Genomic DNA, 144,179 nt, shown 5'->3' with positions numbered 1-144,179 from the left:
GGTTCATGCCTTGTGAATTTAGTTCTTTCCTTCCTTCGTGGTTCTCCTATGCTCTCCATTCAGCCAAACCATCTGCAGCAGTGCTGGATATTACCCTCGTTGGAAGCAATTCGTCGACTTTGAACCCGAGTTCAGACAAGTGATACGCGGGCCTAATGGTATGCTTCCGGGCCCGGATTCAGATCCCTGAGAAATTTTGCCTGGGGGATTTGGGCGTCGCTCTCCTTGGGCCCCAATCTCTTTCTGCAGAAGGATAAGTTGAGGCCGCTTAAGGGCTGAGGCAGCAGTCCTAAGTCCACTTACCTGGGAGTAAGCTCCATTGAATCCAATAGGGTTACCACTGAGTAGACGTGGTTAGGAATGCATTGTTAATGGGGGGGGGGTTTGTTGAGGGTGGGATTCCACAAGAACTGCAGGGCAGTTCAAGCTATTAAAATGTGCCTTTGTCTGCCATCCCCTCAGTGGGACTTCCTTTTGAGTAGGCACATATAGGATCCCACTGCTAAAGTCCTGACTGTGAACTGGGTCTCACGCCTGCAGTTAGTTTCTTGTTTGTTTCTGTTGCGCCACAACCCTCATCCGTCTACTAGAGGGCTTCTTAACTTTGCTCTCCAACCCCTGAGTTCTCTTCATCTGCCCCCGTTTTTTTGAGGGTGTGTGTGGACAGTCTGAGCTCATACACGTTTACTCAGAAGTCATTCCCACTGAGTTCAATGGGGTTTACTTTTGAGTAGCCATAGCTGATCCCAGGGAAGAAACAAGGGTATTATTATCATTCCTATTTTGTTTTACTGACTTCCAAGCAACTACCAAAGAGGAATAAGAACTGGGGCTGCGAATATGCTACTTATTTATATGCCGCTGAATGCCAAAACAAAACTTCAAACCAGTTTAGAAAGTTTTTTTAAAAAACAACAACAACAACCCAGTGATGCCACGTTAAAATAGATTTTTTAAAATCCGTAATGGTAAAAATACACAGTAAAACAAAGCGATTATTTTTTAACAATACAGCAGAAACAAAACCAGGAGACTCGGGTCTAGAGATAAAGAAATACCTCTGCGTGTGCGTGTCATCCTTATCTATCTATCTATCTATCTATCTATCTATCTATCTATCTATCATCTATCTATCATCATCATCATCTCAAAGCTTCCTTTATTTTTCTTTCCAGCTTCTTCCTTTCCTTGTTTATTTTTCTGTTCCTCATCGGCACCTCAGAGTCCGTCCCCCCCCCATCTCTCTCTCTCTCTCTCTCTCTCTCTCTCTCTCTCTCTCTCTCTCTCTCTCTCACACACACACACACACACACACACACCTCACCGCTCCCCCTCTCCGACCCCCCCCCCGTTTGAGGGCTCCTCCTGTCTGCCAAGCGGCACGCGAGCCGCACGCGTTGTCAACAAAAGCCTCTTTCACGGCTCGCTGCCCCTTTGCAGCGTCCCAAATCTGCTCGCCCCTCTGCCGCCTGCTTGCAGCTCATCTGCCGACTTTGGTTCCCGGCCCCATCCATATAGCAGCAGCGGCGGCAAGAGGGTGGGGGAGGGAGGGGGCGGAGAGGAAAACAAAACACGAAGGCCAGCGTTTAGGACGCCTACCGCTGAGGGTGCGGGTAGGGGCAGCAGGCAGGTCGAAAGAAGCGCGGGAGGAGGAGGACTAGCTTCTTTGCTTTTCTGTTCTCTGCTGCTAAGTCAATGTGATTTTCCCAAACAGATGACATTTTGAACCTCGCGCGCACGTGCGTGTTATTACACACCTTGGTGCGATTGTTGCACGGAGCAGGGGAGCACTGGCACCTCAAGCAGCAAATTTATGAAGCCCATTTCTGTCGGAAGTCAACACGTCTTCCCCTCTCGCTTGAAACTCCGCACCGAAGAAGCCCATGAAACATAAGCATGTTGTTTATTTTTACCGACCAGTTCTGCTTGGGGTGAGGGTCTGGAGTCGAGGCAGGTTGGCGACACTTTCTATAGAGATATAAAAATAAGGGGAAGGGGCGGACATCGAAGCAACCGACGACATACCCTGCGGAGAACTGCTAGTTTCTTACAGATCTGGCGAAGGCGGTGGAAGCGCTATTAAAATGCCTTATAGTTATCCAAAGTGCGAACTCCATCCCAAGGAAATCTCTGGGGTTTGCGGCATTATCTTAATTAAGATAATTGATTCATATTGCACCTGCGAGAATGGAGAGTGGAGGAGGGAGGGAGAGAAAATGATTCTCTGCCCGCTCTCCCTCCCATCCTAGCTTAAAGCTATTGGAAAGAGGAAGCCTTGCTTAATATTGAGTGATTTATGACCGCAACAGACAGCAGTAGCTACGGCTGCGTCTTGTTTATTTGAATATTCCAACCCTTGCACAGAGTACATAGGGCCCAATGAAGATGGAAGCTGCTCATCTTTCTTTCTTTCTTTCTCTAAAGTTTAAATCATATATGTCAATATATCTATAAGAAAGGCCGGCAGATTTTTGCCAAGCTCATTAAACAGGGACCCAGCTTTGGGCTTCGTATGCCAAAGAAGTAGATGGAGGCGTGCCCGTGTTTGCCGTGAGTTTTCAGGCAGTGGTGGGGTTGTGTGTGCGGGGAGGGGGACGTCTCACACCTGTTTGCGATAGAAACAGATTGAGGACAGTCGGGGCCAGGTAACAGACGAGAGGGCCTTGACGACGGACAAAGATGGTCTATCGATCTGGCTGAGTTTAACGAGCGCAAACGAAGCTGGGGAGATATGGTGGGGGATTGGGAAACATCTCCCCAGGCTAAGCTCACTGGGTGGACCACCGTTTTGGACAAGCGGCCAATTAGCAATTTAAAGGACGCGAGAGAGGGGAAATCAGCACCCTGGACAGCTCACAGCCGCAGATCACCCTGCGGCTATAAGGCTTTACCCGGCGCCGTTTTGCTTGCTCTTGGCAAGTCCCTAATGACCTGTAAGGTCCATGCTGAACCGCTAAAAGGGTTTTTTCTTTCCTTTCCTTTTTTTTAATTGCCAAGCAGAGGTCAATATCCGCCCCGGCTGCTGCCCATTTCTTTCAGAAGCTAACCGCTGCTAAAAACGGAAGCATCAAAGTGAAGGAACAGTCTACACACCAGTGTTTTCCTTCTCTCGAATTTTGTTTAGGACGAAAATGCACCAATGTTGTTCTTAGAAGCCCCACAACCATCAGCTACCGAAGGAGGAACAGATCCGTTAGGTAAACCCCGCATACAAAGATCTTATGCAAAAAAAAACCCCGGCAAATACACAGTGACATCGTAGCAAATAAGAAAGAACACATTTCCACCCCCACCCCCAATAGAGACCTTAATTTTCTTCTGAATCTTGTATTCAGGTTTCAGCTGTGCAGTTTCAAAATCATTGAATTAGGATGGGTTTTTTTGTTGCTATTGTTATTGTTGCTGGTAAGTTTGATCTGCATATAGATGCATATAAAAACAGGTATACAACAAGTGTGTGTGTGTTATAAAAATGGGACGTGTGCTATAAATATTGCATGCTTATGCATTAAAAACTATTTGCTCTCCTTTGCATTGTCTCCGTTATTAAAAACTGATGAAAATCCTAATCCTAAACACAGACAGTAGTCCTAGAAAGAAGCTCGCTCATTCAGATAAAAACTACTTGGAAGTGAGTGAGCTGAAATGGAAATGGGCTTCACCTGTATTTAAGACTGCAGTTTCAGAAAACCTTTGTGCTTGTTTGTGTGTGTAGGAAATCACCCCCATAGCATCCTCATTTTAATGGCCCATTCCCTTTCCTACCCTTGCTTGCTAAATGATGTTGTTTAATTTTATAAATGACAACTTCTATTTAGTTAATGGGAATTACATCCGGACTCAATTTTTAATTATGTGCTTGCTAAGTGAGCCTTTTTGGTCACTGACATACAATTATGAAATCACAATAGATTTTTAAAATAATTTGACTTGATTAAAAAAAAAGGAGAGGAAATAAAACAATCTAAAAATGGGTGCAACAGCTATCTATGTTTAGAGGGTTGTAATAAGGCCTTGTCTGACCACCCCCAACTCAATCTCGCCAACAGCCTTTTTCATTGATGTCAACCTTCTCTATTATTAGGAACTGGGACTCTTCTCAGACAGGATTTGTAGCTGGACAATCTCATTATTTTTGATCCGGGCATTTAACGAAGAGTCTCACCTTCTTTAAATAAAGTGTGGTGTATAGTGCTTTCTTTTTTCTTTTTTAAAAAATGCCCTCTTTAAAACTCATTTCCATTTGAATTAAATATTGATAATCTGACCTTTATGTTCCTTTAACTAATCAAAAGAAAGAAATTTCAAATGTGGATGGGCCCCAGCCTTGCCCTGGTGGGCCTTTCCGCTTGAATAAGTGCTCAGATTAAACAAACCCAACTTCCTTTTTTTTCCACGGCACCCTCTCTTTGCACTAATTGCTTATGCAAAAATGCAGATCCATATTAATTAGTAACTCTACTGATTAGTTCAGTGGTATTTCCACATAATAAATCATGCTGCAGACATGGGGGTTTTGGCACCTCACCAAGAGTGGCTCAGGATGCAATAAGATTTCCATGTTAAATAATAAAAATCATAGGCTAAGGCTACCTTTTTTTGCAGGTAATGCTGCGTACCACCTGCTCCCTGCACCTGCCATGGGAAATTGCTTTCTCTCCTGGCAGGCCTCCTTTCCTGCCCTTCAAGCGCACAGCATTCTCAGTGTGAATCACGGCGCAGAGAAGCAAAGGGTCAGATTGCAAGCTGATGTCATTTTGCTCTTTTAAAAGTTAGAGAGCTCAGGCCTTTGAGACAGAGACTTGGATGAGGCTACCCAAGGGAAAAACGACAACAATGGACCTGTACTGAATGCATGGTGAGGACACTATATTACATATATATGGAGATGATGTGCCCAGGTGGAAAAGCATGTCTTTCACAACAGCTTAAGACATTCACTATCGAGACTGAGGCTGCTGCTTTGCTCTTCCAATAATTTCTGAATGCATATCTTGAAGAATGTGTGAATGTGAATAGACATCCTGTGATGCACTACTGTCTCAGCTATATACATGCAATATATGGTATTCATTTTGCAATGAAGGCTGCTTCCATATTGGTTTATGCCGATAGAAAAAACCATGCACTCTGTACACCAGATAAGACTGATTGCATGAAATGGGGTGAATGTATGAACACACAGAGCCAATGTCTCAAGAGGTACTTTTCAAAATATGCTTCCATCTATATGTATCAGTTGGTTTCTGTGCTATGAGTTGATGCATTTAAAACACACATTTACTCTCAATATTAATTGCAGTATATTATACAATGGATAATCCTGATATATACCCACATTTTATTTACATTTGAAATTCCATCTAAGATCTCCATTTCCTGAAAGCTGCAGTTCATTTTAAGTCAGGAATGGACTGGATGAGAGCCACCTTCCTTCTTCTGCACATTTAAGCATACAACAATAATTTAAACTACATCCTTGCAGTCATGAAGGCTAAACATTAAATTTGTTAGAGGGAGTTGAAAATAATAGGTACCATACTCAAATCACTAGAAAACTTTAACTTTGTTAAAGTTGATAGGGCTGTTCCAGGCTTATATTTCCCTATACAAGAGAAATCCTGTTTGGTTTGCAAAATGCTGATATGGAACAGGAAACATTCAGTACCTAGCCACTTCTGGTAAAAGGTAAAGGACCCCTGACAGTTAAGTCCAGTCACGAACAACTCTGGGGTTGCAGCGCTCATCTCGCTTTACTGGCCGAGGAAGCCGACTTTTGTCCGCAGACAGTTTTTCCAGGTCATGTGGCTAGCATGACTGAGCCGCTTCTGGTGAAACCAGAGCAGTGCACGGAAATGCCGTTTACCTTCCTGCTGGAGTGGTATCTATTTTTCTACTTGCACTTTGACTTGCTTTCAAACTGCTAGGTTGGCAGGAGCAGGGACCGAGCAATGGGAGCTCATCCCGTCGTGGGGATTCAAACCACCAACCTTCTGATCAGCAAGCCCTAGGCTCAGTGGTTTAGACCACAGCACCACCCGCGTCCCTGGTAATGGTTTCAATTCTGAGACCAGAGTCAGTAACACTTCTGAATACCAGTTGGTGGAAACCACAGGACGGGAGAGTGCTCTTGTGCTCAGGTCTTGCTTGTGGGCTTCCCACAGGAATCTGATTGGCTGCTGTGAGAACAGGATGTTGGACCAGATGGGTCATTGGTCTCATCCAACAGGCTCTTATTGTATTCTTACGCTCACATGTGGCAGAAGCAAAGGAAGGGCCAAGGTGGGCAGTAAACAGGTTTATTTATTGTCTCACTTTCATACAAAAGGAAGGTTGAGTCCTGCCATCAGGCACACAAATTGAAAAGATAAGACACGTATGGAAAGAGTGGAAAGACAGAGGAGGCAACTCAAGGCTATAGCACAGTGGTGAGCTATAAGGATTTATATCCAGTTCGCGACAAGCTGCTCTTCCCTTGCTGGTGTTCTTGCTTGACTAGCAGATAGTGGTTCTTTTCTTATTGGTGGATGGGTAACAGGAACAAGGTGTTCTTTCCAGCTGGGAGAGGGTAAATGTTCTCCCTGCAGCTGCTCCTTCCTTGACTGGTATATGGCCTGCAGATTCAGCATGCAAGACTGACTTTTGGTGACCGTGTGAGGACACAGACAAAGGAGATCAGTACGCCTTTGTGGGATTTGATGGACAGGAAGGAAGAGTGAGAGCATGTTCAAATAAATTTATGATTGAGTCTGATATTCAGATCAGATCCAGGTGCTCTTGGGGAAAATTGACTTTCTAGATCCATTTCAGTTGGGATTTAGGCCCGGTCTTGACACAGAAACTGCTTTGGTCACTCTGTATGAAGACCTCTGTCAGAAGATGCAGGGAAATGTGTCCCTGTTCATTCTCCTTCACCTGTCAGTGGCTTTCAATACTATTGGCCATGGTAGCCTTCTGGAGAGAATGTCTGAGTTGGCAGTTGGCAGTACAGCTTCGGAGTGGTTCTGGATGGCCATTTCCAGAGGGTGATGCTTGGGGAGTGCTTTCCGGCACCATGGAGCCTTCAATGTAAGGTTCCTCAGGGTTCAGTTTTATCATCTACATGAAACCGCTGGGTGAGGTCATCTGGAGTTTTGGAGTACATTGTCAGCAATATGCTGATGACACACAGCTCTGCTTCTCCTTTACATCTGCAGGGGTGGCAGAGGATGTGCTGGACCATTGTCTTGCCTCAGTAATGGACTAGATGAGAGCCAGTTAACTGAAGCTCATCCCAGATAAGACTGGGGCATTGTTTGATTGGGTTGGATAGCTGGGAGGTTGTCTGCTCTTGGTGGGGTTACATCCCCCTAAAGGAGAGAGTATGCAGCTTAGGGGGAACGTGTGGATCCTTTTCTGTCACTTGAGACTCAGGTAACTTCAATGGCATAGTGTGCCTTCCACCAGCTTCAGCTGGTGGCCCAGCTGTGCCCCTACCTGGGCAGGCTAGAAAAATGCAACCTGTGCCGTTAATAAAGATAGTGCAACTCGTACAGCACGTTGGCGACAATTATTCACGCAGTTGTTCAAAAATAATTTTACACCATTTATCAAATATGTGCGGAAGAGACAGTAACTTACAAAGTGCCATGAAAACTTACAAACTACCTAAAATAAAGTGAACTTGCAATATCAGATTTTACTAGGTTCTTACAAATTCTTGGCTCAGTTTTTTCTTGTTTTTAAATAAGTTCAAGAAGATTCAAGAACAGGGTAAGTTCAACATTGTTCCCGGTAGTTGTGAGTAAAATCTGATATTGCAAGTTCACTTTATTTTAGGTAGTAACCAACCTGTATTCTGAAATGGTACAAAAACTTTTTTTAAAAAAAATATTTATTTGGTTTTTCAGATGAAATTAAATTTCAGGTTAAAATTTTACAATCATATATCAAACATAAACCATAAAAAGGGTTCCAAGGAATCTCCTGGACTTCCACCCTCCCCTTTGTTGGTCCTATCATTCATCATTTCCTCCTGCATCTTTTATGATGATCCAAATCTTTTACATCTCCATTATATCCAAAATTCACCATTAAACTACAAGTGATATTCCAATCCTACTAACAATTTTAATGTGGGGAAATGATTGCTTGTACATGAGAGCATGAGCAAAGTTCTTATTGTTACAGGGTGATTTCATAGCTAGAAGCATCCTTGGAGCATGAACAGCGCGTGAACAGCTCATGCTGTCCTATATGATTGGCTAACGTGGCATGGCCTGATGCTCACATAGTCTAGTGCGAAGGTCCTTATCTGCTGGCTAGAACAAATTGCTTGGCTTGTATTTTGTATCTTTCTGATTTCACACAATAAAAGCTGTGCTGCATTAGCCCTAGGAGCAGCTATATTGCGGAACCTATCATGGTGTGAGACTGATTTTTCTTTGGATGCCGAGCTGTAACTCGACATTTTAACTGTTTACAATGGTCTTTAAGAAAAGGTATAAATTTTCCCCATTCCTTATTAAAAGTTTTGTCTTCCTGAATTCTGATTCTTCTGGTCATTTTAGCCATTTTGGTATAGTTCATCAACTTCACCTGCCTTTCTTCTCTGGTAGGGACTTTATATTCTTTCCACCTCTAGGCCGATAACATCCGCGTAGCTGTGGTCGCATACATAAAAAGTCTTTTCTGCTCCCTTGGTACAATTAACAATTGTATCATGTGTATTTTCTGAATGTGTCAGCTGGTCTTAAAGAAATGCTGAAATGTAATGGTTCAAAATGGACAATGGGCCCATATTTAATGGGAGTTACATGAAGTGCCATCAGTTTCCAGTATCACTGGTGCCATATGCAAAGAATGAATCACTGACACAAGTAAAGACACTGTACCTTTATTCTTTAGGCAAGGATATTCACAGGATGGAGTGGGGGAGCAAACACAGGTGTTTGCAGATAATCTAAAGCTTTGGTGAGATTAAATTGTTGCCTCAATATGAGTTATTACATATACTCCAAATTGAAATCTTCTTAAGGTTAGCTTTAGAGAAACTGATTTTGCTCACTTGCCTTAGAAAATCATTGTTGAGAAATGCACTATGCATAGAATTGCCATTTCCAGCAGGACTGTTTCTAGTCAGATATCTTTTAAGGAAGGAATCAGCAGTGTGATACTCTCAGGAAGCCATTGGATCAAATCTGGTGGATAGTGGAGTGTGATGCTGCCACTCAGCTGACCTCTGGCTGATCAAATTGCTGTTGTTTAGTGGGAGGTAGAGGGATGGTGGTGAAGCAGTGGTGAGGCTAGCATAGTACAAATGCACCAGCAGAACCAATCCAGTGTTTCTGCTGATGAGTTTGCACCACACCAAATTCCCCAGTACTTTGCTCTTCCTCCTCTACCTCCTTGTGAGCAGCAAAAATGTCTTCTTCTTCTTTGGCAATCACTTGTGGCTGAGTAAGAATGTCTCCCATGAACAGTCTTAACAGTGACAAGTGATATGTTACAATGGCTATGAAGGCGAATGAAGGCTGCAGCAGATAAGAAACTACTGACTGCCATGATACTCATGCCATTGGAATAGAGCCTTACTGTGAAGACTATGTGTTGATCAGCATGCACTGATAGCCACACATAAAACAAATTCACACACAGGCATCTTCCAAAAACCCATCAAGTAGAAATGTGACCACCTGCAGATCAAATGAGTGGTAGCGCACTCCCTCATAGGCTACTGTGTCTGGCAATTGGCCATACTGTCTGGGACTGATGGGAATTGGAGTCCGACAAAATATGGAAGGTAACAAATTGGATCCTCCTGTTCCAGGTGGTTTTATTGTTGTTGCTTGCATGGGACACAGGTGGAGCTGTGGTCTAAACCACTGAGATTCTTGGACTTGTCGATCAGAAGGTCAGCAGTTCAAATCCCCATGACGGGGTGAGCTCCCATTGCTCTGTCCCAGCTCCTGCCAACCTTGCAGTTTGAAAGCATGCCAGTGCAAGTAGATAAATAGGTACCGCTGTGGCGGGAAGGTAAACAGCGCTCTGGTTTCCGTCACGGTGTCCCATTGTGCCAGAAGTGGTTTAGTCATGCTGGCCACATGACCCAGAAAAGCTCTCTGAGGACAAACACCGGCTCCCTCGGCCTGAAAGCGAGATGAGCGCTGCAACCCCATAGTCGCCTTTGACCAAACTTAACCGTCCAGGGGTCCTTTACCTTTTTTATTATTGTTGTTGCTGCTGTTTTCTTTAATGTAAAATTCTAAATAGACATGCACATGCACAAATGTTGTTTTTGCTATGTTATCTGAGTTTTATGCTTGAAAAGAATCCATACAAAATTGGGAGTTCTGTCAGTTATTATTGTGAACCATGACAAGAGATTCAGGTAGGGACTGTTTGCTGTAAGTGGGTGTTCAGAACCATAAGAGGTTCAATAAATGATTCAGCAGAATGCAACATGGTTGTTTAATTGATTGACTGATTGATTCAACATCTCCCTATCCCACCAATCCACCAACTCAAGAGAGACCACAATCTCATTTAACTTTGGTGCATCATTGTTGGCAGCCCAGTAGAAATTTTGCTCTTGGGTGTTGTGGAAATGTACTTAGCATACAAATACACAAGGCAATGTTGTCAAAACCCACCCCAAAAAGAACGGCATGGTCTTTTTGAGAGGAACCTCATTGCATTATGCAGGTCATCCTTCTACGCACATCACACACACACACACACACACACACGCACAAAGACAGACATTTCCTTAGTAGGACAGGAAATAGCACATTTCCCTAACAGTAGTACTTGTGCTTGCAGTTCGTATCTGCTCCCTGCAATAAAACAGAACTGCATTTTATAGGCTGTGTACATGAAGATTCATAATTACAAACACCAGAAAAATAATCCAGCATTTACTAAGCCATTCAATTAGATTAGCATCCAGATTTACATTTTCATTACACTGCAAAGTTTATAAGTTTGATTCTCAGCCAGTACTTACTGTAAATCTTCTATGAGCTCCATTAGTTCGTGTCAGTGTTTTCCATGAACAATTAAAAAAAAAAAAGGCCGTAAGATAGCTAAGTGAGTAGCTCCACCTACAGGGTAGCTTTAAAAAAAAACCCATTGAATTTATTAGCTCCTGTGTCTGTACTGATTTTCAGTGATGCTTAATAAAACATTCTACCTGTTCTGTAGAGATTTGCTGCCCTGTTGTTTCTGGAGGATGAGAGTTACAGCAATTTTTTTAAAGGTAATATTTTTTCCGGAGCAAAATAAACCTTATTGGGTTGGTGACATGGTGACAGGTGAGCTGTGACTCTTCTTTGGAGCTGGGAAGAGCCTCAAAGCAGGCCCCTGCATCACTTTGTAGAGGCTAGACAATTTGGGGTTGTATCCTGATCTCACCATACCATTCAGCCTCAGATGAAGAATGATGTCCTCTGCTCTAAATACATTCTACACCAGTGTGGTGTAGTGGTTAAGAGCGGTAGTCTCGTAATCTGGGGAACCGGGTTCGCGTCTCCGCTCCTCCACATGCAGCTGCTGGGTGACCTTGGGCCAGTCACATTTCTTTGAAGTCTCTCAGCTCCACTCACCTCACAGAGTGTTTGTTGTGGGGGAGGAAGGGAAAGGAGAATGTTAGCCGCTTTGAGACTCCTTAAAGGGAGTGAAAGGCGGGATATCAAATCCAAACTCTTCTTCTTCTTCTTCTTTATTTCAGTCCAAAGACCCACAAGAACTTTTCCAAAAGCAAAATAAAACAGAAATACAGGGAAAGTGTCCCAAGGCTATGTTTTATCCAGAGCATGTAGGTTTCTGCTTCTTAATACTTCTGAGAGGAACTTAGCCACGGCTGGGGTAGTATCATTTGACATATCTCCAAGGAGGTACTTATGGTGGAAGGTTTCAGATTTTCCAGTTAAGTTTACCAATAGGGGTTTAATTAATTGATCCCTGGCTTGTTTGAACTGCTCGCAGTGTAGTAGGATATGCTTCATAGAGCCGACACCCTGAAAGCATAAGCAGAGCCTATTCTGATAGGGTATCCCAGATAGTCTTCCTTTTAGTACTTCTGATCAGGCACCCCCAACTTGAGGCCCTCCAGATGTTTTGGCCTACAACTCCCACGATCCGTAGCTAACAGGACCAGTGGTCAGGGATGATGGGAATTGTAGTCCAAAACATCTGGAGGGCTTAAGGTTGGGGATGCCTGCTTCTGATGGAAATACATTTAGTCTAGCTTTGGTGAATAACTGGTGATCATTAGGTACAGACAGATTCATGAAATATGATGGTAACTGAAAATCATGGCCATAGCGGCTTCCAGATGCAAACGGTCCACAGGTTACATAGGATCTAGAAGGAAGATCACTGTATGAAATACCCCATAACCTCTGCCTGGGCAATATCATAGCCCAGATGTTGTAAGATGGATGGTGAAAGACCAATCGAGGAGGCTTTTCAGGCCATAGTTTTCAAACATGCTGCTCTAAATGAAGGGCAAACAAGAAACATAAAGTGATGCCAATAGAAGGAGGGTGCTCTGAAGCCCCCTTGGTTTTCTTGCCCCAAGGAGATTCTGCCCTTCCATGTGTGTGTGTGTGTGTGTGTGTGTGTGTGTGTGTGTGAAGGAGCTGTCAATGAGCCAGGTCAACCACATGGCAGGCACACAAACAGCAGAGTCCTCTGGTTTGAATCAATCCAGCTGAGACATTGCTGAAACTGACCACCCTTTCCCCTCTAGCTTCTCACTCTGGTTCCCTCCCAAGCAGACAAAGGCTGTGTCAAGGGGGTGGGCTTCTCCTCTGGGCCTGTCTGGCCCGTTGCTCAGCAATGTGCAGCACTCTCCTTGAGTGGGGTGCCAGAAGGGGAAGAGATTCAGCAGGACTGGGACTGTCTGTGCTCACACTGTGACTCAAACTCTGTCCTGGAAGACCCTCCTTCTCCTGACCTCTCTTGATTGCTCAAACCCCCTACTTCAAGCACCTCCCAGCTTGGCCCTTCTGTAGATTATTCTTCAGTGTCCCACCATTAGGATCCAGGAGCTTAGCCGCCATCTTTGGAGCCCTCCCTGGGGGCCTGTTGGGCAGACAGCTCCCACCACTATTCCTCAGCCAGCCAGTCCCTGAGAATGTGGTGGTGGTGGGGATTCAATGGTATTTCCAGGGTTTGGTTTTAGAGTTGGTCTTCTGCCCTTCAGATGTTGTTGAATGTAGGCTTGCCATATTTCAAAAAGTGAAAATCTAAAAAACAAACAAAATGAATTGGACTCCCTGGCAGGTTTTGAATAAACATACACAAATTTATTGAGGGATAACATAGAAGATAGATAATATAAGGATGTATACAGTTTTATAATATGCAGAAATTAACATTGGATGAGAAATCAGAGAGAGGAGCTGAGGGAAGTTGTAGGGGGGAGGGAGGGAGGGAGGGTTTGTTGGGGAGGTAGGAGGGAAAAATAATGGGGGGGGGACAAGGAAGATGATTTGTTTTGATAATTTCCTATGTTGAAATTGTTATTTTTTTTTTCAAAAAAAATAACAAAATAACAATAAAGTGAAAATCTGGACACAAAAGTATTGGTCAAAGTTGTTCAGGCTTTTTTTTTGCAAAATATCTAGAAGAAAAAAAGGTATTTTGGGGGGAAATTACCCAAAACCAGGTTTTCGACTGATTACTGAAAATTCTGCCCGGATGCCATTTTTTACAGACGAATCCTGGCTATGTATGGGAAATTCTGGACGTATGGTAGCCCCAGCTGAATGCCACCTCCCATCAGTCCCAGGAAAGATGGCAGATGGACTCCAACACTGGGGTTGGTGGGAGGTGGAGTCCATCAACATTTGGGAGGGCCACAGGTTCCCCATCCCTGAAACAGACAAACCAGTCCAACTCCCGCAACCACAACAAGATCCTCTATATCTAAAGGATTTTTCTATTGGATTCGGGGTGGGGTGGGGAAAGAACTACAGATTACCATAGATGGTTTGCTGGAAAGCCAGTGTGGTGCAGTGGTTAGAGTTCAAAGCCCCACTTGGCAGGGAAGCTCACTAAGTGGCCGTGGGCAAGTCTCTGCCTCTCAGCCTAAGCTACCTCACAGGGTTGCTGTGCAAGATTAAATGAGGAGCAGGGAGAACCATGTATGCCACATGGAGCTCCTTGGAGGAAAAGGTGGGGCATAAATGCTGTAAGTAAGTAAGTAAAAGTAAAGGTAAAGGGACCCCTGACCATTAGGTCCAGTTGTGACCGACTCGGGGGTTGCGGCGTTCATCTTGCTCTACTGGCCGAGGGAGCCGGCGTACAGCTTCTTGGTCAAGTGGCCAACATGACTAAGCCGCTTCTGGCGAACCAGAGCAGCGCACGGAAACGCCATTTACCTTCCCGCCGGAATGGTACCTATTTATCTACTTGCAGTTTGACATGCTTTCGAACTGCTAGGTTGGCAGGAGCAGGGACCAAGCAATGGGAGCTCACCCCATTGCAGGGATTCAAACCACTGACCTTCTGATCGGCAAGTCCTAGGCTCTGTGGTTTAACCCACAGTGCCACCCATGTCCCAGTAAGTAAGTAAGTAGTGTGCAAGTAAAGCTGGGCTATACCCACCAGCAACCTAGCTGTCTCCTTCCATTATGTGGGGATAGGTGATCATGCTATCACTGCTGCTGGATTGATGCTCTCACAAACATAGCTGTAAGAGAAATGTGCTCTTTTGAAAGTCCCATCCTATCTGTCAATCACCCAGCTTTCTTCCCTTTGCCTGAAAAAATAATAATGAAAAGATTGAAGGGCTAGCTCATGACAGATGCTGACAAGGGATCGGCATGTAGCTGACTCCCTGGGAACTGCCACGGAGTTTGACTGCCATACCTTTCTTCCTGTGATCCATAGCCCTGAGGGGGAGAGTGAAATGTTGCCCCGTCTCCAAGCAAGATGCATTTCTCAGAGCAGATGTTCGCTGCACATGCCAGCATCTGGACCGAGAAGTGAACTTCTGTCAGAGCAAAAGATACAAAGGAAGGTCTTCACGTAGAAAAAAGAGGGGAGCTTTGTGAAAATCCTGCACATTGCAGCAAAGAGGCCCGGCCACAAATGTGCTTTCAGATCATTTCACCTCAAACAGACGGTGCACGGGTGAATAAATGGGAATGAAATGCTTCTCAGGGGTCAATTTCAGGTAGGCAGGTGTTCTTCATAATCTTATTTCTTCAGATGTTGTTCTCAAGGTGCCACCATCAACATCACTGTGTAGAGCAGCAAGGCCCATAAGATCAAACTGGCTTAGCATAAATGATGATGACAAGGACGAAGGCCTGGATTTATCTGTGAAAAAAACAAACAAACCCTGAGTTGAATTTATGGCCTTGAGCAGAGCATGGAAATGGAAGGTTGTGTCTCCTTCCCACTTCCTGACCCAGACTGGGGCAATGGGGGGATGATTTCTGCAAGGTGCTCCTTTGCAAGTGGCTTCTCTGTGAGGAAGCTGCTTGAAAATGATTGGTTACTCCATGCAACAGCTGCTTGGAAACTGCTTGGGAAGCAGCACCCTGCAGGACCGATGCGTCCACTCCACAACTGATGCACAGAGGCAGCAGGCTTGCCGGGTGCTCCTTTGCTAGATGGTTCCTTGCATTGATCCTGTGCGGAATTGCTTCAGGGACAGGATGTCAGTCAAGAAGGAGAGTCAAGCAGCCCTAGGGCTCTTGCCTTCTCCAAGAAGCAGCAGCTGGTGGCCTGGTATGACCTGCGGTTTTCCTGTGTGATGCCCTCTTTCCTGCCTGGTACCCTGCCCTCTAACAGTCCCGAATTACTCTGGGTTATCCAGCCCAACACACAGCAATCTGTGGCTGTCTCAACACAATTCATTCAATATCTGAATCTGTCTGAATAGGCCAATTTGACGTGAGCTTTCAGTAAATCTGGTGTACAGCCCTACCCTATACCAACAAAGTATTGATTTTCTTTTACTGTAGCCATTTCTGGTCTGAGCCTATTTTTTCCTCTTCTTCTTTTGCAACGTCATCATCATCATCATCATCATCCTCACCACCACCATCATCATCATTTAAATTTGGATACCACCCTATACTCGCAGGTCTCAGGGCATTTACAACATAAAATCACAATAGAAAAACACAAAATATGTAATAAAAACAAAAACAATCTAAAAGGACCCCCCCCTCCCCAGCACATTTTAAAAGGGCACTGAATGTCAATCAGTCAAAGACCTTGTTAAAGAGGAACGTTTTTTGCCTGGCACCCAAAGGTGTATAATGAAGGCGCCAGCCAAACTTCCCTGGGGAGAGGTTTCCACAAACAAGAAGCCACACATATGCATCTCATATGCATGTGATGTTTTAAATGTGGTCACTTGGTGGTGCTGTAGCTAATATGTTTCTGTTTGACCAAAGCAGTTCCACCCTCCCACCCCTGCTTATATTATTTCCCCCACTTGCCTTCTTTATTTATTGTATGCCACTTGGTCCAAAAAGTTCAGTTCAATGTTTCTTTGTTCCGTGTTGAAACCAGAGGAAGATGAATTGGTTTTGGAAGTTCTTGGCATCAACGTTGTCACTCTTCAATGAGCATTATTCAAAAGGAGGATAATTGCGGCATGTTGTCAATGTGTCAGGTTGTTTTGACAGATTCTCTTGTCAAGAGCTGATTGGGAACCTCTTCTTAGGCACAAAGATGACTGTGTCTAGATCTGACGAAACGAAGGGTTTATTACAATGGGCAAGTCTGAAAAATTGGCCGCATGTTAAAGAGTATCCAGATCTGTTAAAGTCCATGGAAACAAGGCAAAGGCCAGTTCATTCAAATCCAAAGTGATCTCATTTAATAAGTCAAGCTTTGGTGAGAAAGTTACCCCATCTTTAAATTACGGCTTTGATTTGAACTTATCCCAACTTGTTCAATTACAGAGAAGGCAGTGTGGTGCAGTGGTTAAAGTGTGCAGATGAGGACCTGGGAGACACAGCCTCAAATCGCCACTTACCCCTTAAAACTGTGACCTTAGCCCTGCTGCTATTGCTCAGGAAACTCTGCCAAACCTACAGGGTTGTTGTTGCTAGCACAGAAGTGACAGGGAGAAGTTTGTAAGCAGCCTTGGGCTTTTGGAAGGAAGAATAGGGTGTGTGGGTGTGGGTGTAATATTCAATTTTTACTATCTTGGGACTCAGCTACATTGGCAAAGAAAAACCGCTTTATATGTGTTGTTTATGCATTTTAACACTGTGACTCCAGATGGCGCTGTGGAGTTCCATTTTTGCCAACCCGATTCCTCAAACAAAGTGTTTAACTGAAATTCTTCTTTGATGTATCTAGATCTAGCTTTGTTACACTCTGGTTATAGCTACTCATGGTCACGTTAAAAAGGGTATTTTAAGAACTGTGCCCAAAGGTCCCCAGCCTCATATTCCAGGGTTACATATCACCACAAGTTACATGTGCCCCTGTAATGAATTTCTGTTGTACTTTTCCTCCCCCTCAGGATTGTGGGTGCCCACCACAGAGCACAGACTAGCGATGTCACACGTACAAGGCTGCACATAGTTGACTTTGTGGGTGCCCAGCCCCCACAATTATATTATTGTGGGTGCTCAGGCACCCACCCACCCCTGGAGTTGGATCCTATGCTCCCCTGAAAACCAAGAACCAGTCCTGTTCGATTTGGACATACTTCTGTAGAAGTTTGCAGGGAGGGAGGGAGCAAATGCATATCTACTGCAACACTTGCTCAATGAAAATGACATAAAGTTTATTGTAAAGAGTGTGTTTCCTCTCAACCACAAAGTGGTCCTAATAACAGTAATAATAATTTACTGTCTTTCCCTAGCCACTCTGGGCAGCTTCCAACAAAATATTAAAAATACAATAAAACACCAGACATTAAAAACTTCCCTAAACAGTCCTGCCTTCAAAAAGTTAGATAGTTGTTTATTTCCTTGAGATCTGCAGGGAGGGTATTCCACAGGGCGGGCACCACTGCCAAGAAGGCCCTCTGCCTGGTTCCCTGTAACTTCGCTTCTCACAGTGATGGAACCGCCAGAAGGCCCTCAGAGTTGGACCTCAGTGAATGATGGGGGTGGAGACTCTCCATTCCATCCAGCTCCCCAGTATCAGGGGAGGTTGGCAGGCATCTGTAATGAAAATATGAAAATCATGCCAGGGGAATAACACTTGTAGTTTAATGGTGAATTTTGGACATAATGGAGATGTAAAAGATTTGGATTATCTTAAAAGATGCAGGAGGAAATAATTAACAGTAGGTCCCACAAAAGGGAATAGGGAAGTCCAGGAGATTATTTGGAATCTTGTTTTTATGTTGTATGTTGCTTATGTGATTGTAAAACTTTAATTTGAAAAACCAAATAAATAAATTTTAGAAAAAGAAAGCAAATCATGCCAGGCATGGCTTTTTAAAAAAGACTGGTACTCTTGTCTTTTAGCTCCCACCCATACAAGGCCTCTTAAGGTACATTGCATAAATAAAAAAGGAATATCCCCCACCCAGTTTGAAGCTGTATTTTATATTGTGTGGTGCCATCATCATCATCATCATCATCATCATCATCATCATCATCATAATTTATTTGTACCCCGCCCATCTGGCTGGGTTTCCCCATAGCGATGAGCAACAACAACAACAGGATTCACTTTGAATGCCATTTGGAATTTTTGCATAAAAGAGCTAACAGATGCAAAGCTCACTGTTATTCAGGCCCGTGATCCTGCACCGAGCAAGCACACAAGCCAAGATATTCTCTTGACGGTGAAACATTATCTACAGAAGTAGCTTGTAAGGGGGCGGAGCTGTTACACTCACTTTCCAACAGGTGGTTCACTTTTGCTTACCAAGAGCGTGAGGGACAAGTTGGTGGGGAGGCTGGCACGGTGTACAATGAATATGTCTATAAAGAACTTCTCAAGTCATCAAATATTCTTGTTTATGGGTGGGTTCAGGGGGCATCTATGCTCTTGTACCTCAACTCCCAGAAAGTCTGTCTCTAGAGTCAGGAATCCCATAGCTGTACTGACAGCTTAACAGAACACTAATAAAATCCAGTAGCTGATGGTAGGATGGCTGGGAGAGGGAGGGAATTCTTACTTGACCTCCTGGTAATAGAGTTGCTGCTACTTCCTGAGGAGGGGGTGAGAGGGACATGGCGCTGAGGAAGTCAGCGCTGTGCAAACACATTGGCAGATCCATTATGGTGCTCCCTGCTGGATTGTTTGCACCGTGCCAACTTCCCCTTCCCCTCTCCCTCCTAGTTGGCAGCAGCGAATAAGTTTTGTCCCTTATCACAATATCTGCTTCTTAACAACGTCTATTTCAATTACAGCACAGTCAAGCTGACTGAGAGAGTAAAATAGTTTGTGTGTGTGTGTGAGAGAGAGGGGGGGGGCTATCCACCCACAGAGACTCAGGAGGGACAGGAAGTGGGCTCTGTAAAGATGCTCTCACTTGTATCACAGGTGGTTGCATAGGCTGATAGAAAGAAGAGAAAGAGGAACAGAGCAAAGGAGATAGGCACATACGTACTATAAAAATAGTCATAAAAGTTGGTTTTGTATTAATCAATGGTTGCAGTTAAAAGTGAACCACGACTCTCTCTTTTTCTAATTGAAAAACTCTATTGGTTTAGGGCACTACAAAAGAAAGCCCTAAAGTCTCCTAAGCCTTCCTGATTACCTTTCTGTTCATCGCAAGACAGATGATGTTAACTTCCGGGATGTGAAAGCAGTAAACCGTGGCTCATTTCTTCTCTAGGTTTTCAACATTGTATATGGTTTGCTAATACACAGACAATGACTCTAAGACTGGAAATCTTGTCCTACTTGGGATGTTAAAGTTGAGTGCTCAGTGCTAAGGAGAAAAAACAGTTCTTCTTCTTCTTCTTCTTCTTCTTCTTCTTCTTCTTCTTCTTCTTCTTCTTCTTCCTCTTCTTCTTCTTCTCCTCCTCCTCCTCCTCCTCCTCCTCCTCTCTCCACACACCCACATCAAGTTTTATCATATCTGGGTCTCTTTTTAAGCATTTTTTTCCCATTAGCTTTTCAAATTTTACAAATTCTTTTAAACAACCATCGGAACATATATCTCATTATCATATCTGAAGCTCAAAGCAGTTTACAAAAATGAAACAAAACATCATAGCTGAACTTAAATTAAGTTAATTTTTTGAAGGTTGTGTATAGCATGGTCGCTTATGCATCACCAGTGAAGAGAAAATATATCTTCAGAAAATAAGTCAGATACAGATTGGCATAATGTTGGCATATGTTAATTCATATGCAATTAGAAAGAATTCGTATAATTGAAGCAGAAATGCAACACATCTCTCCATAGTGGAGAAGCCTGTGACCTGTGTGCCTGCTCAGTCCAGGTACATGGACTGGCTTTCCCCCTCCTCCTTTTACCCTCACAACAGCCCTGTGAGGTAGGTTAGGCTGAGAGAGAGAGAGTGTGTGTCAATGGCCCCCAAATACCCAGTGAGTTTTATGTAAAAGATTTGCTAAATATTTAAGTACGGTAAATGGGACCTAGAATTAGGTTGGTGTCAAAGATCCATAGCCAACGACAAGGGATGATTTATTTTAAGTGACTGCAAATTGCATGAACATGTGGACAGTCAAATATGTAGGTGAAGGAACATTAGAGACTTAAGTGTAACTGATCGTTGCCTGTCGCCAGCTGTTCACGCAGTAACGCTGAAAGATCTAAATTGATATGGGAGCTTTATTTCCTCTGGTTCACAGTGAGGAATGCCCTTGACTTGGCTAGCGACATGTGGCGAAAGCCTCAGACATATGGCAAGATTAATTTTGTTTGGAGATGTGTGCTTTTAAATGCCTTTGAACATTCGAGCATCAAATGTTCACCAGCAATAATGCATGCAAGGGAACATTTTGTAACATGCCGCAGTCCTGCAAAGCTCGATTTTGTGCACTGGTTCATTCGGGAAGAGATTTTCACCTGCAACTGAACTGGGATCTAATATAGCAGGAATAGACATGGCAAACAGCTAGCAAGGGAAAATGAGACGGATTATTTGCTTATTATAAGACATATATCATCTGCTGGTTAAATTGAGAACCTTTGCTGATTTGTTTGCCATGCTTTGTGAAGTATACTCAGAGTCGCAAAGTGATTTCATGCTCTTTATTCAGCTCATAGTGGTGAGGAGGAATGAATGAAAGTCCCCTCAAAGTATCTGCTTTATATACATTATTTACACAATGGGCTGCACATGATTGGTTAATTCTGGAATTCTACTGTAAGCCAATCAGGTTGTGGATTCACTTCTATCTGGAGCAGGATTGGGTGGTTCCTGCCAACCAATCATACTGCTGCATTGTTCTAGGACCAATCAGACTGCTGCATTCTGAATCCTATTGTTCTAGGACCAATCAGACTGCTGCATTTTGGATCCTATTGTTCTAGGACCAATCAGACTGCTGCAGTTTGGATCCTATTCAACTCAGTACATAACACTTTGTTTTGTTTTGTTTTGGGCAAAGATATAGAACTGGTATAGCAGTTTGAGGTTGAATGATAAAATCTCACCTGAGCTGCAGACACGTCAAATGGTTTTAGGCAAGACAGTGTCTCTCGTTCCCAGTTCTCCTTCTGCAATAAGGGAGGTATGGGCCTACCCTTGAGGGTTGTTGTAAGGATTACTTACACAATGAACATGAAGCCCTTTGAACACCCTAGAGGAACCTTTCTCAACCTGTGGGTCCCCAGATGTTCTTGAACTACAACTCCCATCATCTCTAGCTAGCAGGACCAGTGGATGTGGATGATGGGAGTTTCAGACCAACAACATCTGGAGACCCAAGCTGGGAAAGGTTGGCCCTAGAGCAGTGTTTCCCAAATTTGGTTCTCCAGCTGTTTTTGGACTACAACTCCCATTATCCCTATCTAGCAACACCAGTGGTCAGAGATGATGGTAATTGTAGTCTGAAAACAGCTGGAGACACAATTTTGGGAAACAATGTCCTAGCGTGTACACCTATACCATTTTTCTTTAACCATTCACAAGGAAAATTTAAAAACAACTCGGTTTGAAATTTTGACACGGAACCAAAATGCTAATGAATAAGTAAGATTATGAAGTGGTACTGTAATAACTGTAGGGGTTACTCGTGCGCAAGTTGGTGCCACTCCTGGCTAGTTTGCCTTGTTAAACCTTTTCTGTCTGGACAGCCCTACACTTCGTGGCTGTTCAGTCGCTGGCAGAATCCGTCAGTGGGCGTTTCTTAAACCTTTTCCAGCATAAAAGTTGTTTGACTCCAAGTCTCCTCCTACTCTCCCTGCGGGGAAGTCTTCTGCGCAGAGAGGGCATGGGTAGCAGAGGACCCGTGCTCTCCTCGCTGATCTCCGGCGAAGAGTCCTGGAGCCCCCTCGCCGATTCCCCCATCTGCCTTTATCCCTGGTGTTATGCTGATTTCCTTCCCCAGCTGGTGATCTGCCTCTCCCCCTGCTGGGCCCTTCTCCAGCATCGTTTGAGAGCCTCGCCTCCGCCTCTGGCTCCGATGTCAGTTCCCTGACAGGTACCTTCAGCCTTGCTTCTCACACATAACCATGTGCGTATTCCACATACCAAATAATTAAAACTTTATATACCACACCCACCATATTTTGTGAAGAGTGGCATATTGCAGCAATCTCATCCAGTCCAGAAACCACTTTAAGAACATAAGGAAAGTCTGTTGATCAGGCCAATGGATCTCTTTCATTGGTGACAGCTTGTCCAAACTCCTAACTTATTTCTGAAGGCAGGTATTTGTTCTGTTCACACCTCATAGAATCATAGAGTTGGAAGAGACCACAAGGGCCATCGAGTCCAACCCCCTGCCAAGCAGGAAACACCATCAGAGCAATCCTGACATACACCTTATGTTTTCAGGTTGTGAACTCACATGTCAGAAAAATGGGATCCAGATTTTAGTTATGAGGCACTGAAATCAATGGGCCTTAAAAGATTTGTAATTGACTTTTTGATTTTAATGGGTCTTTTCTAAGCATGGTGGCTAAGTCTTGATCTAACCCATAATTTGTGAGGGAGAAAGGAGGGATAACTGTGAGGCAAACTAGGTATTGGCATATGAATCTGGGATCTGAGAGTTGCACTTTTCAATAAATGTTTAATTCTCAGCTGAGAGCTTCCCATGACTGAAAAATAGCCGCATACAAGTTCCTTCAATCTTTCCAACACCTGTAAGATAAAAATAGATACTTATTTTGCATTGAGGAAGTAAGAAGTCTTAGTGGAGGAAGGTGTGGTAGCAGGTTCTTACATATAGATCTAGTTTAAAAATAGCTTGATATAGACCGATGCTGCAATTTCAACATCTGAAGCTGATATGTTCACTGAACTGCAACCAGCATTTTTTATTTTTTATTTGATAGGCTTCAACTATTTTATTATAATTAAGTAATTGATTGGTTGGAGAATACTCCTTCTAAATAGTTGACAAAACATTTTAAAAAACTGTTTACACAGACATTAAATTATAAACATCTGTAGTTCAAATTCATAATAAAGCAATCCCATTGAGTAAAAAAACAAACCACAGCAATTAAAACAAGACAAACCAAAACATCACGACACATATGACAACATCCCCTCCTCCCATGCGCTTATGAGCTTCCACAGCATCAGTAACCACAGGTGCATAATGGTTACTTTTGCACTTCTTGGGTTTTCCATGGTAAGGAGAAAATTGGATTAAATGTAAAAGAAGAAGAAGAAGAAGAAGAAAATGTCAGGTGGCATTTTGATGACAACAATGTTATGTGGATTATGAAGAAATACTTTATGTGCACTGATACCACAGTGAACTCCCATCTGAAAGCCACACAGTTTTGTAGATCTTAACTACTGTATGAAAGGATTGTTCTGCTATAGCTCAAAATGTAGTTTTAGTGGCATCATAGCACGAGGTTGTTATTTTGCATTAAAATGTCTGTGCTGTAGAGTTCCTCTAATAGTTGGTAATAAAAGAAGGTTTGAGTGAGTGAGTGCAATTTCCATTAAATGTCTGTTGAAATGTTATATGCAATTATATGCTCTTACTAAATTTGACGCAGATGGCGCTGTGGTCTAAACCACTGAGCCTCTTGGATTAGCTGATCGGAAGGTTGGTGATTCGAATATGTGCAATGGGGTGAGCTCCCGTTGCTCTGTCCCCGCTCCTGCCAACCTAGCTGTTCAGAAGCATACCAGTGTGAGTAGAGAAATAGGTACCGCTGTGGTGGGCAGGTAAACAGTGTTTCTGCGTGCTCTGGCACTCATCACGGTGTCCTGTTGTGCCAGAAGCAGTTTAGTCATGCTGGCCACATGACATGGAAAGCTGTCTGTGGACAAACGCCAGCTCCCTCAGCCTGAAGCGAGATGAGCGCCGCAGCCCCATAGTCACCCCTGACTGGACTTAAGTGTCCAGGGGTCTTTTATCTAACCTACTAAATTTGAGAGTAAGACTCATATTGAGCAAGAGGCAGTAGATTTGATTTTATAAATGTTTACTTGAAAGCATAAATAAAGGAAGTGTCCTCTTGAGTTTCTCCACTGATGAATAAACCCTAAACATGGTACTAAGGCTTCCAGAGAGCAACTCCCATTGAATTCAGTGGGATGTATTTTTGAGTAGACATGTACAGTCCTATGCTGATAGTTATGAACATCAGATGACAGAAATGAAATCCAGATCACTTAAGTCCTGCTGAAATTAATGTGAGTTAAGGCATGCCTAGCTAGTAGGTCAGTGAGCATAACCTAGATCCGACCTAAACAGCTACAAATCGGTCTTACTATTTTGTGGATTTACAGGCTGCAGTACAAAAATGTATTTGATGTTTATGGTTGCTGGCTTACTTGGATATGTTCTCACTGAGGTTGCCAAGTGATAAAAGTCTCTGCTAATAAATCAATGGATTAATCTGATTAATCAAATGTGAATGCAATTGCTAATTACAACTGCTAGTGGTGCTTTGGTGAGTTATGGAAGCGTGAAATAAATTAGGAAAATTACAGTGAAAAGGTAACACCAGATTGAAAAATGCTTAAAACCCCCCTCAAACAAGTGCATTTTCCAGCTTCATCCCCACTAATTAAATTGACCACCCCATATATTTAGCAACTAAAATTTTAGATTAACTTTCGCTTAACCCTGCTTCTTTTGTAATTTGACCATCTATCCTGTCAATCAGACAGGTAGGCCTGCTCTTTACTCCATTAACCTGGTAACTCCCCATTACCATCAATAAGGCAGTGCTGTTCTGGGAATATCGCTTGTAATATCTCCCTTGAGGCCCACCTGCTTTTACTGAGATAATCATATCTGTGCCTCTTGGCAGTTCTGGCTCATGTTTCCCTCAGGGAAAATCTCCAGGCAACCACGCATTTGTTGCAGAACACAGTCCTTCATATGCCATATAGATAATTACCCTGCCTTTGAAAGCCCGTCACCACTGAAAACCTTTTCTTCTAAAGCTGTTGTTCTGTGGCTTGTCTTGATGGTCAGGGCACAAATTTGCTGTGCTGAACAACACACGCATACACACACAACACACTCTACCAAAAAGGTGCCAGTCGTGACCATTCAGCCTCACCAAAGAATGGGAGGAAAAGGTGGTTCGCAGGGAAACATCCTGTTCCAATATTTGCGCTAGCCTTGCCACTCCATGCTGTCGCAGTGCCTCCCACCATTGTGCCTATGCAGTGGCGCAGAATAATCTCCCCTTGGCTCTCCTGCTGCGCATGTTACAGTTTGGTAAGCAAAGCAGATCCCTATCTTTCCGCCATCGCGGCAGACTCTGGGTAACAAAACATAAGGGAGGGTCATGGTGTCTGTAACACTGTGAACATCTATCGGGTTTAGGCCTGTATCTTATTTCCTGCTCTGATTTCTGAGCTCCTAATCGGTTATCTTCCGAGACATGACCTTTTCCAACCCGGGCACAGCTGTGCATCCTTTCCCCCACCTGCTTCCTTTTTCAATGATCCAAAAATAGACATCTGTTGTTGCAGGATTATTTCGAGAGAGAGAAAAAATAAAAGATTTCTGGGCATGTCGTCTGCTGTTTCCGAGGCCAACGTGTGAATGTTTATAGCATGGCTCCACCGTAATTAGTGAAGTATGGCGGTTAAGAGGCAGAGCTGTGAACCATCCAAGAGCCTAGTCCAGGCAGTGCCACTGGGGCAGGGAGCAGGCAAGGGAGAAAATCTCAACTCCCAGTCCCCGCCCCCCAAATACCTCCTTCTTCTTTCTCCACCTACCACTCTGCATATGTGTGGGCCAAAAAGTGGGCGAAGCAATGGAGGCGACTCTTACCTTTGTACAGTAGGCTACAATCCAACCACACAAAAGTCCGAGGTTTTGGCAAAGCTTACTCTCAAACTCTCTGTTCTCCATGTAGGCAAGCAAAAAGCATTCTCACTTCTTGTACCATGGTAGGGATGTGGCTCAGTCATTCAGCATCTGCATTGCACCCATAAGGTCTCAGTTTCAATCTCTGGCATCGCTACTTATGACAGGGACTGTCCCTCTACCTGAGACCGTAGAGAACTACAGCCAGTTGCTAAGCTACGTGGACCAATGTTCTGACCTAGATTCCTACCACAGTTCAAGGACACAATCTAGCCCAAGGCAAAACCACTCAGGGAGATTGTGGAGCAGGTCCAGTGAGTACCTGCAGATGGGCATGGTCTGGGGAAGTCCAGAGGGTCAGACACAAAGGAGTGGAGGACTACATTTTGCCCCATAGGTTCCCAACTCCTGTTCTAGATGATACCTCAGTCAGGACCGGCCCACCCATGAGGCAAGGTGAGGCAGCTGCTTCAGGCAGCAGAATTCACCGGGGCAACAGATCCTGATGTCGCTCTTCCTTCCTCCTTATTCCCGATGTAGATCTTCCCTTACCTCTTATTCCCTGGTGGTGCCATTTTGAGGTCCACCTCAGCTGCCCAAAAGTCTGGCCTCAGATAATCAGATTTTTCAAAAATTATTACATATTTTATTATTACATTTATGCCCCACCTTTTCTCTAGGTGGTCTACACAGTTCTCCCCTGTTTTATCCTCACAACATCCATGTGAGCATAGGCACCAACTCTATGGGTCTGAGGACAGCTCAGCCCCCCAAAAGTATGCAGGATGAACACCCCCCAATCTTGAGGGGCTGCAACCCCGCCAAGCCTCCCCCCATCAGGCCTACCCATGGTGGTGAAGGGCTTCACCAGGCCTTGTGGTCTCCTCCCAACACATGAGAAGTCATGTGCACATGACAAACTTCCACCCATGTTGCATGGAACTCGGTGCCTCTGCATGCAAGATTGGTTAGGCTGAAGAAGCATAACTGGCCCAAGTGTGAGAATTAATGTTCAGCTGCCACAAATTTCCAAAATTCCATCAGCTTGGAATCTTTATTGTATTTCTGGGTCTGGGTCTTGGGGTGGCGTTAGGGACACAAGCCATGAGGCACTGCCAGGCCCCCATTGTAAATATTCTTTTCTCCCCCTTTCCCCAGCAATTGCTGAATGGGAACATTTCATAGAAACTGCGTAGTATAAACTTGTTGAGGCCTGTTAAGGATAAGGCTCCGGATAAAACAGATAGCTTGTCAAACTGTACAACAAGACGGAGTTGAATTTATTTTAAAGTGGTAGGTATGTGAAATACAGAAGCAGGAACAGAATCCGGCCTCTTGTTTCCAGAATCATGTCGTTATCGTGGTATATCTGCTGCAAGGTATGAGTCAGCTAGAGACGCGGAAGCAGCCTGTGGTTTGTGGGTTCATTTGGGTTAGCCAGGGAATGCCTTATGGGAACCTAGGAAGCTCCTTTCTACTGAGCCAGACTTTTGGTCCATCTAGCTTAGTACCGTCAACACTGATTAGCAGTGGATCTCCAGGATTTCAGACAGGAATCTTTCCTCAGACCTACTTGAAGACATTTTGCATGCATGAAGTCCTCACAAAAATCCACCAACTTTTCAGTGCATATCTCTTCCAATATACGTATTTTTGCATGGACTTCCTTTTAACATAATGCATATTTGCACGTTATTCACACCAATTTATTAATTTCCTTTTGTGCATGCTTTCCCCTAATAGGCACATTTATGTTCACGCTTTTTTGGTTGGAGTACTACATACAGCGCAAAATTTGGAGAAGTACAAATCTCAAAGGATAGCTGCATTTCAGTTTGCATATTGTTTTGCAAAGTGCAAATGATGTAAATCTGCATTTCTGCCCTATCCCCATTTGCTTCTGAGAACACAGCCTCATATTTATTTTAAAAGCATATTTTATTTTAAAAGCATATCACTTGTCATGGTATATGCAGTTGCAAAACATTATATTGGCATGCTGCTCCTGCTCATTTTCACCACAAGTCTGATCTGTGCTGAGGATGTAGGACTACCTATGCAGCCTCCTTTTAGCGGTTTTGAAGTGTGTTTGTGTGTGTGGAAGAGGAGAGGTGCATTAATGGTCTGCTGCTGAGCTGCTGCTACGGCTGTTCCTGGCTGTCCAGTCCCCACAGAGTTTTCTTACAAACCTGTTTGCATGGAAAGGGATGGAAGACCTGCTTTCCTGCCCAATAACTGAGATTGCCACTGGAGGAGAATGAATAGGACATAGGCAGTGCCATCCTTTCATTCTCCTGCATTGATGGCCCACTAGTCTCTGTGTAACATTGGCACGGTCTACTCAGGATCCTGAGACTCTCCAGCCCACATATCTAGAGCTTACTATTGTGCTATTTTTGTATATTAAAGGCTGCCGAGTTTGTTGCCTCCTGTCCTAGCCTGTTAGGATCATAGAATTGTAGAGCTGAAAGGGACCCCAAGGGTCATCTACTCCAACCCCCTGCTATGCAGGAAACTCAGCTAAAGCATCCCTGACAGACACCCACCCAACCTCTGCTTAAAAACCTCCAAGGAAGGACAGTCCACAACTTATTGAGAGAGACCGTTCCACCATCAAACAGCAATTACTGTAATAAAGTTTTTTCCTGATGTTTAGTCAGAATCTCCTTTCTTGGAGCTTGAAGCCATTGGTTCGAGTCCTACCTTCCAGAGCAGGAGAAAACCAGCTTGCTCCATCTTCCCTGTGACAGCCTTTGAGATATTTGAAGATGGCTATCATAGCTCCTCTCGGTCTCCTCTTTTCTAGGCTAAACATTCCCAGCTCCTTCAACCGCTCCTCATAAGGCTTAGCTTCTAGACTATTGATCACCTTGGTCACCCTCCTCTGTACACGTTCCAGCTTGTCAACATCCTTCTCATCCTTATTCAACATCTTTATCAACGACTTGGATGATGGACTCAAGGGCATCCTGATCAAATTTGCAGATGACACCAAACTGGGAGGGGTGGCTAACACCCCAGAGGGCAGGATCACACTTCAAAACGACCTTGACAGATTAGAGAACTGGGCCAAAACAAACAAGATGAACTTTAACAGGGAGAAATGTAAAGTATTGCACTTGGGCAAAAAAAATGAGAGGCACAAATACAAGATGGGGGACACCTGGCTTGAGAGCAGTACATGTGAAAAGGATCTACGAGTCTTGGTTGACCACAGACTTGACATGAGCCAACAGTGTGACGCGGCAGCTAAAAAAGCCAATGCAATTCTGGGCTGCATCAATAGGAGTATAGCATCTAGATCAAGGGAAGTAATAGTGCCACTGTATTCTGCTCTGGTCAGACCTCACCTGGAGTACTGTGTCCAGTTCTGGGCACCACAATTCAAGGACGGACACTGACAAACTGGAATGTGTCCAGAGGAGGGCAACCAAAATGGTTAAAGGCCTGGAAACGATGCCTTATGAGGAACGGCTAAGGGAGCTGGGCATGTTTAGCCTGGAGAAGAGGAGGTTAAGGGGTAATATGATAGCCATGTTCAAATATATAAAAGGATGTCATATAGAGGAGGGAGAAAGGTTGTTTTCTGCTGCTCCAGAGAAGTGGACACGGAGCAATGGATCCAAACTACAAGAAAGAAGATTCCACCTAAACATTAGGAAGAACTTCCTGACAGTAAGAGCTGTTCGACAGTGGAATTTGCTGCCAAGGAGTGTGGTGGAGTCTCCTTCTTTGGAGGTCTTTAAGCAGAGGCTTGACAACCATATGTCAGGAGTGCTCTGATGGTGTTTCCTGCTTGGCAGGGGGTTGGACTCGATGGCCCTTGTGGTCTATTCCAACTCTATGATTCTATGATTCTTAAATTGTGGCGCCAAGAACTGGACGCAGCATTCCAGGTGTGGTCTGACCAAGGCAGAATAGAGCGCTACAGTGGTACCTCAGGTTAAGAACTTAATTCGTTCTGGAGGTCCGTTCTTAACCTGAAACTGTTCTTAACCTGAGGTACCACTTTAGCTAATGGGGCCTCCTGCTGCTGCCACGCCACCGGAGCATGATTTCTGTTCTCATCCTGAAGCAAAGTTCTTAACTCAAGGTACTATTTCTGGGTTAGCGGAGTCTGTAACCTGAAGTGTCTGCAACCTGAAGCGTATGTAACCCGAGGTACCGCTGTACTATTACTTGCCTTGATCGGGACACTATACTTCTGTTGATGCAGCCTAGAATAGTATTCTCTATTCAGTCCTGGACTGTTAGAACAAGGGTGGTTCCTAAAGACCAGCATGGCTCCATAATCGCAGTGTGCAAAGCTTAAAGAATTTGGGTCTTTGCTACAATTTGGCATCATTTAAAAACAAAGCTGCCCTTTTCTAGTAACGATGCTGTTTCTTTAAGAAGCTGCTGAGCCTTAAGATGAATTTGGAGGTAGTGACAGCTGCTCCCTGGCGGTTAAAGTGTTTCCTCGCAGAATCCCATTTCTGATTGACTTTCATATGAGGATGTCTCCCAGAGGGTTCTAGCTGAGCCATGTGGGTCTTGTCTTTTGACATGACAATTATTGCCGGATGCTGAAGCAATAGCCAAAGCAGCGTGCTGGAGGAATCAGCGGTGAACTACTAATGAATGTTAATGCATTGTTCTAATTTACTACATTTGTTTTGTTGATGTTCTTATTAACCTTCTGATCTGTGGTTAATAAGCCATTCTATTTTAGGGTATTGCAGTCTGAAGCAGCGCAGGGAAGAGGAAGACATGGGAAATCCTGTGATGTCTGATAAATGTCAACTCCTTTTTTTGGGGGGGGGAAGGAGTTGACTTTCATATGTTGGTTTTATGTAAGTTAATGACATTTATGTAGTGCTTGAGCATGTGTCACATATATTCTTTCAATAATACAACATCCCTGTGTAGAGCAAGACTAGCTTAAGTTGACACTGGGCTGGGCTGGGGCAGTTCCCCAAAAATGAACTAAAAAAGCATGAACTCAAGTACCAGAAAATACATTTGGAAGTATCTTAAATATTTATTATTACATTAACCTTTGTGGACTAGAAAAAAATGCTCTGAGCTTTCATAGACTGGAAAAAAAGTGCTCTGAGCATGTGCAGGTATTTCACATTTTCATATTTCAAAGTCGCTGCTCATTGTTTTTGCTGATTTCCTAACTTGAGTCCGTCTCCACCTCTCAGCCCATCCTACCTCACATAGCAATGACTGATATATTGCTGACATTTTCCTATAAATTTAGGAATCTAAAGAGGACTGTGCACACACAAGAAGAATGGATTGAAAGATGGCAACGTGCCCTATTTTACAGAGGATGACACTGTGTTTGAAGGGCTCTCCAGTCCAAGCCCAGTTTAAAGCTAAAGAACCATAAGCAGAGAGAACAGGGAATGGCTTTGACGTCCCCACCCCAACTACTGACACCTGGGCAGCAGACTGAGCAGGCGTACAGATGACCTGGAAAGTCTCCCCTGCCATGGTGTTTCTATTTAAATTATAACAATTATTTATAATTTTGCATTTGTACTTGCAAACTTGCACATGCAACTGTTATGGCAACCTGTGTCCTGTTTTGTCCTCGTGATACATCAAAGGCCATTCCTGAGTTCAGGAATGGTTTTTCACAGGGCACAGGGAGCTCCAGCAATGGGTGCTTGAAAAACTTCGGTCCAGGGAATGAACACCCCTGGAATCCTGACTATATTTCCATCAGTCATTCCCTCCCCACCACTTTAAAGCAATTTTTAAGCTTGCAAGTTATTTTATAGAAAGAAGATTGTTTACACGCACATTTCTCACTTTTAGTCTTACTATTGTAAAGATACAGAAGTAGGCATAAAATAACTGTAGAAGAGGACTTAGGGCTTATAGCTGTCAAATGTTAGTTCCTTTAACCAGAGGGACATACCTTTGTACACTAAAAGGTACTCTAAATGTACTGTGCAAATTAGTACACCTCCAAGGCTTCAACCAATCGGAACTGGGCCTGAATTTTGCCTAATTTTTAAACCAACGGATAAATCCTACTTGGGTTCAGTTGAACTGGAGGTGGGGGACTGTGGAAAGCAGAGTGCTGTACTTTTAATTTTATAATACTTTTTCATTTTACTTTTTTAATTTCGTAGGTAAAATAATACAGTAAGCATTTTTCCCAATTGCCCAGTAAAAAAACTAAGGTTCCCAGGATTTGGGGGGGAAGCTGTGACTGTTTAAGCTGGAATCATAGTGCTTTAAAAGTATGGTGTAAATGTGGCCTACATTTGTCAATTGCAGTTCGGTCCCCCACATAGCTAGAGAAAACCAAGTAACCCTAAAACCTATTTCTCTCCTTAATGTTGAAGGGACTCTGAATGTGAAAACTATTCTGCACAATGTATACTATTTTGTAGGGATCTGGGGACAAAAAAGTAGGTGAACTGGGAGCCCCCCAAGTGTCCCTATTTTCCAGGGACAGTCCCAGATTTACAGAACCTGTCCCAGGTTCTGGTTTGATCCCAGAATGTCTTGCTTTTGCTTAGGGTGTCCCTATTTTCACTGGAGAAATGTTGGAACTACCCTCCAGAGTTTTACTCTTACCTAATCATAACTGTTTTTGAATTATGGTGCTGGAGGAGACTCTTGAGAGTCCCATGGACTGCAAGAAGATCAAACCTCTCCATTCTGAAGGAAATCAGCCCTGAGTGCTCACTGGAAGGACAGATCCTGAAGCTGAGACTCCAATACTTTGGCCACCTCATGAGAAGAGAAGACTCCCTGGAAAAGACCCTGATGTTGGGAAAGATGGAGGGCACAAGGAGAAGGGGACGACAGTGGATGAGATGGTTGGACAGTGTTCTCAAAGCTACTAGCATGAGTTTGACCAAACTGTGGGAGGCAGTGGAAGACAGGAGTGCCTGGCGTGCTCTGGTCCATGGGGTCACGAAGAGTCGGACATGACTAAACGACTAAACAACAATAATCATAACTTTCTTGATTTAATCTGCAAAGGTCCTAAAAGCATAGATGAGGTGGTACCTTGGGTTAAGAACTTAAGTCATTCTGGAGGTCCATTCTTAACCTGAAACTGTTCTTAACCTGAGGTATCACTTTAGCTAATGGGGCCTCCTGCTGCCACCGCACCGCCGCCATGCGATTTCTGTTCTCATCCTGAAGCAAAGTTCTTAACCCGAGGGACTATTTCTGGGTTAGCGGAGTCTGTAACCTGAAGCATCTGTAACCTGAAGCGTCTGTAACCCGAGGTACCACTGTACTACTCTGCTTATGGGGGGGGACAACCTCCAGACTTTCCACTTCTTAAGCTCCTGTTTGAAAAGGGTTGCAAAGCCATGCAACCCTTTCAGCAACTACGGCAGCAAGTAAACTGGAAAGCGTTATAGTCTGTATCAAAGAAAAGGACTATAAGCAGGAGTGACTCATGGAAAACCTTGATAAATATTTTCATTTCAGAAACAATGACACCCAGTCCTGACAAGCGTGCCTCAACACTTGCCATTTTTTACATCCACCCACTTAGACATGTATCCTGAAACACCCAGAGATGCAGGTACATGTGTTCTGTGGGTGGGAGTCTTCTTTGGGGAGTTAAGCTAAGACATATTTTGTTCCTCTGGGCTTAAGGTGGCCAGGGTTTATTCTAAGACCTCTTCCCCTTACCACAGAGACAGCCAGCACACTGCCTGCCCACCCCAACTTTTTGTAACCAAAAGGAAGAACACAAAAAAAGAGGGAAGAAGAAAATAAGAATGAGCAGAGAAAAGAAGTAGATAGGAAGAAAAAAACACAGGGAAAGAAGGAAAGACCGGAGATTTGGGGGAATGGGGGGGGAGCGAGGGAGCAAGAAAAACAGAGATACCTTAAAAAGAATGGGAGAGTAAGGGGAATGCGCCCTAGTTAATTTGAGAGGAGCCATTATTTCCTTTCCTTAACCTATTATTGAGAACTGATACACCCTTCCCATACAAAGCAAAGCTATGAAGGCTGAGCCCCCATCCCTGCAGCCTGACCAGAAATAAGTCAGTACTTGTTTAGCTAGAGGAGGATTCCACATTGTTCTCCTTCAAATATGTCAACAGTGGCACAAGTGCTCATAGCAGATCGGAAGGAAAGGATTTGGACCACTAGCTCAACCCGTTTCCATTAAATCTAAGTATGTACTTTGGTGCAACATTAGTGGGTTAGGTCTGAAACAGCTCAGTCTGCACCTTCTTAGTTGCGAGGCGAGGGTATACTCTGCACGTTCTCAGAGATGTGGCATTATTCTTTTGCATGTCCTAAGTCAGATGCCTGGCATTTAATTAGGTTCGAGGGTTCAGCTTTTGTGAATCAGGATTCATCTTCAAACCCAAACAAGATATTTCCCCAGCGTTTTCTCTTTCTCCCTGCTGTGTTTTCCGAGGTAGGGAAATACTCAAGTTGAGATAGAAACCAGTGATAAGGAAGGAAATGCTAATAACTGGGGCTCCCTCCCCTGCCCTGCAAAATAAAGTAAAAAAGAAAAAAAGAAAAAAAGTGTAAATGATGTGAAGGTTATTTTTAAGCTCTACTTTTGTGATTAAAAATGCTCCAGAAAGCATTTTCCCTTCTATTGTTTGTTAACAATGCCGAGGCACTTTGGAATAAGAATGGCATCTTTTGTTTTGGTTCAGATGCTTCTTATTTTTTAATTAAGAATAATTATGCTTATGATTGATGAGATTTTTTGTTGTTACATTTCTTTGGAGTCCAAAGCACAATGAGTAAAGGGGGGGGGGCAAAACAAAATGTAAAGCAAAAAAGATTCCAAGGACTTAGTCTTAGGAAATCTTTTCATATGTTTCAGAGTGTTCCCACCCAATGACTGTGTGATGGCTGTCAAAAACATACCAAATGGCATTTTGCTTGTGTGTCTTATTCACTGAGAGTCACCTTCTGGTCTTCCAGCCCTGCCTCTTCATAAACAGCCGCTAGACATGGCTGAAGCCGAAGTAACAATTCTATCCTCAGTGGTATAATATGAGTAGCATTATCCAGAAAGCATATTCATAGCAAGCATCTGTACAGTGGTACCTCAGGTTACAGACACTTCGGGTTACAGACGCTTCAGGTTACAGACTCTGCTAACCCAGAAATAGTACCTCGGGTTAAGAACTTTGCTTCAGGATGAGAACAGAAATTGTGCGATGGCAGCAGGAGGCCCATTAGCTAAAGTGGTGCTTCAGGTTAAGAACAGTTTCAGGTTAAGAACGGACCTCCAGAACGAATTAAGTTCTTAACCCGAGGTACCACTGTATCTTAAACTTGTTTGTTTCAGTGGAGTTATGGGAGCCACTGCAATGCTGCTCCTTTGCATACGACTGCAGTTGTGCAAAGCCCCAAACACACAGAATGAGCAAAAATGGGGCCTGTGTGCAGGAATGGCCTCAATGTAAACTAAAGCAGGGGTCATCAACCTTTTAAGGCCCATTGGGGCTGTGTCCATACCTTCCAGCTACTTCTATCAGAATTATTCTGAGCCTTGAAAAGTACATAGAGCTGGAGGAGGAAGTGGGGAAGAGAATCACTCTTCCAACTTCCTCCTTCAGCTCTGTGTACCTTTCAAGGGAGAAACGAGGTGACCAACCTCACCATCTTATGACCACAAGGGCAGTGAGGAGGTAGAGACTCAGACATTTTGTGTGCAGCAGGGGAAATCCTCAAGGGCACCATGGAACCAAAACTGTTGCTTTGGAAGTTGGGGTGATGTTGGTGTGGGAAGGACAACCCATCTGGGATTTTTCCAGTGCTTTTTTTCTTTAAAAAAATGTTTAGGGGTATTCTCATTTTGACTCAAGAAAATCATCATTTTATATTTCAAATTGGGAAAAATAAATACAGTAAATGGACAGAAGTACAAAGAACATGCATTATACCAGGAAAGGAAATGAAGCCGCCATCGGAGGTGGTAACAACAAAGCTGACCAATCACCATGCTAGATTACAACTCCTACTTCACACATTAAACGCTTGCTTCCGTCTGAGACTCAGGAAACACTGTGACAGGAAAGGAGACCCCCATTGGGCGTAGCAACAGAACTGACAATTCACCATGCTATTCAATGGAACTGATGATTCACCATGCTGGAGAAGAAACTAAATTTTAGTTTCTTCTCCCATTAGGTTCTTCTCCCGTTAGGTTCACAAAATGTTTAGGGGTATGTGCTGGATTTTTCTGTATGGCCCCAAGATTCTCACATTGTCCTGGCAGTTTGGGGGGAAATGTCCCAGGCCACCGACTTACGTAGCATGAGAAGGTGTACAGTTATGGTGCTGCAGATAAATGCTTGTATTGAGCTAAGAATTTGGCATCCTCTGAGGTGACTATTATAACAGTTTCGTATAGGACATGAGATTTTTAGAATTGCTGGTACACACCAGAACCTGTGGTTATGGAAAAGCCCCCCCTTTTTAGGGTGGTGCATTTGTTAGAGTTGACTCAGTATAAGTCACAAAACACACATGGAAAACAGAGTTTGTGGCACCACAGATGACTCACTACTAAAAGCCCAAATGAGTTTGCTCCTATAAAATGCTCCTGTGAGGATTTTTTAATTTGAAATCATTAATTGGATATTTTCTGAATATTGAGATATATGCTGAATATGCACCAAATATGTCATCCAATCATTATTTTATTTCAATATTATATATTTAACAGTTGATGCCTGACAATATTAAACAGGTGATACACTGTGGAATTTAGTATTTGGTGGTATGAAGTATTAAATATTCCCCCAATGTTGTTTTGCGCTTTCAAAATGGAAGCCAAAAAACGTGAGCCTTCAGCAATCATGGCATTGCATGAGGAAACGAAGCAAGAGACACTTCAGAAAATTGCTACTCTTGCTATCCTTCGAGCAGATTTTCAGGACTCACCTAGGCAAGATGAGCCGTAGAGTGTTCGTTGCTGGCAAAATAAGTTGCTGGCATGGAGGACAAAATATGGAAAAGAACTAAAACAGAAGATAACCTCCAACTAGGCATGTGGTCCCTGGAAGGCTCGGCCTTCAGACTAAAAAATGGTGCATCATCTCTGGGATAGATGGATTAATGGTTAGACTTGGTCCAAGCTTTGTATGTTCAGTTTAAGAAGAGTGGAGCAAGAGCAGGAGATGAACAGGTGGTTGCCTCTTTGGCTATTGTGTAGGGAAATGTAATGGTAGAAAGCAGTTCTCTGGGGTGCAACCTGATGACCCTATGCACCTCTGAGGGGCTGGGCCTCCAAGTCAAAAGGTGTAGCTTCCAAGCCTGTTGGATTCCTCCCACCTTCTCATTTCAGGTTCCTATCCTTGTTCTTGGCAAGCATGGGAAAACTGTGTGCTGGAAATAGCTGTTTAGAGTTCAGATCTAGATCATGCCTCTGAAAGTCCAGTTATGTACTCTCCATCAGCACATTTTCAGAGTCCTTGGCTTCTCTGTGGGATTGCAGAAAGCCTCTGCCGTCAAAACAGCTGGGAACGGCTGCAGTCAGAGATCTGTGATAACGGCTCCCATTGTTTGTCCGCTGCTGATTTTGCTGTGGTGATTGTTAGCATTGCGGGTGGCTAGGAAAGGTGGTGCCCCAAACTTGCACAGAACACTCCTGTGATAGGGAGCCTTTGCAGGAACAAAGGGGCTTCTTCTCAGGGCTGTGCTTATTTTGTATGCTTGTGTTTTGAAGGTGGAGATGGGAGGGAGTGATAGAGCACCAACTCCACTGATGGAAAGCACTAATTTTGCTTGTCTGGGTTGCATGACGACAGAGTCAGCAAAGCAAGACACTGAAGATAATAGGCAGCTACAGGACTGTGTTTTAATTAGGAAAGAAAAAAAAGTGAATTGTCTTGAAACACTCAATCTGATCGTGTGATAATTAGGAATCTAAACTTCTGCATGATTGCATGAAAAACTGTTAAGTTCAAACAGCAGTCGGAGAGTTTCTGTCCTTCCACCAGACCTGTGTGTTCCTCAAACTACAATGTTAATTATAATTATTTGATTTATATCCTACCTTTTGATCCAGAAGCATCACCAAGGTAATGCACATCAAATAATAGAATTTTGAATTGCCAGTCATTTTAATGATAATTTTGTATTGGTTTTTTATGCTTTTTCTTTTATTGTACTTGGACGTATTGTTGTACACTGCCTAGATATTTTACATGAGCTGAAGGTATATAAAGACTTTTAAAATAAATACATACATGCACCATAGAACTCCTCCTGCCCCTTGTGACACACAGCATAGCTCTGGGATGGCATATTCTCTCTCACAAAGCCCAGTTCTCATTACCGGTAAGTCATTGTTTTAAGTTGCCTTTCATCTAGCACTGGGAAAAATAACACACAAACACTCATTGCAAAGCCCTTTGGGTTTTAGGGGTGGTTTTGGGGTGTGCTGGGCAAAGCTTATCATCAGAACTCTTCAAAGCTCTGTTGGGCTGGTAGCTGCCATTTTAGATTTCCCAGGCCACTCCATTCTGAAGAACTGGGGGTGAGGGAAAAGTGTCTCATATAAGGGCATGGTGCCCCCATCTCAGCACCCACCATTCCCTCACAATTCCTCCTCCAAATGGTGACCTCCAACATAACAGAGCTCTGGTAAGTTCCTCCTAAGACCTTGTCAGTGGCCAGGAGGAACCTGGGGGGCAGTTAAGTGCAGCAACTATGCCAATGGTTATTATCATGGTGGTTGTTATTTATATAGCACTATCAGCATTCATGGCACTTTACAGAGTGGGATAATAAAATTTCAATTGTAAATTTCGATTGTAAGTCTGCCAAGGCAGAATTACTATAGAACCCTATCTTGACAGGCTTACAATCTACATTTTCACATGGGGAGATGAGACCGTAATTCCCATTAAACCCAGAGCAGTGTATTTCTGAAGGAATGGGACCCTGTTGTAATTCTGTGCCAAAGTTACTTCATGGTGGGGATGGCGAGGGCAGAGGGCAGCAGAGGGTGCTTCTGGTAGGGACAGGGAAAATCTCTCCATTTCACTTTCTCATTTTTCCAACCTTAAATCCAGTTCTTTCCCTATTTCCGAATCAGTTTGCGATTTTATATATTTAAAAAAGTCCTCGTGAAGATTCACTAGCATTTTAGGGTGAATTTCTCCCAATATACACATTTTTTTTGTATGTAAAATTTGCCCAACATACCACGTCATTTGGCTGGAGAACTGCCCTGCAAAATTCAGGAAAATGTGAATTTCAAAGGATGACAGCGTTTTGGTTCCTCTGCCATTTCAGAAAGTGCATATTGGGTAGATTCATCTTCAGATGCAAAGTGAATTGAATTTCTATACCTTCCCCAGTTCTAGGGAGTGATGTTAACACTAAACTGGACGTGTGAGAACAAGTACTTCACAAAACAGGTAGCAAAGGGGTATGGTTGGCACTGTATGTTCTCAGCCACCTGGGTTGTTTGAACTAGCAGCAATCACCATGGGGATTAACATAGTTCCTATTTTAATTGTGGCTGTCTGAAAAGCATCCTTAGGCATGTTGACTCAGCGCACCCATGTTGCTGGTATGCCGGGAAATTCAATCCTGTAGCTCAGTGGTGGAGCCCACACGTTGCATGCAGAGGTTCCAGGTTCAACCACTGGCATCTGCAACTAAAAGGAGCAAGTAGAAGATTATGGGGGAAACCTCTGCCTTGTTTCCTAATATTGGAGGTAACGTTGTGCTGCCGGACCAGAGGAGAACTATTGTAATATTATTTGGAGAATCTTCCTTGGAGTTCTTGCATTGAAAGAATTAATGAGAGTCCCAGATCGAAGACTGCAAAATCACTTAGCAGAGAGGGAGTATCTGAATACTAATTCAGACTAACACTGAACTATTTTGAAGAACTATTGTGCTGACAGATGGGAGTCCTTTTTACCTTTTTCTTTTCGTTCTGTTCTTTCTTCCTTTCTTCTTCCTTTATTCAATACTTTCTGTTGCTCTTTCTTTATTCTTTCCTTCTCCTTAGATTAGTTTGACTTGTTTTCTATGTTGAAAACTTTTAATTAAAAAATTATTTAAAAATAATAATTAAGGAAAGACCCTGCGTGAAACTGGGAGAGCTGCTACCCACCAAAAGTACACAACACTTGGCGAAGTGAACAAATAGCCTGACCTTGGTACAAGGCATATTTCAATGTTCTTGTAGTGGTCTAGATTCTCTCTCCCCCCCCCCAATATATTCTGGTCTAATATAGGCCACATCTGAGCTATACATTTAAAGCAATATCATAGCACCTTTCCCCAAGTCAAGTGTTTCCCCCAAAGAATCCTGGGAACAGTGGTTTGTTATTTGCTGCTGAAAGTTTTTAGGAGACTTCAATTCCCTTCACGGAGCCACAGTTCTCATAGTGGTTTAACAGTTGATCCCTCTTCCCAGGGAACTCTGAGAATTGTAGCTTTCTGTGGGGAATAGGGGCTCCTAACAATTATCAGAGCCCATAACAAACGGCACTTCATGATACTGCTTTAAATATATACAGTGGTACCTTGGGTTACATACGCTTCAGGTTACAGACTCCGCTAACCCAGAAATAGTACCTCGGGTTAAGAACTTTGCTTCACGATGAGAACAGAAATCGTGCTCCGGTGGCGCAGCAGCAGCGGGAGGCCCCATTAGCTAAAGTGGTGCTTCAGGTTAAGAACAGTTTCAGGTTAAGAGCGGACCTCCGGAACGAGTTAAGTACGTAACCAGAGGTACCACTGTAGTGCTTTAAATATACACTGCAGATGGGACCATAGTTTGGAGAACTTCTGAAACCTGCAAAACCTCTTTGAAAAGGAACAACCACAACATCAACATCATCATCATCAACAACAACAACAGCAGCAGCAGCAGCAGCAAATAGTATTAGTAAGTGTGATACTGTTAACCGAAAATTCACAAGTGAAAGTGAAAAGCAAAAGTAGCACTTTAAAACCTTGCCATGCTTCTCCCATCTCCTGAAGAAGCTCCTTCAAATACTGAGTGGTTCTTTCATACTGCCTTCAACTCCTTTAAAAACTATTATCCATCTCCGACTTGGAATTGTCAAATAGACAAGGCTCTTGCACAAAGTGGCTAACCTGAAGTGCTCTTTTTCTGCCCTCCTACAAAAGGCAGAGCTCCATTGCCACCAGGGCCAAAGAATGGCATGGTTTAAGTTTCCTTTTTTCCCTTCAGGAAAGCGCTTTTGACACAATCCATGTCCTACTTCAACCCACTCTCTCAGCCCTTCCCAGTGGCCACACAGCACATAATTCCACTTGACCTCAACATTCATTCCCCCACCCTTGATGTGACAACCGATAGAGTGAGGCCTACCCCTTGTTCTTTCCTCCTCGTGAGTCATAGCTATGAGTCAGGCAGCCTTTATGCTGTAGGGAACTTGGAGAACTTTGGAAAGCATTGTGTGTTTGGGCCAAATGATTTTTCTTAACTGCTCTGAGGGCGAGATAGGAACGTTGCACATATCATTTTGTTTCTCAAGTCTGCTGCTGAAAAGAACAGAGTGAAGGAGTAGTCAATTATATTTGCTGATATTTAATATGCCAGTGTTGATTTCTGCTTTTCTGGGCGTTGGCTTCCTTATTTTGGTGTGTTTTAAGGCAGGCTTGGTTTTGCATTGTACATCGCATACAGGTTTATAGCTTGAAGCAACTGATTTCTCATAACTAACAAATACGAATTTCTGCTTAGAACAGAATGTCATCGGACGCCATTCCCCACCCACCCCAGCCAGCATGGCCAATGATTAAGAGTCATGGGAGTTGTAGTCCAGCAATCAAAAAGTCTCCTGCTGAGATTTTACTGTTTAGAAAAGTCTATACAGTGGTACCTCAGGTTACATATGCTTCAGGTTACATACGCTTCAGGTTACACACTCCGCTAACCTGGAAATAGTGCTTCAGGTTAAGAACTTTGCTTCAGGATGTAAATTGTTGAGGGCCTTGGCAGATCACTTACTGATTTTTGCAGGGAGATAGCAAGGAGGTTGGTGTGGTGCGAACCCACTGGCAGAGCTAGTACAGTGTTCCTGCCAGTGTGTTTGCACTCCCTCAACCTCCCCGCTACCTTGCCCATCTCTCTCCTGGTAATGAGGTGGCTCCATTCCACCCGGCTAGCTGCTTCTGCCACTAGAGGTGCTGTTGCTGCTGCAGAGCTCTCCTTTCCCCAGACAACTCTGTGTTTACCATCAGGGCGTTGCTGTCTCCACCTGCTTCTAACTCCCCTCCAGCCCTAAGAGCCTACACAACTGAGCTGCTTTAATTTTACTGGACAGCGGTTGAACCATTTACATCAACTCATAAGCAAAGGTGCATGCTTCCAGAAGAAGAGTTGACTGAAGCAGAAGACTGAGTGGGGAAAGGCAAGGCAGTCAATTTCTAATGCAGTTCTGGGACTACTTTTAGAGATTAAGCTACTGGTATTTTACTTGACCTATTGGTGATTTCAGTGCTCACTTAAATTTTGATGTATGTTCAGCAATTGCTAGTTGTTGATTTTTTATATTAGTATAAGGTTGTAGTGATGTCAGGTTGTCTGCTTCTTGTGTCTGAAATGAGGCACCTTTACCTTCATGAGAAGCTCCTTGATGGACTAGGGCTCTATCTAGTCTACCTTCCTGTTTCCCACAGTGGCCAAACAACTGGATATCTCAGGGGATCCCCAGGGGAGAGCATGAACCCCTCTAAAGCCTTCTCCTGCTGTTGATCTTCCTCAGAAACTGGCATTCAGAAACCTCTATTCCTGTATTCTGCTCTGGTCAGACCTCACCTGGAGTACTGTGTCCAGTTCTGGGCACCACAATTCAAGAAGGACACTGACAAACTGGAACGTGTCCAGAGGAGGGCAACCAAAATGGTCAAAGGCCTGGAAACGATACCTTATGAGGAACGGCTAAGGGAGCTGGGCATGTTTAGCCTGGAGAAGAGGAGGTTAAGGGGTGATATGATAGCCATGTTCAAATATATAAAAGGATGTCATATAGAGGAGGGAGAAAGGTTGTTTTCTGCTGCTCCAGAGAAGCGGACACGGAGCAATGGATCCAAACTACTAGAAAGAAGATTCCACCTAAACATTAGGAAGAACTTCCTGACAGTAAGAGCTGTTTGACAGTGGAATTTGCTGCCAAGGAGTGTGGTGGAGTCTCCTACTTTGGAGGTCTTTAAGCAGAGGCTTGACAACCATATGTCAGAAGTGCTCTGAAGGTGTTTCCTGCTTGGCAGGGGGTTGGACTCAATGGCCCTTGTGGTCCCTTCCAACTCTATGATTCTATGATTCTCTGTTGCCAGGTGCATAAAACAACATTTTTTTTTGAGGCAATGAACAGTCTACGTCCTTCACTCTGCAATAAAACCTGCACTTCCTTGAAACAAAAATTAGCATTGCATGACGCACAACTACCCTTCACTGGACTAATTGAAGCACTATACAATATTGCTCACTTCCCCCTCATAATTATGGCTACCTTGGCTCAACCTTTTATTGTGTCTTCAAAATACACTTCCCTCCTTTTTATGAATGTTTGGCTAAACACCTTTGCTTCAGCCAATTTCAATAGCATTTTAATGATTTCCTCACTCCAGCATGTCCTTCCCCCTCCCCTTTGTTTTCTTTGCAATATGGAGAGAGAACGTCTCTCCTTCAGACTTTATCACTATTAACAGAATGCAATCATATGGGGAACGGAAAAATATTGGTAAAATAGTATGCTGGAAGCATTTATGGTAGTACTGAGCTCACAATTTAAAAAAAAAACACCATTTCACAAATTCTAGAATATAAATTTTATTCAACAGTAATTGAATCATTTCCATCAACTCATAAGCAAAGGGCCATAAGCCACTTATGACTCCAAGAAGCTGAATCTGCCTGCTAAAATTCCCATAGCTATGCTTGTTGTTTGTGGTATCCTGTGAATTTACTTTGTTATTTATTCATAATAATGCAAGTATTATTATTATTATTATTATTATTATTATTATTATTATTATTTCATGTATATACCACCCTTCCACCTAAAAAAGCATAAAATGCACAATCACTGAATAAAATATATAAAAATTACAATATATGAAAATAGAATTACACAACCAGCATTAGAACAGAACTATTAAAGCTCCAGAGCCAGTTTATGTCCCAAATGGTCAGGAAAACAGCTCCCCCCCCATATGGCATCCAAATAATGGCAGTATGGGGAACAGCCATCCTTCCCTGAGGAAGGAGTTCCATAACTGGGGCCACCACTGAGAAGGCTCTGTATCAAACCATCGCCCCATGGACTGTGCCTACTGCTGAGACCATGAGCAGAGCCTCCCTTTCACCCATACATATCAAGCAAGATATGCAAATCACTTCTGTTTTGGGGGAAAGGACAGGGAGATGTGTTTTGTTTCCCCTGTCAATGTGTATGCCACCCTATTCACAAGGGGAGCTTTCATCAGCCAATGGCTGCATGTCACATTGCTTCTAAATACGCAGAAGCAGATCTGGCAAAGAGATCAAGGAAAATATGACAAGTGTATGCATATTTCATGGGCAAATCACAGTTAAATTATAATGTTGGGGAAGAGGCATTTTATTTTATCAGATTGGGGCATGAATGGCAATTATCTGCTTACATGAGCCACGGCAGTGCATTCATTCTAGTGTTGGCAAAGATCTCAGTCGAGGCAGTGTGACAGGACCAATAAATTTTTAAGCTAGGCCAGATTGTGGAATGGACTGAGTTTTGTGATCTTGTCTTTGAAAAACACCATGGGGGAACCTATTTGGGCCTCTCTGAAGAAACTTCTATACATCTGGAGATTCTTATCTAGAGCCCTGGCAAGGAAACACAAAAAAGATTAAAAGATGTGATTAATTTGATATTGTTCCCTGGATGAAAAACCTTTTCCCCCCTATCAGTTCAGCAATAACATAGCTGTTAGCAAAGCACTTCAAAGCCTTCTGGATCCCCACACCCCAGAAGACACAAGGAATGTCAGGAACTAATCTGGTTCTCTAATTGTACTATCAACCATCATTCCTTGTTTGTGGTCGCGGGGTGAGTGGCGGTGGGGTGGAGCTTCTGCCAACTATGTTGCAAAGAGAGTCGCTCTTAATTCGATTGTGAAAGGGGCGGGGAGAATATCTTGAAAGTTGTGAGTGAAAATGATGAAAAACAGACCCAATTCGACTTCCTGCTTTAAAAAATGGATGTAGCGAGGTCATGTCTAAATTTGGAACAACTTGAGAGCTTCACTGTAGTGAATGATCCGGACAAGAACCAACTTGAATCTAAGTAAGACGACCGACTGGCTTGTAGGGAGAAGCTTGTAGCTTCTTTTTTATTGCATGAGGTAAGTGTCGAATGAGTGCCCTGACTTGTTTCTATCTTTTAGGAATTTCCTTTGTGAAAGTAAACAAGATGTTGAATAAGGATTTTTTTAAAAAAAGCATAATGTACATTCAGTTTATCATAATGCATCTTCAGAGCTCACAAGACCTTCTTACTGGGCAAACTGGTTGGACAAACGTGAGGGTCTAGAATTGCTTAAGAAATGGACTGTTGTTCAGTTGAACTGTGGGGTTGTGAGTTAAATTGCAACTTGTGTGGTTGGAAAACAAAAACAAAAAACACTTCTTAAACTATACATTTCCATCTGTCTAGGAACTTATGTACAGTGGTACCTCTGGTTAAGAACTTAATTTGTTCTGGAGGTCCGTTCTTAACCTGAAACTGTTCTTAACCTGAAGCGCAACTTTAGCTAATGGCTGCCGCCGCGCGATTTCTGTTCTTATCCTGAAGTAAAGTTCTTAACCCAAGGTACTATTTCTGGGTTAGCGGAGTCTGTAACCTGAAGCGTCTGTAACCTGAAGCGTCTGTAACCCGAGGTACCACTGTAGAATGCATGCCATATGTGATATTCCTTCATGGGCCCAATTTACTGTGACAAATCACCTGAGTGGTTTTACCTTTGTGGAAATGACTTCCACCTGATTTTTAATGATCCTCTGCAGATCCCCTTGCCTCCCACAACAGCTGCTCCAGAGTTTTGAAGTTGCCTCTGGAATATGGAATATGGTATGGACAACTACAAGAGAGATGGAGTATCTGTGAAAATTTGGCATTCTAACTCGTGGAAGTGGAAATGACTTTTCCTAAAGCATTGTTTTCCAAACTTGGGCTTCCAGCCCTAGCTAGCAAGACCAGTGGTCAGGAACAATGGTGGAGCTTCATGATCTGGCACCGGGGGGGGGGGGGCGGGGTGGAGAGCAGGTGGGTGCAGGGCTGGTGTGCATCCTGGGGGTGTGACGCACATCCTGGGGGCTTGACGCCGCCTGAGGGGGCATGGTGTCCAGCGCAGGTGAGGGGACAGCTGCAATGGCACCCCACTGGGATCGTGCTGCCAGGGGTGGTGCGCTCCCCCCGCACTCCTCTTCCTCCGCCAGTGGTCAGGAATGATGGGAATTGTAGTCTAAAAACACCTGGAGGTCCAAGTTTGGGAAACACTGTCCTAAGGCAAAGCCACAATTGGATATACTGCTTCTATTTCACTATGTATGCATTTGATGGAAAAATCCAAGGAGTGGATAGGGTTCAAGTATTTTTACAGATTTCATAGCAGGTGGATTTTGTGTGAATGATGGTTTCCTCATCACGGTGAGACAAGCTGCACCAGCCTCGTGTGTACAGCTCTTCCTTTTTACCAGGCCAACGTACAAAGTGCACAAGAACGTGCAAACGTGTTTTCATATTGAAATCTCTGGCTAAGTGCAATGCAGTGGCTGCCCAGGTATGGCTCAGTGTATCACCTATGGAATATAGGTGAGCATGCCTCATCTACCTGTTCCATATTCTTTGAAGGTTGAGTGTTGAAGTGTGACGTCAGTAGGATTGACTTCTAAGCAAGTATTCTTAGCATTGTTCGTACAAGAGCTCTTAAGCGGCAGAGGGTGAAATGAGATTTACAATTGCTTCATTCTCCTTCCAGTATTGTAAGTTCTAAGAGCATTATATATAAAAACCCCACAAAGCAAAAGAATGTGAAGTATGTATTAAAAGGCTGTTGAGCAAAACCCACCTATAATCATTAAGCTTTTACGCAGTGTTACAAGTGTGTAGCTCCAGATTAGGCTGACTACAGGCTGGAATGAGCAACGAATGCTCTTTAAGCAGACGTGTTCTCTACCGACATGCCTGCTGTATCCCAGCATAGTCTCTAGCATTATTGCATGCATGCTTACGCAAGTCAGCATTTCATTGGGAATGCGCTAGGGTTTCAATGGAAATATGAATGAATAACCATGCAAAATGAATCCTTCTTGTCCTTTGTTTCCTGAGATTGATTCCCCCCACCCTTTGGCAAGCAGAAGTAAAACACTTTTACTGCGTCATGGGACCAGAGAGGCATAGTTAAAAGTCAGGTTGCCTCTCACCACTGCCATCATAGTCAAAATATCCCAAACTCTGCAAAATCCCCAAGTATTTAATTGTACTGTATTGTGCAAAATCAAATGGGGTAGGATCTGTTATTATTTCAGCCTGGTGCTGTTTTATTTTCCTGTTTCATTAAAACCACTGGAAAACACAGTGTGTATTGGGAACATATGGGGGGAATTAAAACATTTTGGGTTGTTTTGTGTGTGTTTAAATGTTCTAGCATGGAAAGGCAGTTAGGCGAACAGCATCACCAGCTTCTTTTTGCTCGGTTTAAAGGGAAGGCTTAGAATTTTCAGAAGTAGAATGAATCTACTTTCATTCCTCTAAATAGGAGGCGTAGAACCTGTTTGCAGCCTGACGGCCACATTCTCTTTAGGACTACTTTCTAAGAGCCACCTGCCAATTGTGGGTAGGGTCAGAGGTGTTGTTGTTGTTGTTGTTTAGTCATTTAGTCGTGTCTGACTCTTCGTGACCCCATGGACCAGAGCATGCCAGGCACTCCTGTCTTCCACTGCCTCCCGCAGTTTGGTCAAACTCATGCTGGTAGCTTCGAGAACACTGTCCAACCATCTCATCCTCTGCCATCCATGGGACTCTCAAGGCGATCAGCCTTCTTTATGGTCCAGCTCTCACTTCCATAGTGGCAGCGTATACATGTTTTGAATAAAAACAGAGGCTTTGTTTGGAATCCATTCAAATCCATCCATTCCCTATAGGGATGGGTGACTCTATCAATTTCCACTGGCTACAGTTTCTCATTTTTTCCAGTCTTCAGATCAGTTTTCCACACTTCCACATGAAGATTCATTTTAGTGAGGATTTCTCCAATTACACACATTTCTGCATGCAGTTTTGCCACGATATACACATTTTTGCAAAGGAATTTCCCCCAACACGCATTTTTCTCTAATTTATGGATTATTTTTTTGGCACACTTAACCCTGGCATATATGTTTTGGCATGAATTGCTTGGCTGGCAATCTGCATTGCAAAATTCAGAGAAGTGCAAATTTCAAAATATGGCTATGTTTCAGTTTGTGCGCTGTTTTAGAAAGTGTGAGTTTTGTAGGTTCCCTTTTAAATGTGTACTGAGCGGAATCTCTCCTCATCCCTAATTCCCAGTCATGAAAATACTAACAACAGAATGCAAAGCTGATTAGAAAACAAATAGATATGAAGAGTCCAACTGTACCATTGTTTGTTTTACTTGCAAATTTGTGGTGGGGGGGGGGGAGGAGAGGAGAGAAATGATGGAGATGGAATTATTTCCTGTAACCATTCATAGCATTCCATGCTATGTCCCAAGTTACATTGTCCATTATAGATGGACTGGTTTCAACACAAAAATCAAGCCTAAAAAGAACTAAATTTGCGGGTGGTAAGCTGAATTCAAACCATAATTATTGCTTTTCCTACTCCCGTGTTTCTGCATGCCAGCTGGGTGTGTCCTGTGTGGAATAAGTTATGTCTCAGTTGTTTAAGTAGGGAGGGCTTCCCTCTTTAATACTCCCTTCAATAGAATGGCACTCCAAAAGGCCGATAGGCCTTTTTACAATCTAAAACTACAAGGCAAGGAAAAATTATATCATGTCTCACTTCTGCTTCATCTTTTTCTCTGGATGAATGCATCATATCCCTGTAACATTTCCCAGATGAAAATAGAGAGATACAACATCCCTGTTTTCAAACTAAGCATTCTAGTCCAATGATTCCCTTCCCACACTATTGCCAGCTGAAAGCATAACTCTTTCTGTTGTATGTTGCATTCATTTACTCTACAACAGCCTCCCATTCATTCATTTAAAACCCAGGGTTACAGGTAGGCTAGGAAAAAAATGTAATTTCTCCACAATCCGCTACCATTAGGCCTGGACTGTGGTGGGCAGCAGCTTGGGATGAGCACGAGTCCATATAGTCAGGATTAAAGAATGTGTCTGAACCAGGAAGCAAGGCTGAGAAGCAAGACAGGAATCAGGAGTGGAGGACAAACCAAGGCTGAGAAGCAAGACAGGAATCAGGAGTGGAGGACAAACCAGGAGACAGGTCCAAAAAACCCCCAGATTCAGTAATGGGGACCTGAGTCCCTCCAGCTTTTGTTGGGTTGCAGTTCCCATCAACCTTGACCATCAGCCATGCTAGCTGGGGCTGATGGGAGTTGAAATCCAACATCCTATGTATTCCCCAATCCTACATGAGCTCGAGTATGCCTTGTTGCTCAAGCAAAGCTCAGTTGGAACAGGAAGTCTTCTTCCTATCCAGGAAGGTCCAATGGCCAGCCTGGGTGGACGGAGTCAGTCCAGAACTTGAACCTGCAGTTTAGTGATTCATAGTTGATACACATACCTGAAAATCTGTGCAGTGCCTTGGTGTTTTTGTGCATTCACATGCCTGCACCTCTGACTCTTCACCTTGCCAACAAAGGTCCACACAGTTAAAGCTATGGTTTTCCCAGTAGTGATGTATGGAAGTGAGAACTGGACCATAAAGAAGGCTGATCGCCGAAGAATTGATGCTTTTGAATTATGGTGCTGGAGGAGACTCTTGAGAGTCCCATGGTCTGCAAGAAGATCAAACCTCTCCATTCTTAAGGAAATCAGCCCTGAGTGCTCACTGGAAGGACAGATCCTGAAGCTGAGGCTCCAATACTTTGGCTACCTCATGAGAAGAGAAGACTCCCTGGAAAAGGCCCTAATGTTGGGAAAGATGGAGGGTACAAGGAGAAGAGGACGACAGAGGACAAGATGGTTGGACAGTGTTCTCGAAGCTACCAGCGTGAGTTTGACCAAACTGCGGGAGGCAGTGGAAGACAGGCGTGCCTGGCGTGCTCTGGTCCATGGGGTCACGAAAAGTCGGACATGACTAAATGACTAAACAACAACAACACCCTGCCACTACAAAAAAGTAGCATTGAATCAGAGAATTGTAGGGTTTGAATGGACCATGAGGGTCATCTAGTCCAACCCCTTGCAATGTAGGATTTTTTCACTCAATGTGGGGCTCAGACCTGCAACCCTGAGATTAAGAGTCTCAAGCTCTACCAACTGAGCTATTCTGACTGCAGGATGGATGCCACCTTTTGAACCTCATCTACGCCTATTGCATAAACATGCATATATGAATTCAAATGTAAGGTGTTCCAGCAAAGTGTTGCTTATGGGACTTAGGTACACTGAACAGATGTGCCCAAGACACTTCAAAAACCCCTTCGCGTAGAATGCAGAATGTGGCTTTAAAAAAATATTAATTTTTTTTGTTAGATTTGCTTTTTTTAAAAAAAAGATGAATCAATTTGGCATCCCTATATGGCAATAGTAACATTTTTCATAGTATGGGAAAGGGGCACTCTAGCTTGCTTCCTTCCTCTGGCCTGATGAGAACAAAACATTAAAATGAAAAGATCTGCCTTTTTAAATACCATACTGAAGTGGCTTTTCTTCTTACAGCTGTTTTGGACACTCTGCACCTTCCAGTGAAATTATCCAGAATCTTATCTGTTTGGGTTACAGCTTTTTCTTACTTAACACATACTGTCATAACTTCCAGAGTTTGGCAGGCTTTTTAAACAAATATTGTTCCTGAAGATCCTGCTGGTTTCAGTGTTTCGTTTCTTTAATGCTCTTGTTTGTCATTAATGGAATTCAGGCACATCAAACTGATTGAGGGGAAGAGGGCAGGGAAAGGAAGCCTTTAAACGCATAAGTGACCTTCTTAGTAATAACACCGGAAGCTGCCTTTGACCACTCAGACCATTGCTTCATCTAGCTTGGGGTTGTCTACACCAGTGTTTCCAAAACTTGTGTCTACAGCTGTTTTTGGACTACAGCTCCCATCGTCCCAAGGAAACAGGACCAGTGGTCAGGGATGATGGGAATTGTAGTCCCAAAATACTGGGAGACCCAAGTTTGCGAAGCACTGGTCTACACAGACCACCAGCAGCACTCCAGGCTTCTCCCAGTTAGTGATGGGGAAGAAATTAGATTCAGTTCACCTTTAAAGTTGAATCGGCCCAACTCTCACACTCCAAAACAATATGCAAACCAAAACACAGCCGTCCTTTCCAATTCACATGTGTCCCAAATTTGCGACACCACTCTCCAGCCAAGTAATTTGTACAAAAATATGTGTACTAGGGTAAAGTATGCCTTAAAATGCACATGTTTGGGGGAAATAACATACAAAAATATAATTGGGGGGGGGGAATTAATGTATGGGGATATGTGCTTTACAAAAATGTGCATGTTAGGAAAAATTGCACACACACTCTGTCTTTCTCTATCTATCTATCTATCTATCTATCTATCTATCTATCTATCTATCTATCTATCATCTATCTATCTATCTATTTATCTATCTATCATCTATCTATCATCTATCTATCTATCTATCTATCATCTATCTATCATCTATCTATCTATCTATCTATCTATCTATCTATCATCTATCTATCATCTATCTATCTATCATCTATCTATCTATCTATCTATCTATCTATCTATCTATCTATCTATCTATCATCTATCATCTATCATCTATCACATTGCCCAGAATGTTTGGGGCAACCCAGTCAGATCAGTGGGGTACTACTACTGCTAATAATAATAATAATATTAATAACCACTAAAATGCTGATTGGCTCCCAGTACATTTCCAAGCACAATTCAAAGTGTTGGTGCTGACCTTTAAAGCCCTAAACAGCCTCGGCTCAGTATACCTGAAGGAGCGTCTCCACCCCCATCATCCAGCCTGGACACTGAGGTCCAGCACCGAGGGCCTCCTGGCGGTTCCCTCACTGCAAGATGTAAGGTTACAGGGAACCAGACCGAGGGCCTTCTTGGTAGTGGCACCCGCCCTGTGGAATGCCCTCCCATCAGATGTCAAGGAAATAAACAATTATCTGACTTTTAGAAGACATTTGAAGGTAGCCCTGTTCAGGGAAGCTATTAACATTTGATGAATCATTGTATTTTAATATTCTGCTGGAAGCCGCCCAGAGTGGCAAGGGAAAGCCAGCCAGATGGGTGGGGTATAAATAATAAACTATTGTTATGATTGTGATTGTGATTATGATTATTATCTCAGGTGCATGGGCTCAAACCCCACGTGGGCAAAAGATTTCTGCATTGGAGCGGGTTGGGCTAGATGACCCTTGTGTTCACTTCCAACTCTACAATTCAATGATAGCAAATGCAGTATTGAGGAAAAATAGGAAATGAGGCTAGAAGTCATGGAAGTTGGCTGTACCATGGAAATGCTACTCAACCAATTCTCCCCACTCACCCCATGATTTTTCTTACTGCCTTCTTGTCTCCTATCATCTTGAGAACTTTGCTGTTTTGAAAATGTGCATACAGTGGTACCTCAGGTTACATATGCTTCAGGTTACATACGCTTCAGGTTACAGACTCCACTAACCCAGAAATAGTGCTTTAGGTTAAGAACTTTGCTTCAGGATGAGAACAGAAATCGTGCTCCGACGGCACGGCGGCAGCAGGAGGCCCTATTAGCTAAAGTGGTGCTTCAGGTTAAGAACAGTTTCAGGTTAAGAACGGACCTCCAGAACGAATTAAGTACTTAACCTGAGGTACCACTGTATTATCATATAACTTTTATGTACAAAATTCTACTTTCATCCAATTCAATGTTACAAGAGAAAAAGGGGTTGTCCCGGGAAAGCATTTTTATTTTTAAGTGTGCTTGCCAGGGAACTTAAACATATGGATTATTTGGTCTCTCCCCCCCAGGGTAAATATTGAACACATTCTTCAGCACTGTGCTATGGCACCGCCATATTTAATCTAAGATGTTCAACTCCTCTCCAGGCTGAGCAGGCCTCAGGCACTTGCCATGAAAACAGAAAGATTTGTTCTAGTATGTTACTTAAACACAGGTTTGTGTTGACCTGGATATGGGTGAGGATTGCATGCCACGGTTGCCTAACAACTGCAAACAAATGATTTATCCACACGCCAACATGAGGCAGAACTGGGAAGAGAGGACTGCAAGCTTTCTTGTAGGGAGGCCACCCTAGATAGTGATGTTGGTTATAAAGCTGTCCAAAGCTGATTCAGGACCAGCCCAGAGTATTTTGCTGCATGACGTGAAACTCAAAATGGCACCCCCTTCCAATTCCACATGCAGAAGCCCACCAGACTGGCAGCTGAATCATACTTTAACCATCATTCATTTGCACCATTCTGGTGCAAATTAGGTAGGTTCATCTTTAAATGCAAACTGAATTGCATTTCTCCCTGATCCCTATCATCATCATCATCATCATTATCATTATCATTATCATTATTAGTCTTTTTCACCTGCTGTTTGGTTGTCTTAACTGTATCTTGTTTTGAAACTGTTTTGTGGGTCTATGGACTGCAATAAAGAGATATAGATATAGATGATATAGATATAGATATAGATGATATAGATATAGATATAGATATAGATATAGATATAGATTAGATATAGATATAGATATAGATATAGATATAGATATAGATATAGATATAGATATAGATATAGATATAGATATAGATATAGATATAGATATAGATATAGATATAGATGATATAGATATAGATATAGATATATTATCATTATGTTAGTTAATTTTGTATACCATCTTTTATTCAAGGATCACAGGGTGGTTTGCAATATAAAAACACACAAATATAGTAACAAACATAGTAACAAGCAAAGACAATACCTCCCTAATAATCCCTATCCCTGGGGTTTCTGGTTACACCCATGATGGGGGATGTTCAGGCAGCGGATAGGGAGAAAAATGAGGCATAAATCTCCCGATGTTTCTCACTGGGGTCTGGGGAGCAGTGACGGAGCAAGTCGATCAGGCGCCTGGGGCAGCCCTGCATCCAGGAGCGGGGCCAGCTGCCCACTGGGTGGGGCCAGCCAGGGCAGGATGCTTTGCGGGGTCTCTGAGGAGTCTACCTGCTCCCTCCCACTCAGCTGCCCTACAGCTGAGGGGAGGCAGCGGGCAGACCATTTGGGGCAGTGCGGAGCCTGCGTGCGCCCAAGCCACCACGTCACTCCCAGGAGAGAGGTGTAGCTCGGGCGTGCTGCAGGCCCCGCGGTGAGTGCCGCCCGCCATTTTGTCACCCCCCTCAGTGAGGACACCCGGGGCAGCCCGCCCCCACCACATTCCCCTTCCTCCACCCCTGCTGGGGAGTTCACTGTAACCCACAGTGCCACATAATCCCATGTCTGTCAACTTCCTCACTCTCCTCTGAGGCAAAGTGCCTCAGGACACAGATTGTAAGGGCAGTGAGAAGGCAAGAACTAAGCAACTGCAACCTCCTATTCCACTTGAAATTAAAATATATGTTTTTCTCCTGTCAGCAGAGCACGGTCTAGATTTTCTGCCCAAGATGCCAACGTGTTTTAAGCTCTGCAAGAGTGTTGTTTCAGAAAAAGGAACAACTGAAACGTGTGAGGCTCAAATGGCCAGTCAAAGTTGTACCCACACTTCCAAGTACACTGGCCTGCAAGGAAATTTCTGTTCTCCCTAATGGACACAAATAATATAAACAGGAAAGGTGAACTGTACAGAATCTATTCGCTTGTTTCTCCTCCTGCATTTCCAAGAGCCCAATTACCTCTGGTTTGACAAATGAAACAAAATTACCTTGCGCTCCATGAACAGTCTTTGAAAATACATATATCTGCATTTCTGAAAGGAAACACCTGTTGCAATGCTGGCTCTATTTTTAGCTAGAAGCAGGCATGAAGGAAAGCACACAGACACCTAATGCTTACAGTGCCTCCTGAACAAATCTAGACTCATCTCCATGAGTTCTCAAACACCCGCAGAGTACCTCTTATGCCCTTCCCTGGCACTGGGCTCCCTTAATATTGGGCGCAAGACGGGGCCTCAGATCTTTAATAATAATCAATGTCCTTCTCTTACTACATCCCAGTGTAGATGAAAGTTCAGTTGAGAATGCTAAGATCTAGTTACGAGGCTCTGTTTGATTTAAGTCACCCTGTCCTCAAATTCTCTTTAACCCCTTTCTACGGTTGAACAGTCACCATCAGACCTGGCTTTCACTTCTGTATATAGTAGCTAGTCATAAAACAGTCTCTGCTTCACAGTGGTGTTTTTGGTTTTTTAGTTTAAAAATCCCAGAATCTAATCTGAACCAAGGTGCAATTTTAAATATGTCTAATCTCACCCTCCCGTCAAAGTGGACTATAGTAGAATGGAGAGTTCAGAATCAGGTCCATCAGTCGGATCCAGTTTCACATTCTTGGTTAATGATGAGGAGGGCAGTGGCAAAGAATTAACCTCACCTCTTCATGCCATTATCCAAACTGCACTCCCTTCCCAACCTCCCACCTATTTTCTTGAGAAATATAAATACAGTATGTTAGGACTTCCAAACCCAGATCTCACACATCATGTCTTTGTCTGGCCTTGAATCAGAATGAATCAGAAATTCCTCATGTTGAATCTTTCCTCTTCCAACATCTCCTGACTTGGGCTTGGTCAAGTGACTCTTACCTTCAGACTATCTTCTGTCCATTTACCATGTTGAGAAACAACCTAATTTATAGGGTTGTTTTAAGTATTACAGGAAGACAATATTTTGAGCCCAAAAGGAATGCCCTCTAGAGTAATTTGAACAGTCCATGCAAAGTCCGTGGGTGTATTCACATATGGGATTTTAATCCATTTCCATGACTTTTCCCTAACGGTTAAGTTCCGTGCTACATTTGAGCTTGCATGCAATGCAAAAGCCACTTCTGGAACCATGGTAGAATTTAGTGCAAATTTAGCACTCATTTCCATACTGTTTGCAAACAGTTTTTTTCTTTCATTGAAGGAAATAACATGGAAATGAGCATTGGACATTCACTGTAGTTGCAGAAGTGGCTTTCACATTGTGTGAAAGCTCAAATGTAGTATGGAAATCTTTGTGAACATGGAATAAACTGCCATGTGCATGCAGTCTATATAAGAGCACAAGAAGAGCTTGCTGGATGGTGGCCAATGGCCCACCTAGATCAGCATCCTGTTTTCACAGTGACCAACCAGATGGCTGGGGGAAGCCTACAAACAAGACCTGAGCACAAGAGCATTCTCCCTTCCTGGGGTTTCCAGCAACTGGTATTGAGAAGCGTTACTGCCTCCAACCATATATAAATTCTGAGTGTGATGATTAATCAGTCAGATGGGAGCTGTGCTGGAGGAATGCTTGGTGCAGACATCTAAATGACATTTGTACTCTTGAGTCTCCCACTCCTTTCAACCTATCCTTTGCTGCAACTGACTGCTTCAGTTGTTGCTGTTTAAAATAATTTTTTAAAAAAAAAAACACTCTGGCTTCTATTTGACATATTAAACTGTTTGGTAATGGTATTTATGTATAGTTGATGCATTTTGTAGCTCCGGGGAAAGAAAAACCAAGGCCACCTTGATATTGGTTCAGGTATCGTAATTCATTTCTCAGAAGGCTACAAGCCATTAATAGCAGGAACATATCTCGGAATGTTTTTCCAGTTGGGCCATTCCCAGGACCATGTCGATTACAGCTAGTTAATGATTACCGTGAATTTGCATCACTCCTGGAAAGAAACACACAAGATTATTGTTTCGGCAGAATACGCTCTTCTGTTTTATGGAAATGGCTTTCTATTTACGTTCTTCTTTCCTCATACTTTCTTTCCCCTTTGCCAGTACTTGGAAAGTTAGGGGTAAGGACAGTGGGCTGGCAGGAGGTTAATGCCCAATCCTTTAAGCACCTCCTTTAAAGAAGATTATTGGACATCCAATTTGCAAAGAAGAAACTCCAACTCTAAAATAAGCTGTAGGTTCCAGTCTTATTATTATACTGAACAGCTGCTTGGAATCTGTCCTACTTATAACCAAGTGTATATTCCTAGGAACTGGGAAATCAAAGGCAGTTGGGCACAAAGCTAGTAGGAGTTAAATTATCTATGTAGCAGGGGGGCGGGAAGAGGACTTCAAACAGATTATTGAATTGAACTTTAATCCTACAGGGAGACTGTTGGGTAGCAGGATTTTGGCATAGGTAGCCATAGCATGGGATGTTTGCCCTTGAGTGCAGCGTTTTGAGACACTATTATAATCTGCTGTATGTGAGCTGTTTTAGTATTAGTCACTGTCAGGATGACTTTTAGAGGTTACTGCTGTAACATGCAGAGTCAGCATAGCCTAAAGGATAAATAAAGGCAGTTAATGGGTTCCAGTCCTAGTCATGAGTGACACAGACACGCTGCAGTATGTGGCTTTGGGGAAAGTCACTTAGCCTCCCTGCCCTTCCTCTGCCATCTTGATTCTTGAGATCGCATATCCTCCAACATTTCTCTGATGAAAATGAGGACATCCTATTCAATAATAATAATAATAATAATAATAATAATAATAATAATAATAATACTCTGCCCATCTGGGCAGCTTCCAACATGTATAAAAACATAATAAAACATTAACTTTTTTTAAAAAAACCTTCCCTATACAAGGCTACCTTCAGATGTCTTCTAAAGGTTGTAATGTTACTTATCTCCTTGGATCGGGGGTTGCGTAACTCCATACTCTCCAACATTTCTCCCAATGAAAATAGGGATGTCCTAAGGAAAAGCAGGACATTCTGGGATCAAATCAGAAACCGGGATGACTTCTGTAAACCTGGGACAGCCCCTGGAAATAAGGGCTACTTGGAAGGTCTGAGATAGGCCCATTTAATGTTGGTTCGGGTGGGTGGGGGTTTGGGGGAGAGAATAAAAGGGATTTGCACAAACCTTGACTTTTCTCGCATCCTTTTCTTCCCTACCCAGCAAATGGCCAGGGAAGGAGAAGACCACTTTCCCCAGAGGTCTGAACTAAAATTAGACCAAGGCTGAGGGCCATAGGCTTTTAGGAGTGATTGATTGGTTTCACAATGGGAATCTGATGGCAAAACTCATTGCAATATGTGTTATCAGCACGACAAATGACACAATGGTCTTTCCACCAACGGGCTTGGAATTCTACCTGCTCAGTACATCCTTATGATGCAGGCCAGTCTTGGCTTCAGTGGTTCTGCTTTGGCTCAGCATCAGTGTCCGAGAGTCTGAGTAGTCATTGAAAAAAATGGGGCTTCGTTCATGGGTCCATCGGTTGTATCTATGGTGAGGAGCCACCAGTACGTCTCAGGCGGTTGACTTTCTGGAGCTAAGTGCTTCAACCTGTTTTAATAATATACTATCAGTGATATGCTGTTGCCACACAAAAATGGTTTAATGACTTCAAAGGAAATAATTAGCTGATGACTCAAATGGTAAACATGTCAAGCAAGGGAAAGGCAGTTTGAACAAGAGCTGTGGCATGCTTATTTTTTCCACTGCTTTTTATTTAATTTTTTAGTTCTGTTTAGAGAACTGAGAAGACGGTCTGCTCCTCTGATTTCCAGGGAGTTGCCTCTTCTCCCTTAAATAATCATAAAAAACACAACTCTCTCTCTTGCTTTTAACATGATGCAAAAGGCCAGAGAAGCAGCTTTTCTCATTTGCTTACTTATATTTATTTATTTGCAAAAATGTCTATACCACCAACATTAGGAAGGAAAGAACATGCCAGTGAACAGCATGGAATCAATAATTTTTATTCTTGACTCTATGCTGTTCATTAGTGTAATATTTTACATTCATAAAACAAGTGCAAATTAGGCTACAAATCAGTAGCTTAGTACACCAAGAGAGCTGGCCAAAAGTATCTATAGATTTAAAGATATTCATAAAATAAGAAAAATGATTTATTAAAAAGGTTTTTTCCTTCACTCACTTCTCTCCTTTTTCTTCTTTATGTATTTTTATATATTTTTCTTTTCTCAGTTATTAACAGATCTATAATATTCTAACAGATGGATTCATGATACCTGTTTCTATGACCCTGTTTGATTTGTGATCTGTGTCTCTTTCCCCTCTTCATTTATTTTCAGCTTTTTGATTAGATGTGTACTTTCACAATGCGGCGATGAGAAAATGCTACTGTATTTTTCTGATTGCATGACAACACTTTATATCTGTTATAACACTGTGACACCAGATGGTGCTGTAGAGTCCCGTCTTTTGCCAATGTGATTTTCCTTCACGAAGTTTAGAACGCGTTTTCCTGAAATGCTTTTTTGATGTGTCTAGATCCAGCCGCGGAAACATATTTTCGAGCAATAAAAAAGAGAGAGAAATACGTAGCAAACACAGGGAGCTTAGGAAGAGAATTAAGCCCAGGTGGAATCCTTCAGTATATCTCAGCATTTATTTTGACAAGCCACACTTTCCTGAAACTTTCCCCAACATCACAGAAAATAAAAAGTGAATGTCTCCAATGTGCTTTCACTGGCATCTGAAAGATGGTGTAAGTGCTTACTAACACCTCTCCAAAAAGTGTTTCCAAACGGCAGCGCTGCCAAGTCAGAAAGGTGGAGCTCTGAACCATCATTAATCAGGTTTTGTAACTCTGTTGGTGCAGCAATTAGCCATGACATGTTGAGTCAAGTGCTCTCTGCTTTCATGTACCCGAATACTAAATCTCACCATCGAACTTTTTATTAAAATCAACTGCTCTTTTGCTGAATGAGTCGTCTGCAGAATTGAAAGTCATTGTGTTTGGGGTTTGTTGTTGTTAGTTTTCTACAGCAGGGTTAGCTGGACCTCATCATCCCTCGCCAGGGCAGCTGATGGTCAAGGATGATGGGCGCTGCAGCCCCACAACATCTGGAAGACTACAGTGTCTCCACCCCTGCTTTACAGTAGCACTTACGCGAGTTGCCCTGGGGCAAAATCTGTTTTCTTTTGATCAAAGGAAAACATGATGGTGTTCAAAGAATATTTAGAAAGGAGAGTTAGCTCTAACAGCAACACGGCACAATTATCGTAACTGTGGGCTGGGAACTTCTGGTTATAATTTTGTACATAATGGAACTCCTTGTTTTAATGCACCATCATGCACCATCTTGAGGTAGAATTAGGGCCTCCACAATCCTCTCATGCAAACTGCAAATAAAGTGGTATAACAAAGTAACAAACTTAAAACAAAATGGTTAAAATGGCAGATGAGCAGAATTAGATTATCGTTAAAATTGTGGATGCCAGGGAGAAGTCCTCGCAAACATGTAACAAAGTGACAGGGAGCCTGTGGACCTCCTTACATTATTGGACTACAACTCCCATCATTCCCGACTATTGACCATGCTGCTGGGGATGATGGGAGTTGGAGTCCAACAACCTTTGGCGACCCACAGATTCTTCAACCCTGGTTATAACAGTTTACTAGCATACCAAGGTGCAAGTTTATAAAATGCCCCTCACTGTCAAAAAGACACTATGGGTTGCTGAAGGAATGTGCATGACCCTGAGTGCAGTCCTGTGAAGGCCGAGGCTGCTAAACTATATATAAAAAAAATTAATTAAATTTGAAAGGCAAGGGAATTGCTTCACGCCCACAGCAGTACATTTCCTTGGAGGCATAGCAAACTGTTAGAAACAGCTGACTCATTAAGTAGACAATGAGTCAGAGCTGCATCTTTTAAAACTTCTCACACAAAGATAGCCTTGTGCAGAAGAAGCACATTGGTGGTGCAGATGGGCGGGAAGACAGTGGATGCAGGGCCTGTTAGAAAATTGGCAACGCCGCTACAATTTGCTATCAGCAGACTGTGCACCTTGCCAGTGGTTTTATGCAAACATTGGGTTCTCATGTGTATATAGAGGCATGTTATTTGCAAACAGTGGGGAGGTGTAGGCTTTGTCCCGGGATTCCAGAAGCCTGTTGCATAGTGACATGCTCTTTCCTTTTCATTGCACTGAGACAGCTAAATTCCAAGCCAAATTGGGTCCTCAACACCTTTTGCTCTTGCTGTGCAGAAGTGTTCCCCGTACATCGGCTTGCATTCATTCAGTTGATTCATTCCTTGCTCCTTTTCCCTTTTGGCCTTTTCCTAATCTAGTACCTACGTGAGATGGCAGTTGAGTTTATTTGGCCCACTTTCTCCTTATGGCTAAACTTTGCTCACATTCACTTTTATGGATTAAAGAAGGTCAGGAAGAAGAGCTAATCAGGAGAGAAAGTGCCTTGGTCCTGTGACCACATGTCTGGACCTGACACCGGGTTAGATTGGCACCACCTTCTGGGCAGGGGGCTAATGTGGGATAGGAAGATAAATAGAGGGCATGGGAAGCAGACTCAGGGGGTAGAAAGCAGGAAACACAGCTACAGGAAATCCAGGGTGGGTTTGCCCTCCACTGGAAAAGGGACCCATAGTTTGTGACCCATGTCCATCATCTCTCACCACCTCCCTCTTTGCCTCCCCTAATGGCACCAAGAATAGCCCACCTGAAGCAAATTGCCGCACCTTGCCTCTTGGCAGGGCTACCTCTGAATCCCTGCATAAGTAAAAATGTTTTAGCTCCTCTGATTCAGGTGGTGAATCAGAGCTTGAAGAGACATGAAGGAGGAGCTACAAGGAGCATCCAAAGGGCTCTTGGGTGAACTATTTTTCATCCAGAGACTTGGGGCCATCATTTTAAACGATAGTAGAGCATGCTATGTTGACAGTTCCATTAAAGAACCACAGAGCTCCAGGAAATGATCCAAGTTAAGAACCAATGACATTGAAGAACACCTGTTCCCACATCTCGTACCCGCCCAGGTGATAAGATAAGCCTACTGTGGGCTACCCTCTCTGGGTACCCTGTCATTAAAGATCAGGCAGGTGGTGACTAAGGAGTAAGATATTTCAGCTATGATGCCCTAGTTATGGAATTCGCTACCCATTGAAGCATACCCATTGCCCACTGTGTTATCTTTTTGATACTGAGGTGGGGGAAAACATTTCTGTTTTCCCTGGCTTTATAATTACCTCTTATGTACCTGTGGATTTATTATATAATTCGCCTTGTTGTTGTTGTTGTTGTTGTTGTTGTTGTTGTTGTTGTTGTATATAGAGATTTTTGTATTCCCATTAGGTTTTCCTTGTTACTTTTTATCATTTTAAATTTGGGTGGCACAGTAGTGTTCTGGATAAATAAAAAGTCAATGACATGGCATACTCTGGAACTCTTCATTCCCATGGCTAGGAGAAAGCTCCGAGTCTTAACTGTTTAAACAAGCCACACAATCAGATAATACCGAGAGAGAGAGAGAGAGAGAGAGAGAGAGAGAGAGAGAGAGAATCTGCATTGATATTGGTGTGTTTGTTGTGTTCTTCATAGGAACATTTCAGAGGGTTTATTCCAAAGGCTGATGTACACAGACTGAATGGACCAGGAGGCTGGGAAAAGGTGAAGTTGGATTAGATCCAACTTCAGCTAAAGAAAAGAAGGAGACTCTTGCGTCATTGGTCTTCAGTACTTATTCTACAAACAATAACTGGCAAGTCAAGGGATGGAGTGGAAAAATACTTCAGGACTGCAGCATATTGGCTTCATAACACCAATCTGATGATTGCCTATATACAGGTACATTGTTGACACCTGTTGTTGTTTTTTTCTTAATGAGAAGTAGATGTCAGATAGGACACAGTTCTTAACACACTGGTAAACAGCAGACATCTTAATCAGGGATTGCTTTGCAGCAGAAGTACCCTCTAAGGTTTGTTTTACAAAGACAAACACATCACTCAATTCTAGAGCAAAGATGGAGAGGATATGGATGTCAGGAGTCTTGCTGGATGAGACCAGGGCTATTTTTCTTGAAAAGGAGGTCCCAGAACTCACCATGAACACCTCCCTCATTCTCTTAGAATGGCAATGGCACTCACCTGAGAAGGGCCAGAATTGAGTTCCAGCAAGTTCAGGCAGAGAAAAAGGCCCAGATGAGACCAAAGGTCCATCTATTTCAGTGTTGGTAATGATAAACCATCAGTATAGATGGGACTTGGAAAAACCTGGAGAGCCACAAACATTTGTCATCACCCTGCTTCTCTCATGCTCATTTTCTGCAGGAAGACACACACGGAGAGGGGCTGAGATTCAAATGTAAAGGTCTTAACAAGATGGCAGACTCTGACCTTCACCATCTTCTTTCTCCCGTAAGGAGCCAGAAGGAAGGGCAAGGCTTTTCTTTTTTCAGCCAGAACTCACTGGAACTCAGTTCTGGCCCCTCTCAAGTGGGCACCTGAAATATACTCGGAGTCAAGAGTGGATTTCATGCTCTTTATTCAGCTCATAGTGGTGAGGAGGAATGAATGTTCCCCCCAAAATATCTGCTTTATATACATGATTTACACAATGGGCTGCTAATTCCAGGATTCTCCTGTAGGCCAATCAGGTTGTGGATTCACTTCCACCTGGAGCTGGATTGGGTGGCTCCTGCAGACCAATCATACTGCTGCATTGTTCTAGGACCAATCAGACTGCTGCATTTTGGGTCCTATTCAACTCAGTACATAACAGCACCACTGCCATTTTAAGAGAACAAGGGAGGTGTTCATGGTGAGTTCTGGTGCCTCTTTTTCTAGAAAAATAGTGTTGGGGAGGGGACTTTGCATATTAAGTTCATTCCTCATCATACTGATTTTAAAAATATGCTTATAAGGCATAATTATTATGGAGAAAAGCTGCTGGCATCACACGTTTATGAAGCTGCAAAGACGCCTTTCAGTCACTGGGAATCTGCCACAGCTGGATTCAGATGCCTTTTGAAGAAACCCGGCCACTGCTCTTTCAGGTATAGTTGTAATGTAATGAAACCAATTTGTCCGCAGAGCCAGGAGCTCATAAATTCAGCTCGGCCAGCCTTTTTGCAACTACAGATTAGAATTTTCTAGTTGTGATATGAAGACAGTTCACACAGGAACTGATTATTATCTCTTGAAAGAAGTCGCAGCTTTTTGCAGCCTGTGTTAGCCTATTAGAAAGTGAGTGAGCCAAAGGGAGATCTTTCTTCCTGGTTCGCAGGATGTCAGCGCTGTATTAAGTTCATGGCAAGAAAAACACTCTTGAGGAAAAGCAGATATCAAGGGCTTTTGAATGCATGTGAATCCATAAACTTTTAAGATTAGAAGAAAGAAAGAAGAAACAGCGGTGGGTTGGCCCCATGGGTGTCCCAGGGGGGCAGCTGCCCCAACTAAATCAGTAAAAAATAAATAAAAATCTGAAGTTCTGCCCCCCACAACAAAAACCTGTCCCCCCCCAACAAAAATCCTGGCTATGCCCATGGTTGGTCCTGATTTTTTTTTTTAATTCACCCTTTTTTCAGGTAATAAACATGAGATAATGACTTCATCAGAGGTTACACAGTTCTAACCTCCAGAATTTGAGGATGCTGAAATTGTACATACAAAAATGAAACAATATTATATTTTATATTAAAAAACTCAAGTCTCTCTCTCCCTCTCTCTCTAATGATAAGCACACAATGGGTCAACCTATATAGAACATCTTTAGCTTACCACAAAGTAGCACCATCCTTTAAGACTTTTTTGCTTTGTTATCAATGTAACACGATGAGGTAACAATGGCCACATAGCAGAGAGAGGGGCCTAAATTTTACACACTGAATCAAATTAACCAATTACTTCTTTGAGTGCAGGCTTCTAAGACGAATAGGCTTTGGTTTAAGCAATGTTAACTACATGCCAACTATGCCAGAAATGGATACAGTATTTCTTTGTAAACCAGCCACTGTGTTTTCCATATCTCAGGTCAATTCCAGCAACCAGTCCCATAGTGACATCCCTGCAAAAACGTTCTGTAGGCATGGCACAGGGAAGAGGACATGAACCTAGGGATGGAAGTTCTGGTTCCTTGCCAGATTTTGGAGATCCTTGAGCCAGCTATGCCCTGGCTTTACAGTACAGAGAATGTCCCTCTTGACAATCATTAAGTATCCCTAAGAAGGGAAATAAACATTTAATAACTAGTTGTTGCACATGCCCTGTCTTGTTCTTGAGGAGCACTATAAACGCCCTAGCAGTGGTCAGGCTGATGAGTCTGACCATAAGAAGTGCTTGAAAAATTTACAAGAGGAGGATCAATATACTTCCCACCCGACAGATTCAATTGACCCACTACTAGGCTGCTGGACCCACTACTTGACCCACTACTAGACTGGACTGACTAGATGATATCCTTCTAGGGTTTCACTTGCCAGACAGGTTACTCTTTTTATATACATGCAATATTGAAATGCTTTTGCGAGTCATTTAAAGGTTTGTAGTTTGCTTGGCGCTGGGAGAGCTCATTGTTCATTTTCTGAAAAGGAATTATTTGTACTTCAATTAGTAAAACATACTGAATTCATTAGCCGTACTGGCCATAGTCCAGAGAAGCAGACACCCCGGATCTCGGCGTTCAACTATGATTTTTCTTCTTTTTAATCACAGCAGGTTCTCCTCTTCTTCTGCATGTTGCATGCCACTTGTTAAACTCATTCCCCCGTTTTTACAAGCCCCAACAGAATACATGCAATGTCAGGAATCTTTTGGTTCTGAATGTGGCTGCTCTGTGTATTGACACAGAACCAGGAGAGAAATGTGATCTACTTCAACTTTTACCTTATTCATGCTTCCCCAAACCATACGGGCACCAAAGCACTGCATTTTTATTTTTTTAAAATTCTCACTTCCAATTTTGCAATGCAGTTCTGTAACCCAAAACTGCATTGCAAACTTTGAAGTGAGAATTTCAAAAAAATTGCAGCACATCGGAGCTTGTATGCTTTGGGGAAGCACAAATTAGGTAAAAGGTGAAGTAAACCAAATTTCTCCCCATATATATATGAGGTGCACACACACACATTGTGTGTGTTTGTGTGTGTGTATGCATTGCATAACAATTGTACTGGGAGAAATGAACACTAAAATACTGGTGCCTTTCCACCTGTACTAAAAAATAAATAAAGTGCAGACTGTTGTAAAAATGTGGCAAACTGAGCTGAAGACTGGGAAAACAGGAGATCCAAAGTAACAGATTAGTCCAGGGGTCAGCAAACCTTTTCAGCAGGGGGCCGGTCCACTGTCCCTCAGACCTTGGGGGGGGTTATATTTTGGAGGGGGGAATGAATCAATTCCTACGCCCCACAAATAACCCAGAGATGCATTTTAAATAAAAGCACACATTCTACTCATGTAAAAACATGCTGATTTCGGGACCATCCGTGGGCTGGATTTAGAAGGTGATTGGGCTAATTTGATCTTGTTTATTTTAGTTTTTTATTTTTTAATTGAAGTATTAAGATTGGATTTTTATTGGAAAATCAATAAAAATGATTTTAAAAAAATAGACGGTGATTGAGCCAGATCTGGCCCCCGGGCCTTAGTTTGCCTACCCATGGATTAGTCCATCCCTGGTGGTGAGCCGTCAGAACGTTTGCTTATAACATTTCTGTGGGCACTAAAGTGTTTTCAGGATGTGAATTGGCCCCATTCACTCATGCAAGCCTTTGGGCACTCCTAGACAGGAAAAGTTATAAACGGCTTATCGTCTGAGCCGAGACCTTGTCTGAGCAACAAAGTCTATCTAGTTATGGTGTGTTTCTGTCCCAATTTACACTATACGTTTAAAGTAGTATCACACTACTTAGAATAGTTCTGGCTTCCCCCAAAGAATCCTGGTAACTGTAGTTTGCTAGGGGTGGTGTGAACTAAGGGTTATTAGGAGTTAGGGACGCGGGTGGCACTGTGGTCTAAACCACTGAGCCTCTTGGGCTTGCTGATCAGAAGGACGGTGGTTTGAATCCCCATGACGGAGTTAGCTCCCATCGCTCTGTCCCAGCTCCTGCCAACCTAGCAGTTCAAAAGCATGCCAGTGGCAGGAAGGTAGATGGCATTTCCATGTGCTCTGGTTTCCATCATGGTGTTTCATTGCATCAGAAGTGGTTTAGTCATGCTGGCCTCATGACCTGGAAAGCTGTCTGCGGATAAACGCCAGCTCCCTTGGCCTGAAAGCGAGATAAGCACCACAACCCCATAGTCGGCTTTGACTGGACCTAACCGCCCAGGGGTCCTTTACCTGTTAGGAGTTCCTTGGGAAGAGGCACTGGCTCTAAACCACTCTGGGAATGGTAACTCTGTGAGGGGAATAGGGTTCTCCTAACAACGCTCAAGGGACGCGGGTGGCGCTGTGGGTTAAACCACAGAACCTAGGACTTGCCGATCAGAAGGTCGGGGGTTCGAATCCCCGCGACGGGGTGAGCTCCTGTTGCTTGGTCCCTACTCCTGCCAACCGAGCAGTTCAAAAGCACATCAAAGTGCAAGTAGATAAATAGGTACCACTCCAGCAGGAAGGTAAACAGCTTTTCCGTGCGCTGCTCTGGTTCACCAGAAGCGGCTTAGTCATGCTGGCCACATGACCCGGAAGCTGTACGCCAGCTCCCTCGGCCAATAAAGCAAGATGAGCGCTGCAACTCCAGAGTCAGTCACAATTGGACCTAATGGTCAGGGGTCCTTTAACAACTCTCAGCGCCCTTAACAAACTACAGGCACCATGAATGTTGAAATTGTTATGATACTGCTTAGAATGCACAGTACAGATGGTGCCTCTGTGTATCTCTTGGCTCTTCATCAAACTACCAACACACATTGATACTGTTGCCTAGATAGATTTTCTGTAAATAAAGTATATCTATGGCTTTTGTTTAAGAATTTGTTAGTTTCCAAATCAGCCAATTCAAGCTAAGAACAAAGAGTCTGGTAGCACTTTACAAGTGAACAGATTTTGTATGAGTGTGTGCAGTATTAGATTTAATGGATGGGGATTGTTTCAATATTCCAAATGTTAGCAGCTGCTTGGATTACGATTGCAAAAAAACTCAGAAAAGCCCAACAGCCCTGTCAGTTGATGACAGGCTGAAGAGGACCTGGAATTTTACAGTAATGAATAAAATTACGAAGTTATATATAGTTATGGGAGGCTAGAAGTCAGGCAACTGAGATACTTCAAAAGATTTGGACACTGTTTGGAATCAAAAGCATATTGAGGGAATGTTTATTATGTAAATAGTAAGCACCATATGATTTGTATTGATATTGTAAACAGAATTAAGTAATAATAATAAATATTTGAATTGTTTAAATAGACAGAATATGGAACACAGATTTTATTTATAAATTATTACGGTTCTTGGTTGCATTCCAGTCTCATGCTTTTCTAAACGAAGGGTTTCTAAATGAAATTTCAGATCCCCAAGGATTTAAAAACAAACGTTCAAATTCTGAAGCGGAATATTTAAATAGTGAAATATACTCAGAGTCAAGTGTGAATTTCATGCTCTTTATTCAGCTCATAGTAGCAATGAATGGATCTTTTCCCCAAACATCTAGCTATATATACATTATTTACACAATGGGCCTGCGTCATTGGCTGCTCCTGTAGGCCAATCAGGTTGCGGATTCACGTCCTCCAGAAGCCTGATTGGCTGCTCCTGCAGGCCAATCATGTTGCTGATTCACTTCATCCAGAAGCCTGATTGGCTGCTCCTGCAGGCCAGTCAGGCTACTGATTCACTTCCACCTGGAGCAGGATTGGGTGGCTCCTGCGGACCAATCAGACTACTGCATTCTGGATCCTATTGTTCTAGGATTCAGCTCAGTACATAACAAATAGGTTGCCCAAAGCCAGGATCCAACCATGCAGGGTGAACTGCCACCCAAAGTGGCTGCAGTACAACACGGATGTAGTAATTATCAAGTTCATTCCAGTGGATTAAGAAGGTTTCAGGCTAAATGTATGAGCTGAAGACCTGCTAGGCAGGGTGAGGTCATCACCCCAGGCAGCAGATTTGGGGTGTCACAAAAGGGCAACACACTGTTAGTTATTGATAATTATTGTACTTCTGCTACCAGGGAGGGGGAGAGGGGATTGTGGGAGTTTGTGTCTCAGTAGCCGCAATAACGTGGAGAGTCTTAAGAACCTATTTGGGGTTTCCATTTGCTGCTCCACCTCAGGCAGAGCTTTCTCTCTTACCCCTAGTTGCCTGGGATCTCTCTGTTCTCTGAAAGTGCTAGAACTAAAACGTGCAGGAGACACACTCCAAGAATTAATGGGGTGTTTTGCTATAACACCCACCCATTACTGTACATTTCCCATCCAAAGCCATAAGAATTCTCTCTCACGGTGTTGATATTTATGGTTCCTTTTGCGGTTGTTGCTAGCTCTTGGGATTCTTAAAATATCTATGGCTGCCCCCTCAGTCGGATTGATTGCCCTTATTGAATTTGTCTGGTTTTCTTCTTCTAAATAATAGCCATGGGGCCAGGTTCAGTGGGGTGCAAGGGTACCAACTTGAATAAAATATTGGGGGCAAATAAGCCCCACCCCACATAATCAACCACACACCTCCATTTGAATGGCATTGCCCATCAACTTTGGGGGGTGGTCACCACAAATATTTTGGGGGCGGGGTGAAAAGACCTCAGCCTCTAGAGGTTAGCTGCTAGGGTGGAGTGTAAGTGTTAGACATAGATCTTCATTGCTGCCAAGTTGTTGTGGACACTGTCAGATATTTAACTTGGGACTTATCATAAGAAATCAGTTATATTATGATGGTAATGTTGGTTTGGAAGTCCCAGGTGTCAGACGTAAGCAGCATTTATTCTCTAACGGAATCTGATCATGTACCTCAAAGTCCATGGAGGGTACTAGATTGGGCAAATGGGTTTCTGGGCTTGCTTCATTTTCCTCAGTGGTTGCACATATGCATGTTGTAACAGTTGTCTAAGGATGTGCTTGGCTAGCAATTGCAGAATACTCTGCCTTTTATCTCAGGACCGAAGATCCCTCAGCGAAACCTTTCATCCTCTGGTTGTTGACTGGTGAAGTCAGTTGTCTCAAACACCACTCGCCACACCTCTGAATGAAAGCAATTGTCTTCCTGACAGAAGTGACACAATAGTCTCTTGCCAGCTAAATAGTTCTCATATTTCCCTTGCAAACAGAGCAACTATGTAAAGGCTGCCAGCAAAATGGCTGGGGATCTTCTGAAAGTGAGGGGACGGCAAACACGCACAAACGAGGCCTATTATTGTGTGGGTGAAGTAGAGAAAAATAATTCCAAGTCCTCACAGCTGAAGGGCCTTTGGATGCTCAGGGTGAAATGAAGCACACATTTGTTTTCATGTCCCCACCCAACTGCCTCTATTTCTATCGTTGTAGATTGGGGTGGACGACACCCCTAAACCCTATAAATCAATAAGTGGTTGAATTTTGATTATTTGGGATGTGAAGGGAGAAATACGAACTGCAGAGGAATTCCTGAGCCAGCCTATGCTTTGGTTGTTATCACCAAGTGTTCATAGGCCTTAAGCCTCATTTCTGCCCTGATCTGGCTTTTCAGAAAGTACTAGCTACTTTAATCTGCTTAACTGCAAGTCTTAGAAATATTAAAAGTGTCGCAAATGAATTCAAATAAGTATCTAGAAAGGTTCTCATTGCCAGCAGTTTTATGGAGCGCTGACATAAAACCCAGAAGAGGATTATCAAACTTTTGCCCTATGCAGAAGAAGCCAGAATGACTCAGGCAAAACTGTGACACTCATTCCCCCTTATTTAAAAATAAATAAATCAATTTGTTCTCTTTGTGGAGTCAGCCGCTCTGTAGACTAGCTTGAGATATTTTGTTGCATAGAGCACAGCATCAAGGCAGGGGTTTTCAACCAGTGTGCCGTGGCACCCTGGGGTGCCTTGAATGCTGGTCAGGGGTGCCGTGGGCAACACTGGCCTCCGTCCCTCCTTCCTTCCCTCCCTCCTCTGATGCCCTCTTGCACCTCTGCCTCCCAAAGACTTGCACAGCTGTTTGTTGCAGCAGCCCTGGCTACAAGCTCCCCAGGCAAATGGCGCCTCCTGGTTGCCAGGAGCTGAGGCAGCCTCAGAGTAAGCAAGCGGGTGAGGGAGCCCAGCCAGCTAGTCCACCAGCCCTTGGGTTGGGAATGGACAGACAAGTGGGAGGCACTGGCCTTTATTGTGCTTGCTGTGTCAAAGGCCTGCCTGGGAGCTGAGTGCCCAGGGCTGAAAGGGAGCCTTTTCACCATGCAGGCCTGGCAGCACCCGCTGCTGCCACCCAAGGTAAGGTGTTGGCCACACATTCACCTTTGACCATTCTCCGTTGGGCCACTAAGGCTGGAGGCATCCTCTTTCCAGGTATGTGAGGAGGTACCTCACTTTGGGATGGGGGGGGGCAGGCAGCTCAGAGACTTGAGAGGCAGCACAGGCTGCCCGGAGGACTCCCAAGGAGAGGGGAGAGAAGGCGGAGATAGCACTGCACAAGCGAGGGTGTTCAAAAAAGGGTGAGGGGATGCCAGCTCTGCAGGCAAGGGGGGGCATAACTGGACTCCTGAGCCCCACAGGGGTGCCACAAAAAGAATGTAGTTGGTCAAGGGGGCCGTGCACCCAAAAAGGTTGAAAACCTCTGCTTTAAGACATTTCAGGGGCCCTGCCCCCCCCATTTTGGAAACCTTTGGAAATCTAAGAAACTGTCATAGCCACCACAAAATACAGTACAGTGGCACCTTGGGTTACAGACGCTTCAGGTTACATACACTTCAGGTTACAGACTCCGCTAACCCAGAAATAGTGCTTCAGGTTAAGAACTTTGCTTCAGGATGAGAAAAGAAATCGTGCTCCAGCGGTGCGGCGGCAGCAGGAGGCCCCATTAGCTAAAGTGGTGCTTCATGTTAAGAACAGTTTCAGGTTAAGAACGGACCTCTGGAACGAATTAAGTAGTTAACACAAGGTACCACTGTACTCATTTCATAGATGAAAAACTAACAATGCTCAGGACCTCCCCCCCCCCCACACAAAGCAGGCAAAACAAGGAAAAACTCCACCTCAAAGTCCACCTCTGTTTGATGTTTTAATTTGCCCAGAGTGTCTATGGCAACCCAGTCAGATGCGTGACATAACAACATCAACAACAACCCCAGAGAGGCAATCCTGAAGCAAAGAACCCCCACAAGTTTATTTATTTCATAATATTTCTACACTGCTTGATTGTAATGTGGGGTAAGGTTGGGGAGACAAAAAAAACCAAAATCAAGCAGGGGGGATTACAATAGTTTAAAACAAGTGTTCCCAAGCTTGGGTCTCCAGCTGAAGGTCTCCCCATTCATGCTCTGGGTTACTGTTGTCTTCCAAAGTTTTACAGCCAAGTTTCAGCCATCTACACCCCAGTCACACCTATGAAACTCAAGTCACACGGTTACTGTTGCAATGTCACCATCACGTTTTTTACTTGATGTTATCTTCTGGCCGGCCCTTTCGGAGACTCCCATGGAAAGTACTGTACTTCGAATCAGTCCATAAGCAACACACCCACCCTAGTTTTGTTTGAATCAGGTGACTGACTAAGCCCGGGTGCGGATAGCTCAGCTGGTAGAACATGAGACTCTTAACTCTCAGGATTCCAGGTTCGAGCCCCACATTGGGCAAAAAAGATGTCTGCATTGCAGGGGCTTGGAATAGATGAACCTCGTGGTCCTTTCCAACTCAACCGGGAGAGCGTGAGACTTAATCACAGGGTCGTGGGTTCGAGGCTCAAATGGGTCAAAAAAAGATTTCTGAATTGCAGCGGTTTGGACTAGGTGACCCTCGCGGTCCCTTCCAACGCTGCAATTCTATGATCCCTCCGGCCACTACAAGCACCCTTGTCCCAGCCCCAGGCTTTGTTTATTTTTCAAGCGACACCGCCAGCAGGAGGAGATGAGCGCGCCTCTCGCCTCGGGTCCCCATCACGTGGGCCGCTGCCGGAGCAGTAGTCAAACTCTCCTCCCGACAGCTGCGGTATGAGGAAGTCGGGGAGAGGCGCGCTCGCCTCGCTGTTCTCCTGATCCCGAGAGCAGCGAGGGCGGAGAAGACGAGGACGTGAGTACCGCGCTGTCCTTGGAGTGCGGGTGTGTGAGGAGGGATTTGGCAGGGTCCCTTCCTCCTCCTGATCGCGGTGGAGGCGCCCGGGGGAGGGGACCTTCCTTGGCAGCCGTGGCTTCCCCTCCCCTGGGTTAGGACACCGCGCCTTCTTAAGTGCCCTCTTCCCCCTTGTCACCACCGGGACGCTGGAGGAGGAGGAGCCGGATCCTGCCTCCCAACACTGCCTGCAGTCCCCTCCCCAGGGAAAGTGGGGTGGTGGGGGGGAGAGACAGCAGGAGAGAGAGGAACACCCTGATTGATGATATAAACTCTCCTGTTTCCGTGTTCTTCGCGTCCGATCAGGCTCGGGCGGGCCTGCTTTCGCCTCTGCCGGTAATGCCGCTTCATTCCTCGGCTGCTTGCTAGTCCCGGGCGCGGCGGGCGCAGCAACTCTCGGGTGGCGTCGTGGGGAAGTTTGGGGCGGCTTCGCTGGCGGGCGAAGGGCGGCTGCAGAATTTCGCAGCGGCCGGGAGCTACCAAACGCAGAGTCAGTTTCCCTCCTTCCTGCCTCCTCCCCCGGCGGCTTTGCTTGTTGCTACTAGGTTGCAACTGGAGAGGCGGAGGCACGCTTTCAAGATTTTTTTGTTTTATAGCCCTGGGAGTCGAGGGGGAGGAGTAAATGCTGGGTCGTCTTGGTCATGCAGCCGGGGACGGGGTTGCTGCTGGGTGCCTGTGGCCAGATGTGCTGCTGCTGGGCAGCTGTGGGGTGGCCCCCTCGATTCCAGTGGCTCCCAGAGGAGCGGATGCGCTAGATCGGGGGCGCCCAGCGACTCTGCCGCCGCCGCCGCCGCTGCCTCCTCCTCCTCCTGCGCAACTTTTGCGCAAGTCGCCCATCGCCACCGACTTGGCGCGTAATTGCGCACGGCTCCTGCTGGTGGTGGTGCTGCTGCTGCTTCCCGCAGCTCGACTCGATCGCGCGCAAAAACGAGCTCTCCTCCGGACCTTTTCTTTCTTTCCTCCTTGCTGTAGGTTGGAGGCGTTCTTCAGCAGCCGGGTGAGGGCGGGCGAGCGAGTCACCGAGAGCGAGAAGCGACTAAGGGCTCCCGATGGAGGAGGAAGAGGTGGCTTCGGTGCGCGACGAGTGGCAAGGGGTCGCTCAAAGGAGAAAGGCCTGGGCCAAAAGCAGAGACTCTTGGCAAGCGTCGGAGGCGGAGCGGCTCTCTCCAGAGGCAGCTGAGCCGGCGCCGGAGCAGGAGATCGCCGGGGGGAAATTGCCTTTGGCTACCGAAGGAGGTTTGTCTTATTAGCCTCATGGTTTTCTCTCTCTTTGGCTACCCAAGAGACACTCGGAGGAGTCATGTGGCACCTGAAAGGTTAACGATTGATTGTCGCATCAGCATCTGCGGGCTAGAGGCTGTTGCTTGGGTGTCTGATGACGACCACAAAAACTGATGCCAAGATAGAGAAATGCCTTTCAGGTTTCACAGGAATCTTATTTTGATGAGCAAATAACTGTTGGGGGTGGCAGTGGCGTAGCCTGGGGTGTGCAGGGGGGGAGGGCCGCACCGGGCGCAACATCGGGGGGGGGGGTGCGCTCGCACTCGCAGCTCTCTGCCCCTAGGGCAGAGGGGGCGCAAATTACTTGCCTTGCCCCGGGTGCTGACAACCCACGCTACGCCACTGGGGGGTGGAACTGAACTTTATGGCTGCTATCCTAAACTGCCATACCGAGCTCTGAAGCTCTTTCTTCCTACTGCAATATCACACTTTCTTTTCACTAGAAAGAAAATCCTAATGAGCTCACCATGCTGTTCTAGGCATGTTTACTGGCTGAGTTGAATGCAATATTATAACTTTTAGGCAGCAATCCTAATCTCGTTTACCAGCTCTGTTGAATTTGGTAGGGCGTGCTTCTGAGTAGGCTTGTAAATTTAGTAAAAAAAATATAAATTGTTTTTTGGTTTAGCCTGCAAAATTCCCAATTGTACCCTTGTTGTTCATACTTTTGCTTTGTCCTTGAACGTTTTAAAGAAACTGTTGGGAGCTTGGCTTCCCTTCTAGAAACTGTTGATATTGTGCCTTAGCTGGTCTACATATCATTTAGTTCAGTAGGATTTTTGAAAGCCAGCAGGAAAGATGCCTCGGCAAATGGCTACTTTTATCATTCATCAATGATAACTTCTTGCTTCTCCCCATTTCCCTTTTGTTTCTCTCTGCCCTTTCCCACCTCTCCCCATTCAGCAGGCTCTATTCCAAATGAAAAGATTGCAATATGGCTTAAAGATTGTAGGTAAGTACTTCTTGTACAGAATGATGCAGTTGTTCAATATATCTGCTCCATCCTGAATCTTGAAGATATCTAGAACCTCTCTGGCCCTGAGGCTTTTTAGAAATACCAATTGCAAATTGGTTTCCCCTTAGCTTCTTTTTGCCTCCCAAAATGTGTTTTAGTAGTAAATCACATGAATTGCAATGGATTTTCTCTCCGTGTTTCGACCATAATTCAACACATCCTTTAATCCTTTGCATGCTTTCTTTGGGCTTCCTTCTGAGTAAATTTGCATAGAATTAGACAAAAGTTGGGCATGCATTTAAACTCACTGATCTATAAGGAAATTCAAGCCCTCTTTATTTTGTGCTGGAATAGGCTGTGGCCAGAATATTTTGTGTGCGAGAGACAGAGATGAATGGAAGACTGCTCTTTCGGCTAAAGTTTATTATGTTGTTCAGGAAATAGCAGCTGTTCTTTGGGACGGCAGGTCCTGTTGTTGTAAAGACACAACCCATAGTGCATAGACCGGGGTGTTGTCTGAAAATATAACTGCATACCAGAAACAAAGGGAAAGTTCCATGCTGTCTCGGCTTTGTGATCTCAGCTGCGATCTTAAATGCATTTAGGATGTACCGGGAAGTAAGCCGTGTTGCAACCGGTTGGATTTCCTCCCATGTTTGTAAACAAGTTTTAAATCCACTGCTGCTCCAACTGCAAACCTGATTTAGCCTGAAGTCTTATTATTTATTAGAGAGGAGTGTTGAAACCAATTCAGCTTTTGGATCAGGGTTTCTCACATAGTGGGCTATGGGCGACTTTCTCCTCGTTGTCTTGCATTGCCTCCTAGCTGATCTCGTAGGCTTTTGGTTGGATTGATGCCAGTTTGAGCAACGCCTTGCATGCTGAGTAAAGGTAGCCAGAGGACTCAGAGAAATTGGGTGTGCATGTGTTTGGAATGAAGTAAGAAAGGCGATTCCGACTCAACATCAGGAAGAACTTTCTGACAGTAGGAGCTGTTCGACAGTGGAACAGTCTCCCTCAGGAGGTTGTGGACTCTGCTTGGAGGTTTTTAAGCGAAAGTTGGATGGTCATTTGTCATGGCTGCTTTAGCTGAGATTCTTGCATTGCAGGGGGTTGGACTAGATGACCCTTCCAACGCTACAATTCTATGATTCTAAGGCAGGGGTCACCAACCTAAGGCCTGTGGGCCGGATGCGGCTCAATCGCCTTCTCAATCTGGCCCATGGATGGTCGGGAATCTACATGTTTTTACATGAGTAGAATGTGTCCTTTTCTTTAAAATGCATCTCTGGGATATTTGTGGGGCTTGTCTGGTGTTTTTACATGAGTAGAATGTGTGCTTTTCTTTAAAATGCATCTCTGGGTTGTTTGTGGGACATAGGAATTCGTTCATTCCCCCCCAAAAATATAGTCCGGCCTACCACATGGTCTGAGGGACGGTGGACCGGCCCCCTGCTGAAAAAGGTTGCTGACCCCTGTTCTAAGGGCCAAAGGTAGCATTGAAGGGAAATGGAAAGTGAGATCAAAACTAGTATTTAATAGTAATAATAATAATCAAATAAACAAAATGGGAATAGAAAATAGAGAGATAAGAGAGGAATGCTGTCGCTGGAGGAAGAAGGGAATGTAACAGGACCAGGGAGGAGGGATAAAAGAAATTGGCAGTTTTGGGGTATGGGATAAGGTATAAGAGGAATGTGAAAGGAAACTGGGAAAAGAAATGACAGGAAATGGGTAAAAATACTCTAAGAGGCAAGTGGGGGGGGGGAGAGAAAAGGAAAATGGAAAAGAAGAAGCCTCTTAATCAGCAAATTTTGCCTAAAGTAGGGAAGCCAAGTCACAATTCCTCCAGAGCAAATGGCTGCAACTTACGTTGAAGAAAGCTGAGCTGTGGAACTCCTTGCCACAAGGAAACTGCTGTGTCAAAGAATGTAGCAATTTCCAAAGATAGATTAGATATCAATAGAACATGATGCCTGTATTTGCCAGCTGGTTTTGCCAAACTCTGCCTCCACCCACCTCCATTTTGTGACTGGCTCTGCCACTGTCCTACCATTTTGTGTTTGGTGGGTCTCGTGAGTTTTCAGCTGTCTTAAGTGGGCCCTGGGGCTAGAAAGTTTGAGAACCCTTGTTCTGGATAAATGTGTTTTAGATAACACAGTGTACCATCTGGAGATATTTACAACACTTCATTCAGTTTTCCAGAGAGGTGAATTTAAATTAGAATAATGTATAGGTCACTTAACACTGGTTCACTCTCAGTTGCACTTCCTCAATGTAAACTACCTCACAGGGTTTTTGGCAGGATATAAATGGACACCCATCTATGCTAACCCAAGGTTCCATAGAAGAAGAATGGGATGGAAATTACTTTTATAATACCCCTTTTCTCTAGCTATGTACTTCATAATTTTTTTGTTTTTAAGGCAAAATTAAAAACAAGAGGATTTTAAAAACATGATCATAGCAGATCAGGATAAGCCACAGGAAGTATAGCAATTCTTTTGTGTAGGGCATTTTTTTTTTGGGGGGGGTGACAGTTAATTTGTAACATAAACATACTTTTTGCTGCCTCTGTGGGTCCTATCCAACTTTTATCATACTCTGAATCGAGCATTGAAATGAATGGACTTACATAATTTAAATGATTTAATGTTAGTGGATCTACTGAGCATGATGGTGGAGATCAATCGGTCTTCCAAATGACACACAGTCCGTTTTCTGCCTTTCCTATTTTCCTTCTGTGCTTTGCTGTGATAAACACTCAAAGCAGAGCTGTGGCGTAGACACTCCCTCCCATATACAGTGTATCAAGTTTGAGGTTGTGATCCAGAAACTGTAGCACAGAAAAGCAACGATTGAGTTTTCCTATATTTTTTTCGTTTTGTTGTTGTTTTTGAGAAGGAACTGTAACCCTATCAACCAGGGATGGAGAATCTGCTGCCCTCCAGGTGTTGTTGAACGACAGTTCCCATCATCCCTGAACACTGGCCATGCCAACTGGGGTTCAAGAGCACCCCATAGATCCCATTCCCTGTCCTTAAGGATCTCCTCCTCTATTGGACATGATCAGCATTCCAAAAGTTTTTAACACCTATGTGAACTGCAGTTACTTTTCTTATAAGCCAGGGGTCCAAAGAACCACCATTCTGCGTTCTTAGGGCGGGCTTGTAATGACAGCTCCTTGTACAACATAGCGAACACTGCTTGAATGGAAGGAATGTTCAAATGCAGATTGTAGTATAATGTGAGGGTTTGCTGCTTGGTGAAAATCATTCTTAAAATCTCACTAGGGAATGCTGAGTGAAGCCTTTGGATGAACCAGCTGAATCAGCTGTCTTGGGTACTGGTTATTAGGGTTATGGCTGTTTGCAGTGTTCTGATGTAGAGGGTCTTCTGAGCAGTTAGTTTACTGTTTTCTTTTTAGGTGTAGCCGTATCGGCAAGTGAGCCCTGCCGCTGCCATTATTCAATTCTCCTCTGGGCTGTAGTGTGGATGCTGACTGCTATTCACCCTGTCCCAAAACTGCAGGGAAATGAATGATGTCTCTCAGCCTGCCCCGCCCCTTTGTTCTGCCTCATCCTTTTGGCTTAGATGTGATTTGGGGGTTTGAGCTATGGCCATCAAAAATTGCTCATCGTTTCCCTCTGTGGTGTTTAGTCTGGAGCCATTTCTCTAAAGCAAGACAAGGGATTGATACACTGCGTTCTCCAGTCTGAAGAGGGAATCTGAAATTCTATGAGGAGGTACCAGGAAGGTAGAGTCAAACCTAGAAGCCTTGCAAAACTAGAAATTCCACTATTGTTTTTCCTTCGAATTCAGAATTGGCCAACCTTGTTCTTGTAAGGTGTGGAAAAGGCGGCTGGAGAAAAGTTTTTCAGCACTCTCTTAGAATGCTGTTATTTATTGAATTTTATTATTCATTGGAGTTGTACCCCACCCTTCCTCCTCAAGGAGCCCAGGGCAGCAAACATAACACAATTTAAAACCAAAGGAAGCCAAAACATTGTAGAACAGTTAACATATCCCAAAAGCAGCTACAGTCAAAAACATCTAACATCAGTTATAGTTTAAAACAGATAAATGCTCCTAGTTGTTTTCCCCTTACTGCTTTTCTTCATTTCAGGGGAGAGAGTTTGCCATTGTCAAGCAGCTGGGAATAAGAAATCCTAGCTGATCTGCTACAAATCACCCAGAGATCTATAAATAGATCCAAAGTTGCTGATGATCAAACAATTTCTTTGGCGACAGAGAGGTCTGGGATTAAAAAAGTCTTAATGTTTGCAATGTTGGGACACGGGTGGCGCTGTGGGTTAAACCACAGAGCCTAGGACTTGCCAATCAGAAGGTCGGTGGTTCGAATCCCCACGACGGGGTGAGCTCCCGTTGCTTGGTCCCTGCTCCTGCCAACCTAGCAGTTCGAAAGCATGTCAAAGTGCAAGTAGATAAATAGGTACTGCTCCGGTGGGAAGGTAAACGGCATTTCCGTGCACTGCTCTGGTTCGCCAGAAGCGGCTTAGTCATGCTGGCCACATGACCTGGAAGCTGTACTCCGGCTCTCTCGGCCAGTAGAGCGAGATGAGCGCTGCAACCCCAGAGTCGGTCACGACTGGACCTAATGGTCTGGGGTCCCTTTACCTTTACCTTTAATGTTTGCAGCGCACCAAAGGCATGGGATATTATAGTTCTGGTGTATCTCATTTATTTATACTGTGAGGGGCTATTTAATCTAGAATATGAAAATAAGTGGGAGTTTTAAAATGCCATTTACCTTTCCCGTGCCTTGTTTGAGAGAGAATTATTTCTTGGTGGTGGTGCCTTAATAATGGCCTATAGAGGAGCAGGCTTGTCTTCTCCATCCAGGCCCATTAAACAAAGGAGAGGTGAGACGCTTCTGGGAAATGAGCATTTGCCACAGGGTTATTCGGATAGCATTTTGCTCTGCTCCAGAGCGTCTATACAGAACCTTCTCCATGCCCAACAATTTGCATAGGGATGCAGGGGGGACTCATTGTCCTTCCGTTGTTCAACAGCTCCAGTCAGAATGGCTAGTGGCCAGGAATGATGGGAATTGTAGCCCAATGACATTAGGAGGGTCCCAGGTTTGCCATCCCTGACTTAGTGTCTTCCTGATGCATCTTCAAAGGAACTATCTGAATAGCAAGAGCAGGCATAGGCAAACTCGGCCCTCCAGATGTTTTGAGACTACAATTCCCATTATCCCTGACCACTGGTCCTGCTAGCTAGGGTTCATGGGAGTTGTAGTCCCAAGACATCTGAAGGGCCGAGTTTGCCTATGCCTGAGAAAGAGGCATACAGTTTCAGGGCCCAGTTTCAAATTCACTCACCGTCAGATCAGACATCCCCACCTACAAGATCTACTTTAGGGTGAAATCTTCTCCTCACGTGCACACCCCGTTTTCATCCTGTTTAGTTATCAAAGGAAGAAACTGCCTGTTTCATGTACAAAGTGGTGGTGTTTTTCAAACAAATTCCTTCAAAATGCATGCTGAACATGAAAGGAGGTAACAAAATTGGCCATTAATTTTTTTTCTTTTAATGGTAGTGCTAATTTTATCATTTGTACCTAATGTGAAATAATTTGCCCCGGCTGTAAATCCTCCCCTGATGCTGTATAAGGCTTTGTTGTCCTGTGTAAAACACAACATATAGCATACTGTTGAAACCCTTCTGGATCCACCTTGGGGCTAAGGAGGCGCCTGCAAGTTATTGCAAAGATTAATTTCATATTTCTGAGATGGATATGGCGGTTCTGCAGCCCAATTGTGCATGTTTACACGAAAGCCCTGTTGAAAAGAGGTGCAGATTTCCGTCCAGTCTGGTTGCCTTCTGTTTGTGGGCTCTGTTAGAATCGGTACTTCGAAACACCTGGGTTTTAGTGTGGCTTCTTGCTGTCTTTCAAAAGTAAATGGTCCAAGAGGTACCTCTGATCCAGGCTGCAATTCGATACCCCTTTACCCTGAGAGTAAAGCCCTATGGAACCCTATTCTATGTCAATAGCAGCATCAAAGAATAGAATTTTCAGGGCAGCTGTTTCTATATTTATCAGAGAGCAGGCTTATAAACACACTTCCTCCAGGGAAATTTCTGGCCTCTTCAGCTTCTTTTTTTTTTTAAGCTCCCAATTCTTTATTTACAGACTTTTATAGAAGGAAAAGCACCTAGTTGCTCAGTGAGAGGTAAATCTGCTCTGCTGCCTTCCATTGCAGTGTTCAGGGAGCGCCAAGGCGGTGGAGTAATCGGTAGTTGGACACCTGACATTTGAGTTAATGAAATAAAATGAAAATGAAAATTTCACTTCTCTAACATGTTTAAAAGTTTTGTTCTATTAGCAATAATTTCTGAAAGCTTAGCCATATTAGTCTGCTACTCCCAAAAAATAAAAATAAAAGCATTGTGTGGCACCCTAAAGTCCTAACAGATTTGCAATGCAATCCTAAGCATGCTTACTCAGAAGTTAGTCTGTGTACTTCAATGGGATTTACCCCTAGTTAAGTGTTTTTAGGACTGCAGCCCTATGGTAAGTATAAACAGACCGGAGGGTAAGAAATAACTGTGTAGCTAAGTAAAAAAAAAAAGCTTATGCTACAACAGAGTTTGAAGAAGAAGAGTTTGGATTTGATATCCTGCCTTTCACTCCCTTTAAGGAGTCTCAAAGCGGCTAACATTCTCCTTTCCCTTCCTCCTCCACAACAAACACTCTGTGAGGTGAGTGGGGCTGAGAGACTTCAAAGAGGTGTGACTAGCCCAAGGTCACCCAGCAGCTGCATGTGGAGGAGTGGAGACACGAACCTGGTTCCCCAGGTTACGAGACTACCGCTCTTAACCACTACACCACACTGGCTCTTCATAGAATTGAAGAACGCAGGAATATGCAGCTGTTCCATATGGGGATCAAACTTGCAACCTTGGCATTATCAGCACAATGCTCTAATCAACTGAGCTAGGTGACTCAAGCTTCTTTGTTTGAATTTGTTATACTATTTAGTGGAGTGTTTTTGTTTTGGCATTGGCTTACCTTGACTACCTAAAGCTGCCGTCCCTTCCACACTTTCCCCTCAGTAGGTCCAGCTGAATTCAGGAGGACCTGCTTCTGAGTAGGCATGTATAAGGTTGCACTTGTCGGTGAATCCGTAAGCCTTTATCAGCTGGGATAGCAAAGTTGGTTAGAGCATGAGACACTTAATCTGAGGGCCATGGCTTTGAGTCCCTCGTTGGGCAAGAAGTTTCCTGCATTGCAGGGGTTGGGCTAGATGACCCTCATGGTCCCTTCCAACTCTATGATTCTTGCTGTGGGCTCACCTGTATAAGAGCCCTATTTTTGATAGCAATTCGCTGTCAGCCAACATATAATCAATTGTGCTGGTTCTTACTCCAGACATGAATGTATATTCCCCGGGGATATCGCCCCTGGTGCAACCATTTAGGATATGAAAACTTAGGCAAAGATCAGAAGACAACCTGGATGGTCGCCAGATTCTGTGTACAGATCTGTAGGCGCAGACGATCTCCTAACTCAAACTAGTTCGTTATGAAAATCCACAAACTCAGTTCCATGGGTGACTCTGGGTCAACTCCCTGCGGGGTAGTTTATTGTTGTACATGGTTTTTAAATTTATTGTTTTACATTGTTTTAATTGTTTGTTTTTCTTATGTGACTGTACACCCAAGTGTGTTTTATAAGCTGGTCTCCGACTGTAATAAATTATCTATCTATCTATCTATCTATCTATCTATCTATCTATCTATCTTTCTATCTGAGCCCTGCTGGAGACCAGTGTGGTCTCACAGTGGCCAGCCGGATTCCCTTGAGAAGCCCAGAGGCAGGAGAACACTTTGCAGCAGCTCTTTCCCCAGTTGTGTTTCTTCAGAGGCACACTAACTCTGACAGTGGAGCCGCAACACTGCCTTCGATAGCCTTATAACCCATTAATTTGCCTAACCCCCAGCACATCGCATGGGAGCAAATTCCACAGTTCCAACTATACCCTGCCTGCCTGAATAAATAACCACCTTTTTGCCCACCCTGAATCTTCCAACATTTAACGTGGTTGGATGTGTGTATGAGAGGGAGAAAAAAAAACTTCTGTACGTTTTCTTTGCTCTGTGAATAATCTCAAACACTTCTGTCGTGTCTGACATTTGCCTTATTTTTCCAAACAAAGCAATAAACAGTGTTAAATGTTGCAACCTTCCCTTGCAGGGCTCCAGCCCCCTCAGTCATTTTGCTTGCCCTTTTCCTGCCCTTTGTCCAGCTCTGAAGTGTCCTTTTTTGGGGGGCGCCACAACCAGAACTGTACACAGAATGGCACCGTGCAGTTAGTTTACCTCACGAGCTTTTGCTCTGGAAGAACATAAGTATATGAGGCAGACTTGTACAGAACATGTGCAGATGCCAAAAACAACAACAATAACAAAAAGGAAACAAAAAAGAGTAGGTATAGTCAGAAGCCGAAGCCACGAAAACTGCCGCCAACAATGTGGCTGGTTAGTCATTTCTTGTGTGTTTGTTGTGGTCGTGTTCCACCCTTCCTCCAAGGAGCTCTGCGCGGTGTGCATGAGGGCTGCCTCATCTTATTATATGTTAGAAAATGTCCTGTCATATGAGAATGTGTCATCCCTCCACCACTCATGGCTCTCTGACTTCGTTTCGCTAGCAGCCCTCTAGAGAATATAAACTCTCTCTCCCCCCCTCCATTTCCAGATAATAGCAAATAATTTCTTCTCTTCCCATGAGGCAAGTTCTTTAGACTCCACTGCATGCCTTCTGTGTCTGTCTTTTCCTCTCGCTTTTGTGTCCTCTGTAAGTTGTTCTCTCATGTTCCTGTTTTTGAGTTGGACGCCTGCGTTTTGTAGGGTGCTGCAGTTTACTGAGTCAGACGTTCTCTGACCACTCTCCCATCTACCTCTTCCCTCGAGTAGTCCCACTTCCTGTGCCCTCTTCCAACACCCACAGACTTTAACCCAGTTCTTATTGGCACTTCTGATAAAAGGTTGCACTGGTTTCCCACCCTGGGTGTTCACCATAGATATGCCAAGAGATTACAGTGATGGCGTTGCTTGTCTACAGAGAATAAAGGCCAATGGTGGCTTTCAGTTGTATAATGGAAGTTGATGCCCGCATAGCTGGTCCTGTTATCTTGGCCTTGTGAGGGTTTTCCTCCCCTCCCAAGCCACCCTGACCTTTCACTTTCTTGAGTAGTGCTGCTGTGTGTCATTCTATTGCAGACCATTTCCCCTTGAGCAAATACTACATTAGCAAACATTTTATGACATCACAGTAGCTCAGTTGATCCCCGTGATTAGCCCTCTGACAGATGGAAAGCAGATGGCAGCCTGTGGCTAGCCTGTTTCTGTTTGCCGAGGGTATAATTGTATTGTTCCCTACCACATTTCACAAACGGAAATAATTAACGCTCCTATGCATGGATGGGGTTGGGTGGGGGATGTTTGAGACTATGGGCAGAGTTCAGCAGACCAACAGTGGCCTGGTGTGTTATGGCCGTGTCAGCAAAATCCAGACACTCATGGCTTCTCAGAAGAAAGTGGGAACTAAAGGCTCCTGCAAGAAGATTTCTCTAGATGAGAAAAGCACCAAGGCAAGTCACACGTTGCAGGGAAAGTTAAAATTATGTGAAGGACACACATTGCATGGATTCTAACGTACCTTTCCATCTATAAAATGCCCCCATCTATATATTTGGGGGGACTCAAATTTAAGAAAATGGGGGGAGAGATGGCTCAGATTTGTTGAGTTTTTTTGCGGAGGATTGCCCAGAGTTTTACAGTGTGGTTTTTTTTTTGGGGGGGGGGGAATTGCCAAAAATTGCTCACACGCAGCATCGACACTGACAATTGCAGGCAGCAGACATTTGCCCACTTCTCACAGCGACAGACAATTGCAAACAGACCCTTCCCCAGCAGAAAAATCCTTACCCGACTGAAAAAAGCTGTCCGCTGGCAATCGCACGCATCCCAGAACAGCCACCGCCAATTGCGGCAGCGGCAGCCAATCAACAGCAGTTTTGCTGCAGAAGCCAATCACCAGCCCAATTAGAGAAGCAGCAGCCAATTGAAAGCAGCCCTTCTAGCAGCCAACAATCATCACTTACAAGCTCCTGCCAATCACCTGTCCACCCCATTCACTATCCACGGATAAGATGAGGCAAGTTTTTGAACATAATTTTAGAGTTAAAAAAACTCGTCTTATACATGGAATAGTACAGTATTTGGAGGATGTTCATAGAATCATAAACTGGTTGGAAGGGATCACGAGGAGAATTATCTAGTCCAACCCCTTGCAATGCATGAATCTCAATCAAAGCATCCATGAGAGGTGGCCTTTGAATCTCTGCTTAAAAACCTCCAGTGAAGGAGAGTCCACTATGCTGGTTCTGTTTTACAGCTGGAGAAGACTTGACACACAGCAGTAAGTGGCAGAGCCCAAGAACAAGCAGCAAATCCATGGCAGGGAATTCTTAAAGCGGAAACTGCATCTGGTATTGCAGTGCTATGGTTTTCACAGTAGTGATGTATGGAAGTGAAAGCTGGACCATAAAGAAGGCTGATCGCCAAACAACTGATGCTTTTGAATTATGGTGCTGGAGGAGACTCTTCAGAGTCCCATGGACTGCAAGAAGATCAAACCTCTCCATTCTTAAGGAAATCGGCCCTGAGTGCTCACTGGAAGGACAGATCGTGAAGCTGAGGCTCCAATACTTTGGCCACCTCATGAGAAGAAAAGACTCCCTGGAAATGACCCTGATGTTGGGAAAGATGGAGGGTGCAAGGAGAAGGGGACAACAGAGGACGAGATGGTTGGACAGTGTTCTCTAAGCTACCAGCATGAGTTTGACCAAACTGCGGGAGGCAGTGGAAGACAGGAGTGCCTGGCATGCTCTGGTCCATGGGGTCACGAAGAGTTGGGCACGGCTAAATGACTAAACAACAACAAATTGCAGTGCCTCTGAGCATACACGGAATGCTTTGCTCTCAGTATTAAGGGAATGTGTGTCCCTTTTCCTCTGTCAGTGCCCACTTTAAAATTAAGAAGCAGAGTGACTCTGAGAAGGTCAGAGTGCCTTTACGTTGTCCCTTCTTCCACAGTCATAATAAAAGGGCATTTTCCTTTGTCCAAGGCTCAGAAGGATGGAAGCAGGTGTGGTTTCACCCAAAACAGGACTCTCCTGGCTGAATCTGATCCGCTCCAACACACTGATGCCAGGGAATGGGGTGGACAGAGGTGGTTATAGGGTATTATGACCAGTTCGGCTGCACTGGCTGCTGGCATTGCAGGGGGCACTGCAACAGTGATACAGAACAGAGCATGAGAGGTGAGGGAGCCCCAGATTTTAGCAACGCACAGGGCGCTGCTGAAATTTGAGAGCCCCAATCTGCCACTGGGTGGGTGTAACGTTGGTGGTGGCAGTGGCGTAGCGTGGGGGGTGCAGGGGGGGCCGGTCGCACCGGGCGCAACATCTGGGGGTTAGGGTTAGGGGGCGCAAATCCACAGGTTAGGAGGCGCAAATCCATGGGTTAGGGGGCGCAAATTACTTGCCTTGCCCCGGGTGCTGACAACCCACGCTACGCCACTGGGTGGTGGGAGCTAGTAGCAGGGCCCCACTTTCCCTTAATCTGCACTCTTAGTGTGAGCAGGTCTTTTAAAGGATTTGGAATTTGTGAAGGCTCCCTACAGCTGAGGGAAAAAACCAATCTGCATGAGAACATCTCTTGGTCTTGATCTCTGCTTCACTCTCTTTACAGCCCAGCATAGATATTAGGAGTGCCTAACCCTATTGATTTATTATTATTATTTTTTAAAAAATGGTCCTGGATGTGTCTGCATAGGAATAGGCCTCAGGTTTGTTTGTTCTGCACATTTGTCAGCAGTTCATGAAGCTGATAACCACCCTTTCCCAGAGCAATGGATAAATGAGTTCATTTCCCCTTCTGTTCCATTAGGGATTTTTATCTGCAACAGAGTTAGCCTATGTTTAAAACTGGTATTGAATCAGAAAAGTTACAGATATCTGTCTGTTGTTTTATGGAAGCAACTTAGTTTGATCTAATCAAATTGAGGCTCTAACAAGCATCCCAGTTTCACAAAACCACACCAAGGCAATCCGTTAGTAACCAGCAGTATCCATTAATCAGCTAAAATCATCATAATTGAACAAATGTCATTCCTTTACAGATAGCAGTGTAGTTTGTTATCGAAAAATCAGAATTACTCACACAGGATTAATGAAACTAATATGCATTGCTTATAATGGTTTCATTTTATTATATTAATTACACATGGGTAATTTTGATTTTTTGATAGCTAATTAAATAGGAAAATTATCTTTGACTGTGTCAGAGGAATTCATACTGTAATGATTATTTTAAGCTGTACCCCACCGGCAGTAGCTAATCCTGCATCTCCTCCCCCCTGCCTGGGTTGGGACATCACTTGCATCCACACATTCCTTAAGTAACAAATCATATACTGTATAACCTTTGGGGAAGCAGATTTGTTGTACTGTACAAGAATGCTATTTGGTGATTTCTATTCATCTCAGTCATTCTTTATGATGTATTATGAAGAGCTCGCAAAGAGAGCTTGCAAACACGGGCAAGGATTCCTGGAAGAGACTGAAGAGAGTAAGATTGTGTCTTTTGCAGGCTGAGGGTGTGTGTGGCTGATGGCTCTATGGGAACACAGGATCTGAGAGGTAGGAGTTCCAGCTGAGAGGAAGCCAGGCTGAGGGAGGAGTTAGCAACCAGCAGCAGTCAAACTTAGCTCAGTGCAGATCCTGGGAGCTCGCAAACAGACCTCGCAAATGGGCGTTTAGTGGGGGAGTTTAAAGGGGAGGCCCAGAGTTCTGTCTCTTGGTGTGCATAGGACCAGAGACATGGAGGGCGAGGGAGCTGCTGCAGTGATCTGTCAAACCTGTGCCATGTTTGACATTCTGCCAGTGAACAAGGAACAGGACACTTGTAGCAAGAGCAAGCTGGTTGTCTTGCTGGAAGAGACTGGAATTTAGGAGTTTAGGGGTATAAACTGTTCCAAAGGAATAGGCCAAACAGGAAGGGAGGAGTAGTAGCGTTGTACTTAAAGGATGTCTTCACTTGTGATGAAATCCATGACCTGGAGAATGAAAAGTGGATTGAGAATACAGTCATACCTCGGGCTGAAGTAGCTTTGGGTTGAGTGTTTTCAGGTTACGCTCAGTGGCGACCCGGAAGTAATGGAATGCGTTACTTCCGGGTTTTGCCACTTGCACAGACACTCAAAATGACGCCACTCGCATGTGTGGAAGCAGCGAATCGTGACCTGCGCATGCACAGATGCAGGCTGCGTTCGCTTCAGGATGCGAACAGGGCTACGGGAAAGGATCCTTTTTGCATCCAGAGGTACCACTGTATATGGGTAAAAATGGTAGGAGAGAGATGCAACAGTGACCTTACTGTGGGTGTCTGCTATAGGCCGCCAAGTCAGATTGAAGACTTGGCTGATGCCTTACTAGAGCAGATTACCAAACATTAAGAAAGGAGAGAAATAGTAATCATGGGGGACTTCAACATCCCCGATATCTGTTGGGACTCAGACTCTGCCAAGAGTGTAAGGTCTGACAAATTCCTCTATTGCGCCACAGACAATTTCATTTCCCAGAAGATGGAAGAACCAACAAGGGGGTCATCTATCTTGGACCTGGTCCTCACCAATAGGGAGGAACTGATTAATGAAGTGGAAGTACTCGGAAACTCGGGAGGAAGTGATCATGTTCTCCTGGGTCCGTTGTTGTTTAACGTCTTTATAAATGACTTGGATGAAGGAATTGAGGGGATGCTCATCAAATTTGCAGATGACACCAAACTGGGAGGGGCAGCTAATGCCGCAGAAGACAGAATCAGAATTCAAAATGACCTTCACAGATTGGAGAACTGGGCACAAGCTAACAAAATGAATTTCAATAGGAACAAATGTAAGGTTCTGTACTTGGGCAGGAAGAACCAGATGCACAAATGCAGGATGGGGGACACCTGGCTTGCTAGCAGTACATGGGACCACACTTGGAATACTGTGTCCAATTCTGGGCACCACAATTTAGGAAGGATGTTGACAAGCTGGAATGTGTGCAACCAAGATGATCAGGGGATTGGAAACTAAGCCTTATGAGGAGCTGGGTATGTTTAGCCAGGAAAAGAGGAGACTGAGAGGAGGTATGATAGGCATCTTCCAATATCTTAAGGGCTGTCACATGGAGGGGGGGAGCATGCTTGTTTTCTCCTGTTCTGGACGTAGGACTCAAACCAATGGCTTTAAGTTGCAAGAAAGGAGATTCTGACGAAACATTTGGAAAAACTTTCTGACAGTAAAAGCTGTTCGGCAGTGGAACAGACTCCCACGAGAGGTGGTGGACTCTCCTTCCTTGGAGGTTTTAAAGCAGAGGTTGCTCATGGATGATTTAGCTGAGTTTCCTACATTGCAGGGGGTTGGACTAGATGACCTTCGGGCCCCTTTCAACTCTCTAGATCAAGGGAAGTAATAGTATTCTGTATTCTGCTCTGGTCAGACCTCACCTGCCAGTTCTGGGCACCACAGTTCAAGAAGGACACTGACAAACTGGAACGTGTCCAGAGGAGGGCAACCAAAATGGTCAAAGGCCTGGGAACGATGCCTTATGAGGAATGGCTAAGGGAGCTGTTTAGCCTGGAGAAGAGGAGGTTAAGGGGTGATATGATAGCCATGTTCAAATATATAAAAGGATGTCACATAGAGGAGGGAGAAAGGTTGTTTTCTGCTGCTCCAGAGAAGCGGACACGGAGCAATAGATCCAAACTACAAGAAAGAAGATTCCACCTAAACATTAGGAAGAACTTCCTGACAGTAAGAGCTGTTCGACAGTGGAATTTGCTGCCCAGGAGTGTGGTGGAGTCTCCTTCTTTGGAGGTCTTTAAGCAGAGGCTTGACAACCATATGTCAGGAGTGCTCTGATGGTGTTTCCTGCTTGGCAGGGGGTTGGACTTGATGGCCCTTGTGGTGTCTTCCAACTCTATGATTCTATGATTCTATGGAGTCTTATTGCGCAAAGGGCATGAGAGATCTGCATAGTAGTGAGATAGCCTAGGCAGTGTTTGCCCTGTGCACCCATGCTTGGCAGTTGGTCACTTTGAACCCAGTGGAACTTCTGAGTAAATGCTCATAGGATTAGGCTGCCCTCCCCCAGGCCCTGTTACAGGAGACATATTGGTAGGCTGGCTAGATACCTGTGGAGGATAGCATAGCTTGCCATGCAGGGATGAGAAAGACTAAGCACCCTGAAATGTCTCTTGCGTAGTTCTTACATGGACAGCGAGACTTGTTCTTTTGCATCTGGTCACTGTAACCACTCTTGCCTTTATATTTTGAAAGAGGGCTTCTCACTGTTTGTTTCTGTGTTTTGAGCTGGGCTTCCGTCCTACCTACCCAAATCGTGACCTTTCAGGCCAACGTAATCATCTATGTGTTGGCCTTCCAGGGGTTTGATAAACCTGTTTTTCCTGCTTTTTGGACTGACGGCAGAAAAACAAGAAAAAAGGCAGTTGCTGAGCACTTGGCAAGTCACAACACACCCTGGGTGGGCTGCAAGTTGTGTGGGCTTCTTTGAACAGCTGCGTGACAGGTAGAAGTTCAACATGTTTAGATTCCTCAGCACAAAAGGAGCCAAGGGGAAGGGAAAACATTGCCTGACACACTTTTGCCTGTGGTGGAGCAAGGGCCTGCAAATGGTGGGGTGGAACTTGCAATTCTATATTTAACATCTTGCCATGTTTCAACATTTATTTTAAGTCTTCTGAATGACTCTGGGTTGTGGTGGGGGCGGGATTCCCTAGTCTAAATCTTTTTCCTCTTGAGAAATGTTGATCATGACTGGACGAGTTTTAACTTTTAAAGTAACTTCTATCTGTTTTAGGACTTTGCGCTAAAGATCCTCAGATGGATGTAGGAACCCAGAGATAACTGATTTGAGCATTTTAGGACTGGGACTCCAGTGTTGTGGTAAATGTAAATGCATTTTAAATGTAAATGCATTTTAGTATTGCAACAGCCCATCTGTGGTGTGTCACTACTGCTAATGTCCAGTTTTAAAAAAATAGTACGGTGTGCTCTTGTGCAGAGTTAGCTACGTGTCAACCTCCTGGTGTCAATTGGCTTGTATAATGTAACGCTATATAGGACTGAGCTGTTAGTTTAGCTAAATGAAGACAATTGTGTGTTTACAAGGTTGAGGGGGTCCAACCCGCTGAAATTTAGCATTCTTAAATCTCATTTATTCCCTTGGAATTTGAAGCACGGTTAAGGTGGCTGTCATGTGTCCACTTGCTTAGGTGTAAGTCCCAGGGGGCATGCACAGCATTCAAAATTTACCAGGTGTATTTTGCACCTGGCTATTGGTTAAACCACAGAGCCTAGGACTTGCCGATCAGAAGGTCGGCGGTTCGAATCCCTGCAACGGGGTGAGCTCCCGTTGCTCGGTCCCTGCTCCTGCCAACTTTGCAGTTCGAAAGCACGTCAAAAGTCCAAGTAGATAAATAGGAACCGCTCCGGCGGGAAGGTAAACAGCGTTTCCATGCGCTGCTCTGGTTCGCCAGAAGCGGCTTAGTCATGCTGGCCACATGACCCAGAAGCTGTATGCCGGCTCCCTCGGCCAGTAAAGCAAGATAAGCGCCGCAAGCCCAGAGTCAGTCACAACTGGACCTAGTGGTCAGGGGTCCCTTTACCTTTATCGGCCAGTTACAACCTAGGTGAAGATGCCTGGGCTCCAGAATGGTGCCTGACGTCTCCACCATCTGGAGGTGCATGTCTGGGGATCCTTGGATCTTGATTGCCTTAACACTCTAGCAACACATCTACTGGCAGAGGAACGGGTGTGCGGAGGGAGCAGACTGCCCCCGGCACCACTATTCCGGTAGGGTGCCATCGCGGCAGCCCCCCCGGACATGCGCTGCGCACCCCCCATGTGCCGGGCACCATGCTCCCACAGGCAGCATGTCACACCCCTAGAACGCACACCATGCCCTCACGGGTGGCATACCATGCCCCTGGGATACGTGCCATGCCCCTGTGGGCGGCACGCCACGCCCCCAGGATGTGCACCATGCCCCCGGGGGCACCAGCCACGCCCCCGCCTGCTCTCTTCTCGCAGTAGCGGAGCGTGCAGCTTCGCCACTGAACACATCCTGTAGAATTCTATCCATTATATTTTATCTGCACAATCAGAATGAATTTCAGGAACCAAAAACTCACATGCTAAAATACAACTTTTGAGCCGTCTGGCCCAAAAATAGCAACTAGGAATTCTGTTTTGGCGACTGTAACCATGGTTTAAGGAGCCATTTGGCGCCTAGCTTCTATATCTGAGTTTCTAACGTTGACATGCTTCCAAGTAAACAAACGTAGCATTGCCTTAAATCATCCAGTTGATTTCTGAAATTTGCACCTTGCCTTTCCCACCAAATGCTGCCCATCCTAGTTACATCCTTGTCGTTTGAAGCTACAACTGCGCCAAAAGATGGACAGTCTTAATGGGTTTGCTCTGCTTGTCTTTGGCTGCTGAGGTAAAGAGAAGGTGGGGGTGTTCGCTTATTTAAAGAAAGCTTATCCCAACAAACAAATCTGTGAATTGTTCTACGGTTTGCATGGGTGTCTTTGTTTTCCAAAACGCAAGTTTTCTGTTTTGCATCAACTGTGGTGCTCTTGTTCAAGTAGGTATTGGTGAAGTCAGGGCCTTTTTTCAGCCGGAACTTGCCAGAACCCGGTTACAGCACCTCTCAGGTGGATGCCATTGCCATTATAAGAGAACACGGGGGTGGGGTGTTCACGGGGAGTTCTGTCACCTCTTTTTCTAGTAAAATAATGCTGTGTGAAGTGAATGGGAGCCAGTGACTCCGTAATGCAGGTGTGAGCAACCTGTGGCCATTCAGATAATTCAGCCAGCATGGCCAATAGTCAGCGGTGATGAGAGGGTACCAGATTCCTCACTCCTTCCACCAGGAGGTTAGTTTGGGAATTACACTGCTGTTTTTCTGTGGGAAATCTGAGAAAATTGGGCCTCTTTTTTAAAATAAATAAATAAATACGTTTACAATGTTCTTCCTTGTATTGATATCTGGGCTGGGCACACACACCCCTTTTTTTGTTCTTGTTTCCTAAATATGTACTGCTGTTGTAGACAGCCAACAGTTTGAAAAGTCATCTTTCCAGAAAATTGGGAAAAGGCTGGTGGTTTTAACAAGGAACTTCTTTTCTGGGATGTTGTGCAAAAACGTCGCCCCTGAAATGTAAGCGGGCAGTATTTAGCCAGCAGGGAAAGACTAATTCTTTTAAAAATAAACAGCACACACACTCAAGTTCAGACAATAAGAATCAGCTTAAGCTTAGGGTAGAGGATTTCCTTGTTTGTGTGTGCCCACAGATCCCAGGGGCTAGTTTTTCCCCAGTCACTTGTGGTTGGCCACAAAAACAGGGCAATACCTACTTTGGGGTAAACATCACGCTGTAAGGTGAATATTCATTCATTGGTGGGGGAGAAGAAAGCACCTTTTGGTTTGATTGATAGGGAGTTTGCAAAATGCCTGAGAAGAGAGAACAGCTTTGACGTCTTAACTGGAGCCTGGTAGATGAGTTAGCTTTCTGGAAATGTGCTGCGTTGATGTATTGCTTGGGTGACCCTCCTGAGTTTGATGCTTTCTTTCATTTAAAAACAGACGCCCTGGGGCACACCCCTTTCTAGAGCTTTCTGAAATAGAAGGGCTTGAAGAGGCTGGTGGTCGTGGTGGGCTCTCCTTTTTGGAGCTGTTCAACAGCTAGAAATGTTCATGTCTCCCTGCAGTGGAGATGTGGTGATGATGAAAGGAGGACTTGGTTACCTTTGCCTGCCTTGTAGCTGTTCAGCTGTTCACCATGCAAGCACTGTATTTTTCGCTCTATAAGACGCACTTTCCCCCTCCTAAAAAGTAAGGGGAAATGTGTGTGCATCTTATGGAGCGAATGCAGGCTGCGCAGCTATCGCTGAAGCCAGAAGAGCAAGAGGGATTGCTGCACAGTGCTCCCTCTCGCTGTTCTAGCTTCTGGCTTAGCTGCACACAGCCTCTTCAGGGCAGCAGGGAGCCTTCATCCCACTGCCCTGAAGAGGCTGCGTAGCTATCCCCGAAGCCAGAAGAGCAAGAGGGATCAGTGCGCAGCGATCCCTCTTGCTCTTCTGGCTTCCAGGATAGCCACGCAAAGCCTCTTGAGCACAGTGGGAGTGCTCCTGCCTCTTCGCTCAAGAGGCTTTGCATTGCTTTCTTGTTTTCCTCCTCTAAAAACTAGGTGTGTCTTATGGTCGGGTGCGTCTTATAGAGCGAAAAATACGGTAGTTGCACTCTTCCCCTGTGGCAGCTATAGAGTGCAAATGAAGATTGCAAATGGAATGGAGATGGGTGTCCTCTCTCTCTCTCTCCCCCATACCACCTCCACAAGGTTCATATTCACTCTTTATCTTCTCCCCCAGATGGTTCATATGCCACAAGTAAGTTGCTTTGGTATGCATTCCCTTGAGGGCTAGGGTATTTGCAAGGCTGTTTGGAAGATGGAGCTTCAAGGAAAGCAAAGAGGTGCTAAAACGGCTAGAATAAGTTGATAAGCTGGCTAGACAGGGATTTTCTTTTCGCACAACCTTGGTTGGTTTGCTTTTTAGAACAGAGCAATATTTTGTATAGCTATTCTCATGAGCCAAAGGCTTCAAGGTTTTTGGTTTCTAATTTGTTTCCATGAAACCTAAATGGTGCATTGTGGCTGTCCCCATTTTATGGATGGGAAACTGTGACATTTAGGCATTGTGTATTGTCAAAGCTCCACAGATATGGTAGCTGGAGAGACCTCTAGCATTCTGAAAAGCTAGTGAGAAACGTCCCTGTCAACAGAAGCTCATGGTTTTGCTCTTACTGCCTGTGTCTGCTAGTTAGTGTATATTAGGGATGGGCAAACTTTAGGCTTATGGGATCTATTTTTTTTTTCTTTTTACTGGAACCAGACCTCAGTGCAGAATAGTGACTGTGGACAAACACTGAGAATTAAAGGCAGGGTACCTCTAGCCTAGGATAAAGATCCATTCTGGGTTCCTCCTCACTCCCCAATACTTTGTTTCAGCAGCCTAATTCAGGATAGAGAGAGGTCTGCCTTTTTGCTGCTGCTATTGTTAGACAGTTGGGAGTCAGAAATCCATGACAACCTACTGCAAATCCTTTAGAAATCTACTAGGAGACCCTGGTCTGCCTTCTGCCCCTCCTCCAGTATAACACCTGTTGTGCCAGCACAACAACATCGAACAAGATCTCTGCATGGCAGATAAATATGGTATAGGAGATGTTGAGGATTGTAGTGTCGAAGATCCTTATTTTAGTTTTCATTTTTAGCTGTGTTTCCATTTTGCAATCGCCACCCCAAAGCACTTGCTTAACCCAACTGCAAAGGAAGTCTTTTTCTCTGTTCTGTCTTTCCTGTGCCTGCCTGACAAATTCTTTTGAATGCATGCAAGATATCTGCGGCCTCCGTCCAGAACCCAAGCTTCCTGTTTAGCATTATCGTACACTTCCAAACAGACTCGGCCAACTCAGGAGGTCTTGCTGCCGCAAAATAGTTTCTTTCCAACTGTCCCAGTTTGCTCTTCAGTTGCACCCTAAAGGGCTTCATACATTGTGCAGATCTGTTGCCCTATGTTCAAACACAAGCATCTCTCTTCCCCTCCCAGGCTATCGCTGTAGTGGGCTAAATTGTCATGACGTCTTGTATGTAGAAAATGCAAGTGGCGGGGCTGCCTTGACGAAGCTGTTTCACTGGTAGCTGTTAATCGGCTATAGAGGTGAAGGGTTAGCTCTTGTAGCGCCAGCCTTGCTGTTCATTTACTGCTTTGTGCTAGCAGCTGATGTGTGTATCGTTGGCAACAGCCTCGAAAGGATCTGGGAGCACAGCAAGATGCTCAGAAGTGGCCTGAAGCAGAGGAGAAGAATTTTAAAAGGGCCATTAAAAGCCCGTGGTGTAAACAATAAGCACAGTTGTTTAAACCCAAGCTTTTGAAAGGCCATCACTTGAAAATGTTTAGCAGAGGAAAGTCTTCCTCCTTCCTCTGAACCTTCACCCTTTGATATACAAGCGTTCCAAGATTTATCAGAGGTGGTGCTGGTGGGGTTTTGCAGAGAAAGAAGCTGGCTAGTACTCCAGCTGTGAAAGCCCCAAATGGTCAGAGGTTGGTGCTAATAACCCGACCCTGAAATTGTACCTGCCCCTTTAAAAGTTCCAAAGGCAAAAGGATGAGGGTGCAGCTGTTGCATTTTCTCACCTGCCCTACCTTTTGTGGGTCAAAAGTAAAAAATTGTGTGCTACAGCAGGGCAGTTGGAGCAGCAGAGTGTGAGATCCTGGGTGCCTACAGCTGGCTGCGTTGCTTTTGAGTTTTTAAAGAAGTCCTGGCATAACCTTTTGGCAGGCAGCTGGAAGCTCTACTAACAGCATGTAATGATACTGTGAAATACTGTAAGTATTTCCTTGGCAGCCCATCCCACAAAGATCAGTGGGACTTTAAACTCGCGCTAAAGTGGTTTCAGATTGCAGCCTAAATTGGGCTGAGAGAAGATAAAAAGAAGAGAGTGTCTGAAACAATCATAGATCGTACTCTGCTTTTAGCCAAGCAGAAATGTATGTATGTTTGTGGGAGAGGAGGGGGCTATTATGCCCATACTTTTAGCATTGGCTATATGGATGAGAAATGTTTAAAGTGCAGAATGAATTTCAATTAAGTATAGTGCTGTAGGTCTGTCTCCTTTACTCACGCATTAATGCTAAAGATGATAATAAAGAAAGTTTTTTTTTCCTTTTTCTTTTGACAGACTAATTAATCACGTTAATGTTCATGTACACTTACGGCAGCACGGACAATCTTATGCTCAGTCATTTGGGAATAAAGTCCCACAGAGCTTACTTCCTGCATCGGAGCAGTCTGTTAAGTTGGCAGCTGTATCAATTTGATTAAACAGCCTTTTCACAAACTGGTGCCTGGTTAGGGGCTGGTTTCCTCAAAGCTTGCTTTGCAAGTTTGTGTGTGTGTGTGTGTGTGTGTGTGTGTGAGCGCACATTTTCGGGAAGAGGAGGGGACGGATGTGAAAGAAGTGTGGCTTTAAGGAAGGACATGAAGAAGCAACTTTTAAAAGACAGCCATGCATGTTTTAATCTCTTCTGTGGTTTCAGAACGCCATTGGGAGCCTCCCTGGATGAGCAGAGCAACACAGTTCTAAAGGGTAAGGATCCGAGGCCTTTTAAGTGCATTTCTGTTTTCCTGCTTGTTTGTTAGACAAAAAAAAAATCCTAATTCAAATGTAGGTTTGAGCTGACAGTGTTAGAAGTTGTTGAGCGGGCTTCTGCAAGCCTGAAAGCAGAGGAGACAAATGGAGCTGCAATTTTTTTTTTAACTGAAGGAACTCTTAAGCAATATTTCTCTTGTGATAAAGATAAGCTGTGCTGTTTGTGTGAGAGAGAGGGAAAGAGAGAGAGAGAGAGAGAGAGAGAGAGAGAGAGAGAGAGAGAAAGGCAGAGAATGAATATTAAGTATTACACTGAGAAGTAGGTCAACCCCTTTCAGCACAATCTCTGTTGGCTTGCTCCGACCGAACTTGCCACACCTGAAAAGTTACCACTTGCGCAAACCAGAATGCAAAAGTTCAAAGTACAACAAGACGCTGCAGGTAGCGACAGGGAAGCTCCGAAGCCCTTTCAGTAGTTGCTGCTCCTTTCTTTCAATGCGCAAGGGAGACAGGGAATGTTTGATCCAGGACGTTTCCTTGGCTTGAGACTCCTTGGTAAGAGACCTGCAGGCTTGCTTAAGATGCATTCTGTGTTATATGCGGTGCAGCTGTAACCAAAGGTGTGTGGTACTCATGGCTCTGAAATGGCCATTTTCTTTAGCTTGGGCATGGAGCTCTATGGAAGTTACCTTAATGCATCTTTTGTGTCTGTTGTAAGACCTGCTCTCTGCATTGAAAACAACAACATATCTCACCTTGAAGGAGACTGAGACTGCAGAGCACTGGTCTGGTCCCCAGATTTGAGCTTGGAGAGCTCAAATTTGGCTTTCAAGAACAAGGATTTTATATGCATGGCTGTCATTTGGTGCTTTGGTTTTAAGTGGGCAATCCAGATAACTGGAAGGGGAAACCACAACGCTAGATGTTGATCACTTCAAATTGGCATCTTTTCAGGCATGCTGGTGAGAAATGGAGGAAGCTTTGAAGATGATTTATCCCTGGGAGCCGAAGGTAGGTGTGGTGTTAAAATGCATGCTTGTTCCCTGCTCCCCAAATCAAAATCAAGCAGCTTGTTAAAAGCAAAACCATGTGTAGTGCAAGATTTGCTGAACTACAGCACTCACATGTGAGCATTGAGATTGCTTCGAGTCAAAGTCCAAGGACATCTCAAGTCGATAGATTCTTCATCCCTAACTACATGGGCTACATTGGTTGACAAATAGAGAGAAAGAGGATGATTGGAAAAACATGAAAAGTCCTTTTAAAGATCTGTTGGTATAGCTACAGATCGGTCTCTGAACTCAAAAATCAGATACGTATGTTCATCTCATTATTGACATTGGTTAAGTCTAGGGTTTGGGGTTGGTTGCTTGTGGGTTTTTTTGCAGATTTTGTGTGTGCACCTGTGCAAATGATTACACAAAATTATGTTTGATTGGATGCTGTCACAGGAGGGTGATGGGAAGAAGAATAGCTGTACCATAGGCAGGGATGGCAGCTGCTTCCCACAGCTGACATTTTGTACCCAAGATCCAGTGGCTCTGCAGGTGTCATGTGTTAAGCGGACTAATGGAAGCTTTTGCTATTGTGGAGGTTGAGAGTTATGCAGAGCAGATCTGAACCATGCAGGAACTGACAATTGAATTTAAGGCAACCTGTCATCCTCAATATACTGTGCCCAGGAATCTCCTAGGTTTATGGGCTCTCTTGTACCCATGCTCAGTTGTATTTTGCACATAAAGGGCTGCTGCTGCTATCTCATAGCAGCCATTATGAAACAAATGTCCTTGCTCTGCCAGTTCACTTTCTTTGTTATACATTGGTATTGGAGCATAGTCTTAAATAGGTCTTGGAAAAAGCTCGTGCGCAACCGCCATGCTCCTGATTCTAACCTGATTTGTATAGTCTACTGCAGATGTTACACAAGATGTGTTCATAGCATATATGCTGAAAAAAACTACAGCAGAATTTGTCATTGCCTATCAAGTGGCTATTGTTCTTTGGGTGACTGCATATAGTCTGGTGCCAACAATTTATTTTTCCTGTCTTTCTCCTTTAGCTAATCAACTGCATCAAACCGGCGAGCAAATGGAAATCTGGTGAATATTCACACTTCTGGTTTGGGAGTCATGTCTGGCGTGGGGATAAGCTACCAGGCAATTTATGTAAAACATTTTAAAAATCTAATGGATTGTTACTGAAGGAGGTCCTTTATTGTGGGAAATGTTTTTGAAATCTGAATTAAGTAAATATCAGAATTTAAAGCAAAATAAACTGAAATCCAGTGATCTTAATTCAAAAACCCTAGCAGAGGCACAGGGCTCTTGCTGCCAAATATAAAAACACAGAGTTTCTTTAAGGTCTGGTTTAAAGATGAGGTTTGTGCCATGATTACATTACTTACTGGAGGCGTTCCGTTCATCATGTGAAGCAGTCAGTTGAATTCAGTAGCTGGAAGGAGACATAAGTGCAGCATAGAATACTTCTATATTGAATATAAAGAAGGTTTTGATCACATAAAATACAGATGAGCATTTTCCCCCTTCTTAACTTACACATCCGGACTCTTTCAGGAGTTGGTGAGGTTTTCCACAAGTCATTTTATGCTTATTGTCTTACCAGCTTACCCATAATATACTGAAGACAGCGAATTAGTCATTCGGGTTTTTTTGTTTCAGTGGGTGATATTGTAGGGCAATGCACCCCCTTCCTTTTTCCCCTTTTGTTCTGTATTTCAAAATACAATGTTGTTGTTGTTTTCGAAAAGAAGTTGAATTCAGCAATGTCCCTGAACAGTGCAAAAGCTTTAGGGGTGGTTTTGTCTTCTTCCAACAATGGAGACAGCAGAAGCTCAGAGATGAGAGTGAGGTTTGTTGTTGTTGTTGTTTTGGAGGAGTTCTGATCCTTGAGGTACGAACGTTGCAGCTGTCTGCTCTAAGTGAAGGGCGTGCATTCTTAAGAAAAGAGAAATGGTACAATATAGGATTTTTGGAGTGTTCTTGAAAGAGGAAGGAAGCTATGCTGTTCTTTCAATGCCTGATTCATTTGTGTTGTCAGTAACGGCATGTTGGCAAAGGACAAGAGACTGCAGTTTCATCAGAAGGGGAGAAGTATGAATTCCACTGGCTCGGGGAAAAGCAGTGCAACCGTTTCAAGGTAAGCAGTATTGATAACCCGGGGACTGGGGGTAGGTACAGACCTGACATTAGGTTGGGCCCACTGTCTATAAAATGCTGGCTATATAGTCAACCCAGCCTCTTGCACTTCTCAGTGCTGGAACCTGGGTGGCTTCCCGTTTTTAATTCCCCATAATGCATCTGGGCTCCCGAGATAACGTCTCCGCAGAGCTGGGCTCTGGCACTGTCAATCTTTTAATAGCTCAATGGAATTTCTTCTTTCCCCCCTATTCTGCCAACAAAAATCACCAAGCTGTGTTATCTGTTGATGGCCTAAGTGCCTGCTTTCTGCTTTTTTGAGGTATGTTCACAAACTAGCACCTCCCTGGAGTTTTATAAGCTGTGGGACATGCTAAATGTGATAAGGGAAGCCATATTTGTTGTTCATGTATCTGCTCTTTTCAAATAGACCTGATTTTTACATCAATAGATGATGAAAGTTGAACCTCTCATTGACTCCCCATTTTACATCTTAATCTCGCTTTCCCCCCCTCTGTCAGAGGCGGGGTGAGGGCAAAGTACATGGGGACAGGAAGCTGGATTAGGCCCCTTCACTTGCACACCCATTTACAGGATAAAATAGCTCCCAATTTGTACCTGAATGAGATGCTACACATGAGGCTGGCTATACCTCTGTGTTTCCACAGGATTTTTTCTAAGAACCAAAGAGAAAGATGTGCATTGTTTTGAACAGCATCACGCACTCTAGAACTACTACATAACCAGTTACAAGATCTATTGTAGTGGAGACTACATAATGCTATGTACTTTGGCTACTTCTGCTGTCCATAGCATAAACCAGTTAAGTTGAATTGTTTGGAGTTGAAACTGTAGTCACATAACCCTCACCCCGGGCATTGGTTCCCTTGATCTGATATTCTTTTGAGTAGATGTGCCCAAGATTGCATTGTAAACTTGCTTTTGAGGTGGTAGATAGCACTTGTCTCAGAAGCATGTTTAAAACCCTCAAGACTCTGAAATGGTATACAGTGCTACCTCAGATTGAGTACTTAATTCACTCCAGAGGTCTGTTCTTAACCTGAAACTGTTCTTAACCTGATGGGGCCTCCTGCTGCTGCCGCGCCGCCGGAGCACGATTTCTGTTCTCAACCTGAAGCAAAGTTCTTAACCTGAAGCACTATTTCTGGGTTAGCGGAGTCTGTAACCTGAAGCGTATGTAACCCAAGGTACCACTGTACTGGGGACTAAAGCATTAAATTTGCATACCAAGCCTAGACACATTTCCTTGAAAGCAAGTTTTGCTTTGATCTTGAAGTTCCTCTCAAGTCAGCAAGCCGGAGATGGCTATCGAATGCCACCTCCAGTTCAATGAAGACTTCAGAAAACACGGGCGGGCAATGCAGATGAGCATGCTAGTTCTGTCCCTTCCCCCAGGCACTCTTCCCACCCAACTTCCAACCCAATCCAAGCCTCCTGCATTTGTGAAGGCTCCCTGTGCACTTTAGAGAACCCAGGAGAATCAGGGCTCCAAAATGTGTGGGCGGCCTCCACAAGTACAGAAGGGCGATGCCAACTTCTTCTTTTTTGCGCTCACTATTGAAACACCTGAAGAGGGTTGTGGTCTCAGACAGGTCCAGTTCCTCATTCCTCAACACATGTTCTTGGAAGTAAACCTTGCAGACTCACAGAAAACAAATTTATCTCCTTGAAATGCTTAGAACCGTAGCCTACATCTGTTTTAATCAGAGGACTTCAGTTTAACCAGGGTGTAGTTCTTGCTTGTATAGTGGTACCTCGGTTTAAGAACAGTCCGGTTTAAGATTTGGTTTACAAACTCCACAAAACTGGAAACAGTGTCTTGGTTTGAGAACTTTACTTCGGTCTAAGAACGGAATCCAAACAGTGGAAGGGCACCGGTGGCAGGAGGCCTCATTAGGGAAAGCACATCTCAGTTTAAGAACAGTTTGGGTTTAAGAACACACTTCGGGAACGGATTAAGTTTGTAAACCGAGGTACCACTGTACTTGTCCGAAAGGAAGGAATCACGTCCAAGGAAAAAAAAGGGTGGAAAGCAATTATGGGGTGTTTTTGTTTTCATCTAGTGTATCTGAACTCCTGGAACTGTACGAGGAAGATCCTGAAGAGGTCCTCTACAATCTTGGATTTGGCCGTGATGAACCAGATATTGCTTCTAAGATTCCATCGAGATTTTTCAATTCATCGTCCTTTGCCAGGGGGATAGATATCAAAGTGTTTCTGAATGCCCAGTTGCAGCGCATGGAAGTGGAAAATCCGAATTTTGCATTGACCAGTATGTATACTAAATTAAGAGCACGGTTTCAAAATTGCTGGTGTCATGTTGACGGCCTCAGGAGCAAGTGTTTGGGGCCCCACCTGCAGTACACATTTAAAGCAGGATCACACCACTTTAAATCAGAGGGGCTGTAGTTTGTTCAGGCTACAGAGTGTTGATAGGAGCCTTCCCCCAAAAAACTTCTAGTGGTTTAGCAGTTGTTCTTTGTGAGGGAAATGGGAGGTATAACAACTCTCAGAGGCCTTAATGAACTACAGTTCTCATGATGATGATGATTTTTTTTGGGGGGGGGAAGCTGCAGCTATTTAAAGTGGTGTGGTACTACATTAAATGTATAGTGCAGATGGACCCTAAATGGACTTCCCTAACAAAATGCTGAATGCTCTAGAGCTTGGAAACCCAATAACATCTGGAAGGCCATCACTGGGTCCCCATCCCTATTCCAAGAAGACACATAGTGCCTTCTTGAAGGCAATTGACCACAGATGACAGAGCAGAGAATCTACACTGGCTTCCAGTATGTTTCTGAGCACAATTCAAAGTGCTGGTGTTGACCTTTAAAGCCCTAAACAGCCTCAGCCCTGCATACCTGAAGGAGCATCTCCACCCCCATGGTCCAACCTGGACACTGAGGTCCAGCGCTGAGGGTTTTCTGGCGGTTCCATCACTGTGAGACGTGACACTACAGGGAACCAGACAGAGGGCCTTCTTGGTAGTGACCACACCCCCCCCCCCCGTGGAACTTGCTCCTATCAGATGTCAAGGAAATAAACAACTATCTGACTTTTAGAAGACATCTGAAAGCTGTTCCCGTTCAGGGAAGTTTTTAATGGTTGACTTTTTATTGTGTTTTTAATATTTTCTTGGGAACCGCCCAGAGTGGCTGGGGCTACCCAGCAATATGGGCGCACATAAATAATAAAATTATTATTACTATTATTATTATTGTGGTGGTGGTGGTGGTGGTGCATGGTGGGATTCAGAGGAAAGGATATGAAACCACTTTGAGAGGGGTGGATGTGAGTTAAGGGGGCAGGGACCTGGGTGGGCAAAGGTGGTGAAAGGGGCCGACGCTGACCTCTCTCTCCTCCTGAAACATTTCACCAGAACTTTGCTAGATGCAACCAAAATGTATAGTTTGTGTAACTTGAAAGGCACAAGTGATTTAAAGACTTGCCTATTGGCAGTAACATTTTGTATGTGTGTGTCCTTTTTCATGTAATAGTCAAAATGACATTTTAATAATGAAATGCAATAGTTTGGAGTACGAAGTAACAAACAGCTGTTCTTAAAAATAAAATAAAACGATTGGCTTTTTAAAAAATTGAATTTCGGAAAAGCCCAAGGCTGTGGGTACTCTTTGACAGAGACATTTGAGGTTTAGCAATCTGGTGGGCCTTTGCCTATGTGTTTGTTTTTACCTTTGCAAGTTCCAAGCAGCTTCATTATTGACTCTTACAATGCCTCCCATTGTTCTCTTTGTCATCTCTTTGTTTTTTTGTCCTTTTGCCAGGCCGCTTTCGTCAAATTGAAGTGCTCACCACGGTGGCCAATGCATTCTCTTCCTTGTACTCCCAAGTCTCTGGCACTCCGCTGCAGAAAATTGGGAGCATGAATTCGACCGCTTCCAGCAAAGAGGCACCCAGCCCTCCTCCTCTGACGCGGAGCAACACGGCCAGTCGTTTCATCAAGACCTTGTCTAAACTCAATCTGTACGGGAGCCCGCAGGCAGGTGAAGGGGCCGGCAGCCCTGCTGCCTCACCAGTCGAGACGGGGAAAGCCGAAAGTGGGGCTGAAGAAGCGGAGGCAAAAAATGAGCCCAAAACTCCAAAACACTTCAAAGCTTCTCTGCTGGCTACGGTAAAAGAGGAGACGCCAAGCAACCAATCCACTGCGGCTGAGGGTCTCAAGGCTTCGGGAATTTCTTCTGGCATGAATGCAAAGCAAGGAGATGGTACTGTGCCTCCTGAAACCAAGGACTCGGTTGATCATTCAGATGAAAAAGCTGCGGCTACAACATCCAGTAGTATCGAGAGCGATGCGCTAGCACCAGCCAGTTCTGGGCTCGAAGTTAACGCCGAACAGCAAATAACTCCTGCTCCCGTGTTGGATAAACAGCCCTGCACTTCAATCGCCAACCCATCCATTGCCAATCTCATGTTGCAGCAGAAGGACTCGTTTGAGATGGAAGAGGTAAGTGGAAAGGCATTTGTTTGGGGTATGTGCAAAGTCCTTCTTGGCCCCCTATGCTAGGGCTGGGCGAAATATCAATATATCATCCAAAACCGGATTGAAGTCCATATCGTGATATTGGTTTCGTAATTTTTGACCTGGCAATGTGTCGTGAATTGTGGGGGGTGTGTGTGTGCTGTGCAAAAATCACAGGGTGGGAAAAACCGTAAAGCCAGCCAGTGTTTCTCTTGATTCCTGCAGCCCATGTTAACTCTGCCGACTTGGCTCTCCCCTGCCTCCTGCAGGGGGGCAGCAAATCACAAGAGCAGGTGCCATCAAAAATCATGATGCGGGGAAAACCGTGAAGCCGGCCAATGCCTCCACATAGCTCCATCCTTCTTTGAGACATCGTGATATATCAGTATACTGCAATGTTTAGCTGGTGATACTTCACAATCTTGAAAACTGGATATCGCCCAGCCTTACCCAGTTTTATATGCTCCTTCGATCTAGAGGTAGCATATAGCCATTGTGACTACTAGGAAGCACCAGCGAGCTTAAGTACAGCTGAAATGATGACAAATTCTTGCTAAATAAACATCTGCATTCTGGTTAGAGGTGTTTAAGTCCACAGGAGTGGGAAATCCAGCTTTTCCCAACAGGAATGAGGCAATTCCCTTTTAAAAAAATTATTTGTGTTTCTAAAAATGCATATGAAACAATGAGTGTGTGCTGGGAGTGCCCAGCGGCCTTCTGGTCTGCATTGCTTTGGCATGTTTTCATCAGGCATCGCATGGCAAGCTTACATTCCTGCAGGTTTTTCCGTGCTATCCTGGGGCTCCTTTAGGAAGTCTGTTGCTGTCAAGATAGCCAGTGTGGGAGTGAGTCAGGGCAATGTTTCCTCGGGAGCCCTGGCCTCTGCCCTCTCAGCCAATCACGATTCTCTCAAGTCTATGTCCCATATTGATATTGGCTAAGGAGGCGCAGAGGGGTGGACTGGGCGGCGGTTGCAAGTTTGCAGGGTACAAATGCTGGCGGGGCTTTGATCCTGGGGTCCAGGCAAGGGCGGGTGATGACAAATGATCTGGTCCTTCCCCCTCCAAAAACGCCACCAGGAAAAAATAGAAAGGTGGGAACACAAGAAGCTTAAGTGTACCCAACCGGGAGCAAGTAGACCAAGGCAACGCCTCCGAAAAGCCAGACCGTAGCAGAAAGGCTTGTGAGATGAGCTTTTTCAATATGTATTTGATTCTGTAGGAAACTGCATTAAGCTGTTTTGCGTGTGTGCATGTGTGGTGTTGTGGTGGTTTTTTTTAAAAAAAAATGTCATTGAAGTAAACCTGTCACTAACACAGTGTAAATTCTGATACTAGTGCTAGACAATGATATGTAGCATATTATATCCCTGGGAATTTTCAGTGCAGCTACAGTCGGAGAGGCTTTCTTCCAGGGTTGCAAATCTTGGATGTTCAGCTTCTTCAAGTGACTTTCCTTAGAAGATTCAGGAATGAGTTTGTTTTTGCGAAGAGGTTTCTAACCTTCATTTTGTTTGTAAAGAGGGGCTTTAAAAAGAGGCACTGCTTTGTGTGGCTGCTGAAACTGCAAGGCTCTGGGAATGTGGAAGGACTTCTAATATTGAGGGTGAACTAAATTCACTCACCTGGGTCTTGCCTGTCCGCAGAGAGCTTTCTGCTCTCTACTTGCTCTAGTTGCGCCTCACCTTTCCCGACTATTCCAGCATTTTGCCATTAGCCCCGGTGGCACTGATCAGGAGCACCATGGCTGCTTCTGATGCACACTGAGATTTATATAGAATTCTGCTGTTGTTTTTAATTAGATGGGGTGGCAGGACTCCGGGCCATACTGTGAACTTGGCTCTGATCACAGTGAAGTTGAAAAAGTGGCTGGATCTGGTTATTGGCTTGCAATGCAATGCATATTTCAAAAAGTGAAAATCCGGACACAAAAGTTTGTTGAGCCTTTTGGGGCAAAGTTGTTGAGGTTTTGTTTTTGTTTGCAAAATCTCCAAAAAATTTGAAAGTTTTCTGCTATTTTTAAGGAGATTTGCTGAAAAATCGACACTTCTGGCATGGGTTGCCATATGCCCGGGTTTTTACCGCTTTTCAAAAATTCCACCCGGACGTTATTTTTGATGGACATATCCCAGATATGTCTGGGAAATCCCAGACTTATGGCAGCCCTATGCAACAGTGTACCTTGGCAAAGAAGTGGTGGTCAATTATGAAGACGAGTAGAATTTTGAGACTCGTTTGTGCAGCAGCTTTCTCTTTCTGCATTCCTTGTCCGTCTGTCTAGATATTCTAGTCCAGCCTGGTGTTTTCCAGATGATTTGAACTATAGCTCCAGTCATCCCTGGCCATGCTTGCCGAAGATGACTGGAGCTATCATTCAAGGCATTTTTGAGGGAGGCTGCCAGGTTGGGGGAGTCTGTTCTCATCCAGGCTGCCGTATAACCACAAGAGAGTTCCTGTTACGCTGTGAGATTACATGATTAAAGGCTGTTGCAAGCCCAAATCTCCCATTCCTAGAAGAGGTTTGTGTCTTGTTCCAAGGAAGCCTCTGTTAGGGGCAGCCAGTTCTGCTGCCTCTGTGCACAGTTCCTCAGAATAACTGCTTGGAAGAGGCTGCCTGGTGCAGCTCTGCATGAAGCTCTGCTCAGAGCAGTATTTGCATAGGTCACTATTGCACTTTCATAAGCCTTCTTCAGACATTACTATTATGCTATTATTATTATCCTATTAAGGAAACATGGGACGCGGGTGGCGCTGTGGGTTAAACCACAGAGCCTAGGAAATGCCGATCAGAAGGTCAGCGGTTCGAATCCCCGCAACGGGGTGAGCTCCCGTGGTTCGGTCCCTGCTCCTGCCAACCTAGCAGTTTGAAAGCACGTCAAAGTGCAAGTAGATAAATAGGCGGGAAGGTAAACGGCATTTCCGTGCGCTGCTCTGGTTTGCCAGAAGTGGCTTAGTCATGCCGTCCACATGACCCAGAAGCTGTATGCTGGCTCCCTCGGCCAATAAAGTGAGATGAACGCTACAACCCCAGAGTTGGTCATGACTGAACCTAATGGTCAGGCATTCCTTTACCTAATAAAACATGTGAGAGGCATGGAAGTGGGGAACCAAGCATGCCAGCTCTTCTCCCTCCTTCTCATCTTCATCCCTTGTCTTCTTTTCACTGACTCATAGAGTTGGCAGTGACTCTGAGGATCATCTAGTCTGGGGTTTCCTCAACTTGTGTCTCCAGCTGTTTTTGGATTACAGTTCCAGTCATCCCTAGCTGGTCAGGGATGATGGGAGCTGTTGCCCAGCAACATAAAGAGAACCACAGATGTCCCATCCCAGGCTAAGCCTTTGCAAGGTTCTAAGCACCTACATCAAAGTTCCCTCTGGCATAGAATCTTGTTTAGGATGAGGATTAGACAAGGGCAGTCAACAGAAGTGGCCATACTAGGATTTCTAGAAGGAAGCTGAACTAGTGTCTGTGTGTGTGTGTGTGTGTGTGTGCCTGTGAAATCCATGTGTATTGTGAATCAAGGGATCAATTAGCCTCATTATAGAAAGGAACAGGGAAGAGAAAAATTAGGGTTTTAGCTAAACTGTGGTCATCTTGGTGGCATTCATTTCCTATTCATCGTGTGTGTGTTTCTTGTGGTACTGTAGTTTTAGACCCTAAACTGTCTTGGAGGCCACTGATGGAAAGGGAAAGGTATACATAGAATCATACAGTTGGTTGGGACCCTGAGAATCATCTAGTGCAACTCCCTGCAATGCAGGAATATGCAGCTCTTATTGATAATAATAATAAATAAACAAATAAACAAATAACCACTACCGAGAAATGCACCATGCTGTAACCAACTGAGCTATCCATGTGGATCATCTTTATTTCATTTCTTTTCCAATATCTGCATGTATCTCTGCTGGAAAACTTGAGCTCTCCTACTCATAACAGCATCATCTCTGACATCACAGCCTCTATGTTGTCCAACTTTAACACCATACTGAACTGTTACAGTAAAGTCACCCTTTGAGGACTTTGCCATTTCAAGCATTTTCCCACATGGTTTGGGCCCGAATAAGTGCTTTCAGGCTGAATCTATTTGGGAACATGCTTCTTCTTTTCACCTTCAAGATAGACGTGGCAAATAGAGGCCAAATCCCTGTGTCAGGGCTGGTGCCAGCATGTGGAATGCTCAGGCAGCTTCCAGTCAGGATTCAGGGCCCTGGAAGAGACCCACCCAGCTATATTTGAGTTGGGGTCTTCCTGCCATGTTCTGCCAGGGCACGGTGGAAAAGTCAAAATGGCAGGTGCCCATCACAGATTTCAGTGGCATTACTACTGTCTCCTGCCACCATGGCAAACCCACAGAATTGGTGAGGACCTGCACCAGAACTGTGGGTTCACTAAATGGCACTGCTGGGGGCACATCTGGAATTTGTCTTGTGTGCTGTGCTTGCGCAGTGCTGTATGATTCAAGATGTCCTTCCCTTTAGCCTTCCAGGGGTGTGGGGTGGGGAGAGGGAATGACACAACAAAATGCATACAAAAATCCCCCATTTTGTTTCCTTGGACAAAGCTCAAACAATTTTCTTTCAATAGCATTTAATCCATTCTTTTTAAGCTGTGATAACAGGGACACAATGCCTCAGCTTGATATTTTGAAAATACGCTGGTTTCCTAAAAGGAAGTCCTTTGATATTGGATGTTTCTATTTTAATAGACCAGTATTAAGTCAGAGTTTGTTGTGTGAGAAAAGAGAAAGCAAGCAGTTTTATCACCAAAGAACATCTTGGAATTGAGGAAATGTCTGAAAGTTGGTCAGTTGTGAAATGTGGAGACTGGTCACTTGAGAAGGGAGAGAACAAGTCTAGCTGCCTTCACTTAGATGGATTCTTACTTAAACAAGTTGGCATAAATATTTGCAGTTCTTAATACCAGCCTTAGTAATTTAAAGATCACACTTTGTTTTATAGGCAGCATCACTTTGGGGAACGTGACTGGAGACGATTGTGTGACACAGAGGTTATTGCAATGGGCACAGTTACCGTATTTTTCGCCCTATAGGACGCACTTTTTCCCCTCCAAAAATGAAGGGGAAATCTGGGTGCATCCTATGGGGAGAATGCAGGCTTTCGCTGAAGCTTGGAGAGCGAGAGGGGTCAGTGCGCACCGACCCCTCTCTCTCTCCAGGCTTCAGGAAGACACCCGCAGCCTAGGCAGACCTGCGGGAGTTCCCTGCAATGCTCCCCATGCTGCGGATAGCAGCCTGTCGCCCGGCGGGCGGGGCGCCCTGAAGCAGAGCGCCCCACGCGCCGGACAGACATCGGCCAGCCCCACAAGCTCGGGGGACAGCAGGGAGGTGCAGCCCCGCCATCCCGCTGTTCCTCGACCTGGTTCGGTTTCCCTGACCTGCTTTTGGGGGGGGGGGTAAATAAAGGGGAAAAAATTCCCTTTATTTCCCCCCAAAAAACTAGGTGTGTCCTATGGGACGGAGCGTCCTATGGGACGAAAAATACGGTACTTTATTGCCCTGCTCACTTGAGGGAAGTAGTCAGGAGCAAGAAATGCCACTCTGAATGACCGGATATTACATAAAATGATGGCTGGTGAATAAAATGATGTTGTGGCTTGAAGCACTGATTCAGATATGTTTAAATAACAAGTTTGTTAGTGACAACAAATTATACAGGCTACCCAAACTCATGTTGACCATAAACTCAAATTTGGGGATTTGGGAGTTGTGGGGAATCCACCCTCTTCTGGAAAAATCCAGAATCTTCTGCCAGGTAATAGTAATTGGTATTAAACCTTTTCATATGAATATTATCAAAGCTATATTCCAAAATATGAAGGTTCTTCTCTCACAGACTAAACGTGTTACAATGTTCAGGGTTTGCTACCTTTAGGTGAAATGTAACAGAAGAAAGTTTTGTATTTGTAGCTTGTCTACAGTTTGCATATAACCTCTGTAATTTAAGGAATGGCTATTTATAGTTTGCTGTGTCCTGGATTTCAGAGTTCTTTTTTAACAATGAAGAGATGTTTTTGTGTTTAGGTAGCGCCGTTGCTAAGCTGCAATCTTATATGTGCTTAAATGGGAGTAAGTACGGCTGAATTCAGTAGTGCTTATTTCTTGAGCAGACACGGATAAGATTACACTCTTAAGGCGCCTTTGCAGGCCACTCAGATACGTAGTTTTCTTGCAAACACATGCATAGAGTAACCTTTGCCATCATAATGGGTCTAGACGAAACTAGACAATACAGTTTTTCTGGCAAGCAATGAGCAGATTTCGACTGAGAGGGTGTGATAGCCTTTTTTAAAAAAGTTTATTCTTGGTGGGGCCCCATCCCTCCCAAGAGTCTGGGCTTGAGTAGTTCAGAGAAAATTGCTAGAATGAACAATGTATATGCAAACTTGGGGATAGCAGATGGTTTTGGCATGGATTCTAATTGTTTGGACAAGACTCTCAGTTAATTTTACATCATCTAATTGGCACCTGCTACTTCTAGTATTGCTTTTGGCAAAATGTTAACATGGAGTAAAGCTTCAGACACTGTACATGCATACACATACATACATACATACATACATACATGTCTTTCCACAGTTTAAACCATGATCAAGGCTGTTTACAACATGTAAATATATATACAACAAAAGTAGTTGTAAAAAAATAAATAAAACATTACAAATACGCAACCAAACCAAACAATTTCCACATAAATCACAATAAGATCCAAAATAAAAATGCAAAACGCCTCCCCCCCCCACAACAGCACCCCAGCCCAAGAGTCTGTTCAGCAGCCTCAGCTTTTGTAGTTGGAGTCAGTCCTTCCCAGGCCAAGTGGAAAAGGCCCACAAGGCAGGGAGCAGGTCTTCCTGGGCTCACAGCCAAGATGGTCTCTGGTCTCTTCAGCAGCCTCAGCTTTTGGAGACCAGAACAGGCAATTTCATGTGGGTGGCAAAGAGAGGGAGAAACAGAGGGAAAAGGGAGGGTTAAAGAGAAAGAAAAGCTTAGCTACTTTTGACTGTGGCTCCACTGACTTATCAGCATGTGGCTCCTGAGAAAGTAACACTGAGGGAACATGGCCCTCGAAAAGTAAACATTTGCCTATCCTTGCTATAGCGCAGCCACTAGTCTCCATTTTCCATTGCTTTGGATTGGGTGCTTTTAGTTTGACACTCTAGATGGAATGAGGCTGACACTCAGTGTGTCGTTCCTAGTCACACTCTTGAATATCCTATTCTTATATGAATTAAACAAGAATTGTGATGTATACCACATTGGTGATGATACGCATCTCCCAATCAGTTGAGCACATTAATAATCTTATCGCAATCGAGGCAATTGCCACTTTGTGTGGGGTGATTAGATTAGCTTGTGGGATGTCTTCCTTCCTTGTTTGGGTTGGGGAGGATGTGTTTGCTTAAAGGCATAATTATTCCCTCAGTTGCCACACCAAAAAGTTGGCAGCTGTGTTGTAGCTGGTTACAAGGCTTTCTCCAAACAATGGCTAGCAATAACTCACTAGAACTAGGGGAATTTAAACAGAGGTGACTGCAGTCTCATCCTACCTTGGGGCAAAGCTAACTTCACCTGCAAAACCTGTTGAATGCTAATAAATAGTAGTCACGTTCATCTTTTAGATTGATTGCAACTGGGGGTGTGGTTTCTTTTTTACTTAATTTTGAAATTTTAATTTGATTCTTACATCCAGGATGGTTTTATATATAATTTTATTGATGAGGTGGCTCTCTTGCTTTGTGCAACAAGAGATATTTCCCCCCTTGAACAAAACCTTTCCTGTCTAGTTTCTCTTTTTGTTGCTGGGTGGTGGGAAGTTGCATGAGAACTGCTTATTTAGCAATTAATTTAGAGCAGCTTTCATGCTGTTTAAACAAAGGAGCTGCTTTGTGCTACATCTCCCCATTCCTGCTAGCAGGCCAGCCTGCCTTGCAACATAGTCTCTGACACTGAATAGAACTTTATAGAGGGAAATGTGAGCTGTGAAACCTGTAGTGCTGCCTATTTAAATGTTTTGGGTTGAATCTACTGGCCAGATTAGTCATGATTTGACAGCTGACATTGGATGGTGTTTTGAGGTGATGTCAGGCCTTGTCTGTGGTGTTAATTACTTTGGTAATAAACCTACCATGTGGTGTTATAGAATCATAAAATCATAGAGCTGGAAGGGAACCTCAGGATCATCTAGTCAGTGTTTACCAAACTTGGGTCTCCCGCTGTTTTTGGACTACAACTCCCATCATCATTCTATCTGGACACTGAAGTCCAGCTCTGAGGGCCTTCTGGTGGTTCCCTCACTGTGAGAAGCCAAGTTACAGGGAACCAGGCAGAGGGCCTTCTCAGTAGTGGCACCCACCCCATGGAATGCCCTCCCACCAGATGTCAAAGAGAACAACAACTACCAGACTTTTAGAAGACAGCCGGAAGCAGCCCTGTTTAGGGAAGATTTTGATGCATTACTGTATTTTAATATTTTGTTGGAAGCCACCCAGAGTGGCTGGGGAAGCCCAGCCAGATGGGCGGGATATAAATAATATATCATCATCATCATCCCTAGCTAGCAGGACCAGCAGTCAGGGATCATGGGAATCAGTGTTAGAAACTGAGATATGAAAGCTGGGAGCTAAATGGCACCTTAAACCTAGGTTATGGGCACAACAACGGAATGTCTAGGTGCGCTTTTTTATAACAAAGCTGAGTTTTTTAAAAACAATGCTGAAAATGAGTGAACTGCAGCTAAAATATTATGTTTGTTTTTCACGTGGTCTCATCCTTCCCCTGCCCACCCCCCTAATATTCTTAAGAGGGTCTCTTTTCCAGAGAGTAGCTGGAAGTGGGGAGGCAGAAAAAGGTCCTCCTTTCCTTCCACTCTGCGGTTTTAATCTGAAATCTTAGGCACAGTACTGAGCCCAGAGCTCAGAAACTGCTCACACTAATGAAATTCCCTGCCGCAAAATGCGCCTAGAACAATCGGAGTTTTGAACACTGATGGGAACTGTAGTCCAAAAACAGCTGGACACCCGCGTTTGGGAAACACTGATTTAGTCCAACCCCCTGCAGTGCAGGAAAATGAAGTTGTCCCATATGGGGATCAAACCTGCAGACTTGGCACTGTCAGCACTATGCTCTAACCCAGCCTTTCTCAACCTGCGGGTCTCCAGATGTTGTTGAACTACAACTCCCATCATTCCTAGCCAACATGAACAGTGGTCAGGGATGATGGGAGTTGTAGTCTAAGAACATATGGGGACCCACAGGTTGAGAACTGATGCAACCCAAGGGTAGGCAAACTAAGGCCCGGGGGCCAGATCCGGCCCAATAGCCTTCTCAATCTGGCCTGTGACCGGTCCAGGAATTAGCGTGTTTTTACATGAGTAGAATGTGTCCTTTTATTTAAAATGCATCTCTGGGTTATTTGTGGGGCATAGGAATTCGTTCATTATTTTTTTCCTCAAAATATAGTCCCCCCCCCCCAAGGTCTAAGGGACAGTGGACTGAAAAAGTTTGCTGACCCCTGCTCTAACCGACTGAGCTATGTGTGAATACTCAATTCTTAATCTATGAACCTGTACAAATAATATTAAAAAGTATACATATGGATACATAAGGGGAGATTAGTTAGGATCTGCTAAAATCCTAAAGCAATGGGATAGTTTTCAGCTTTCACAGAACTGTTCTGAGGATCAGTATTAACGTGGTTTGGACTGAGGGGGGGGGGAGATAGAGAGAGGGAGGTAGCTTGCAGACTTAGAGGCATGATAGAAACCTCTGCAACGTTAGTGGTTTTAAGATCAGAAGATTTGCTGCTGGGGCCTCTACAATGCCCTATACAAACAATGTCACCCTCCACCCTTTTAAACACAGCTTTTGGAGAAGACTTTAGTGAAATTCACAAGCTAGCTGTCATTAACTTTATTATTTTTGTTTGGTCTAAATCATGATACAGTATTGTGTTACTGCATCAACAAACCAGCACAGCTACCTGTTGTTGTTGCTGTTGTTTTGTTTTGTTTTTAAACATTCTTGCCTAAAAACGAAAAGCTCTTTTGGAGATGATTGTGTTTTCTATACAACATTTCTCTCTTTTTAAAAAAAAATAACCAAAACCTTCATTGCCCCTGGAATACTGATATGGTGTCTTTTTATTCCACATATATCATGTTCTGCATGTTCCAGCTTAAGTACTTATTTTCTGCTGCAGGAAGTCTGAAAGGGATATACTAGTGATAAACAGCAATGAATGTTTACTTTGGATTGCCAAATTTGATTGCGTTGCATTGTGAATCAGCTAAGTAGCTAGTTATGTTGATCAGTGGGCATAACTGTATGTTGGGCATGACTCAAAAAATGCTTTGATTTTATTCCTAATGCAGATTCAAAGTACAGAAGGAGAGATTCCACATGCTCTTAACATGAGCCAGCTGGCTTTAGCCAAGACTAAAAAAGGTGAGTAGTTTTCTCTCCTCATTCTTTTTGGCCCCCTCTGAAACAGCTCTGGCACAGCCCCATTTGTTTCTGACAGTGCCCATTGACATGTTGATGCAAGTACTTGGGAGCTTCTTAAATTGCAGCCCACCCAAAAGATCCTTGTCTGCTTCTCTGCCAGCTTTCAAATCATAGTGTTCCCCTTGTGAAGTGGCACTTCAAATGAGAGAGGATGAATCACGTTTCTAACCTCAATGAATGGTTCTGCTTCTCTGTGCTGCGGGTGATGGGTCGGAGAAACTGAAAGGTTGTATTTTGCTTTGTTTTTTTTATAACTGAGCCCTGTCATTTGAAATGACAATTTTAAACCTTAAAATTACAAACTCTTTCAACCTGAATTGTGTGGTACATCCAGCATTTTACTGCCCTTCAGACTGCTGACTGTACAGAAGCCTCGTACTTTTGACCACACAGATTGTCTTCCACTGCAGTCCTCTGCACATTTTAAGTTCCACAGTGTCCAAGGGGGATTCTTCCCTAGTAAGTCTGTTTTCACGGTGCAGCATTTATTCCCCTCTTTCTCTGCCAATAAGGGATGCAGGTGGCGCTGTGGGTTAAACCACAGAGCCTAGGACTTGGCAATCAGAAGGTCGGTGGTTTGAATCCCCATGACAGGGTGAGCTCCCATTGCTCGGTCCCTGCTCCTGCCAACCTAGCAGTTCGAAAGCACACAGTGCAAGTAGATAAATAGGTACCACTCCGGCGGGAAGGTAAACGGCGTTTCCGTGTGCTGCTCTGGCTCGCCAGAAGCGGCTTAGTCATGCTGGCCACATGACCCGGAAGCTGTACGCCGGCTCCCTCGGCCAATAAAGCGAGATGAGCACCACAACCCCAGAGTCGGTCATGACTGGACCTAATGGTCAGGGGTCCCTTTACCTTTACCTTCTCTGCCAATATATGGGCAACGCTATTGCCCAAAGGATGAAAGCAAGGGCAGTGTAGGATTCCCAGCCTGCACTATACAGCTGATGGACATGAAGAAATACCAGAATGCATTACAGGAAAGCACCATTTGATTCCTGAGCCTTGTCTGAGCAAGGAAAAGGGGTGGGATCCTGGGAGGCCAAATTAACTGGGTTATTGTGCAGTGTAGCAAAGATATCTGCCCACCATTCAGGGAGCTGATCAAGAAAATGCATTGTTCATTGCATGCATGTAACTTTTGAATGTACTTTAGAAGTTGCTATGCAATATAAATAAAATAGACATATAGAGTGAATTGTGCTTCCAGTTTCAATACAGAAAACATTTTGCTACTGATCTCAATTTGGGGGGGGGGGGACACTGATGCTATGTGCATGTGCAGCTGACAATAGAATTTAGGTACATACATGCTTGTGTGAGTGTGTGCACTTTGAGTTGAGAGCCCTATGCTCCTGTTTAGTAATAAATCAGCTTATTATCAGACCCAGGTTTTGTTTATTAATTCTCCGAGTCCTTAAGTCCTTCAACCTTGGTTCAGGCTCACATGAAAGCCCTAGCCTTGCATTGCAAGATGTTATCTCATTTCCATCAACCTGTTTTCCACTGCCTTTTTCCAAAGCCCGTTAATAACAAAACAGGAGTCCAGATGCACCTTTCATATTTGTAGCTTGTGACTCTTAAACGGCTGCTTTGATACCCATACCAGTGTTATGCTCTTCAGCATAGAATGTTATGCACTTATAATACATTTTTGGTGGCATTGTGCCTCCAAGGAGAAGGTCACTGTTGCTTTTTGTAACTTACTGCAGTCTGAAAAACATGTTTAGCAGGCATGCAGTAAAACGTACAATATCTGATTGTTTTTATAATCTTCATCTTTTTTTTTTACAAGCATGGGGGCAACCCATTCTTAGGATTTTTATGTTAAACACTGCTGCATTTTACAACTACTGTGCCATGCACAAATGCAAGCTTTTTTTAATGTCACAGCCCTCTTTATGAATTGTGCTTAAAAAGAAAAAAGCTTAATGTAATCATTTTTCATAATCTTCTCTTGGCTGAAAAAACAATATTGCAAAACAATCTTCCTGTACATATGATATGATGTACTTTTTAGGTAATGCATTTTACCCAAATGAGTTTATCTGGTGTGTTCAGCACCGGCATTTGTTATTACGTAACCCGAATGGAGATATGTTTTGCTTTCTGGATTTCTTTCCTATGACTGGAACAAAAAGATACCCTTGCTCTGCACTATAAAAATGAAAGTGCTGCTGAAATGTCCAGCATGTGCAATGCTAGTTAACTGGAGGAAGCTCATTTCAGGGAAGGCACCACTTTCCTGCCCCTCACCCCTTTCTTCTGTGATGGCTTGACCTTGGAGCAACATGAGTATTAGGGGGGGGGGCTAGTGTGCCAGTGTTGGAGTAAGGCAGTGATGGCCAAACTTGGCCCTCCAGCTGTTTTGGGACTACAACTCCCATCATCCCTAGCTAACAGGACCAGTGGTCAGGGTTGATGGGAATTGTAGTCCCAAAACAGCTGGAAGGCCAAGTTTGGCCATCACTGGAGTAAGGCTTCAGAGATCAAGGTTTAAATCCCCTCTTGGCCACGAAGCTCACTAGGTGACCATGGGCCAGTGTTGCTGCATTTCAGTCTAACCTACCTCACAGAGTTGTCGTAGGGATAAAATGAGTGGGGGAAAACCGTGAGCACGACATTGAAGAAGAGGGTGGGTTTAACAAACCCGTAAGTAACAGTTTGTTCTTTCTGGAACCCCAGCTCTCAAGTCTCTGGCAGATTGAGAGAGATGAAGAACACCCAAGTGTCTTGAAAGCTCAGAAGTCAAATGCAATCATATGAACTTGCCTTATACTGAATCCAGCCATCCTGTGATAAGACATTTGCCCAGCATCACCTATTTTATCTATCCATTTAAAGGGTTTATGATGGTATTACTAACAAAATAAAATAAAGAAAATCAAATAAATAAATATCCTTCCAGTAGCACCTTAGAGATCAACTAAGTTAGTTATTGGTATGAGCTTTCGACACAATAGCTCATACCAATAACTAACCTAGTTGGTCTCTAAGGTGCTACTGGAAGGAATTTTTTTTTATTTTAGTTATTTTATTTTGTTTTGACTATGACAGACCAACACGGCTACCTACCTGTTGATATTACTAGTACTCCTTCTACATTTATATCCTGCCTTGCCACTAAGTTGCTCAAGGCCATGGTATACGTGGTTCTCCTCTCCTCGTCTCACTATCACAACAACCCTGTGAGGTACATTTGGCTGAGAGATGGGGACTGGTTGATGGTCACCAAATGAGCCCATGGCTGGCTGGGGATACGAACCCTTGTCTCCCAAGTCCTAAGCATACACTACATTGGGTTTCTACTATACCAGTATTCAGCTTCTGGGATGGATTTACAAGCGTTTTTCAGCTGAGGAGATCAAAGTTATGCATGTGTCCACTGGAAATGTGAAATAATTCATTGCCACAATTTGTTGTTGTTGTTCTTGACCATTATTTCAGTATTGCAGGAGGTGTTGCTTCTTTATTTTTAGCACAGTTGCTTCTCGTTTTGGGAGGTAGTTAATACAACAGTTACAGATATGTGTGCAGACTTCAGTACACAAACAGGTCAATACGCAGGGCCAGCAGTTCTTCAAGGCCTAGATATCTGAGAACCTCTCAGCTAGAGGGTGCCATCAGAGTTGACCCTGCTAACCAGCAGATACTGGGGTGGAGCAGTAGCAACCCACCACTCTTTCCTCCTGAGCCCACCAACTGTTCCCCTCTGCTTCCCTGAGGTGTTTTGGAAGGCAGTGTCTATATGGTTGTCAACGTTATATAGCTCTCTTTAGTTGAGCAGTGGAGAAGAGCCAACTTGCCAAAAGCCTTACATACAAAGATGAGGGACCTGTGGCCCTCCAGCTCCCATCAGCCTCAGCCATCAATTAGGGATGATGGACTCTGGATTCCAACACCTGGAGGTCAAGGGTTTCCTCAGGGGATGAAACAAATTGCAAATGAAGACCCTGCTCCTCCACCGCTAACCAAGTTAAGGGTCAAGTAGGACACTGCTATGCTGTTAACTCGCTCCTGTTTTTCTGGTTTCAGGTTTAGATCTGAGTCTGCAGAATGCAAAATTGACTAAGGCGTAACAGGTTCAAGCCAGTTTGTTTAGTGGATAGGAATGTATGATAAGAATTATTACAAAGGGGAATTTGCTGATGTGAATTTGTTGGATTGAGTTTCAGTGTGTTTTTGAGTTCGTGTGCCCTTTAAAGCAGCCAATAAGAGCATTTCTCTCTCTTTTGAAAATGTTTTGACTATTTGTTTCTGAACGTTGCTCACACTGGGCCTTCAGTTATAAAGCAGGTATTAATTTTACTGTTCGTAATGCTTTTTTAAAAATTATTTGGTGGTTCACAAAGGCCAACCTAATAAAAACTTGCAATTACTACTTTGCAAGGCCACCATCTATTACTCAGTGGTCTGAAGATTTCACTGCCCTTTCTACATTTGAGCACAGGGCTTATAATAATCAATCTCATTTAGATACTTATTCAGACATATGGACTGCTTACCGTATTTTGCGCCCCATAGGACGCTCTGGCCCATAGGACGCACCTAGTTTTTTGGGGGGGAAATAAAGGGAAAAAAATTTATTTCCCCCCCCCCCAGGTGCGGGGCTGGAAGAGCCAGGTCGGGGAACAGTGGGAAGGCACGCTCTGCCTCCCCGCTGTCCCCCGAGCTTGTGGGGCTGGCGATGGGGAGAAGTGCGCTGATCCCGGGACTGCAGGCAGCTCTGCGTTGCCATCCGGAGCGGGGCGGGACTTAGCGCCCCACTCCCGATGGCCGCGCAGAGCTGTGCTGAGCCGGGGACTGCAGGCAGCTCTGCGCAACCCTCGGAGCCGGTCTCCCGAGGGTTGAGCAGAGCTTCCTGAAGCCTGGAGAGCGAGAGGGGTCGGTGCGCACCGACCCCTCTCGCTCTCCAGGCTTCAGCGAAAGCCTGCATTCGCCCCATAGGACGCACCCAGATTTCCCCTTCATTTTTGGAGGGGGAAAAGTGCGTCCTATAGGGTGAAAAATGCGGTATATTAATCTATATGTTTAAATTGAGGCTGGTGGAAAAAATATTTTTAATGTCCCCCTTCTCCTTTTCTTTTTGTAATATCTGCAAATAAACATTCTAAAAATTAAAAAAATGAACACCACTAAATACTTTTGTCACCCTTGTCTATTGTGGAGGAGCCATAGCTTGGCTATAAGGCATATCTTTTGTGAGTTGAGTTCCCAAGTCCAGTCACTTGCAGGCGTTGTCAATTTAAAATACCTTCTAACAGGAGAGCCGATTCAGTTGGAAAGCTTGCCCCTAAAAGTAGCCGCTGCTCTGAACGACGTTTGTGTGAAGTCATCAAATTATTAACACTCATGAGCAGCAAGTTGAACCCGCTTCAAATGTTAAAAGGCTTTCTTGACTTAATCTGCTCTGTAAGACTCTTGAGAGCTCCTGATGGATTAATTGTTATTATTTCTTTCATGCGCAACTTTGTAAGAAATGTACTGACTGTCAGCTCCATGGAACCTTTAAAAACCTTTCATCAACCTTTTAAGAAACTTCACTGCTCCATTTTTTAGCCATTCCTTATAAATTATACAGTTTCTTAAAGCGATTTAGGTGGGGAGGGGAAAAGAGGAGTTCCAGTTGGATCCTGCCACAATGTTTACTCTAGCTGTGCACTTTAATTCCCCATAGAATCCTGAGACCTGTGTTGTAAAATGCCTCTTTGTGGCTTATTTTATTTATAACAGAACTTTGTGAAATGTGTAAAGGTCTGCCCCGTGCAGGACACAGCCTGCCTGCAAGGACACCTACTAAATCCTGTGACATCCATTGACACAGTTATATGTGACCATTGCCAACATCTGAACATAGGAGGCTTGCCTATATCAAGTCAGACCATCCATCTAGCTCATTATTGTCTTTACCATTGTTTCTCAAACTTGATGTTGTTGGACCACAACTCCCACCGCCCCTGACCACTGGCCCTGCTAGTTAGGGATGATGGGAGTTGTAGTCCAACAACACTGGTCTATACTAACTCTCAATGGCTCTCCAGGGTTTTGGGCAGGAGTCTTTACCAGCCTTACCTGGAGATGCCAGGGGTTAAACCTGAGGGTTTTTTGCATGCAAAGCAGATGCTACAGCACTTTCCCAAGGAAGGATGCTGCGCTTCCTTGGATTTCTGTGATGTGTTCCGCTGCATCCAGATGTAATTGGGCATTTGCATGTTAAATGCCAGTCTGCACTAAGTAGGTAGTGGTACTTGGCATACTGCCTCCTTGATGGCTGAAGCTCTACGTAAGCTAAGAGATGGTTGGGAGCATGGCAGCCTGGACCGAATGCAGTGTGTCCAGCAGTTTTAAAAACAATGAAAGTTTTCCTTAGTTTTGCAAGAGGAGTTTCAGTTTGGGACACCTGTCTACAGACCAGTAGTTTTGCTAGGGCTGCCATACGTCTGGACACATCTGGGAATTTTTCCTGGACACATCTGGGAATTGGGTGTCAAAAATGGCATCCGGGCGGATTTTTGCTGTATCAGCAAAATGTCCGGGAAAACTCAGATATATGGCAAGTAGGGTGATTTTTTTTATAAAAGCTTTAAAAATTATCTCCAAAACCCCAACTTGTTTGGGATTTTCACTTTTGGGAATATGGCAACTCTAGTTGTGCTGACTGTTTTTGCTGTTTTGTTTTACAGGACAGTATTTTTAAACATTGTGTGTTTTTAAACAGTATTTTATTGTTTGTTGTGATTGTGATATCTTCTATCGTGTTTAGTTGCCCCATGCTCCCATTGGGAGAAGAAGTACAAGGAAATAAATAAAAAAGCCAATCTCAACATTATGTTGTATACACCAGAATGACTTAAGAACATGGAGTCGGGGGGGGGGGCTGCACAGATAATGTTATTAATGGTTAGAGTCACTCGTGGGCAAGTAGCAGGTTTAATTCATCATTTTAGCAGGATATTTGGACTGCTTTATTTATTTGTCAGCTGAATTCAATTTTAAGATGTGTCCAGTTTTGAAAGACACTTGACCTGGCACACAGATCTGCAAATGACTTAAGTTGGCCTATTTAAACTGAGCAAGTCACACTGAAGCCAATGGAAATACAGTAAATCAGCAGAAGTTCATAAGCTCTTCCTACTAGACCACGTTAGCACCACTTGTGTTGTACCAAGCTGAAAGCAACTACTAGCCATGTATATTGCGCCTGCCCAATGTTTGACAGTCCCTGCTTCTGTATCCCAGACAGCACACATTGGTTGAATTGCTGATGGGAGGCCCCATGTGGCTGGTTGACTTTGTTGGCTCCATGGGTCACAAATAGTGTAGACCTGTGCGTGGATCAGAATTTTCTAAGTCTCTACAGGCTATAACTGGAGAGTTACTGCTTTTCCAGGAAGGAAGGAGAGGGGAGAACCCAGAGGGTTATTAGTGTCTACCTAAACTATACAATGCCTGTCCTGGAATTCACACAAAAGATGGCTCCACTCATACTACCAATAGAAATTTTTTTGCGTTCTCGTTCTGGCAGTGTGATTTGGGGAAACGGTTTCAAATCACAACCTTTGGGATGGAACATCGCAGTTCTGCTCTTTATAGCTAAATGCAGATTTGTGTCTGTGTTGGTTCACAATATCTATTGCAGACAAGTTTGTTTATACCTCTTGGTTTCTCTTGGTTTCTCAGACCAGCTCTTACGATCGGCAAGTCAGCATTCTGACAGCAGTGGTTTTGCCGAGGATTCTTCCACAGACTGCTTCTTGCTGAATCAGTTGCAGGTACAAACCTTCTTTTTTTACCAAAAACCCCCAATGCGTACATGTTTGGGGGGAGAGATATATAAAGTCCTAGGCATATTTTAAAGGTTTTTATTGGCTCTTGGTGACTGAGTAACAATAACGTTACAGCCATGAAGCTGTTCTCATTTTATTGCCACCAATCAGGGTGTTTCTTTCAGCCGAAACTCGGCCGAACTCAGTTCCGGCCCCTCACAGGTGGGCGCCATTGCCATTCTAAAGAGAACAAGGGAGGTGTTCATGGTGAGTTCTGGCACCTTTTCTTCTAGAAAAATAGCACTGCCAGCAAAGCTGCTTCTAGGGTTGCCGTATTTTGAAGAGCAAAAAAGAAGATGCTATGACCACTCTCATTTTCAATACCCCTACCATATGTAGGCTATAGAAGCTGTGATATATTGCTGTTGGGGGGGGGCAGGAGAAGAGACTAGAAAAGCCACCAGTTATGCCTATGTCTCATCCAGAAAGAATAGCCAGAGACATTTTGGCAAATTTAAAAAATCCACCTGGACATAAATTTTACTCCTGAAAATGAGGACACATGGCAACCCTGTTTCACCATTTACAAAATTTTGTGTAAATCCCTACACAAATCTATTTGTTTCTTTTTGACTACAATTTTAAAATTATTTTTATCCTGATGCTACGCTGGTTATATGTAGATGTACTTCTTTTAGGGAGCATAAAACTTTCTAAGAATCTCTGCAAATGTATACTTCAGTCCTTATTTCAAATGTATATTTTGGTCCCTGTTGCATGCATCAAGAAATGGAATCAGCCCGAAGATAAACTAAAAGTCCATAAGCTTTTATAAGCTTTGACCTGCTTATAAAATAAGTATTAGGGCTCATCTGCCTTGGAGGATAAAATCACATCAATGTGCGAGTCCCCTCCCCACAGTAGTTGGTGTTGATCTGGGCAAAAATATGGTATTTTGTAGATCTATGACTATGTTCACAAGCAATAAAATGCTGTAATGTCATGAGTAACATTCTGCTTGTGTGAATGAAGGCATTGAAAGGCAGGAAACTTGTAATGTTAGCTTGAGCAAAGCAAGCTTTGCTTGTGCCATGAAGTTTTTAAAAGACTGCCTGTCCGGTCTCTTCCTGTGCACTTCTAGCCCTTTCTGCTGGCTTGAGCAACAAGCTTCTCTGTAAGAAATGGAAAGGGATCCAGACTGAATTGCCAAAGACGACTTACCTCAAAATATTATAAATTAGTGCCCTCTGCTGTTAAACAGATTTTTCTTTAAGGAGTAGAATAATCTTTGGTATTTTTCTTCTTTTTTAAGTGGCAGAAAATATATTGTCCATGTTTATATCCTACCTTTTCTCCAGTGAGCTCAAGGCAGCAAACGTGATTCTCTTTCCCTCCCCATTTTTTTTTTAAAAAATACCTTTTTTATTTATTTTCATGGTACAGAAGATAAATTTTGAGAAAACGATTGTCACAACAGTAAACAACAAATAACTTGTCTTGATAAAATTACAGACTTTTGTCATGCCATCTGTTAAAGTTTCATTTGAGATCATTTTCCTATGAGCGCTGGGTAGATTCCTGGTGCAGTCTGAACAAGGTAGGTTAAGCTGGCTGGCCCAAGCTCACCCAACACAGAGCTTCTTAGCTAGGTGCAGATTTGAACCTGGGTTTCATCTATCCTAAGGGATGCGGGTGGCGCTGTGGGTTAAACCACAGAGCCTAGGACTTGCTGATCAGAAGGTCGGCGGTTCAAAAACCCATGATGGGGTGAGCTCCCTTTGCTCAGTCCCTGCTCCTGCCAACCTAGCAGTTCGAAAGCACGTCAAAGTGCAAGTAGATAAATAGGTACCACTCCAGCGGGAAGGTAAACAGCATTTCTGTGCCCTGCTCTGGTTTGCAAGAAGCAGCTTAGTCATGCTGGCCACGTGACCCGGAAGCTGTACGCCGGCTCCTTCGGCCAATAAAGCGAGATGAGCACCGCAACCCCAAAGTCGGTCACGATTGGACCCTAATGGTCAGGGGTCCCTTTACCTTTACTTCATCTATCCTTATCTGACACTGTGATCACTACACCACACTGGACCTCACTGTGTTGTATATTAGAGAATTCAGTGGATTAAAGATCTGACCTACCATCCAGTCTTTCTTTATTTTCTCATGAATGCTTATTTCTCCAATCCAGCTATCTTATGGACTCGTTTTGCTTTTCATTTTATTTTTTAAAAGTTATTTGCATAAAGGTTCAAATGTTTTGGTATTTTTGTTGCCTCTTCACCACCCTGTTCTCATTGTGTTCCTGACAGGGACACGAGTCATTGCAGGCCATGGGAAGCAGCGCTGACAGCTGTGACAGCGAGACAACAGTGACATCTTACAGTGAAGAACTCAAAACGCCAATAGATGAGCAGTCCTATTTTAATGAGCTTGATGAGGAGAAATTCCTTCGCACAGAAGTGGAGCAGCGGAAGAGGGAGGCAGTTTCTGGGAGCGACGCCGGAGAAGGTCGGAAAGTTCTAGAAGGCGAAACTGGGCAGGCTGAGACCGGAGGAGATACAGAGTTTGGCCGAGGAGGATATATTAGAAAAGATGAAGGTGTTCTTGCACAGGAGGGAGAGTCTGAAGTGCTGGAGGAAGGCAGTGAAGAGAGCGACGCAGATAAAAGCAGCGAGTACGAATTTCCTCAGTATAAAACGCACCACATTCTTAAATCGATGTCCTCTATAGAAAGCAGCAGTTCATCTCCTTCGTCCACTGAGCGGGTTAGCATTGCTTTGCAAAGAGCCCAGAGGAGGATAAGCGGCTCATCTGATTCCAGAGCCGGTCGCTCGCTGCTCAAGTCGAAAGACTTTCTTTTCAAGCAAAGGCATCGGATCTCTGAGTTGGACTATCCATTGAGGCGCTCCCAGTCTCTCCCATCTGCACTACTGAACCCGGTGAAAGTCGTCTCCTCTGTGAATGTCCAGCTCACTCCAGGAAAACAGACATTTTGTAGCCCCCCGTCTTTTACTTACAAGTACGACACTCCTGAACAAGAGGGAAAGGAGGAGCAGACGGAAGAGAAGCCCCCTGAGGAGAGAGACCACAGTCCCCCCAGGTGCAAATCCACACTTTTCATTGCACCATCATCCCTTAGGAAAGAAGGTTCCCAGCCTGCTTTGAACAAGGCGGCGGACGAACCGTGTCGGAGCAGAATACAGAGCTGCCCTTTGCACCTCCCGGCTCATATGTCTCAGTCGTCGTGCTCGCTACATTCCCTTCAGTTTGACTATCCAGACAGGCCCTTATGCGCGCATATGAGAACATTTAGTACGCACAGCATCCCAAGCACCCCTGGGTCGTCTTGCAGTGGTTTGCCTTCCCCGTTCAGCTGCCCTTACTCGCTGAGGCACGCTGGGCACCGGCGCCAAGCTCAGGCCATGCATTCGCCCTCCACGGTCGAAATGCAGCTGAGGAGAGTCTTGCACGACATCAGGAACTCTTTGCAAAACCTTTCACAGGTAAACTAGCTCATGGCTGCAGTTTGTATACCCCCCCCCGGTGTGTCTGTCTGGAGGATGCATATTTTGGTTGCTAAAAAGAAAGACAGCATGCACAACCGTTGTGCGGTGGTTTGTTTAAATTTAGGATTCCCCGTGGCATTTAGTGTTTCCACATGTAATTGATTTTGCTGGTAAACGGGAAAAGCTTGTCAAAGACTGGTTTTGCGAACAGGAGGCCCTCTAGGTGTTATGGATTGCAGTTTCCATCATCCATGACCACTGGCTGTGCTGACAGAAGTTGTAGTCCACCACATCTAGAAGGCACTACATTGGATGCCGCTGCCCAAACATTCCATTGAGTCCCTGACTAAGTTGGGATTTGACTCCGCAGATCTAAATTTGATGCTCTTATCAACTGGGTCACGTTGCCTTTCAATACAGTCATGGCAAAGCTGACGTACAAAAACTCAGTTCTGTGAAGCATGAATTAGATTTCTTCCTACTCGGGATCTTTTATATGCAAATGTTTTAAAGGCCTTGCTTTTTATTATTATTATTAAATTGAGGCTTGAGAAGATATTTCTGTTCTGTTAGTGCATCTGATGAAGTGTAAGCCATTGGTATTCTGTGCCCTGGGGAATGTTGGCATTGCTCAGGCCAGGAGCTTGGCAGAGTCCCTTCAAGGACAAGATAAGTAATGGGAGGCAAACTTTGCAGAAGGGCAAGTTTGCTCTCCACTAATTGTCTAATGCATGCCGTGTACAGCTGTGTGGAAATGTTGCATCACAATTCCCATTGTCCCTGATAATTGGCCATTATCGCTAGGGCTTATTGGGAGTTATAACAAAGGGATGTCTGGAGGGTCACAAGTTCTCCTCTCATCTAGAGAGTCCTTGAGCAGGATTATGAATCTGATCCGTCTCCCATTTCCCAGATGTCATTATATTGAAGGCCAGCCTGGTTTAGGCAAGTGTGAAATGAGTAGTATGCCTAAGAGCCAAGCCCCGTTCACACACACAAATTAGAATAAAACAACAATATTTGAATGCCATACGTATTTCTGCAGAGTCTTCATGAAGCCTGAGAGCTAGGCTAGGCGGCTTAAGTTTTGCAGCCATGTGTTTCATGTGCAAAACTGCTAATTTGAAAGCTCAGACTATTTTAATGCTCTGCAATAAATTTTGATTAAGTAACTTCCTTTTCTCAACCTCCTCCTAGAACGAATCCCAAGATTTTCCCCCACTTGGTACTTAACAGCCCTGTCATGTTCTAAAATGCTTGCCAGATGCAATAAACTCCGTTCTGGAGCTGGGGAAAGTTCACCTTTTTTTGAAGAGGCTTTCACAATCGGAAGCCTCATTTTATCATATGAAAGTTTGGAATGAACATAGTTGCTTTTCCAGTCAGGAGTTTCGCAGGGATCTGACACAGCTTTACTCATTCCATTTTGTAAAATGCATTCTTTTCCATGGTGTCCATAGTTAATAAAACTCCTAGACCTACACTGGACTTGCTACATTTCCCCATCCTTTAGGAGTTTGGCGGTATTGCCTCTGTGTGTTTCTGTTTTGACATATTTGGGTTTGTGTAGATAATGCTATCTGAAGCCTTGCTACTTGCACGCTAACTGCTTAGATACTTTTAAGTCTGAGGAAAAGCTCCTTTGTCTGTCATGCAGCATGTATCATTATCATCTTAGCACAGCTTTGATTTGGTACTTGTATCTTAACCAGAATATTATGAGCCAGTTTGCGCAGGGGTTACAGCGTTGGACTTAGACTGCATTGACCTGTGTTTCAAATCCCTGCTTAATTGTGAAGTTCACTAAGTGGCCTTGAAGAAGGCATTTGGTCTCATCTATTTCGCAGAGTAGACAGTCTCCTATGGGCTGCTCTTAGTCCTTTGGGGGAAGGACAAAAATCGCAGGTGGGAAGTTTTGCTTTGCACAAATTGGCTTCTTACCCAGAAATTTCACTGCCAAATTGGATTTTTGAATCTAAATCCATTCCACTTCTTAGTTGGAATTTGCTCTTCACACAGGTGCACAGAGCTAATTCAGATGGCACACATGATACCGCCGTCCGTAGGACTATACCACCTTGCAAGGCTTCTGGGGGCCTTGGTGGTTTGAATACACGCACCCAGCAGAATTGAAGAGGTGTAACAAATCTGACCAGTCTCAGATTTTAGATATTGTTTGGGGCTTCAGTGTTTCCATATCTGAGGGGTGGCAGGGGTATGACTGCCAGAAACACTGGCTGAAACACAGGTGGGCTGTCATTTAGGTGTGAGGGGGCTGGGCCCAGAGTTGAGGATGAGAGCCAAAGTTTGGCCTTGCTTGAAGTGCCAGCCCATTTACTCACAAAGTTGTTATAGAAAAATAAACTGGGCAAATGCAAACGTATTTTTCCTTGTATAAGATGCCCCAATGTATAAGATAACCTCAAAATTAAGAGATCAATATTTTAAACACAAAACAGAACATCTTTGATATTTTCTTAAATATTCAAAGTACTGATATATTTAGTACCATATATTTAAACATCAGCGGTCTGAGAAGTTGGCCAAAGTTGCTGAGCTTTTGCGGAAGTCCCCCAGAGTTAGGGTTACCATATTTCAAGAGGTAAAAATCAAAATTTGTTGGGCTTTTTTAGTGCAATAGCATGAAAAGTTCGTTGTGTTCATGACTGCTGTATTGACATGTTATTGCTTATTGGTCTTATGTACCAAGTTGTTAAAATGTATGTTTGTTTTGACCTCTTCTCTTCCCTTTCTAGAATGCTATGATGAGAAGTCCTGACCTCACTACAGCCCCTTACAGTACTCAGAGATCTTCTATTCTACCTCTCTATGAAGTAAATGGCATTTTTCTCTCTCTTCATCCATGTTCTGTGTTTGAGACAAACTTGCGCCTATATATATGTATAAAATGAGAATGTCCTTTCATCTGGGTTCTCCCCTCCCATCTTTAGAAGATAGGGACGAAGAAAGAGATGTTGCAGTTCTCTACTCCATGTATCCAGCCCTCTCCCTCCCTCCCTCCCTCTGGGTGGTTTTCAAGGGCAAAGGACAGGGAGGTCATGGGCATGCCGTAGATGTGGTGCTAAGATGGCTGACTCCACCAATAGGCTGTAAGTTGCTGAGCCCCAGCCCAGAGCCCAGATTGTCTCTATGAAGACAATCCATTGGCAGATTGGGCTCATGGAATTCATGGGAGACAAGGCTATAGCTACCAGCCATAGTGGCTCTTTATTCCCTCCAGTGTCAAGAGGGCGGAATGCCTCTGAATACTAGTTTCTGGGAATTGCAAGTGAGAAGAGAGCTCATGTCCTGTTTGTGGACTTCTCTTGTGTTTTATTGCATATTTTAATTTTTGAGGTTGTTTTAGTGCCCCGGCAGAATGGTTTTTGTCTCTTTTAGTTGTGCATTGGTTTTTATAGTTGGGGAACTGTAGCTGTAAACTGCATAGGAGGCATTTTGACATAAGCAATATACAAGTGAATCATCACTATCGTCGCCATCTGCTTGGCTACTGTGAAGACAGGGTTCTGTCCTGGAGGGGCCTTTAGGTCTGATTTGGCAGAGCTCTTGTTATGTACCGTATTTTTCGCTCTATAAGACGCACCAGACCACAAGACGCACCTAGTTTTTGGAGGAAGAAAACAAGAAAAAAAATATTCTGAATCTCAGAAACCAGAACAGCAAGAGGGATCACTGCGCAGTGAAAGCAGCAATCCTTCTTGCTGTTCTGGCTTCTGGGATAGCTGTGCAGCCTGCATTCGCTCCATAAGACGCACACACATTCCCCCTTACTTTTTAGGAGGGAAAAAGTGAGTCTTATAGAGCAAAAAATACGGTATTTACACAGAGTTCTGAACATAAATACTTCTCTGTATCTGTCTTCTAGAATACATTCCAAGATCTTCAAGCCGTGAGAAGGAACCTAAACCTGTTTAGAACGCAAATGATGGATTTGGAATTGTCCATGTTGCGCCAGCAAACCACTGTTTATCAGCACATGACAGAGGAAGAGAGGTGAGTGGGGTAGGGGGGTGCTCTCACCTAAGCAACTTGTTTACTATATCTGTGCTCACATGCAGGTTGCTTTTATATTTCTACTAAAACCTTTCGCATCTGTTCTCTTTCTTTCTCAAAAGCACTGTTTTTCTTCTAGGTGTGCAGCCTTCAAATAATCCTAAAGCACGCTCCTTCTCCTTCCTCTTCTGCGCATTTAGAACTGGCCTTTTGCATTCTGACTCTGCCACTTTGCTTCTGATCATCACTCACAGTTAGATTGCTGCAACTTTCTCCATGGCGGTCTTTCTGTTCTGCCACCTCTTCTCCACTCTCTTCAGAGTGCTTCTGTCAAGACCAACCTTTCGTCCCTTTTGCTCTGATCTCTGCCCTCTTGGTAAGATCCTTTTTGACGTTTGGGTTTCGTTTCATTTGGGCATTAACTTCAAGGGTCCTATTCCTTAGGACATTTAGATGTTTTGAAAGGGATGGCTTTTCATTTTATTTATTCCTCAAGGAGTTCAAGGTGGCATGCTTCTCGACCCTTCAATGTTTTTCCTCTCAGCAACCCTGTGAAGCAGTAGGTTAAGACTGCAAGACTGTGGCTGGCCCAAGATCACCCAGTGAACTTAATGACTGAGTGGGGATTTAGACCTTGGTTTCTCAGGTCCTAGTCCAACACTATGGGGTGCAGGTGCTGCTGTGGTCTAAGCCTCTGAGCCTCTTGGGCTTGGTGATTGGAAGGTCGGTGATTTGAATCCCTGTGACAGGGTGAGCTCCCGTTGCTCTTTCCCAGATTTTGCCAACCTAGCAGTTCGAAAGCAATCCAGTACAAGTAGATAAATAGGTACCACTGTGGCGGGAAGGTAAATGGTGTTTCCATGCACTCTGGATTCCGTCACGGTGTTCTGTTGTGCCGGAAGCGGTTTAGTCATGCTGGTCATATGACCCAGAAAGCTGTGTGTGGACAAACACTGAATCCCTTGGCCTGAAAGTGAGATGAGTGCTGCACCCCATAGCCACCTTTGACTGGAGTTACCCGTCCGGGGGTCCTTTCCCTTTTATTTTATTTTTACCTTAGTCTAACACTCAAACCACTTCACCACACTGGGTTGGTCTCAGGATTTCCCTCCAGATCATACCAGTCACTCTTATAGCCACCTGGTGGTGAGGTTCCATAGAACTATTTGTTTCTGAAGATACTCATTTTATTACACACACACACACACACACACACACACACACACACCTGCCATCCTCCTAAAGAGATAAATGTGCCCTGAGTTTCTTCTCCCCACCCCATCTTAGTCTTTCAATATGCTTGTGGTAAAGGTTTGCTTGAGAAATAGTGACTGAGCTCAAGGTCAGTCATAAGTGAGTGCAGATTTGAGTGTGTGTCTTCCCAGGCCTAGCCTAAGGCTCTGCTCATGAGTTTCTTGTCTGATGTCTGCTACATGCATGGTAGCCCTTCAAGCCAGCCTAGTTCCACTGAAATCCCGTTTCGTTTTCACTGTAGATTCTGTAAGGAAAGAAAAGGGTTGCTTCACTCTCCCATCCATGTATTACGGCATCTGCATGACCAGCTCTCTCCCTTGCTTATATAATACGCTGCTCCCAATAAATACCTGGACCACATCCAAACCTATATATAGCATTTAATTTACAGATTTGCTAAATACATACTAGTTAAGCTCTGGAAGTCTTGTTCCCCGCCCTAAGGGATTAGTTGTTGTTGTTTTTACTAATTTCATCTCCAGTGGATTTTCCTCATTAGTTTGCAAAACCAAAAGTAAAGCCCCATGCACTCCTGTGGAATGCACACATTCCTTCTTTCCTCTGTTCCCTTTTCTTGGTTGCTATATATTTTCATGTGAAAGTGCATATATCTGCATAACACTGGACTGATATGTTATCATTCCCTCCACTGCTTCGGATGATATGCCTATTTGTGCTCTGCCAACAGGATTGTATATTCCCCTTTCCATTTTGTTTGCTTCTGATTTAGATATGAAGCTGATCAACTCCAGAGCCTGAGGAAATCTGTCCGCATGGAGCTTCAGGAATTAGAAATGCAGTTAGAGGAGCGCCTTCTTACTCTCGAAGAGCAGCTTAGGAATATTCACGTGTCTTCACCTTACAGGCAACAAACACCCATGGTATGTCTTTTGTCACAGTCCGTCTGTGCAGATATATCTGTGCAAGGGATGTAGAAGCACCGGGTAGATATGGGGCGAGTTATTCCCCTAATACCCAGAACTTTGTTATGCCACCAAGCATTAGAACAGACACATTAAGCATTTTTGTTTTGGGGCAGAGTATTTTTTCCCCCCATGTGGATCCATGTTCCGGAGGCTAATGGAATTCAATATTAGACATGCTAAGCAAATTTTCAAGTCAGTGGCAAGAGGGAAGCCCAGATTGAAGGCCTGTAGCCCACAGCCTCAGAATGGTGAGGACATGCACATTCAGCAGAATGGTTGAGTTTGTCCTGTGGGTATTTGTACTCCTTTATTGTTAAAAAACTAAGAGACAGGCAACTGGGCTTGGATTTGTAGGCCAAGAAGAAGTTGGGGGTTGCGTTGCTCTGTCAATACCAACAGGCATAAAACATGGCCTGTGTTTTCCCCTAGGCTCACAACTTGCTCTGGAAGCATTTCCCCATGTAGTTTAGGGTGGTGTAGCCCAGATGTCACTAATGATCCAGTTCAACAATCCACTAATGATCCAGATCAACCTTCCAGCCCCTTGATCTCTCTGGCATTCTTCATATGAACAAACCTGAAATAGAAAATGATAGAGGCTTATATTGACAGTGGCCCAATCCTGGCTTAATAAACTAGGGTATTTCTGAGCTGTTACATCTCCTTCACTCCTCCCTTCATGTCAGCAAGGAAACAAACCAGGAAGCTACGGCTGACTGCAGCTTTCTGCTACATGTGAATGGAGAACTGGGGTTCATGGCCACCCCAAACGACAAACAATGGTTTCTTGTGTCCACTCATGTGAAGGGGAAACAAAGGGGCTGCATGTGTGTTGAGAATTTAATCATATGAACGGAGCTATTACATTTGAATGAGGAGTCAGAAGAAACTAAACTAAAGAGCATGTAGCTAAAGAGCTCTGTCCTTTCCCCCCATCAGAGGGGGGAAGTTCTAGATAGAATAGCTCAGCTGACTACAGGTTACCCGATAACCAAATGGTGACCTCTGCAGATTCAGGTTGCTTTTCTTTGGAGATTCCAAAGGTTTAGAAGACCCAGGGATGGGTCTGAGGAGGAAAAGGAAACATGATGTGTGTTTTTTTGAGGGGGGGACTAAGACCCAACTAAGTTGTGCCAAATAGATCCACTGAAATTGATGAACTTAAGCTACTTCAGTCCACTGATTTCATTTGGTCTTCTCTGAGTCCTGACTAACAGTGTCCATATCCTCTAAACTCTTACAGCTCTTTAAATATTTTTCTTCCTTACTATGTCCTGGAATCATAAATGCAGAGGTAGCATAAAAGGCTCTCTGGGTCCTTGTTTTCTCAGAAAGTTGGCGGTGTGGCACAGGCCACGAAGCAATTTTGAGAGCTTCCAAAAACATCAACAACCCCTAATTTCTGTGGTGTTTTTTTCTTCCAGGGCATGTATGGGAGCAGAAGCACTGATAACTTGTCGTGCCCTTCTTCACTGAATGTGATGGAGCCGGTAAGTAACCAAGACAAAGGCTGGAAGTGAAGGCAGTGGTATTTTCCAGTCACACTGAGATGTTTCATTGGCAGTGATACATGAATGGAATGGATTGGATTGGAATGGAATAAATGTATGTACAGAACATGTGAGATACTGGGGATGCTGTCAAATTCATGCTAGGCCTTTGGCTATTCTGAGACACAGTGCGTTCCAGTAGGGTTGAAGGCATGGTTTGTAGCCCAAGGATGAGGCGTAATTTTTGTGCTCCTGTTCCACCATACATTTGGGGTTTTGCCTGTCTCACAAGACAGTGAGTAAAGCAGTTGTCTTGTCTTCCTCCCCCACCTCTCATAATTCCGTAGGTCTCTGAACTCATTCGAGAGCAGTCATTTCTGAAGTCTGAGCTGAGGTTGGGTCTGGGAGAACTTGGAATGGAGATTCCGCCGGCCGACGGCTCAGAATGTGCTTTTGATCACGGACATTCTGACTCCTCTTCAGTGTGTTCCAGCCAAGCCAGCAGAAAAGACAGTGCACACTCATCTGAGATGATGGGGAAGGCCAAGCCCCAAAGCAAAAAAATCTACCGAGCGTGTGTGGCCTTGATGCCCTCTCCACCGGCAAGAGCAGGAACAGGGCAGCCTCCTGAAAGCTCTGAGGGACACACAACGTCCAGATCGGAGGTGGAGCAGAAACTTGAAAAGATCCCTCTTGTGCCTGCGGTTGAAGAAATTCACAGAAGTGTGGAGAACGATGAACTGCAGCAAGTCATACGAGAGGTGAGCAGCAGGCTGGCTAGCATTTGGAGCGTTTTATCTCAATGTTTTCTTCTTAATGTGGTTAAGAAGATTCGATTGACCTCACCGAACTCCAATCCCCAGGATAGTTTAATGATCAATCCCTCTTCCCAGGAAATGAGGAATTGTAACTCTCTGAGGGTAATAGGGATCTCCTAACAACTCTTGGCAACCTTAACAAACTATAGTTTCCAAGATTCTTTGAGGGAAGCCATCAGGTTGCTGTTTGCAGCAGTTGGAAAGCTTTCTTTCTTCTTTTGGCCCAGCCTTAGTTCAGATCTTTCCCAACAGTATCAAGAGATGTTGGGGGTTGAACTGAGACGTCCTGCATACAGAGGATGTGATCTTTCCCCGAGAGTCTCATACTCAGTGCCGGGCTTTGGAGAAAGTCTGGTGCTGTTATGGTCTAAGGACTAATGCCATAAAAGTTATTCAATTCTTCTCATGTTTCCTCAGAAGTAAGTCCCATTGTGTTGCTTGTCCCTTAAACACAGAAGTTTGCCAAATCACACATTGTGTGTATGTTACAGAGTGGGTTTGTTTAATGCTGGCACCCACTTTGTTTAATATATCTCTTTGCATCTCATAAATACCGAAAGTCTCTGCCTTGCATTGTTTGCTTCCCAAAGCAGAATGAATCCATTGCAGGGAAATTCATTAATATGCATTCTTGATATTTCTTCACAAATGTTAAACTCATGGCATTCTGAACAATTCCTCTCCCTGTGTATACATGAATTATCTTGGCTTGTAGGAGAAAACAGCATAAATAGTATTCAGTGTTCCAGAGCATGCCAGAATAGACTGTAATGTGTGTGAGCTTTTGACCTGTATCTTTTTACTGGAATGAAAAGGAACCCGCTATCCTTTTCTCCATACTCCCACAGAAGAAAACTACAAAAAGGCCAAGATACTTAACTTTGTTCTCTCTTGCTTCGAAGGAAATGCAGATTGCTTTCTTATTTATGGAATATAAAAAATGCAAAATATAAAATAAAAGAAGAATGGAGCTAGTGTTCTCTACTTAATAGAAATCGGGTTATTGGGGAATAGTATCTTGAATCAAATTGTTTCAGGAATACTTGATTTGAACTGTCTCCATTTTACTTTTTCAAGACACCGGTGCACTTTTGCAAAGTCACACTGGCGCCTTTCAAGGCACTAGTTTCAAGGAACCTTTGGGTGATAGCCAACATTAATCATTCTCAGCATAGATCCATTGAAATCATTGGACATCACCCTCTATTTGAAGAAGCTTCTCTAGAAAGAGTGGCAGGTCTTACACTTAGCTGTAAAACATTTTTTTAAAATCAGACTGATTGCAGGTCCATTGGTATTCTTTCTTGTGTGCCACTTTCTAGATGCAAAGTTGGATTCTTTGCACACATCCCTTACTGCAGCGAGGAAACTTGGACGCAGAGACAGCATCCTGCCCAAGGTCACACAGGAAGCCTGGCTGTAGCAAAGCCAGGAATAGAACACAAGTTGCCTGTTCCTTTCCACACAGATGGATCCTTTCTCTTGCTTGCTCATCCATTAGCTCCGCTAATTTGGGAAGCCTTTGTCACTTCATTTCGGAATGCACCCAATTTATTTATAGCCTTTGTATTCGTCCCTTAAGTGGCAATCCCGCCAGCACTGGAACGCAGAACCCTTGGTTCTCAGCACAGCGCTGCTGCTTGTGGTCAACCACCAGGGCTGCAGTTTGGAGCAATTTCCTGGGCATTAAATAACCACTAGACTGGCTCATTCTCCAACCACACCCCTCCTGCCCCTTGCTGCCCATTGGATTCTCATAGACAGGAAGAATGATAAAAGGCTTTCTGTTAGGGCTGAGTTTTTGGACACCAATGGTCATCCTGGCTTAGGTATCTGTCAATTTATTCCTCATCTTTGGCTCCTAGGTTATTCTGCACCATGAACTCATGGGTCTGTTTCTCAGTATTGACCCCCCTCCTTCAGTGTTGCCCTCCAACAATATTCTTGTAGGATTAGAAGCATAGTACAGAACTTAGGACACATCCACTCCATACATTTAATAAAGCACATGGCTTCCCCACTAATAAACCTGGAAACTGTAGTTTACCCCCTCACAGAACTACAGTTCCCAGCACCCTTAAACTACAGTTCCCAGGATAAGATGGGGGAAAGCCATATGCTTCAAATGGATGGTGTTGCAGATATAACCCTGGAAAACTGCCTACTGCCACATTCCCCCAATTCCACAAGGAAAGATTGAATGGGATTGGCCCAACCTAGGCAGTTGTGCTTAGCCTTCAGTGAGCTACAAATATAGGGGAAGGATGGTAAATGTAGACAAACCTGAAATGTCTTCTTTTCAGATCAAAGAATCTATCGTCGGTGAAATCAGACGGGAAATTGTAAGTGGACTGTTAGCAGCTGTCTCTTCCCCTAGCAGATCTGCTAACGCTAAGCAAGAAACGCAACCGTGAATCGGTACTACAGGTAAATATTTCAGTGTTGCTGCATGCCAGTAAGTGCTAGCAGGAGGGTGGGGAAAGACCATGCAGATTACATCAGAAAAGAATGTAGGGGCTGAATATTACAGAATTGCACTACTGCCTCCACTTGGCCACCAGTGGGTGGATTCCAAACCATTAGCCCGGGGTGTTGAAATGCATGTGTTATATATGATATATATACTTTTTCTTAAATTTTCTGTTTTACAATTTCAAATACTCATTTTACATCCTTAAAATATCCTTCTTCTCTTTCCATAGTTCATTTTACGTATCATAAATCTCTGCATATTTTACAAAAACTATACCATTCGGTATTCCATTATTGCACCCACCAAAACTTATTTACACTGTTGAATTTATCTTAATGCTGCCAGCGTTTTCAGCTATACACAATTATTTCCCATATATTCAATAGATGTTTTCCAATCTTCTTTAAACGTATGTTCTTCTTGTTCTCTTATTCTATGGGTTGAGTCTGCAAGTTGTGAGTCCCAGGTGTTGAGATGCATGTCGCTGCTTTCACCAAATAAATATATTTGTTTTTGATTTGAAATGACAATCATGCAATAACTCTCTCTCCCCCCCTCCCCCACAATGACAGGTTGGCATGTGGTCCAGGGACACTGTGGAATTCTCTTTTTGGAAGGCTAGATGGGCGTGTCTGCCTGCACTCAGGAGGACAGAAGTGAAGGCTACTGTATACAGTTTGTAGTTTTGTGCTGCTTAATGTTCCACTTCAGCTCCCTCTGCTCCGATTGGGACACTCTACATCTTACTACTGCCCATGAACCACCTTTCAAGCCTTAATATTTATTTGTACATTCCTACGGTTCATTTGTGCATAGTGTCTTGCTATTATTATTATTATAATTATTATAATTATTTCTGTGTAGAGGTGTTCCTCATAAAACTTGAAGACTTCCTTGATCTACCCCAGTTATAAATAGCCTAGGATTGTCATTGTTATTTTATATATCTATGTAAAAACCCACTGACCTCTGTGAGGTATTTAACTGTGCAATAACTGATTCACTCTGAGAGCTTGAAACAACTATCCTGTTTTCACTGCTGTTACCAAGTGCCACTTCAAAAGAGGAGAGTAACCTGTTGTGTTGTTGTTGTTTTAAAATGCTGTAACTCTTGGGAGAAGCTGTTGTTTGCAAAGAGTTTAGAGAGCTAAATGAACTTACGTAAAACTACTAAGAACGCTTACACCGAGAGCCTTATCTCTGAGCAGTAGACACCTTTTAAAAATAAATAAAATTTTCTGCTTCTTTAATCTTTCTCCTTGGGGGTGTGCTTTGTATTGTTTTAAAAATCCTTAATATATATTGATGACTTCTCAACGGTATCAGGAGGCAGCCTTTTTCTCCTTTTCATAAAACAAGTCTATAAAACACTAGAGGGTTTTTCTAAGTGGATAATGCTGTTGTTGTGGGGGAATCGGAATGAATTGTTCCCCTTTTTCTGAAGTTTTACTATGGCCCAGGGAAAATGGCATGTATCAGAACAGATGGAATTGTATGTTGGCAGGGTTTTCAGTTTCTTTTACATGTTTTTTTGTCAATGGGATGCTAGACAGTCAAGGTTTAATAATGTCTGGATTATTGCCACTGGGATTCCTTATGTTTCTGTGGTTTTGTTTTTAAAATATGTTTTCAGCTAATAAAATCAAGATTGTGTTGAATACATAATCAAAACTAGTAAAACTATAACTATCTTTTATGAGAAAAGTCTGTCAAAGTGCATTTGGAGTGGACATAAGGGCTTTCATATTAAAAGGGGCTGTTATGCCAATAAAATATTTATTTTGCCTACAAGTGTTTTGAACTCGTTATTTTCATTGGTTTTCAGACACTGGAGTCTTCTGCCTGGGCTGGGAGAGTTATGTGAATAGATCCGTACATAGGCATTTGAGAGAAGAATTCAGCTTGCATATTAAGCCTGGTTTATACATGCAGCAAAATGAGATATTAGAACCCTGAGCTGGTATAATGGACTGAACCACCTCAGGTGATAGGTGGGGGGGTGTATCATGTATGAATGTTCCTTTACATTACAAGAGACACAGAAGCCGTGTCCCAGTCATTGTATCATTCAGGTTGTGCATCAGAAGTTGATCTGGAGCTCTTGTGCAACAAATCTGTTACCCCCTCCTGCTGACCCCTGCAAAAAAGTGACTTTTTGCTATAACTCTGCCCATCTAGCCTGGTTGCCTCAGCCACTCTGGATGGCTCCCAACAAAAAATGGGGGGAGGCACAATATCACACACTAAAAACTTCCCTGAACAAGACTGCCTTCACATGTCTTTTAAAAATCACATAGCTGTTTGACATCTGCTGGGAGGGTGTTCCACAGGGTAGGCACCACTACCAAAAAGGCTCTTTGCCTGGTTTCCTGTAAGTTCACCTCTCACAATGAGGGAACCACCAGAAGGCCCTCAGAGCTGGATCTCAGTGTCTGGGCTGAACGATGGGGGTGGAGACACTCCTTCAGACCAGAGATTATGGGAGTTTTAGTTCAGTAATCATCTGTGGGGCCAAATGTTCCCCATACCTGATGTAAAGAAAAGGCTGGATTCAAGGAATTTACTGCTGAAGGGAACTATTAGGCTTCTGTCTTGCTTAAGAGCTTCCTGTAGGTATCTAGTTAGCTAGTGTGAGAACACGTCTAGGTTAGGTGGACCTTTGATCTGATCCAGCAAAGCTATTCTTCTGTTCTTACTGACCTATAGATTAATGTTCAGTGTCAATGGAACAGACTCTTCCTGGTTTCTTGCTACCATTTCAAAAGCTACATAAAAGGTAAAGGTAAAGGACCCTTTTACGGTTAGATCCAGTCAAAGGCAACTATGGTGTTGCAATGTTCATCTCGCTTTTCAGGCTGAAGGAGCCGGCGTTTGTCCACAGACAGCTTTGCGGGTCATGTGGCCAGCATGACTAAACTGCTTCTGGCGCAACACCTTCATGGAAGCCAGAGCGCACAGAAACACCATTTACCTTCCCGCCGCAGTGGTACCTATTTATCTACTTGCACTGGTGTGCTTTTCAGCTGCTAGCTAGGACAGAGCAATGGGAGCTCACCCCATCACGGGGATTTGAACCACCGACCTTCTGATTGGCAAGCCCAAGAGGCTCAGAGGTTTAGACCACAGTGATACCCATGTCCATAGCAGCTCATTGTCACCACAGTTATGACTCCATGCTCCTGGCTATTTAACATGGCCTCAAGCGTACCGGTAATTTGGTTGATGCATAGATCCAGAAGTTGTCAATGTATATAGGAAATAGCATGATTTCCCCCCCATATAGTATAGGGTTGTTGTTGTTTGTTTTGCAGCTTCCTGCCACATGCAACAACCATCACTGAAGCAAACCTACTCAAACTGGCGTTAAAAATGACTTTCATTGCACTGAGGAGGACGACACCTACACAAACAATCCTTCAGGCTGACATTATGATGGCGATGAATGTAAGCAATTTATTGGGCTCGCTGGCCGGGATCCCAAGCACCACGCGACTAATTGTACATGCCTACATGGGTTTCAAACAGCGGCCTTCTGTGCAATGTGTCTCTTTAATTCTTCACAGTCTCCAAAAGAGCTTTTATGTTCTCCAGTAGTGAATAAAACAGTGTCACTTGTTCTAGATACCAAGTTTTGCTCATCTACACCACCGCCAGAGACCCTAGGGTAGGGTTGCCATATGTCCAGAATTTCCTGGACATAGCCAGAATACAGCAGTCGGAAGCAGTGTCCAGGCAGAAAATGCTGAAACGCCCAGGGAAATCCAGACATACGGCAACCCATTTCGGTTGCTATAAAAATAGCTCAAAAATTTCTGACTCCCATCAGCCTGCATTGCCAACGTTCAGAGATGATGGGAGTTACAAGCCAACTTTTAGAAGGCAACAGGTTCATCACTCCTGAGCTACATGTTTTGCCGTTTTCTAAACCATGTTCATAGACATGGACGCTACTAAGAACTATTATTGAAACACAGGAAGTAGTAGGTGGCTTCCTGAAATTTTAATATCTTTACCGAAGTTGCCAAGTGACGTCTGTTTTAAGCCACTCTATCTTTGTCAATAATAATTTTCTTAACAACTTTTGTATTTCACATGTACACTATTTAAGCTTGGAGTGGGGTATGGGTTTTCGTTTTCACTTTTGTTTTTCCACTTGACACTTTTAAGTGTCTTTAATATTTTATGATCAATTACTAATACTTTATCCAATTTTAATCTGTATGATTCTGTACTTTTCTACTTCCCACACTAAAAGAGTAGTGGTACTCGTGTAATGTTTGGGAGGTAGGGTTAATGTTTGCCTTATTCTTTTTTTAGTATTGAAATAGTTGAATAAAAATGCTGTCACACTGCTGAGCTCAGAATTAAGCACATTTAAATCTAGGGTCCAAATATTTTGAAACAATTGCTCTTTTTCCCAATCTAAAAAGAGATTCTGTCCTTTCTATTCATTTTTTAAAAACATGCAATCAAAGTGGAGGAAATGCTAACTTTTCATTTCTTGTTGTATTTGTAAATCCTTTCTAAATATTCCTGCAAAATTAATATAGTTTAAAAGTCAATTTCTATCCTCATTATTTTTTAAAAAAATGGTTATTTTTTACACCATGGCTGACAAAAAGATGACCCAGACTATTATTCTTTTTAATGCTGCTAAATCTTCATATCACAAATGCAGGTTCCTGGAAACTCAACTGATTTTCAATCATTGCAAAAGCCCTAAATACTTGATTTCCTGATTAAATACACTAGAGCAGAATTCTGATCTAAGCTCAATGAAATCAATTGAGCTTCCTTCCACGTAATTGTGTTTATGAACTGGGTGTTAGCTAGCCAAACATTTATCTCTTCTATTGAACCGTATGTAGCTTTAAGAAGACAGAGCGTGTTCTCACTAAAGGAGAGCACGTGTTGCGGCTGGGGCCAGGCAAAGCACCCTTTAGTTGCCAGGTAGAATCTTGGGAAAGGAACTGGTCAAGATTGGTGTTGGTGTTGCTGGGGAAAATTGAATGTTGCCAATTGGGGGGTGGAGATCAGAGGATATTTAAGCAAGGCCCACAGAGTGTTGCTTTCTCTTTTGCTGTGGGCATCGGATCAGCATCGGATCGAGCCATAGCGAAGGACTGGTTGTATACAACTCGTTTCTATTCCTAATCTCCTCTCCTTTTAATTTTATTTATTTTACCTATTTCTTTGCCATTCTTCCCCCCCCCCTCTTTTAATTTTCTCTTCTTTCTGAGTTTTCTTGGTTTTAATTTTAGTTGGACCCCTGACGCAGCTCCCCCGGGGCGTTGGGCCCTGTGGGCCGCTGGGGTGGCTGGGTTGGGCACCAGACCCAGGGCTTACGGTCCGGCACGCGGCTGAAGCCGGCAAGGGGGATCGGTCTGGTGGGCCCCGGCCATTGCCGGCTGGCACTCTCAGCCTTAACCAACAGGCCCGGGGGGATCGCAGGGCCGGGGGACCGCATTTAATACCTTAGGCTTAGTATTTGTCCCTTCCTCCCTCCTTCCCTTCCCCATTTTGGAGCGGGCACTTACCGGGTCGGCGGCGGCCTCCTTTCTCGCGCGCTCCGACG

General features: G+C 44.0%; 1 protein-coding gene and 1 long non-coding RNA gene across 7 annotated transcripts; both read left to right on the top strand.

Moving 5' to 3' along the window:
* The first annotated feature begins 45,535 nt into the window (after nt 1–45,535).
* Nucleotides 45,536–65,560, top strand: LOC310704399. Its single transcript, XR_014524768.1, has 3 exons — nt 45,536–45,693; nt 63,003–63,248; nt 65,435–65,560. It is a non-coding gene; the product is annotated as an uncharacterized lncRNA (long non-coding RNA).
* A 7,094-nt stretch (nt 65,561–72,654) lies between these two features.
* On the top strand, nt 72,655–140,395 carry ITPRID2 (ITPR interacting domain containing 2). 6 transcript variants are annotated; one of them, XM_083495888.1, is made up of 19 exons: nt 72,655–73,586; nt 74,598–74,861; nt 75,813–75,858; nt 98,130–98,179; nt 99,137–99,193; nt 100,242–100,281; nt 101,240–101,338; nt 103,422–103,630; nt 105,147–105,826; nt 116,231–116,303; nt 124,044–124,135; nt 126,433–127,626; nt 130,386–130,463; nt 131,516–131,643; nt 133,628–133,778; nt 135,248–135,313; nt 135,661–136,074; nt 138,435–138,558; nt 139,177–140,395. In XM_083495888.1, exons 2-18 carry the CDS (start codon nt 74,675–74,677, stop codon nt 138,543–138,545), a joined length of 3,675 nt encoding a protein of 1,224 aa, XP_083352014.1. In that variant the 5' UTR covers nt 72,655–73,586; nt 74,598–74,674; the 3' UTR covers nt 138,546–138,558; nt 139,177–140,395. The 6 variants fall into 6 exon arrangements, with proteins under 6 accessions (XP_083352014.1, XP_083352011.1, XP_083352013.1 ...); XM_083495885.1 differs by having other exon boundaries at nt 75,810–75,858; XM_083495887.1 differs by having other exon boundaries at nt 72,655–73,961.
* The last annotated feature ends 3,784 nt before the right edge of the window (nt 140,396–144,179 follow it).

The sequence above is a fragment of the Podarcis liolepis genome (assembly GCF_965112155.1).
Source record: "Podarcis liolepis genome assembly, chromosome: 1".
In the NCBI taxonomy this organism is placed as follows: domain Eukaryota; kingdom Metazoa; phylum Chordata; class Lepidosauria; order Squamata; family Lacertidae; genus Podarcis; species Podarcis liolepis.
The sequence above is the reverse complement of the archived record's forward strand: the minus strand, read 5'-3'. Positions and strand labels throughout refer to the sequence as shown.

What these genes read in the sequence shown, in the direction of transcription:
- ITPRID2 (XM_083495885.1), top strand. Translation starts at nt 74,675, where the DNA reads ATGGAGGAGGAAGAGGTGGCTTCGGTGCGCGACGAGTGGCAAGGGGTC. An exon ending in GAGCAACACAGTTCTAAAGG is followed by an intron (nt 98,180 to 99,136) that starts GTAAGGATCCGA and finishes GCATCTTTTCAG; the next exon opens with GCATGCTGGTGAGAAATGGA. An exon ending in AGCAGTGCAACCGTTTCAAG is followed by an intron (nt 101,339 to 103,421) that starts GTAAGCAGTATT and finishes GTTTTCATCTAG; the next exon opens with TGTATCTGAACTCCTGGAAC.